This window comes from Agelaius phoeniceus, chromosome 3 (assembly GCF_051311805.1).
Source record: "Agelaius phoeniceus isolate bAgePho1 chromosome 3, bAgePho1.hap1, whole genome shotgun sequence".
Taxonomy (NCBI): Eukaryota; Metazoa; Chordata; class Aves; order Passeriformes; family Icteridae; genus Agelaius; species Agelaius phoeniceus.
The window spans coordinates 74,013,621-74,156,002 of record NC_135267.1 but is presented as its reverse complement, the minus strand read 5'-3'; the positions used below and the strand labels follow the sequence as shown (position 1 = coordinate 74,156,002).

Sequence of the window (142,382 nt, the reverse complement as noted above, 5' to 3'; positions counted from 1 at the left end):
TAGGCCAAGCATAACCAAGATTTGATTTCAGATCATTCTGTGAGTAGTAGATAAGTAAAAAGAAGAGTCTATTAATTTTTGAGAAATTAGGGTCTGTTAAAAACACAGCATTGCTCCCTTTTGAAGGTCCCAGCTCTTCGTATCATGTTGAGCAATACTCAGCATTTATGAATCTGGCTCTTGTTCTTTTGTGTAGCACTGATGTGTTTACATTGACCACAGGACATCCTCATGCACTGTGTCATTCCTAAGTTCCTCCCATTTTCATCAACTTCTGTGCTTTTGTGTTAAAACCTGAGATGAAACAATTTTAGTTGTCAAACGAGGTGGTGCAGGTCTTTCTGAAGTTACGTGACTGCTGCTTTATACCCTCTTGACTGGGTCCTGTATTTGCATGTAAAAGTCTGACTTCATAATGCTGCTTTATTTTTGGCTTTGTGCAAGCTGTTTCTAGTTGAATCAATAGTTAGAACTGCTCCTTAAGGCAGATAAATATGTAATTAGTAGAAATAATGGAGCAGTAGTCAGTCAGCTGCAAAACTGATGCTTCATCTAAATGTGTGTAAGGCACTTTATTTAGTTGGCACGTTTCTAACATCTATTAAGTTAAATTATGAGAAGTGTTTTGAGGCCTTTCACACAGAATGTGAAGCCTTTCATTCCTTATTTACATGTGTGAATATATATGCATGGAGATTTCAACCCATGAATTAACTCCAGAGGAAAACAAACCACCAGATAAACACAAAGCCTGGGGTTGTGTTTGGGTTTAGTATTTCTTCCCTTTAGAAAGCAAAGAAGCATCCTTACAGAATTTTCTGATTATTTTATTCAAAGAACCTAATTGATGTATCACAACACAGCGCTATCATTTACATGGCATTAAAAAATGGAATTGCTTAGCTCATCACACTGGCAGCAGCCAGCTGAGAGACTAGCATGAAGTCAAGCTTTGGTGGTCATTTTTATGAATCTGAAATGTGTGTTTCTATTTAAGTCTGACTGTGCAGTGCTTTATTAACACCAGTTAACACTGGTAGGGATGGGTGGAAGGATGGATGGATGGATGGATGGATGGATGGATGGATGGATGGATGGATGGATGGATGGATGATAGACAGATAGTTCCAGATCCTGTTGGAAGTCACCATACATCTAAGAGTTTTAATGTAGACACAAAACTCATGCAAAGCAACTTCTGATCTTCCCTACTGGACGAGATGTTTTTAATTTATCCCACCTGATTGTTCAGTGTTTGGATGTGGGGACCTCAACACCTCTACAGGTGCAGAATGGGGCACAGCTGAGGCACAGCTGAGACCTAGGAAGTGTCAGCTCTCAAACAATTGATGTCTCTGCTCTGCAGCCCAAGGTTCTCTACCAGCAGCTCTGCCAGGAGCTGCAGGGGAGATGAGGGGTGAGAGGAGAAGAGATGGGTGAGAAGAGAGTGTCTCCCTGTACCAGGGTGCTTTACCAGTAACATAAAAACAGCTGGAAAAAAATTACAATTTTTAGTTTTTCATCTCCCTACAAGCATCAAGTACCTTGTCACACTGCCTCATGAAGATCTTAGAGATTATTTTAATACTTGAAACTTCCTCTGTCTTCAAAGAACAACAAGACTTTGAGACAGAAATGTGGGAATTCACTTAGCCAAGCACTGCAATTTCAGTTTGTCTGCAATGATCTGCAAACCACAGACTCTGAAATGAGCAAGGGGTTATGTGAATGTTCCTTGTAAGTATTTATTTTTATTTTCTTTAGCAGGACCTGTCAAATAAAGCATGTCCTGCCCTTCAGAGTTTTTACTGTCTGTGCAGAGCTTCTGCAAGCCAGGCCTTTGCTTAGTACACTTAATTAGACTTTGCTTATTGTAACAGTGGAAAATACAAGCTGGTTTGACTCTGGGAATTAAATTTTGCTGCGTTCTATTCTTGGTTACCATCAGTTGCTTCCTAGCATTGGCAAAGATGCTCATGAAATCTGGGCATGTCTGGAGCAGGAAAGGTTAGCAGATTTAACAAGGAGGCATTAAAAGTTGATTTAATAGAGCAGTAGCTTGGACTTTAGTGTGTAGCATAATTTCATCATTGCTCCGGGGTAAGTATTCAATTTTGACTTCTTTTTTTTTTCTTTCCAGACTAAATGAAACAGATGCCTCTCAATACTTGTCTTTGATAAACATATTCTGAGAATCCTCCATCCAATTTTTAGTGATTACATGGCTAAAAATGCAGTCTGTAATAGAGAAAACAGATGTGGTGATAATTATCCCTGTGCCCTGCATATCAAACATTAACTATTGCTGCTGGAAAAAAAAGGGGCTGAAACCAAACAAAGTGGGATTTGCTACACCAGATCAGACCATCACTTCATTTTGCCTGAATCTCCAGATATGGGTTGAGCCTGATAATTTATAAGGAAATCAGGAAAGTTCTTTATAACATGGTAAAGAATGTATAATGTTTCTTTGGTTCACTATCAGTTGCTTGCACAATTCTTCCACGACAGACACGAAACTCAGTGTCCTGAGTCTAATTATAATTATTTGAGGGTTTTAAATCTATAGCCCAAATTTTCCATACAGTTTTACTACCCCTAAAAGCAGTAGCCAGCTGTGCTCTGTCTTCAGTTCCATGGGAATTGAAATGCCTTCATAGGAAGTTTGAGGTTGAATCACTGAAAATAACTTATGCCTGTGGCTGTTGCGGAAAATTCCATGTGGATGTGCAAGCTTATCATCTGACCTTCCAAGATGCTGGTGAGATTAGCACTAGCCAGAGTGACCAGGCAGTGTGCAGGATCTCAGCCCAGCCTGGAAGGCTTCTTCCTTCAGCAAAAAACACTGCAGCCATTTCTGGTTGCTCTTGTTTTGCTGTCACACAGCTGAAGATGATTCAATCTGAAGACCTAAGTGTCCAATAAGTAGTCAGCAACATTAATTTATCTCTTCTGTTACTTTTTTATGATTCTTTTTAAAAGGGTTTCAATTCTGCAAATGTGAAGCTCCTCTCTGAGGCTGACAAAGGTATCTTTGGCAATCTTTTGCCCAGATTCCCATCAACTAACTGGAGGCACCTAACCTGTGATACCTAAGGGCACTCATCCAGCACTGGCTGTCTGAAGGCTGCAGATCCAAACTGGTAGTCTATCTTTCTTCACTTGCCAGTCCAGGACATAGCAAGTATTTTCAGAGGGCAGTTGAGGCCCTCCTAAAATAGGTGGGAAAATATTCTCCTAGAGGCACTGACTGCCTGTTTTGTTTCTGACTGTAAAGGGAGCCTGGAGTGCTGACACAAACCAGAAGCCTGGTGACTTGGTGGTGGTGGTGGCTTGGCTTCCTGAGGTGTGTTATTCCAGTCAGCCTCATGGTTCCTCTGCTTCTGCTCCAGCTAGGGGAAAGCCAGTCTCTTGCACAGGTTATTCAGGTCACTTGAGACCCAGACCTGTTCTTGGGAAGTGCTGCTCTTTCTTTGACTATTAGAAATGGGCAGCTCACATAGCACTGGGATGAAACCAGATTGTTTTCCTAAAGTCTTATACCAGAGTAGAGGGAGAGAGGACATTTTGCAGAACCCAGGAGCTCTGTGGGTTCTCTGGAAGTCTCTGGGACCTGTTGCTCTCCCAAATAAGGAAGAGTAAGTGTTACCATCTATGGGACAAAAATGCCAAACCAAAAGCTTTGGACTTCATTAAGTGAAAATATATGCTATATTGATTAGAAAATAGTTTGCTGTGACATCTGAGCACAACACATTCACGCTCGTACATTTAATTAAATCACCTGCTTTTATTTTAAAAGCTAAATATAATGAAAAATTAAAACTTGTCAACACATTGCTCCACAGGAGTGGCCTTGCTCATGTTCATCCTGATCACGTTAACACAAGCTAGAAGTATGTGCCACTGTCTTCTGATGTACAGATAAATGTGGTAATTTCTTTCAGTTGTCCAGAGTGGTTGGTCAATAAGATCAAGCTACTGTTCCAGGCTTATCCCTTCAGCTCCTCCTCAGCTGGTCAGGCTTTGGACATGGGATGGACTTGCTGATCAGGAGTAGAGGCATGACCCTGTAACACAAGCTAGCCAGAGGCTGGTGGTTAAAAGAGGAAACTAATGCAAACTGCTTATCATTGTCAGGCAGGTAAACCTTAGAAACTGGGTGAACTCACCCGTGTGAATTTTGTGAGAAGTAAGGCCATGCTCTCTGTTAACCTGCTTTAATCTCCTTCAGGGCACCGCAATTTATCATCCTCCCAGGGTCAAAGCCCTTCTCAGTACAGAAGAATGGGCTGAAGTTTCATATCCAGGATCCTTGGGACACAAGTGTTCAGTAAGAGAAATCTCATGGACTTTCTGGGTTTGAAATACTCCTGTCTACAATATGTTCTGATTATATTTTTCTGTTGCTCCACACATGTCAAATACACTTACAGGCTGGTCTCCTGAGGGATGTTGTGGGGGCAAACAAGGCTTGTTTTTTGGCAAAAGTCTCGAAAATTGGGCAAAATGTTTAGCAGTATCACATATGTGCACTCATCCAGGAGAAAGGTCTGATATGTTAATATGGAAAACCACATGTCCTGCTCCTGTTATAGATGGAAGAGATGAGAGAGAACTCCTGGGAACTGAAGGCAGCTCCCAGGACACAGCTGAGAGCAAATTGGGCTGGTTCAGAACACAAGACCTTTTCTCTGCATTCTCCTGCACCTTGTGCTGAGCAGCAGCAGGAGCAGCCACTGCTTTGGTTCAGCAGCAATCACCATGCTAACCTTCCATTAGTGTCCAACACTAATTAGCACACCTTGAGCTCTTCTAGGAGCACCAGATAAGTCCTCACAGCTTTTGCTAGGCAGAGGATAACTTTCATTACCTGACCAGATTTGCTGATCTCCTGGTAAGTACCTCACCCCTTGCACAGCTCTGTGGCCAGATTGTATCAGGCTGCTGAGCATTTCCAGCCACAAACAAGAATGATCTTGTGTGATTTTGAAAGCCATGACTTGAGCAAAATCCCATTGCTCTTTTCTGATCCATCTCTGCTGACATCAGCTTTATGCCTGAATTCTTTCCAAGCACAGTCAGAAGAACAAGCTGCAGGTTTAAGCTCACCGTGGGCAGTGAATTCCCTCTTGCATCTTAAAAGCCTTTTGCTTTTCCACAACTCTGTATCATCTTGTAGGTCTCAGAGGGGGAATTACAAGTTGTAAATTTCTTTACCCGTCCCCCTTTCACACTTCTAAGAGTGAAAAATAAAATGCTGCCAGCATTTTATTTTTGCAGCAGGGCCATCCCTCTACCTCTGAATAAACATTTGTGTGAGGGCTCTCATTCTTGCCAAGGTGTTAGGATAACATTCTCATGCTGATTCCCCTGTCCTCCCTCAGCACCCCAGTGCTGGAGGTCCACTTCCGAGGCTTTGAAATGGCCACACTCTCACCTCATCCCATACACATGGAAATGAGATCACCAGAAGGAGGGAGCTCGTAAATCCCATGGGGAAGCCAACAGGGCAGGTTAGGAAATTATGACCTTCATCGTATTGATGGTTGGATGAAGAGCTCCACATGGGCAAAGAGACTGCAATGAAAGCAGAGGCCAGGTTGCCCAGGGCATGGAGGCACTGCTGAAGATCTTGGGCATCTTTTCCTTCAAACCCCATGGCCCATTTCACCATTGTTTTAGCAAAAGCCAAAGCTTTTCACTGTTGGCTTCTTGTAACAAGCAAAAGACAGAAGATTTCCTATCATTAACATCAATTATCATTATCATTGTCTGTGTAAGGGTTTGGATGTAACATGACCAAAGCTGTGCTGAGAATCAGCAGGGGAAGTACTGTCATCATGCTCATCTCAACACATGCACACTCTGTAGAGAGACCAGGTTCTCAGGCTGCTTTTCATTTGGCTTAAACATCAGGTGTAAATACTTTTGTGTACCTTATAAATCCTGGTGAAGGTCAGTACTTCTCTCTTTAGTGCAACAGAGGTGTGTTAAAACCCAGCAGGATTTACACCCATGTGGGCCTGTCTTAAGAAGTTCAGCTGTAAAAATAATTCTCATCACACATTACAAAGCTGACTGTGGTGTTAAACACAGCAGACATTTGGTGAGGCCTACTCCTGGACAGGACCAAGGAGTTGTTAAGCATGCTAGGAAACAGTTCTCTCATTCAAACTGAGGCCACCAAAATGGTTTTTGAATAAGAACTCACTGAGTTTTCTTTCCCCTTTCATCTTGTCAGGAAATCTCTGTGAACTTCCCTCCTCTCCATTTGCCTGCCTTCCCCTTTCTCTGCTGTCATTTCCCAGCCAGGCTGTTTTCTTCAAAGTACCCTCTAAATGTCACAACCACTGAACAACCACAGCAAATAATGGAAATGCCCCAGTAACCCTTCCCAGAGCACTTATATACCAGCGCTGCATAATTTGACCTGCTCTCATTCTTGTTCCCATTCTTGGGAACATATTTCACAGTAGTGGCAGAAGAAAGAGAGTGGGTTCAAGATTTTGTTCCCTTTTCTCTTGGTTCTCTTTTGATGTAAGACAAACTCTACAAACACGAACTAGAAAAACCCTGCAGCCCAAACCAGACACCCCTCAGAAGGAGTGTGCCAAATAATGCAGTGTGAGGAATATTTCCATTTTGAATGCTGGTGTGCATGCTTCACCATGTACCCCTAATTATAAGAAAATTACTTTAAAGTCCTCAGGGACATCTAAAAAGAATAATCCATAACAATAAAGGGCTTGGTTATAGCAAAGATGTGCACATGTTTGAACACAGAGTTTCACCCTGGGAGACACAATCTGTGATACAGGATTTCAGGCAGAAATCCAACTCTTACTTAAGTTTTTAAAAATCAGGAGTTTTTCAAAGAGCCATGAGAACTGCTCTTTTGCTGATTCTTTCTAATGCACCAAAAGACACTTGCTGGAAAGGCCCATGATAATAGGCATTTAACTACAATAAAATATGTTAAGATACCCTACTTGAGTGATCTCGGAATTTTTGTATAATTTCATTCAGTGTTGGTAAAAGTTCTCATCTCCCAGATGACTTACTTCTATCTGGTTTTTTATAACTTTGAATTTCACACTATTTTGTATTCAAGGTATGCCTGAGGCAGTGCCCTCAAACCAGCTCTTACCCACCATGAGAAAACAAATATTGAAGTCAGGACTTTAGCTTTGAAGATGATCTTATTGTAGCCTCAACCAGATCTCTGGATCTAATCTAGACCAGGGTTTTAGTCACTGCCCCCTTTCTCTTTTACAAGGTCAGGGCAATACTGAATGTATTGTCTTTCTCATTATGGTTTCCCCTCCTTCCCTCCAGGCCTTTCACTGTACATAATTTGTCTTTCCCTAAACAAGCCACAGGGACCTTATCTGCTGTCACCAGAGAGACACTTCAAACCTAATCTGAGTTACTCACATGGCAGCATTACAGGTCAGAGTGAGCAGAGGTGTGTCCCCTTCAGCTCCCAGAGGTGATGGTTTAGCCACACACTTACCTGTTCACACATAAATTCCTCCTGGGCTGCCTCTCATCTGCATCAAACAAAACAGTAGCACTGAGTGCAACCAAGCCCAAGTCTGGGTTCTGAAGCCCTTCATCTCTCATCTCTCAGCTTTGTGGTGAGGATGATCATGGCACATGTGGTGCCTGGTGTGGCATGTTCCCAATCAGTCTTGTGGCAGAGCACATTCCTGTTTGGAGCATGACCCTGGGAATATTGCTTAACCCGTCCTCTGTGTTATTATTTCCCAAATTTAAACTCAAGTTGCTGCCTTGTTTGCTGAATTGCATGAGCAAATTAATCAACCTCTCAGAGAATACTTGGTGACATAAATAGGGCTGGCCAGGAAACTCTTCTCAAACTCTTCAAGTTTATTGCACATCAAGATAAAACAATCTTTCAAAGGTTATTTGGTGGATTGGTAATTGAAACAAATACATACATAGAACAAACATCATTTTGACAGTAAGTGTCTTCCTATGGAATGTGGATTCACATTCAAATTGTCATTGACTTCAGAGGTCTTGAACCTTGGGCTTTACTTTCCTGGAAAACTTCAGAATTATGGTACATAGTAAAAGCTGGTTGTGTTAAGAAAAAAAAATCTGACTGGATCTGAACATAGTAAGAATAGGAGGAATGTGATTCATACATGCAAATTTTAAATATGGACCAACACTTAGAGAGAAGGTAAAGCACAAGGGAAAAAAAAGGAAGAAAGAGAACACAAAAAGGCTGCATATCTATCACCAAATGTGTCTTTTCCAAAGCACGTGGGAAAAGAGCATCATGGAGAGTGCAACACAGCAGGCTAGGTGCAGACTGAATGCATAAACCTGTCCTCAAAGCCCTGAGCAGTGAGGTGTGAAACAGACACATATAAAGAAAAGGAGAGCTGTGTCAGCAGCAGCATAAAACGTAGAGACTAACACAGCCTTGTTTAAGAGAAATTAGAGGCAGGGAGAGAGGGAGGGAGAAAGTGTTGATACACTATAAGATTATCACACATTTCTAAAGAGGCCTGAAAGAACTGACTTCCTGCTGGGGGGTTCCTCTCATACTGGTGTGAAGAAGCATCACACCATCACCTGCAAAGGCTTTAAGTGCAAGTGGTGACACTTCAGTATTCACTGCCTGCCTTAGAAAATCCAGGGGAAGCAAAAGAAAGATGAAAAACATGCAAGTCAAAAGGGTGTTGCTCCCATTGTTCTCCTTGCTGCTTGGTTAACTGGGAATGCCTTTGAGCAACAGAGGGGTCACATCTGTCCAGATGTGCTGTGCCTGCATCAGAGAGCAGGGCACTGTGGAAACAGCTCCACACAAACACCTTCCATGATAATAGTAAAATGAAATCCCCCTTCTTGGCAGGACCAAGCTCTCACAAAAGCATGTTTTCAGCAAGAACACCACTGGGGAGGATGACTGTTAATTACCCATGGTAGGGCAGCACAGAGCCTTTTACAGAACAGGCAGGACTGGAGCCACTCAGGACTGTCATGAACTTCATGGACTCCTGAGACTGAGCTGCCCAAGATAAGAATGGGTGCATCTAGACCCTCTCCAGTTAGGGCCTTGGCCATGACTGCTGCACCCCTGGCCATGAGCTCCTGGGGGTCCTGGCCCTGGCTTGAGGACTGGATGTGCTGCTAAGTAGGTGAAGACCCGAAGGTGAAGGAAACCATTTGTGGCTGTGACAGAAGGGACCCTGAGCCTCTCAGTGTAATAGCAATGAACAGTCAGGCACCAAAAACAGAGGGGAAAGGAAAATTAGCCTGATTTCTTGACACCAGGGAAAGTGGTTGATCAGTGGGGTCACTGGAGCACTGTGCTGAACTCCAGAAAGATGTTAGTCATGTCCCTGTGGTTTGCTGCAGGTGTTTCACACCTTGTAGACAATGCAACACCACGGAGCTCTCCCAAAGCTTGGATTCTCCTTTGGATTCTGTGTGCCTTGCCTTCCAAGGGGCACTCTGCCATCTCCAGCAGGGAGCAAGGGGCTGCCAGTCTGGCCTTGCTGTTGCACAGTGTAACAGGAATCTGGAACAAGCAGGGCTAATCAAAATCCTTTATTTAGGTGATACAATACAAGAACAAAGCCTGGCTTATTTTTCAGGAAGGGATGTATGAGAGGGTTTCTTCTGGGGGTATGGGGAGTATGCTCTCAGTGTATGCTTGCCTAGTTTTAATACTTATTTCTGGTTTGGATAACCTCGTTCATTTGATGTCCAATCCTATAAAAAAGACACAAATAAGGATGAGAACTAACTTTGTGATGCACAGCCCTACAATATCCCACAGCCATTTTCCGAAACAAAAAAGCAGTTCATGTTCTTGATTCTTCTTGGGAGACAAGATGTTTTCTATAACCACCACAAAAAAACAATCAAGCAAACTTTAAATGTTTTACTTTTCACTCTTATTAACCCTCCCCAGCTGTCCATTTCTCTTTTGAAACAGTGATATAATGTGTCTGGCAGACACTCACTAAAGACCTGTTTGAGATTGCCTTCCCTGCATTTCAAGAAAAAGTTATTTTCCCCCTTTTAATGAAAATTCACTTCTTTTGGTCCTCCCTTATTCATTTATTTTTGAGTCCTTCACCTCTGTTAACTGTGGGAAAGGCTTTGCTTTGCCAGGGTACAGCACGCATTGTAAAAGTAATTCAATTTTACACCATAGCAATGACATGATCAAGGGAACTTTGAGCAGGCTTTGTGACCAAGAGCATTTAACAAGTATGTGAAAAGCTTCCAAAGAGCCCTCATGAAAGACAGAAAGGTTATAACAATAGGAGAGGCAGTTTGATAGTGGTAAATTAAGAGTCATAGGGGTGACTCTAATCAGGTTAAGCTTTAAAGAAAGAGAAGCACCTTTATATCTCTTGGGTACAGGCCTGAGTGCATTAAGAACTGTTGAATTTGTGTTGGGAAGTACACAAATCCCTGTGGCATTGAGCATTTGCTCCTCCTTGGCCTGAAGAGTTCGACTCTGCAAGGAGAAAGACTTCCTAGGCAAAATAAGTAAAACTGCAGAACTGGACTGAAAAGAATATTGAATTTTTGAGGTTTTTTAGTTAATATCTAGACCTCTTTAGGAGTTCTTATCTTCCATTTTGCTCCCTGTGAAAATCTTCTGGAAGTTCCAGTGCAAGCATGGGGACAGTCTGGGCATAAAAGTAATGACAAACGATTCACACATGTTACTAGTTTTTAGGATCTGTGGAGCCTGGGCCAGATGCTGCCCTGAGCTATACCCCAGTGAAGCGCATCATGTACCACATGCAAGTGACAAATATTTATATATACCGTGTGTACTTATAGGCACATTAGGTACAGTGGTTCTGAACATATCATTAAAATTTTGGGTTGGTGAAGAATGTGTGTAGAGATGTACTTTTTGATGGAGAGTCCAGCTATCTAAATAAATAACACAGCTACAGACAGACCATCAAGTTGTGAGAGTTAGTTTTGTTGTTTCTCACATATGGCTTATTCAACAACTTTTATGTATGTGTTACTGTGAAAAATGCTTAGAATTTATTTTGCCAAGAAAAAAGATCATAACTTGTCTTTGTTGAAAAAAAAAAAGAGAAACGAAAAAGTTGGGGCTGCCTCAATTTTGCAATCGACAGGGACACCTACAGGAAGACAAAATTAACACATTGGCATATTGGGTGTTTTCGGCTTTATTTGTTCACAGCTTGAGCCTATTACCTAATAGAGACACAAGAAAATGGCCCATCTGTTTGCAGTGGGCAAACGTGTGAGTAGCACTCTCCGGGGCTGCGTGGGAGAAGGGCTGCTTTTCAAGGACGTATTTACTTTACTCTCTGTTTTCTCAACGGTGTATATAACTCAATACTAAAAGGCTAATTTGTTTAAGAAAACCAAACCTGACTTCTTCAGTTAATTGCTTGCAGAAAAGGCGTAGGTATTGCTTGGATTCTGTGTGCTTTGCTGAGTGCCCTGGAGTGGCCTCTGCTCCATGGCCTAAAAGCCACCTTGATGGCAGCAGAGCACTCATTGCTCCTGTCCTGCCTACCCTGCAGCTCTTGGAAAATATTGGGGATGTGTAAGGAGTGGGGGAGAGATGGAAGTCTGTCTATCAAGGAATGGGGATGAGGCAGCTGGGAGGGAGAGTCTGCTCGGGGGCACGTGGGATTTGGGATATGATTAATGCTTTGGCAAAATGTTAACAAGAACAGGATCTGGCAACTGAGAGGAAATGCCTCTGTGTTCTCTTGCAACCAGCCTCGAGCCAGAATAGGAGCCTGTGCTTGTGCCAAAGTGAATCCAAGCATTTGCATGTACATGAGTGGAAACAGGCTGTAAGAGAAAATATGGAACTTGGAGATCCGTGTCCTGCTGGACCCGTTCCTCCAGTGGGATCTGGGTCTGCTTTGTAGCTCCTTTTATCAAAGAGAGACAGAAGAGAGTCTTGGTAAACAGCAATGCTCTCTCCAAACAATGTCAGCAGTCACTGCATCTTATCCCCAACATCTTCACCACTCAAAATTTAAAAATAATTTTTAAAACTCCCCCAGTCAAAACCACCGATGCCAGAGGTAACCTTTACTTCTCTCCAGCCTGGAGGGGCAGAACTGCTTGAAGGTATTAGCCATGCTAAGCTTCTTAAATAACTATTAAACACATAAAACTCTTAAATGCACGCAAATCCTGTGTAGCAAATGGCAAACAATAAGGAAAAGCTGATCAACCATTATACAGCAATTTAATCTATGCAATTTGCATAATTTTGCCCAACAGAAGGAGGCTATGGCAGAGTTGCTTTCTGAAGAAAGGCAGAAATGCTATACCAAACAGGTAAACAATCAGGAATGAGGATTTTGCAAGTCCTTGGCAAATTCTTGGCATATGGACAAAGGGAGTGTGATATAATTGCAAGGAATATGATGTGGATGAACCAAAGGAGACAAAAGACAAGTTGAGAGCATAAAAAAAGAGTCATTTTGCAATCAAATTAGGGAATTTAGAACAAAGGTTGAATATGTACCTCTAGCTCAGTCACTCTGTATCGTTGCAGTAGACTTAGGTGTTGGCATCCTGTACCTGAGCCATAGAACTCAAAACTCCCACAGACAAAGTGCAGCTACCTGCAACATTTGTGCCTGTGCAGCGCCTTCGTGCTTGGAAGACTGGGGACTTCCAAACATTCTGCTTTACTGATGCTTGGCCACAAGGCAAAGGAGCCACCAGGAGCAGGGGCCACCTGACAGTACAGCCTATGTCTCCTCTGGGGCTCCTACAGAAACTGTTTTCTCTGGTTTACAGTCTGCAAGGTGGGTTTTGTATTTCTGGGAATATGCCTAGCACATTGTGGACTCCATAACGAAAATCTAAACTCACATGTTAGTATGCAGATATTTCAGTGACAGGAGCTGTGCAACTTACTTGTAAGTAAATAAATGGAGGCTGCATGTCACTGCAGAGCCACCTGCTTAGGGTCAGTCCCTGCACCCCATGAATTTACACCAGAAGCTGATTAACAACTTAGTGTTGGGCTGCAAAACAACTTTTTTTTTTTTTTTCAGGAATATCCACTATTATATTCCCAGCAATCTGGTGGTCATCAGTGCCTTGCTGATAAACTGGAAATCCTCACCTTCTTCTATCCTCACCTCTCAAATGACCCATGAAAGAGTCTTGGAGATCAAAGAAATCCTCTTCCATCCTTATCCTTTGGACAGAAAAACTGATGGGATTTAGCACCCATGTGGGAATATGAGCATTGGTAACTGGGGAGTGGCAGGGGTGGAAAATGATTGGGGGAGGTGGTGATGGAAGAGGCCAGAAGATGAATTACCTGGGGAGGAGGTGCATACTGAATTGTGGTCTCCATAGCAAGTGTGAGAGGACAGGAGAGAAATTACTTCCTCTACCCCAAATAAAGATCAAGGGGTATTTGCATTCCAAGGAGTTGGGTTGTGCACGTACCTCTTTGTCCCCCTTCTTTTAACTGGAAATCCTCACTAATTAATTGCTCTGCAAGTTCTGCTTCTGCACATCATATAACTGAAGGGTTTGCTTGTTCCTCCAGTGCTGACTGCATGTGTTCCTTGCCCTTGCATTTTGCTCTCCAAAGACAAATGAAAAGTATAAAGGAATTAGGTGAGAAAATGAGGGGATTCTGTGAAATTCTAAAGAGATCCTTCAATTCCAGTGTGTTAAAATATAGACCTATGGGCTACAGATGACCAAATAAAATGTCCAGTAAAAGTTATCCATTGTTATTCCTATTTTTTTCCCCAGCAAGTGTAGGTTTTATCTTGAATTCACTTAGTAAACTCAGCAACTTGTGGTCTTTTCACAGCACCTTAGGCAGACTAAAGTGGAACTGATGAATAATCAGTGATGCAACAGCTGTTATCCAGAGATAACAGAGGACTTCAGGCTGCAGATGTGCATGGGGTCAAGGGAGACAATGTTGTGCATGAAAAAGTCATACAATGGAGTTCTGTGTATTTTCCTCAGATTTCAAGAACAAAGAAGCAACGACCTTTTGTCTGCTGCTGTCATTCCCTGCTTCACCATTAAGGTAGTTTTCTTTTCTTTTTTTTTTCCCTTAATGGGAGGTATTTTGAAATAGACCCCTGTCAATCATGCCCTGAAAAAGATGAGCCCATCCCTGAGCAGAAGCCTTTTAAAAAGTTTTAAAATAGTGAATGTCAAAACATGTGGCAGTAAGGTTAGCATAGGACTTTGAATACATGTGATGTGAATTTATTTATTTCAAAGACAGGTTCTTTTTTAATCACTAAGAATATCAAGTTTTAAAGGAGAAATGAAAAATCAAACAAGACTTGTGTTCAGTGAAGGTCTTTCCAGCCTCCAAGAGTGGTCAGGAGAACTGTGTAACAACAGGGCTAACAAACAGAGACAATTCTTCCTATGCATCCTCCTGGTACCTGGCATTTTGTGATTTAAGAATTTCTGAGTTCATGTTGCATCCATATCTTTGTGTTGAATTGCACTTATATACCATCTTTATCTAGCTTTGTTTCTTTGTGTTATAATTGATACTATACAGGGAGAGATAACATTCTCTGCTTGTTTTGACCTTGCTGTCTCATTGTTTCAGGTGAAGTCCATTAACATTTTTACTGCGAGAAGCGATGAAAAACTTTTCCCTTGTTGCCTATGTCTGTCACAACGTTACACAGCGCTGCTCTTGCTCGGTCAGAGCCTGTGTGCTCAGTCTCCCCTTTCTCAAAAACCACCTCAGCTTTTAACCACCTTTGTGCAGTACTCGCCCCAGCTCCTGTGCCGGGCTGTGCCCTCGTCCTGAGGAACGTGCCGGGCTTGCCTGAGCCACGAGCAGTCCCTGGCAAAGCCCGAACCTCTGCCGTGCCAGGTGGAAGCACGCAAGGGCAAATCTGTGGAATCCGCGCCACGGGCACAGCTTGCCAGGAAAGCCAGCGCACGTCGCCCGAGGCTGGGCACAAACCTCTGCCTTCCTCTTGTCGGGAAGGAGTGCAGCTGTGGGTTCAGGGGCCCCGGGGCAGAGCCTGTGCCAGCTGTGTGAGTTCAGGGGCCCCGGAGCTGAGCCCGTGCCAGCTGTGTGCCAGCTGTGTGCCAGCTGCGTGCCCGGAGCCGCCTGCGAGCGCCCAGCCCAAACCTCTCCCTGGAGCTGGCCCCAGGCTGTGCCACGCGCTTGGCCGCCTGTCCCACATCCCCACCGCCCTGCCGTGCAGCAATCATTTATTTCTCACCTGAGAGCCTTAATGAAGTAATTACATTCTAATGGGATTTTTTTGTTGTTTGTTTGTTTGTTTGTTTGTTTGTTTGTTTGTTTGTTTGTTTTAAGGAAGATGAATGCTCGCTGATCATCTCCCCAGCTAGGCAGGGGTGCACTCACCCTCTGTGGAGCACCCAGCATATTGAAGAGCCAGAGTTGTGCTGGGCTTAGTTGAGAATTGTGATTGAGAGCACACAGCAGCCCAGTTTATTTTTTATGGTTCCCATCCCAGTTTATTTTTTATGGTTCCCATCCCCAACAGAGGACAATGGCTTCTGTTGCTCTTACAATCCATGAGAAGCTGGTGCTTGACAGTACACTCCCAACACTTCAGTTCTGTTTTTCTGTTTGGGTTTTATTTCACTGTCATTAGGATTTGAGCTCTTTTTTGTTGTTGTTTTGGTTTTTTAAATTGCTTTCTCCCCTCCTCCACACTTCATTCTTTTGGTATAGGACTGCCACTCACCAGCTGTTCACAATTCCTTCACCCCTTCTGTTTTTCAGTACCACACTACCACGACATAGACTCAAAGGACATTTTATTCCTTGCAGGAGGCTTTCCACACCCACTGAATACATTTAATGAAAATACTTTTCTCTCTCTTTCCTACCTTGGAGAAAAGTTAATATATCTGTACTTCTCACAGAATTCATATTGACCAATCTATCATCCTCAAACTGCCTAAGTTTTATTTCTTGAATCGTTTTACATCCTAGAATGACTTATTTTTCTCTCTTCTTGAAAGAACAAGCTTATCCACAAAGTGAGTACACAGTAAGTACTTTTCAACAAAATTTTGCTTATCACCTCATAAATCTGATATCTAATTCCCTGCTATTTCCATTTTGCTTTGTGTAATAGGATTTTTTTTCTAGGCTGAAACTTGCCCAAAAATCAGCACATTCACGCATATCAGCAACTAGTACCCAAAAGAGGAAAACTGGGATGACATTGTGAAGCAATCAGTTACAGCAGAGCTGTCTGCTGAAGGAAGAAGAGCTATCACTGGGCAATGTGCAGAGCATGGTAACTCCCACTGTTGCTAATGGGAGAAGAGGCTGCTGAACCCCTCTCAGGAATGTAATTTCAATTTCTATTTGAATTATTTGTTCACTTGTTAAAGAATTCATCTCTTAGGGCAGTGACTCTCAAAGACAATAATAGTGGCTGCGTGCAGCCACCAGGGAATTCATTGCAGCCACAAGGCAAAAACTTGCTCTGGTTGTTCTGTTGTTTTGATTTTAGCTGTCAAAACTGTGGCCACCATCAATTTATTGTGATCACATGCCACAGCTGCTTGTCTGAGAGTTGCTGGTTAGTCCCCTCTCTCTTTTAGGCTCTTGGAGCAGGAGTGCCAAGGTGGAGTTTATTGGACCACATCAACTCATCTGCAAAGCCATTCTAACACACATCATGAGTGCTCTGTCCCACACTGGCATTGTGTCTCTCATGCTTGGAAAAGGAGCATAGACAGACTGCAGGGTGTTCTGTGGCTCCAGAGGAAGTGGGGACCCATCACACTGACAGTTCATGTTTGCTCTCAGAGCAGCAGGTCTCTGTCAGTCTCCACTCACAAGTGACCAGTGCCTTGTCCTGTCTAGGTTCCCTGTCCCTGGTTTGTATGTTGCAGGTACCGCCTTTGCCTGTGGAGCAACCTCACAGGCATCAAAACAACCCCAAAGCCTGTTTGTCTAAGGAAACAGCCACGCCAGACTGTGTGTAAAAAAAGACCCTAATCCAAGGGTCTCTCATAGCAAGACCAACTCAGGCCTAATCCCCATCAAAAAAAGATCCTACTGATGAGATAGCTTCTCTTTCACTGCTAATGGGCAATGACTAAATTAAACACGTCATACAAACATATTTTCCAAACACAAATTTGAAGAATTTCACATTATTTTTATTAATTTTACTACTTTCTTGGTTTTTCCTTTGGTCCTTGGAGAAGTTAGTGCACAAGGAGAATCAGGAGTGTGTTTCTGTGATGGAAGCTGAAGGACAACATCTGCCCTGTTTCATTGCACAGTTCCCTTACCATAACTGTTCCTCACATTAAACAGTTTTCTCTCCTTTAAATGTTCAGTTTTGGTTTATTTTTTTATTATTTACCAACATAACATCAAACTCTGTTTTAACAGCCTCCATCTAAAGCCCAGCTCTACAGAAGCATTTGCTTGTATGGCTTAAGAAAGGACTTGAATGTAGTTCAAGACCTGCAAAAAATAACCCAAAAGAGCAAAAGAAACTCAAGAACTTTGGCTTTAATGAAAAACATCAACTATGGACAAATATTAGTAATGTTCTAACAGTGAGATAAGAAGCTATTGATTTGCTACTGTATGAGAACTGTTTGCAAAAGGAAAACAGGGTACCTGTGAAATTCCTGAGACATAACCAAGCAGTCAGTTGGAAACATTTCTTACAAAAACTGCAGCCCAGGTGAAGTGAGGCATCCAGGAAGGGCTGCAGCTGAGTTGAGTAAATGCTGATGAAGGAAAGTCAACAACAACCTGGGTAGGCCAGAAACAGCAGTGAGGAATAGACTTTGCTTCTGGGTTTGGGGTTCTTCCCAGGGGGAGGCTGGATGAGACTCCCTGTAAAAGAGGTGAGGGGTCAGGGCCAGTGAAGCTTGGATAAGGAGATGCCAAGGGCTGGTGTCTGAATTATTGTGTTTTAGGAGCAGAGTTTGATCTTTCTGGCCTTGTGAACTCTTTCAGTGTTTGGGCAGATAGTCCAGGTGCATGTGCATGATCTGTGTAGGATATGAGCAGGGGGCTAGATGTGCTCTCCCTTCACACACCTGCAGTGCAGCATGCAGGGTGTGTCTGTTGCTGCTTGAACCTCAGTTTGTCCTCTCCAGGAGTGCTGGGAGTCTCCAGGGAAGATGGGGTGAAGGTACCCAGGTCTGCAGCATCTGCAGTGGCCAGTAGAGGTTACAGTCTTGCCTGTGGGTTATGAAATGCTCACAGTACACCTGAGCAAGGCTTCTGAGAAAGAGAGGTGCTGCACTTGTGGCAGATGTCCTTCTTTGCTGGTGATGAAGGAGCATGATGACAGCACCAGGCTGCTGACAGAGCCCCTATTCTGCTGCCTCTGGTTCCTCTCAGGTAGGTGGTACATGTCTGCAAAATTCACAAGTGGCTTAAGTCGCTAAAAGTCTCACTTGCTCCTCCTTGATGTGTAGAGGCTGAGTTCAAGAGATCCAGGAAGTTACCTGTGGCCAGATGGGACTTTGTGCCCAGACCCTCCTCAGGGACAAGGAAGGCAGCCCTTCCTTCTCCTTTACTCTCACAAGCATAACAAAAAACAGGGATTACTCTTTTTTAAGGGTCATGTCTGTTAAGACAGCCAGCCCAATTGTGTCTGGCACTGTAAATAAGGCTAAGGTAATTTAGAACCTTCTAAGATGAGGCAGCAGCTAAGCCTATGTTTTATATTGGTGGTTTTTTTGGTTGGTTTTTTTTTTTTTCAAATAATTACTTTGTTTTTTATTTTTTAATAAAGGAGCCAGTTTTCTCTAAGTCAAAATCTCTTTCAGTTCACATCCCTCCCCCACCTGAAACAGAATGTAATAAAATGAAGCTGGGTCAAAATACCTTTGTGATGCTTCCTAAAATACCATTAAGAACCCATGTCTTCTATGGCAAGTCACTTTTGAGACTGAGATGTATATCAGTTTTGTGGGATGCTGTGGGCTAGTATTTGATGGTGGGTGCATCCCAGACCACAGAACTGCAGCTGCAGAATCTTCAATTGAGCAAGTCCACCTTTATCTAGAACAGCTTCTGCTTTCAGCTGTGAGGGCAGCTTACATACTGTGAAACTGCTGAAGGAAACCCAAAACCTAAAAGTTTTGGGTTTTTTTCCCTACTAATTCTTCAGTTCAAAAATGCGCCAAGCCAACAGCAGCAAAAGGGCACTGAGCAGTAGCACGTGAATGCAATACAGGGCATTCTCAGCTATGACATTATCTCCTCTGCTTCAGAAACAATAAAGTTTTCTGGCATTTAAAGCCCAAATTTTACTAGATCTGTTTTATCTTGAATTCACTGTTTTGCACCTATTTCTAGCACATGACATGCCGATTAGAAGACACAGCTGTGCTGGAGAAACCAATGTGCAAAATAACTGTGAATACTGGCTAACACCAGGCACAAGGGAGAGGCATGGCAGCTTGCTTCTGAGCTTATCCTAAATCCTTTGCTCCCTTAAATGTGCCAAGGGCTTGTGGTCAAAGCTGATCTTCTTCCAGGTGAGGAGGGCACTGAGGTGTGGGGCCAGCCCTGCCAGTTTCCTGGGGTTCATCTGCACAAGCAGAAGGGCTGCAGCAAGGCTGCCCTTTCACACGAGGGAGGGACCTGGGGGTGCAGCCTCAGTGCTTGTCAGTCCATAGCTGTGTGACAATATTTTGTGCTTCTCTGGCAGATTTGATATGATCAGCTTTGTTTTCAAGTACTGCTGTGGAGATTTGTCATCAATTTCTCCATCGCATCATCACTCCCTCCTCCCCTCCCTGCCCTCTGCCCCCTTATTGGTGCCCCTCCACCTTCCCCCCTGCTCAATCGCACTCAACAAGACATTCTGAATTTTCCATATCTATTTTTTTTTTCTTTCCCCCCTCTTTTGTCTTCTGGTAACAGCGTTTGGCATTTCCCGGACAGCCCGTACTCCATAAGGCCTCAGTGTCTGAATACGAGGACGGCTTGAACGTTGCCTGCTGAGACTGAAGAAGAACTTGAGTTAAAATAATCCTCTCTTTTGTTCCGCTTGGGTTGCTTTTTGTTTGCCTGACAGATGTTCGGCCCCTGTGCGTGTGCAAGGAGCGGCTCCTCCGCCGGGCCCTCTGATCCGCCAGCTTATTGATTTCTGCCTATCTGTGCGCCTTGTCTGCAGCCCTTACAGATGCGAGGGCTGGGGCGGCAGCCCCTCTCCTTCTCACACAAATAGGGCAATCCTCTATTGTCAGGGGGCCAGCGGAGGAGAGCGAGCCTCACTCCCTCTTGAGCCATTGTGACAAATTCAGGCGGGTTTTGGGGGGCAGAGGGGAGATTAGGCGTGAAGCACCGATGCCGCGTTCTGACAGCGTGTGACGCCGCTGCACAGGTGCCTGAGGAAACGGGAAGGAAGAGGCTGAGGGCACAAAGGGCTCAGAGCTCTGCACTGTGCCTGTGTGTTATCTCAAGTTCATATTTCAGTCATTTTACTGGGAAACATAAGGAACCAAGTTGTGGCTAGGGAAAATCTTGAAAACTGCAGTTTTGCTCTGCTCTTCCTAAATAGCATTGCTGTCCACTGCTCCAAGTTTCACTGACTGGACTAGCCATGAAGTCGCTGCATGCAAGACTTCCATCTTGCAGTTAACGGCCTTGTAAGCCACATTTAATACTTTTCTTCTATCTTGCTTTTTTTGTTTTGCTTTGGTTTTGGCTTGATTTTCTGCCTCCTGAGAAGTGTGTCAGGGTGCTCTGCAAGAGAAGCATGCTGCAGACCTGTAGCCACATTTTGGCATACAGTTGCAGGCTCACTTTGCTGCTGACAGCAGCTTGGCTTTTGTTTAACCCTTGACATAAGCCTGCAGAGGTCTGACCTGTCACCGGCTCTGGTGCTCTGGATGGAGTGTGGAAAAGGAGGCAGTTGTTGTGCAGCACTCAGCTGTCTCCCCTCGTTAAGCCCACATCCCTGGAAAGCAGTCATTGTGCGTGCTGCCCAGCACATCCCTGTGGCAGAGCTCCTCACTGCCGTCTGCGATGCACGTGCATAGAGGATGCACTCACAAGGAACACCCCTTTCTCTGGGGCTGGGACAAAGGCCATGAGAGCAGCTCCAGGGTGTGTATCTCCCACCCTGCCAGCCTTTTGCACCTACGGTGAGCTCGTTGTCTGCAGGGCAGCTTTTCTACTCTGTGCCAGGTTGCTCTGCCTTGTCTTCCCTCTCTCTGAAGCACATCATTAGTTGCTGTGCACATCAGAATCTCCAGAGCTATGACTCTGTGGTGGCCAGGAATGGCACATCCTTTGGCTTCAGTGATGCTACCAGGCACTGGGATGTCATTTACTGCCATGGTAGCTGGGTACCAATTTATTGAAAATTACCTAGTTATGTGTTAATGGCCTGCTGCTTAACGGAATATTTTACCCCACAGAAACAAATATAGACACGCTAAAGGTTGCTCTTTGCTCACAAGGCTTGGGGTAGCTCCGTTTGGACTTGTTAAGGCAAAATTCCCACTCTGACATGTTGTGGTCTGTTGGATCTTACTGAGAGGCTGTCAAGAGCTGGCAGAGGTACTTCACATGGTGTCAAGTGATTTATACTAACATGAAAAGCAGGCAGAGAGTTTTCAGCCTGTGGTGGCCTGTGTTGCAGCTCCAGCTCTGTTATGGTTACCGGATCTGAGACAGAAACCACAGCATGGTGCCACAGTCCTTGGTGGATGCTTCCTACCAACAGCTTACTGACACAGGGCTCAGTCAGAGCTGATGGCAAAGGAGATGGCTCTGTGTAATATCTCTTTGAATAATGACTAGCAGTAGGCTGGGAAGAGAGACTTGGACAGCATATATGGGGCAGAACAGATGTTCCACACAGTACATGTGCCCCTGCCCCTCGATCCTCTCAGTGTACAACAGCATCACAGGGGTCCCCTTCACTCTCATGAGTAACAGGCACAAAGTGTCCTCTCAGCACCAGCTCAGGTCTTGAGATTTGCTTTTATGATCTGTGTGTCATGCAGTCCAAGAGGGGTGTGTTTATGGGTCTTTAATTTGGGGGAAATAACTTTGACAAGCCACAGTGAATTTTGGAGCTAGCAACTTTCATTACTCTGTTAGTCTTGGATCCTCCTCGACACATATTTAAAAATAAGGCTAAGTGGCTCATTTGGAAAGAAGAGATTTGTAAAATGCTCTCTGGTTTGACAAGCAGAACTTTGCCATGCCTGTGGGACCTCCTCTGATGTCTCTTTCAGTGTCAGCAGAAGAGGATTGTAACCACTGAGAACCGCTCAATGCACACTCTGCAAAGGAAATTTTATCTTGGGAGCATCACCCAAACACTCCATGGATTGGATTGTGTCCTAGTGACATTTAAGGTGTTGTGCTCAACATGATGAAAACAAGTGAGACCTTGCCTGTAGCAAGCTGTGGGGATGGCCAGACTCCTAGCTCAAACCAGGAGGGACAGCAGGTATATGAATATATATGAACTGCTACCCAAGGGAGGATGAAGACACAAAATTCTGAAATCCATACCCAAATCCTCTGCATGGATCACACCTGCAAGTCAGGGTGTGGAGTGATAAAAATTTACTCTGGCTTTCAGGAAGGAAATGCCTTGTGGGTGTAGTTGGATCAGTGAATAGAGCCCTGTGTATCAGTTGGTATCTATAGGACAGTGTAATGCACTGCCTGGCACAAGTGATTTTATATATGTGCATTTTTGCAAAGGCCATGCTATACCTCTCTGTAGGCTCTGTTGGACCAATAATACAGTGGTATTTCATAGATGGCACCTGTGCCCATTCTGAGTGTTAGAAAGGGAAAAATCAGTATTTGGATTAATTCCTTTCAGTTGTTTCTGCTTTACTCTCAGCGCCCTTCCCCTTGCTCCACAGCCTGTGGGTGATGTTGTTGTTTGCAGGGCTGTGTGCGAGCTGTTCTGTGACTTTTCTTTAATAGCAGTTCTTTGAAATTCTGCTGCTCCTGTAATGGGGGCTGAGCGCGGTTGCGTCACTGTTGTGATGGTCTGTCAAGCCATCTAATTGGTTTGTCTCATTAAAACTTACAATTGGCATTTACAAGGCAGCAGTCCTGTAGTCCAACACTGTAGCTGGAGCCACGCTGGCTGACCAAGCGCTTGCACGTGGCTTTTGGGATGTGGATGGAAAACTGTGTCTCTCATGAATTCATCCCACAGCTCCTAAGATAAATCTTGAATGTATCAGACCATCTCTGACTTCACCTTCTCTGTAGTGAGACTAACTGGAGGAATTCACTTAAAATCAACAAACAGCTGACTTTTAATGTCCAGTTCAGAGCCAAGACTACTGAGATCTCAAATGGGACACTCAAGGGCCATCCATTAGTTGCTGTTGGATAGCTTGGCCTGTTGGATGTTCTTTTGTTGGCAAGAGGGTGAGGAGGAAATGGTGCAAGAAGAGGGCAGATTTGTGTAGACTCTGATAGAAACTAAATTCTTGGAGTGGTTCCAAAATGCATTTTGGCTTTGAATGGAAACTTTCATGAAAACAACCCTCCACCTGTGCAGGTCAAAATATTAGTTAAAACACTGCAAGTGCATTCTCTTATGAGAAGTCTATTTTTTTATTTTATTTTTAATCTGAGGCAACTAGTCAAAAGGACCTCACTTACTTCAGGAGTCTGATTCATTGTCCTTTTTAAATTTAAATTGCAATGATGACTTCTGGCAGCGTAGTTAAATTTATCTGAGAGCATGAATTAGAGTTCAGAGCTCTAGGTTTGTGCAGAGAATGAATATCAGTGTAGCTTTTCTGCTAACACTGGGCTTAAACTAAGCACTGGGCTTAAACTAAACCACCAGAACCTCCTGTTAAATGTTTGTCAGGAACTTTGTGGGTCAAATTAGGCATGTGAATACCAGCATATAGATACTGCTTTGGCCACTGTAACTTCCCAGCTCTTCAGAGAAGAGCATCTTGTCTGTTTGGTGTTTCACTGTGTTTGATGGAGAGTGTCCCTTTGACAGAGAAGTATCTTAACAGAGGTGAAGGGCACCACAGCCACTGACTTTAAAGGCTGTAGAGCCAAACAAAATTCATTGAGTGGTTTGGATGTAACAGCCTGCACTGAATCAAGAGTCTCTCTATTCAAGGCTGTAAGCTCAACAGCTCTGCACTGAGAGCCTGGTGAAACGAGGAGGAATCGAGCTACGTACCAGCTGAAAACACTTTGCATCACCCTTTAAAATGTTTTCACTTCAAATGGTGCAGGTTAGCTCAGGGTAAGCACTTCTCTTGGCTTTTGAGAAAAGCCATAAAACCCTAGACTTTGTGACTTATTTTAAATCAGAGAATGAAAACACATAGCATTCCAAAGACAAATTATCTTTAATTTTTAAAAATCCCATCTAATTGTCATTAATCAAGCCATCCCCTGTGCTAATAAGATGAAGGCAGGGAATGGCATGCCATTCCAGCTCAGGCAGCTGTTGTGCATGTCAACCAGTTTCAAAACGCTTGGCAAAAGTTGTAAATGCAGTTCTAATGAGATCGGCTTGTCTGCAACTAGCAAACACATACCAGCCGCACCAAAATGTTTGTTTGCTGTGGGACTAAGTGGAGATTGTGTTAACTGTTCTGCATTCAGGGTACATGTCAAGAAAAGTTCAAATCAAGCACAAGGCAGTGACACTGGAATGCAGCTTTCTCCAGAACGGTCACTTACATAAACCCTGAAAAAAGCCTCCACCTCAGTTCATAGTTTTTGTTGTGCATGGGGGGCACATCAGGACTCTTGACTTTCTGGTATCTCAGTGGACGAGGTTCTCTGCAGAGGCTGCATAAGCGAGCTACGAACAGAAGTGTGTTTCCTACTGGGATGTTTGAATATGGACTCCTGGTAGGGGACCAACTTCCAAGGCATTCTACAGCATCTCTCTCCTGCCAGGTAGCTCCAGCTGGTTATGCCTCCATCAGCTGCCCAGGATGGGGAGGAGGTGCTCAGCTGAGCCAACCAGGGGCTCCAGGGTGGGAGCATAGCCTTGAAAGAGCAATGACCAGCTCAATCATCCCCCCCAGCCTGACTGCCAAGCTCATCACAGCCAGTTCCACAAAGCCTGGTTAAACAGAGCATTGGTCCAGATTGGTCCAGAGGGGCTGCAATCCTGTTCAGCTAAGCCACCTCAGTGGGCCAGGCACCATGGGTGTCACATAGCCACACCTGGCTGGGCACCTAGGTGAATCAGCACATTGGTGACTTCTAGCAGAACCATCAAGCAGTTCACCAAACCTGTGTAGCTGCAGAAAGCTAAGCAACATAAATAGCTATGCTTCAGAGAAGTCAAATCTTAGGAAAGTCAATAGCAGTTTACCTCAACCATGAATTATCTATGTAACACCACAAGCTTCAACACCTTGTTCCTTTTCCTCAGCACAAAAGGGAATCCTATTTTTTAACTTTCCTTTTATGGTTCTTTGAGCTTAAGTACAAAGGACTGGTTAAATTTCTGGTACCGTGACTACTCTCTTGCCAGTAGCCCTTTAATTTGTATCTTGTGCCAAAGAATATTAATTATTGTAGGCTGCAGTGAAGTCCATCCCTACCCCCACTTGAGCCTCTGAAATGAACAGTGAAGTTGAACTTTGCCAGCAACTGTTAGGAAAGGGGCCAAGAACAGCTTAACAGGAAAGATACTCAGGATTTTTTGTTTGTTTTTTCTGCTAAACCATGTTTTTGTAATTATGAATACTTTGTTGAAATTGCTTGGAAAAGGAAGTACACAGAAAATGGTCCATACAATTAAACTAACTACATATTAGTGTTGAAAGAATATAAAACTGGTCTCACTCTGTTGCACTCATACAGACAAAACCCCTTCTCAGAAGGAATTTGGCTTGAGAAGAGAGATCTGGAGACAAATCTTAGTTAACTTCAGGCCCATGTGCCTTATTGTCTGGTTTACGACTGCCCCAAATGGCCTAAAAGCAAAGGACATTCACACTAAACAAAAGCAAAGGCTGAAAGAAAGAGAAAAGAGGAATTTGAAAGCTGTCATTTCCAAACTCCTTCTACTCAAAAGCTGATTCCTGACTTTCCATAAGGAACCCTGAATAAGGCAGCAGTTACTTTATACTCCTAAAAACTATCTTCAACTAGACTGGAGAGAAGCAGAACTACTTTTATCTGCTTGGATTCACGTGAATGCTGCTTTAATCAGTCCCCACTTGCTTCTGCCACCTTTCCCCAAGTTTAGGTTTGTAAAATCCTGAATTGATTGCTAAATATACAGAAAGAAATTGCTCAAGCAGCTTTCTAGGATGTATGATTACAGTGTATCAAAAAAGGTTTATCAAATGTGGAAAATTACAACTTTGTCCCCGAAGTTAATAAATACTTAAGAATATAAAGGAGTAAGATGCAGTAGGACCACTTCAAACTACTGTACTTCATATAGTATTTTTTAATTTCCATTTAAATGGTTTTCTCTGGTCAGCAGCCTGGTCCTGGCTCCCATCACTCCAAGGCATATGTAGTGTTACACACGTATCTCAGTGTAAAAGAAAAAATGTCACCCTAGAGTGAGAAAGGTTGGTATTTGGATTATATAACAACATCTTATGATTTAGCCTCAATAAAGTCTTGCTTTTAGTTAAAAGAAAATTAAACTTATCCTTGACTGATATAGTGAACTAAGCTTTTAGAAGGATATATGCAATATTTATGTCCTGTGAAGCACTTTCACTTTCCATAGTAACAGGCCCCCTCTTCAGTACTTAAAATGGATTTGATGCATAAACACTATTGCTGAAAACACATCCAAAAATAGCGAAGAAGACTTTGCTTTACAAAACTAGATTTTAAGACTGGTTATGACCTTGTACAGTCCTTTACACAAGCAAAGGTACACAGCCATTCGGCTGAGATCAAAATAAAGCCTCCCATCTCCTCAACAAACAGTATCCCAAAGCGCATTACAGCGGGACACTGGGAAGCGTGTATGGCTATTTCCACCCGCCCGGCGGGAATTGTGCCGAGACCTGCGAGAGCAAGCAGCTATTGCCACCTTAGGGCGGCCCTTGGTACTGCTGCAGGTGAAGTGGAGCTGCCTGCTCCTGCTCTCTCTCCTTGTACACCCTCAGAGCTGACAGTGATCACTCCAAGGTCATTCCAATCCTGCAGCGCACCCTCTCTCGAAAGGTACATACATTTAAAATTAATAAAAGGTTTCAAAATGAACATTTTTGCTCTCTCTCCTTTCTTTTACATGAAATTGTATTAAAGATGTCTAATCCCCGTCCAAGCAGATCTGCCAAACCCAGCCCTTTGCTTCTAACATGTCTAAGTGGCATTGTTACAATTGTTTTGCCTAGCTGCACCTCTGTAGCCTGCCTAGACAGTTCTGTAACCAAGTAAGGCTCAAAATGCCTTCATAAACTGTTAATGTATATGGCAGACACAGTGCTAGATGAATACTAAGCTGATTTACACCTGGGAAGTACAGGCATGGAACTAAGGAGAGCTGCAGACAGCTGGGCAGCTCTCCTTCCCACCTTTCATCCTGAGGTGATGATAATCTTCAGAAACCAAGTTAGGGAATATGGTGGATTATTAAAAAAAAAAGCCTTTCATCCATAATATACATCTGATATTTGGGGTGTTTTAATACTAATAAGCAAGTAACTTCTAGCTGAAGAGCCTGTGAATACTTTTTACTCACACATCTCCTGTCACTCCTGCAACTCTTCACTCAGAGCACAAGCAGTGATGGCATCAGAGCAGGGCCTAACTGCAAAGTTAAAAATGTGGGAAACAATCCTCCCCATCTCACTGGTAGCAAAACCCATCCACAAAGGGAGTGGACACAGTGCTACATTCTTTGGTGAAAGAAACTTGGTATTTTCAGTCCAATGGGCCTGTGAAACCGCTTCCTTTCCTGCTGGTTATTCAGCTAGATGTACTTTGCAGGGAAATCTGAAAAGGAGACAAAATGGCCATCTCACATTGGTGCAAGTGCACCAACAGGATGGCACGGAGTCGAAACAGGTACCTGCTCTTTTATCTCTTCTGAGACTGCAAATTACACCTGAAAATTCTAATTACCTTGTGTTTCTACTGAAAGAACTTACAGAGGCAAGACTAGCCACATCAAACTAAAGCCAGTAATTACTAAAATCTGTCAACAGGCATTTATTTTGGATGTAAAATATACCCTTAAATATAAGAGCAGCCAAGTTTATCAAAACTTTTCAGTTAAATCATTGCAACTCTCCTATATGTCTGGCATCCTGTAAGAACATTGAATTAGTTCACATAGAAATTAGATCGTTCCCCTTGTTTGTTGCTCTTCACTGTTTAGACCTTATATATTGCAAACAGACCTGTCCAAAAGGCAAGCATGTGAATGTTACCCTCTCCTGCTTTTCTTTGCAACTGAAACACTATTTAGTTTAGATTCAGTAGATTTCAACAATTTTGCATAAAAACCCAACAGCCTATTGTGAAATGCTTTGAGCAATTCAACATAAATCTGGTATCAAAGAGAGGTGAATTTAAGCTGCTTTAATTTAGCTTTACAGATGTAACAGAGCAGGTATTTAATTCAGTATTGCTGATTTTTATTTTAAATAGGCACAGGCTTTCTGTTCTTAGAATTATTGCATTGTGCGCCATTTGCTCAGTACAGACAGCATACAGCTACAGTCATTTATACAATCAACCTTGTCCAGCTAAGATGACTTTTGAAAATGTTAAACATCCCTTTAAGACACCTGAACGTATCTGGAAGTTCTGGCTTGTGTGCCCAAGTGACTTCAGCCACAGCGTTACTCAGACTGAGATGCTGCATGCCTTTCTTACAGCCCAAGCACCCGGGAAGGAGCTGTTCCCTCCTTACCCGGCCCAACACTGGCACCCAGCGGCCAAGCGCCTTCACAAACACCTCGGAGAGCTGGTGGATTTCCTGAACACAGCCAGAGTCCGTTTAACAGCACTGGTTGTTCGATTACTGATGTTCAAAATGTTACCCACTATTGAAACTGTCTACAAAGCCTGGGACAGCCATCTCTGGTCAAGACCAGTCAGAGCCAGGAATAAAGCACTGCACTCAAACGCTGCTCTGAAATCAGCCAGTCACATCCAAACAAGAGATAACAATGTTACTATAGGGTCAAGCATGTCAGCAAAATTGTTCTTTTTAAGGAACTAGTGTGCCACCTGAAACAACGAGATATTTTGTATGTCCTTTTTTAAAGAGCTACAGACTGTGAAAGGACTCTTGGACAAGAGAAAACTATCTTGCCCTTGACGATGCAGCTCTTTTTCTAAAGGTCCTAATACTGAAGCCAATATGCAGGACTGCGATACAGCACATCAATTTCCCAAATTTTGATGCAATTTCCCAAGCAAAAGGCCTAACAAAGGACCCAGGCATTAAAAAGGCACTCAGGAATCTCCATTCTAAGTTATTTTCCATCAGTAGCCACAAGGGGACAATGCTTCAAATTCTGGGCATTAACCTAACAGAAACACGCAGAGGTGAGCCCAGACGCAGAGTCCAGGACTAAACTCTGAAAGATTCCATTTAACATTCTCCCCTCTAACACAGTGATACTGGTTTCAGATGACCAATACAGTCTTTGCAAATAAACAAAGTCAAATGTCAGGACAGCACATCAGAGAAATAATGTCAGCTGACAGCATGTCAAGAGAAATAAAGAAGACAGGAAAAAAGCAAGCTATGAAGTGCAGAGAAAGCAGCATAAACAGAGCAAATGCTTTACTCAGTAAATCAAGACTGAACTGAAAGGATTATCAGAATATGCTGAACTATGGGAGCGTATTAAAATTTAGGCTCACAGACTAAATTTTAATACCCTCCCTTAGTTCAGCATATGGGATTGTGAGAAGGGGATTAAACTTCCACTAGAATTAGCCTGATTGATAGATTAAGATTAGATTAAGGAAACAGACTTGTAGATTTAAGCTGCTTCCTCACCGTGAACTGCTCTGGTTTCTAAAAAAACACAACTTCTAACAAAGACAGCACCACAGTTGCTGAACTTCTTGAAAAAATTTTAATTGGACAAATGTCCTCATAACACAGGTAAATTGTACATCACACATAACTTGCTTACACATGAACTGAATTAGTCTTTTCGTAACTGGATAGTTTGCTCTTTAATTCCATCTTTTGTGACAATGCAAATCTTTAGTGCATCCCCAGTGTACACATCTCTCTCAGCAGCAGAAATGAAGACATCCTTAACCAGCTGCAAAGCCTTTTCCAGGGTCAGAGGTACATGCTCCACATTTTGCATGTTCTTGAAGCCAATCTATGAAAAGATAAAAGTGTATTTTATCCATCTATGAAAACTGATTCAGTCTCTGCACTAGAAAAAACAGATTTAGATGAATTAAAAAGAAGAAATGACCCATCTATTTTAAAAACCCCAAAGCTGAAGTATTCCTCCAAACAGTTTACAGTTGAGAGCTTTGCCAATACATACACTCTTAGAAAAATTACCTAGAAGCAGATCCAATATACAGCCAGCATAGCTCCTCCTGCTCATTCAGCATGTACAAGATCACAATGAACATCTGGATCTGATCTAAATCTTCATAAACTTCTCACAACTTTGGCAGTACCAGAACTGCACGTGAGTCTTTTTTTCTCTGGTCACTTGTAGTTAGGAACATTTCTTAAAAGCAAATATTCCCTGAGATACCTAGACTTCAAAACTAAGTCTATATTGGAGCATATCTGGTCCTACCAAACAGCGTTAAGTTAGCTCATAAGCATCAACTTAACCATCAGAACAGGAAAAGGAGAAGAGTCCCATGTTTTGCCTGAAACCCATAAGCAATAAAAAATTATTTATGACAACTTGTTTTTTGCAGAATATATTTCCTTCAGTTAATAAAGTTTAAAAAAAAGGAAATATTCTATTCCTTTCTCATCTGGTAAGAATCAAGAATGCTTGCTGCTTTTCTAAGCACAAAAGCTGTGATGGCATCACGTTCAAGTGACTAAATACCAACACCAATGTCAAAAATTTAAAATGAGTAAAACATGCTTTGGTATTTCTCCCATTCAATTATTAACAGCTTCAGCTAAATATGAAAATATTATTCAAGTATTTCAGACAGATTTAGCTGAATAAGTTTCCAGCAGTTTTATGTAAGAACACTCTTACTAAAAATGGTATCTGAGTTGTACAAAACTCAAGACTTAAACAAGGCTATGTTAAATGATAAAATGTATCTATTAATTCTATCTTCTTAATTTGGTATTATTTCATACTAAGTAACAGGCATATTTATGTTATCAGCCAGGAAAAAACTCCCAAAACCCAGAAAAAAAACCCTCCAAACAACTTCTAGGATAAACATAACTCCCCAATTAAAACACTTCTGCCTTTAAACAGGCACTGCAAATACAAATAATGTATTAAAAACCTCAACAGATCCCAAAGCAAAACTTTGATTTCTCTTGAGAAGGTAAAGCCACATAATTTATAAATGTATGGATTACCAGGTCCTACCTGGGTAATAGATTTAAAACGTCTCTCAAAAGTAATATTCTCCAGAAGTAAAGCTACATTAATTTGAATATCACAAATCTTTACTGAAATAAAGCAAAAACCAAAACAAAACAAAAGCCAACAAGCTATTTTACCTGGTTATCCAGCAAAGGCTGCAACATTGCACTTGCTGATCCACCTGCTTTAAAAGTACCTCTCTCATAGGAGCCCACTGGATCAAAGCTATAAACTGCTCCTTTTCCTGAAGAAAAAAAAAATAATTAGTATGTAATTCAGAAAGCTGCCCAATACTGACAAGCATCTTTAACAAAACCAGCTCTCTGGATAAGTAGTATCTGGAACATTGCAGATTCCAGTAAACCTTTACCAAACAACACTGAGTATGTTCAGATGATGCTTTTTACAGAAGACTCACTATGGCTGCAGCCTGGTACAATAGCCAATGTTATTTTCTTTATTTAAGCCGCAATCATGCTTCAACAAATGTTTCCCACACTACTTACCACAGAAAAAGTGTTGATGCAGAGTAATCAAAGCAGAAAAATGAGCTAGAGTGTAGTGCTGCACCAAGAGCCCCAGGGGTTCCAAGGCTAACACAAGCAGCTGAGATCGTTCCTGAATGATACATTTCTTGAATTACCTCCAGAAAGCACACCTGGATGCCTCTGCATCAAACTCTCAGAACCAGGGATGATGCTTTGGTCTCTTGCACACTTCCCTCTGAAGCCAGACCAGGTGGTGCAAAGTTTACTGGCTTGCACCAACATCAGAGGCACAGACACACTGTAGCCCTGAAGCATCAGCGTTTGATGAGAACATGCCAGTCAGAATGCAGCAGCTGGCCAAGCCCAGCCCTTCTGTGCAGACAGGCTGCACCCAATTCAATCAACTGGCCAGTGCCCTTGGCAGCAGAGCACAGGAGCTGAACAGCCCTGAGAAAGCCAGCCAAATCAACAATCAATCTTGCTGGACCCTAATTTAGTCCTTGCAAGCAAACCTGCACACTGATTCTTATCAGCTGCTACAACACCCTTATAATCTGAGATTTACCATTATGCAGGGCAGACTAATCTCCTGCCAGATCCCACAAATCATAGACATGTCTTAGCAAGACTGGGAAAGCAGTATAACTTACTGGTACAAACAAACTGCATGGAATGGCTAAAATTATCCAAACAAGACCACCTCTGAGCTCCATCTCAAAGCCAGACAACACTACTCAACCAAATCACTGGACAGCAACCCAGTAAACTCTGGAAGAGCTGTACATTAAACTATAGCTTCTGTGTAGAAGTCATGATTTTCATTAGAGGGTAGTTAATGTTTTGAAATAACTTTGTAGAAACCTGTCTCTGGAGTAAGTCTTCATATTAAATAGTCTTTACCACACTCACAGGTCTGAGTGAAACATATACAATTTTACTGGTGACATCTACTGTATAGATGCAATTTAAAAATCCACCAAACCGCTGTAAAATTTTCCAGTCTAAAGTATTAATTATTTCACTTTAGGGATTTTATTTGTGATCAAATAATTATAACATAGCTTTTAGACCTTCAGAAATGGAAAATCAAGTGAATAACAAAAACTAGGAAATGAGCCAGATACACTGTATTCAATCTGTGTAAGTACCATAATGGCTAAAGGCGGGTGTTGGGAATAGCAACACAAACTTTGTTATTCCATCAGTACAACTGAGATGTAAAGGAACAGCTATCCATCCACAGAAATGCAGCCTCTCTTTTTCCTTTTTCTGTTTGAAGTCTTACCTTCTTCATCAAGTCCACCAATTATATTGTAAACATAGTAGGGAAAGAAACGTCGAGAGTACAGGATTGTAGACAGCATTGCTGCAATAGCCCCTGTAGTCATGGTCTTGTTGTTGGAATGCTTGTACATCTGCCAGTGGTAGAGCACATCCAAGAAGAAAGTCAAACACTAAAGCTGACATTCAACCAGAATTACATTTTCTGTAACCTCAATACAGAAGAATCTGACACTAAGCAAAATTATTAACCAGCACAATTAGTGAAAACATGCTGGTCTAAAAGGTAAAGCCTCTTTACAAGCCAAAGATTAACATATCTCTAAATTTGTGTAATTAGTAGGTGTTGCCTCATTTACAATATCCTTTCCAGCTCTTCCACTCTATAAATTTGTGGTGTCACACTTAATGAGAACACATCACCAATTTTCCCTGCCAGATCTTTCACTAGCAAAACAGTTATGATACAAACACTTGGAAAAAACCAGCAGAAGTTATAGTTAAAACATGTCATATTATTGGTCTCAAATATAATATTAAGAATCTAAGTTTCTAAATGCAGTAAGATTCGTAGTTACCTTCAATCTGGCTTCAATAATTTTAGTAAGGGTAAGGCAGTCTCCATGGAACCCAGTGCATCCAATGACAGTTTGTTCTGTTCTGAAAAACATAACATTTTGTTGCAATTTTAGACTTAGCACGAACTACAGTAATTTCTTATACAGTAGGTTATTATGAAAACACCAAATGTATTTTCAGTTTTTTTCCAGAGGGCTGCATTAAGCTTGTACAATGATTATGTGACATTTATGGCTTTGGTGGCTTCTGTCAGCACAAACAGAAGTTATGTGGCTGCAGATGCACTACAGAAGCTTGGCTCTCTGCTCAGTTTTGAAATGTTTTATGAATACTAACCATGGAAACACACACTTGAAATTTTAATTCTAGGAAATAGAAAAGAGTCTAGAAACATTAACACACACCGACCAACCCAAAGTAGTCATTCAGAAAACATCTTAAAACAAAATCTTCTCTCAGCCTGTCACTAGAATTACACAAAGCCACCATGTGCAGTATGTATCCTGTACAAGACTAATCTCCATCTGGACAGTATCAAAGTCAAACATATAGCAGTAACAAGTTAGACAGGAGAAACCAAGTTATTTTGATTTCATGTCATCAATTCAGAAAAAGAAACAATAACCCTGATAAAAAAAAAAAGTTTATGTAGTTGATGACAGCCTATAAGACAAGCACCTGCTGCAGTAAAATGAACATAAGTATAATGTAGCTGTAAACTAAGGAGATTCTACCCAGGTGAGTCAAACTAAGCCTAAAATGAACATAGAAAGTTCAATTATGGAACAACTCATAGGTTTACCTCGCCTAAAACAAACCCCTCTAAATTGCCAGGTAATTAACCAGAGAGATACAGTACAACTGGCAGCAGTGGCCACACTTGTGCACCATCGCCAGATCTCCTGATGAAGCAGAATGAGTTATCATAAGATTAAGTTTAGCTACAGTTAAGTTAAAAATTCTTCTGATTATCCAGCCAAAAAACTCCATGTTAAGGTTTGTATCATGCGAAAAATGTTCTGTTCTCTCTTAACTTCAAGAGCATGAAACAAGAAATCTGGCTATATTTACAACATCACATCACATCTTGCATTACAGCACGAGTCCAAAATCTACTTTATTACTGGGCTTTTTCTTCTAAGAATTCTGCTTAAAGTAGGAGGCAGGTGACATAGTCAGCAGTACAAAAGATTTTCCATCTTTTTGAATCCTTGCAGATCTGGACTTACAGCTTGTAGCATTTTGGGCTGTCCCGGGAGTGAATGGAGTAGCCTTCACTCAGACGTGTGTCAGAGGCAACGATACAAAAGTCTTCTCCAGCAATCGCCAGCACAGTCCTTAAAAAAAGAGTATTGATAAATCATGGCCTTCAGCACAAGCATCTTCTTAGACAACACAGAAACAAACTAGATAGTAATTCTACACACAGACTCACGTTTTGTCAAGTATCTTACACTCTTTGCTATGCTTCCCACTATGCACATCCCTACTCAACACCAAGGGAAGAAGGAAATAGACAGACTGAAGAAAATATGTGCATGTGGCCCTCTATTCAGATTTAAACTGTATGGAAACTTGGTAAAACAGAGACTCCACACCAGGCAAGAACCAGACCCAATGGATGAGGTATTTTATATGCCTGATAATAACTCATCCTTCTAATACAAGCAAAGTACTGAGCAACAGTATCACTACACTAAAATAAATGTCACTTTTAAAATCTGGTGTTATTACTTCCTAACAACTAGTATTGTGATCACCTAGCATTGTGGTCACCTAGTATTGTGATCACCACAGGTGTACCACCATTAAGTAACAAAGATGCCCTTTAAAAAGCAATAACCATCATAAGAAAAAATAAACCTACCTGGCCATATCATGCCACCAACTCAGGTGCGTAAAACATCACCAGCCTTTAAGAGTTACAGCAAGGTAGCATCCAACCCAGTGACACGTTTACTAGCAGCACGGTAAAAAGCAAAGGCCATAAACTACAACACAAGAAGTTCCACATCAACAAGTGGAAGAAATTCTTAACGTGGAGGGTGGCAGAGCACTGGAACAGGCTGCCCAGGGAAGTCGTGGAGTCTCCCTCTCTGAAGACATTCAAAACCCACCTGGACGTGTTCTGGTGTCACTTGCTCGAGGTGACCCTGCCTAAGCAGGGTGATCTCCTGGGTGATCTCCTAACTCATCCAGCCCTAACAACTCTGTGATTCTGTAATAGGACCATTACCTGGGTTTCCTAAGCCACTATAAAGAAACAACCCTACCGGTAACAACAGATGCGTACTTTAAGACCAGTCGAAGTTTAGGGAGCCCGAGTGTTCCAAAAGCCACACGGACAGGCAAGAACACCCTGAAAGGCTGCAAGGCCTCAAGGCAAGCCCGAGCCCAGCTGCTCCTTGTGCTGCCGCTCTCTCCCTACAAAGAGGAGACCGTGAGGGGAGATAAACCCGCACTGAGCACCGAGGAGAAACAGGAGTAAGGCGAGTAAGGAGTAAGCGAGCCCCAGCCCCTGCGCCGCTGTCCCCTGGGCCCCATGCCCCGGGCCGAGGGTGCCCCGTCCCGCCCGGGCCCTCACCCTCCGTTGAAGGTGTACGGCGAGAAGCGGTAGTGCTGCACGGGCGCCTCCAGCCCGCAGCCTGTCTCGGGCCGGGAGGGCCCGCATCCCGCTGTGGACAGCATCGCGGCCGCCCGATCGCTGCTGTCTCACGGCGAAATGGCGGCACCGGAGGCGGAAGCGGAGCCGCTCGGAGAGGGCAGGGCAGGGCAGCACCGCCTCCTCTCGCTGCTCTGCCGGGCGGCGAGCGACGGGGCCTGGCCGGAGGGCGGCGGTGCCGCCGTGGAGCGGAACCCGCCTGCGGCAGGGGGTGTGCCTGGGGCCCGGGGCAGCGCCTGGACAAGAGCCGGGGGCGGCGCTGCCCCGTCGCCTGCGTGCCCGCTGGTGGGAACGCGCAGGCTGCTCAGTGGTGAGGCCGTCACACACCGCTCGTGTTTGGGCAGCAGCGTGGCACCTGCTCTGTAGGGGAGAGCGCCTTTGGAACCGCCGTGAAGAGCAAGAGTCGGGAATCATGGAATCATCGGGTGGTTGGAGTAGGAAGAGACCTTAAAGATCATCTAGTCCTGTCACGGGCAGGGACACCTTTCACTGGACCAAGGCGCTCAGAGCTCCATCCTGCATTGAACACTTACAGGGATGGGGCACCCACAACTTCCCGGGGCAACCTGCGCCAGTACCGCACCACCCTCAAGCAAAGAACTTACTCCTAATATCTAATCTAAACCATCTCTCTTTCAGTTTGAGGGCATTCCTCCTTGTCCTGTCACTACACACTCTTGTGAAAAGTCCATTTCCACCTTTCTAGGAGGTCACCCTGAAGCCTTCCCTTATCCAGGCTGAATAATCAAAATTATCTCAGACTTTCCTTGTGCTTCATCCCTCTAAGCATCTTTGTGGCTCTTCTGGACTTGTTCCAACAGCTCCAGGTCTTTCATGAGCTGGACACAGTACTCCAGATGGAGTCTCACCAGGACCCAGATGGGGTCTCACCAGGTCCTCGAGGTGGGCCCCATGGGGTGTGGTGCCAGGCACCCTGGCATGAGTGGAAACAAGTGGGAAGGGCTTGGATAGAAGCTCGAAGAGGCACTAGGGGAGTACAGGGTGGGGACAGTGAGATGCAGGGGACACATGGTGCTCCTGTGCTGCCCTGCTTGGGAAACACAGCCATGGTGGTTGCAGTCTCCATGGGCACTGTGCAGACACAGCAGCGAGATCTGCAGCACAGCAGTGTGGAACTCTGTACAGCTTCAGTGTGAGGAACCACAGCTTCTGTGAGGGCCTGGTGCACTGCCAGAGACCCCCACAGATTCACGGGATCTGGAAGGGACCACAGGGGGGTATGTGGGGCAACCTTTCTGCTCAAGCAGGGTCATCCTAGAGCACCTGGCACAGGTTTGTGTCCAGATGGTTCTTGAACATCTCCAGTGAGGGAGACTCCACAACGTCTCAGGACAATCTGTTCCAGTGCTCAGTCACCTGCACCGTAAAAAAGTTCTTCCTCATATCCAGGTGAAATTCCTGTGCATCAGTATCTGCCAATTGCCTCTTGTCCTATTGCTTGGCACCACCAAGATGAGCCTGGATGAATCCTCTTCACATCCACCCTTTAGATATTTATTCACATTTGTGAGGTCCCCTTTCAGTTGTCCCTTCTTGAGGCTGACCAGGCCCAGGTCCCTAAGACTTTCCTCATAATTGGATGCTCTAATCCCTTAATCATCTCTGTAGTCCTCTGCTGCATCTGCTCCAGGAGCTCCATATCTCTCCTGCCCTGAGGAGCCCAGAACAGGACACAGCACTCCAGATGTGCCTCAGCAGGGCTGAGTAGAGGGGCAGGATTGACCTGCTGGCAATGCACTTCCTAATGCATCCAGGATAGCACTGGCCTTCTTGGCCACAAGGACACTGCTAGCTCATGGACAGCCTGTTTGCATCGGGAGCCCCAGGTCCTTCTCCACAGAGCTGCTTCCCAGCGGGCTGGCCCCAGCCTGTGCTGGTGCATGTGGTTACGCCGCTGCAGGTGCAGGACCCTGCATTTGCCCTTGTTTGATTTCCGAAGGCTCCTCCCCGCCAAGGCTCCTGTCCCGCTGGCGGCGGGAAGTGACGCGCCGGGCGCGCCGGTGGCGCGGGGGCGGGGCGCGGCCGGGCTCCGGCGGGCGCGGAGCGCGGCGGGAGCGGAGCGAGCGCCAGGTACCGAGTGCCCGCCGCTCCCCCGCGGCCGCCGCTCGCCCCTGCCCGCGGCCGGGCCGCTGGGGCGCGATGGTGCGGGGCAGGCCGGGCCTGGAGGGCGGGGACTTGCGCGGGCCGAGCTCGCTCCGCACCTCCGGGGCGGCCTGAGCCGCGGCCGGGGGAGCGGGGAGGGACTCCCGCGGCGCGGAGGCGGCGGCCGCCTTTCTCTCCGCCGCCGCGGGCAGGGGGCGCCGGGCGCGGGATGGGCGCGGGCAGCGGCGGGACCCTGTGAGGGCGGGCGGCGGCTGCGCGGGGCCGGGGCCGGGGCCGCTGGGTGGGCAGCGAGGAGGGCCGGGGGGCGCGGGCAGGCTGTGGCCGCACGCCGAGCGCTGCCGTGTGGCGGGGGGCGAGCCCGAAAGGGCCCTCGGGGGTGGGTCGGGGCCTCCTCCGGGCTGTCTCCGGCTGCTGGACTCTGTTCCCTGGACCGAAACGTCGCCCGGCGTTTGTAGTGGAGATCTGAGCAAGCCGCGTTAAGCGGGTAGAGGAGGGAGCTCTGCGTAGTCGGTGCCCTGGGTGCAGGTTTTGGCATGCCTGGTATCCAGCCTCCTAATTAAATAGCTGGGCTATCGAGGAGTTGACTTTGTTTCTTCCAGGATAATGTTTAGGCCTCTAATGTACCCACTTTGTAGAACCTGGGTGCTCTGCTCGATACATTTGGTGAAGGTAAAGATGATAATGTCTGATGGTCATGGGTGGAAAAATGCAGGCATTTCTAGCTACAGTGTAAATATTATTGTAGTTCTAAGCTCTCATATCTTAAAAAAAAGAGAGGCTGAATAGGCTGTCTTCAGATTTTCAGGTAGCCTACCTCTGGCCCAATAATGACCTTGAGTATTTCTTAGCAATAATTAAGAAGCTTAGAAATTAATGGGATAATATTTTATATCATTGGTATCAGAACATTTAAATTCTCCAGTTCTGTTGTTTATTTTCATAACGCAGCAACAGAAGTATAGTTAAAAAATGAAAGAAGATCATTGTATGTTTCACTTGTGTACTTAAAATTTGTTTTCACATATTTCTTTTTTCCCTGCGTGTCATTACAGTTTGAAATCTGTTAGTGCTTTGTTTTATAGAATTGGATGGAAGAGGTTTTCCTAGCTGTGATTTGAGCTGCGATGCTTTTCTCATAGAAGAAAAAAAGTAATTTTTGAAAGCCCAAGTCTTAAAATGGCCAGGAAGAGACTTACAAGCAATGTCAATCAGTAGCCAAGGGAATTAAATTCTTTAAAAAAATCAGTGCTTTTGCAGCTAAAGGAAGCTTGGAGTAGAATGAGCATCAGCAGCTTGAGCTGTTTGTGCAGGAGGGTTTGGTTAGCCAGAGGCCTGCCCATGTGAGTCAGGTGACCTGCCAGGGACTTCAGCAGACTCATACTGCAAAGTTTCTATGGAGTGTGCCTGAAAAAGGTTATTTTTATGGATTGTGCATGCGTGTGTACGTACGCGTGAATGTTCTTATATGTATTTGTACGTAGGTGTCTCTTGTCTGAGTCAGCAGCTGATAGGCTTGCTTTTGGGTTTTTGTTTAGATATTATTCTCAGGATATTCCTTTTTTTTCTTTCCAGGCTTTGGTTAGTGTTGTAGACTCATATTTCTCTGAAGCTGATGTTTTCCTAACACTTACAGCTTGGCTTTAAAATCTACTTCGCTGGAATGTTTTAAATGGTTTAGAAACCTCTAGGATTTGAAATTTATTTAAATTAATTGAAGGAAATACTTCTGGCCTCACCAAAGAAATAACTGGAATCATGGATCAGAACAACAGTTTGCCACCCTACGCTCAAGGCTTAGCCTCCCCTCAGGTAAAAACAAATTATTTAAAATGTAACTATGATCTGCTAGGGATTGAATAATTCTAGTATAAAGCAGAATTTTGAAACCATTGATGTCTATATTCAGAAGTATAAGAAACATGTGGTTTCTTATACATGGAATATATGTGGGATTTCTTAATGGGATTCCTCTTAAGTTGAAACTTTATGACTGACAAGTTGGAAAAATTAATTTAATTTTGGTGGTTGCTCCTTAAACTATGCACATAATGGATTGTTGCTGGGCTATGAATGCAGTGAGTACAGTGAGCACAGTTGGTGTTCAGACAGTTTCAAGTTAAATTGTGGGTCAGAGACATGCTTGCAAGGTAGTGTGAGAAGTATGTAATGTTCTCTAGATTCCTTTGGGTAGTACTTTATTCTATAGAACACCTGCATTTCCAAGGATTTTCTGATTTTAATTATTTACTACTATATGCTTCAGGTTTGATATGAGCAACTCAGCTAACATAGATTAATTTTTGATTCCTCCCGAAAACTTTGTCTCTTTAGACCAAAATGGAGTCATCATGATCTGTGGTTTTCATGTCATGTTTTCTTCTGCAGGGCGCAATGACTCCAGGAATTCCAATTTTCAGCCCGATGATGCCGTATGGCACAGGACTGACACCGCAGCCTGTCCAGAGCACCAACAGTCTGTCCATACTGGAGGAGCAGCAGCGGCAGCAGCAGCAGCAGCAAGCAGCACAGCAATCCACGTCACAGCAAGCCACACAGGGAACATCTGGTCAAACCCCCCAGCTCTTCCATTCACAGACTCTTACCACAGCCCCTTTACCAGGAACCACACCTCTGTACTCCTCTCCAATGACTCCAATGACTCCAATAACTCCTGCAACACCGGCATCAGAGAGCTCTGGCATAGTGCCACAACTACAGTGAGTGCCCATGTGTCAGTGCATCATGTCCTTTCTCAGATAGCCCTTTAAAGAAAGACTTAGGACCAAATTCATATCAGGAATTAGGTACTGCATTTTGGTGGGAAGGGAGGTCCTGAGAATTTATGTCTCCTGTAGCAATATGAGTAATTTTTACTTTTATTTTTAGCTTAGCTTCATTACTAAACCACTTAGTAATATAAACAGTTTCTTAGTGATTTGTCAACGGTACATCTTTGGAGCATACCAGTGGAGGGTTATATGTCTTCATTTAACACCGTCATAATTTTTAACTCCTTGCAGTTTAGGAGTTCAAGATGTTTCCTTTTCCAATGCTTGCCTAACACTGAGTTTGTGAGAAGGTAAAAAACCCTAGAACTAGTTGGAAGAACCCTAGAACTAGGTATGGAAGTATTTTCAGTGAACTTCAGTTTTAAAGAGACTATTTCAGAAATTTTTGGCTGGGACAACGAGAAATGGTTGATACCATGAATTGAAAGAGTAGTTTCTCATATTTTTCTTAATTTTTCTCCTCACTGAGGACCTTTATATTTCCGGATTTTCCCAGAAAACAAAATTGTTTATCTAGTAACTTTTTAAAACTTTCTGGAGACCTACTATCCCATCTCCTGGCAATGCATTTACCTCCTGGGTCATTCCCACTAGTTTTGCACCCTCTTCCTTGAAGGGCATAGCAAGGAAATTTTCAGATGGTACCATCTCGTTTCTCTTGTTTCCAGCAGCTTCCCTGATTGTGGTGAGGGCTCTCAGCATCAGTAATTTTTCCTCCCAAACTGAAATAGAGGTTCTTCTCATGGGACACTTTTCATAATAGCTGACAGATAAGGAGGAATCAGCAATTATGCCTTAGGAGCTTCTGCCCTACAAAAGGACGTTCCTGAGCCAAAACACTGCTCAGTGCTCCTGTTAGTAGGAAAGATGCCATTCAAACTTGCTTGGAGAAACAAAATAATTTTTAAAAATTGATTAGGCTTGGTTAAAAATGAGGAAGACACATTAATTCCTTATTGTTTTTTAAAATATATTTCTCTGGTCTGTCTTTAGGAATATTGTGTCCACAGTGAATCTTGGTTGCAAACTTGACCTAAAAACTATTGCGCTTCGTGCCCGAAATGCTGAATATAATCCTAAGGTAAGAGAAATGTATTAAGGGTTCATCCTATAACAGATAAATTAAAGGCACAGGTTGTGGCTGCAGGCTGCTGCAATAGACTGAAAAACCTACCTGCTATATATGCAGTTTTATACTGTAGTTAAAAGGGAAATCTTAATAAACTTAGGACATTCAAATTAGTAAAAAGCATTTTTATGCTGAGGTAGCTGTGATGTGTACCAGGTTGTAAGTTGTTAGATTTACAAAAAACCTAATCAAGAGCGTAGTACACTGGCCAAGCTTTTTGTGGTGGAGGTGGCCTCTGCTGCTGTTCATATGGGCATATTTGTTTGTAGTGCTCAGTGAGCTCTTTTTGCTTATTACTGTGAGATGTCTGATGATGAAATCTTTTTCTCTATCTCCGAACAAGGAGAAAGGAAAGAAGAGTTAAAATCCTGGACTTCTGCCAGAGCTGTGGTTTCCTCCACCTAGCTGCTCCTCTGGAATTCTTACAGTCACAGGGCATTCACTTATTTTCATAGTCTCACTACCCTCTGTTCTCTCATGTTCTCCTCCAGTACTTCTGCCATCTCATTGCTTCTGATGGCTAACTTGATGGAACATTAAAATGGATCAAAACAAAACCAATTAAATTGATTTTTTGCATACTGACTTCAAAGCTGCCTGCTGCTTCTTAATAGTAGTAGGGTTCTAAATAAGTGGCATCTTTTTAGTTTGGGAAATCTGAACAACAGCAAAGGACCTGGAGCATTAAATGAAAAAAAAAATGTTACTTCATGTTTCTTTTGGGTGGCTCCTCTTGAAAAATGTTATCTTTGCAACAACAGTAGCTGGACACTAATAAAAGTTTAGATTTTACATAGTTGAATTGGCTTGTCTTGGGAAGACTTCAGTTTTCCTGGAGTGTGTGTGTTTTTCTTGTTTTAGCATTTAGTATTTTGCTACAGTTGACGTGAACTCTGCTCTTAAAGGTTAAAGCACACATGCAGACATATTTGATAAATGACTCTTACTGTAAGTTTATACCAGTGATGCTGTTACATAATTGTGAGTAAGGTATTAGCGCAGCAAAAATTTGAGCATGCCTTGGTAACTCCTAATTTAGGGGGTAGGTGGCTCTGTAAAATTTGTAGGCTAGAATAATCAATATCAAACGCTGTTTTCCATGGCAGAGGGATAGAAGGGTTATGTAACACGCTCCTGACATTTAGTCAGTAGATTCATCTATCAAAGAAAGATGTTGCTTGGCTATATTATTTAAGTCATATTTTGACAAATGTGCTGTTGGGTAACCCACGCTACCGCCTTGGTTATATCAGCAGAACAATTCATGGGACTGCAGGGTGAGCTGTTCCGAGTTAAATATAACAAACAGGAGTTTGTGTGTGTGTGTGTGTGTGTGTGTGTGCACACCCACCTCAGTTTCCAGTATCTCTTGCTTCAAGGAATTTAAGAATATTTGGAAATGCTTGCTGAGAATGAAAAGCTAGAGCTAATGAGGCTGCTGTGTCCTACAGTGGTAGCTGAGGTGACTTCTGTTTACACAGGACTTTGATCTCCAGCTGTTCTGTTTGCTGGTATAGTAACACTGTAATCCATTTTTTGGATAGTCTTCCATCCTACTTATAAGATAAAATTCCAACATATATGGAGGAATGTTTTAAAATTGTTTCTATTGCTCTGATGCCAATCTTAGTGTTATTTATATGTTACATACATATGTTTATATATATATATATATATATATATATATATATATATATATATATATATATATATATATATATATGCATATATATATAGTAATGAGAGATAAACAGGAATGCAGTGGTAAATATCCTTCCTGCCTGGCTCTACCTCTCTGTGTATGTGCTTGAAGGTACTTATGGTTTAAGCATTTCAAGTAAACTTTGAGTGATCTGTAAGTATGTTTGAGTTTAGTTTTCCTTGCACTGCAGTATAACTTAGATGATGCAGATTTGGTTTTAATGTAATGATGGCAGCAGTATGTCACTAACAGTCTCAATGCTCACACTTCAGCGTTTTGCTGCTGTTATTATGAGAATAAGAGAACCACGTACTACTGCACTGATATTCAGCTCTGGAAAAATGGTGTGCACAGGAGCAAAAAGGTATGTTTAGGCATTATGAGCAAGCTAACTCAGGCTGTCTTTTCTTTTGTACCATGATGCTTGTTTATATAGACACATCAAAGTTGTACAGGTACAACTAATCTTGTTTCACAGTTACCTCAGATTATGCACATTTCTACAGAAAATGCCTGTTTATGATTGAAGAGACTTCCCAATTTGTGGGGAAATGGTACTTCTGTTTCTGAAGTGCTTTCATTCAGTCTCATAAACTGGTTTGCAGAGGTTATTATATTCATTTTTTGGCCTTGCAGTTACCTGCTTTTTCTAATAATTAAAAAAATTCAGCAACTATGCATTGGAACTGCTTAAATTGTAAGGATGGTGAGAGAAGAATTTTATATTTGAATAGATTCATTCATCACAGGACTAGAGCTCCAAATCTCAAGTTCCTGTGGTCTGATCTGTTCTTAACATGACCATTGAAGGACAAGAATTGAAAACTAAACATAAGCGTAACTCTGGTGGGCAGGAGAGAAATTCTGCTCCAAAGAAGTCTGCTAGGAATCCAGAAGGAATAAACTAATGAGCAGAGATGAATGAATAGATCTGTACAGGGGAACATTTTCTCTGCCTGGTGATACTTGAAATTCAAGTTGTCTTACTCTGCATTGGCAACAGATTCTCAGCTGTTTACAAACCTGAAGCAAACTGAATTCTGCAACAGTGGGTAAGGCTGTGCAGTTGTATTAAACCCATGTTTGAATGCCTGGGCTGAATCAAACAGAAGATTTTGTCAGTTGACAGATTTTTATATAAATCTGTATTTTCTAGCAGTAGTAGTTCAAGGTTGTTCTACAGTGAAATCTTAAGTAACAATCTAATCTTAAGTACTTAATCTTAAGTAACAGTCCCATTAGAGGGACTCTGGTCAATATTTTAAAATGTAAAAGGTATGGATTTATAATTTATTGTTTTGTGTCATGATCAGTGAGTGCAACACTAATGGTGTCCAGGAGCCTATTATCAAAATTAGCATGAAAATCAGTCAGTGGTAGTTGTTAATTTTGGATGTAAAAATTTTGCATGTGAACTCCCCTCTCCCTCCACACAGACTTTTTTCCCCAGTTAGGTATTTGGGGTTTAATGCTGTTTGCTTGAAGTAATACTTAACTGAGGAGGTAATACAGATATCCTTTTCTCACTTCAGTGAGGAGCAATCCAGACTGGCTGCAAGGAAGTATGCAAGAGTTGTTCAGAAACTGGGTTTTCCTGCAAAATTTTTGGATTTTAAAATTCAGAATATGGTGGGCAGCTGTGATGTGAAATTTCCCATCAGACTGGAAGGATTGGTACTCACACACCAGCAGTTCAGCAGGTAAAAAAAGGCTTGCTTATGTTTCATTCTTGTTGCATACTATCTTAGAAGGTGACATCTGTTTAGATTATTCCCTTGCACCACAGGGAAACCTGCATCATTGTTCCCATCTCTGCACTGCCTCAGGTGTAACTGAGGCTGCCCAATGTGAACCTGTCAAAATTTGGTTTTGACAGATTCACACTGCTGCCCTCCCCAAGTTTCAGGGAAGTCTACATCTGCTCTGCCAGTCCTAGACTGGGCCCAGAAGATGGGGTGGAACATGGGTCTGCAAGCACATTTAAATACTCTCTCTTCTCTTACAGCTACGAGCCGGAATTGTTTCCTGGCCTAATCTACAGAATGATTAAGCCAAGAATTGTTCTGCTTATTTTTGTTTCAGGAAAAGTGGTTTTAACTGGTAAGTGAAGACAGTATCTTACTCCAAGAGGTGAGATTTAGACTGTATGACAGAGAACAGACAGGGATACATAAGCTGCCAGGTATTTTCCTTTAGAGATGACAGTACTGAGAAAGGAGACTTAATAGAGTATTCCATGGATGGACTGTAAAGGAAACTTCCCTGTGCAGCCATCCAGCAGCCACCCTGGCAGTCAGAGCCACACCAGCTGCAGCAGGACCAAAGCCTGTTTGGAGTGGGCAGCTTCAGCGAATCCAGCAGGTGTCCTGTTTGACTCCCTACACACTCCACTCACACAGACCGGGTTTTCTTGAGGGCTCAGCACCAGGCTTTGTTATGCAAAGATTCAGCAGTTCAGGCCTCTTGCCTGGGTGTGCTTCACCCAGAGCTCAACCTGCAGCTCAGCACTGCCACTGCACACACAGCTACCTGCACCATGTTCCTTAACAGATGGGAATGCACAAAGCAACAGCACATTTGGCTAGATCAAAGGAACAATCATCATGAACCCTAGTCAGGTGTGCAGGTGCCCAAAAAGCTGTAAGAATGTAAGATCTTTCTGGCAAAATCTGAAAGACTGTTTCTGTGGCTGAGCATGTGACTGAGCTAGCTTTTCTTTGGCAGCTTGGTTGCAGGCTGCTGCCATGCTCTATGATACAGCAGCCAAAGAAGGGGAGATACTTGAGCTCTAGGACATCCTCAACCTCGGGTGCTCAACCTACTCCCTCCATTTTTTCTCATGCTGTGTCTTACTAGGAAGAAGAAACCCGCAAGCCCCACAGACAAAAGAAGGATCATGTCCCTGCAGTGTGGGGAAATGCAATTCTCTGCAGTGGTCTCCATTGCCAGACCTTCCTCCTCCTGATACTCACACTCTCAAAACAAGCTCCACCAGTTAGGCCTTTCTGCACACACATCCTACAGGGCTGTGCTTTGTTTTTGGGTCTCTTGTGGAAATAATGTATATAAAAATTCCATTTGCAACATAGCATCGTGGCAGAGATGCTAGTGAAAGTTTTAGCAGTTGTCAGATTAAACAGAGAAGGCTGGTAATGTAGGCTCTCTATGAAATGTGTTAAAAAGGATTGTAAAAATGGGGATTTATGGATACATGTAGGTTTTATATAGACTTGCATTCACATACACATTCTAAAAGCTAAAATTAAGTATTTGGCGAAAGGTACAAACTAATTGAATCCCTTCTCTTTTTGCAGGTGCTAAAGTACGAGCAGAAATCTATGAAGCATTTGAAAACATCTATCCTATTTTAAAGGGATTCAGAAAGACAACGTAACAGTTTCTACACGTTTCAGAGAAATCAGGGGTATATTTTAAAAGGTATTGTGTATGGCACAGCAGTAACAAGAAACGGACTTCCAGTGCAACTGCAACACCAGGACTTGGACTATTTCCCAGTTAGTGCCTACTTCCCTGATGCTCAAGGGGAACTGTTTTCTTGAATATGTCTACTGAGTTACTGTGAGTTGCTTTACTGGGCTGTTCCTGGAGCAGCCCCTCCAACTTTTATTTATATTCTAGCTTTTAAATAGTTTTAATGCCAGTTCTATTAATAGAAAAACTGTAAGTTGGTTTAAAGACAAATGCAACTGTGTCACTCAGTATAAACCACTTTAATTGCCATGTATATATGTTTTAAGTTCCTTCCATAAGACTATGGTTTTTATAATTTTCTGAACTTTAGCTTTTAAATTTTTTCAATTTTAAATTTCTTTGGTGCCAGACACATTCCCTCTTTCCAGTATTAAGCAAGATAGAATAAATTTATTAATTAAAATGGCTCACTGTACATATATATATAATATATACCTTTCTTCTCTTTCCTTCTTCAACTCCACATGTACAATAAACCCTGTTTATACAACTATGGGAACTGTCTTAATAAATTTTAAAATTACCCAGCTGGTAGAATGAAATACATTGAATGACTTTTTTTATTTAACAGATTTTTTTTAATAGCAGATGCACTGCTATAAGTGACATGTTGTTTTGAGAGAATCTTAGCAGTGCTCTGGCTTGCTTACCAGCAGTCACACCCTTGGCAATGTCTACCTTGAATATTTCCAACACGTTAAAGCAAAAGAGACAACTGGTTAAAGAAGCTTGTGTTTGAGTATGTGTTGCCTTATGTTCAACAGATGGGATATAGGTAAGTCTTAAATAGCTGCACTTGACTGAAACAATAGATCCCTGCTTAGCTTCTAGAATTTCTTTAAATTACTACCTTTGTATTTTACCAGCTGTGACAGCCTCACTATATTAGTGCTCCTGTAAAATGTCAAAGCCCTTCCAACTGGAGTCAGCACATACATAATCTTCCTTCTGAACGATGCTTGAAGCCTAATAGGCTCAGAGCTAAAAATAAACTTTTTTTTTCCTTCAGGAAATTTCCAGGAATAATAACCTCTCTATGACTTACACATTATTTCAAACAGCTTTTATCTGAAATTAACCCAAATGTAAACAATGGTCTCATTTCTAAGTTGGTGTTTCATTCCAGACAAAATTAAGTTTTGGCTGGCTTTGATACTGCCCCATTTTCACATCCTGAGTGACCTTAATCTTCAGTCTTCTCTCTACATCAGTGTCTCTCCAGGTGTTCTAATGACTGGTTTCATGGATCTTACCAGAAAGATGCTGTTTATTAATGCAGCTGTGCAGGATATGCTCAAGCACTGTGTTGCCTTCAGTGCTGTGCCACTCTGTGCTGTGAGCTCATTAATGTTCCTGAGAGCTCTTGACTATAACTGTATGGCTGTCCATGCTTTTGTAGGACCTGAACTATTAACAACTTATGTGCAAAACTCTTCAACTCTTCAGAAAGCTTGAAGCCCCAAGCAACCATAGGACAGTTTTCAACACAATCAGTCAAGCTGTACTACAGTGACTTGAGACAGTTTGCTCTTTCACAACACAGACCAGGGCTTCAAACTACCCTACTAGAAATTAAGTCCTGTGATAACAGAACTGCTTCCAGGTACAGCATTCTCTGCCTGCTTATTTGAGTACTTTCAATGCCTGAATGATTTCAAAAACCCCATAGGGCCCCACAAAGTCACAGGTAAGCAGCCATGAATGGTTGGAGCAGGGTAAGGGAATAAGTAACTGAAGTCAATTCTGTAGGGAAACACACAAAAAAGCCTTTTCTGCAAATACTGCCATAGCCATAGGAGTAGTTAAGCAACTACCACAGTAAAGTTCAGCATTATGGTTTCACTATTCTCTTGCCTCAGCTATTTGGCACTCATACAGTGGAAGAATCCCTGCGGACTTTAGGTAGAATTCAGCCTGAAAATCTGCTGCTACAGGCAGTGTGTAACAGACAAATGTGTTCTGGTAGGGCTGACTTTGTTTAAACTGCTTCTGCACCAGGTAACTGAGTTAAACTATTGCATGGGGCTAATAGTTTTGAAGTCAGATAAAACACTTAATTTTTGTGCATTTTACCTCAACCAGTCAGTCAGAACATGTGACAAACTCCCAAGTTGGGTTTATGTACCTGCTGAGAAAGAGAAGTAGATTTAAATTCCACAGCAAAATGTTATGTAGCTTTATTTTAGCTGACTCATGTACAGCTCTTCAACATAAGCACTGGAGTGGGTTTACAGTAGTCTCCTTTTCTTTGAATGAATATTAATTTTTGAGTAGCCTGATGAAAATCCTGACAGACTACAATCTTTTAAGTTTTTGAAGTTCCATTACCAACAAAACATAATTTCACCAATCCAAAAGTTTTTCATCTTTATTTAATAAACTTCCAGAAATGAGATTTGAAATAAAGCTTTCTGAACAAATGCATCTGGCTTCATTACCAGGTTGAAGTAAAAGCTCCTCTGGAGCACAAGAGAGGCTGTCAAGGTCTAGTTACAGCAGTTTTAGCACTGTTACAAGATGCACTGTTATCAGTGACTTCAACCACCTGTTTGCATAGTGCAGAGATGCAGTGAAACAAACCAAGTATTCCATTTGGATTACTCAATTTCATAAAGTACAGCCCATGGAATAGTCTTGTTTCCATATGAACTCTTCCAGGTATTCACTTTCCCCGCCACAGCTGTCAGCACAAGTGTACACCACCAGCGTTCCCCAGTCAATGCTCTCTCCAAGGCTGTCAACCTGAAGGTGATTCAGGAGCTGTGGCATAATCTTCAAGGAAAACCAAAAGGTTTAGAGGCAGGCCACAGACTTCTCCCCTCTCCCCACTTCTCTTGAAGAACAGTCCTGCATTTGGTGTAAGAATTTATATTCTCTGACACCAAAATCCCAACTGAAGCTACTATGTATATGGCAGCTCAAATAACCAAATTTGGAATTCTAGGTAAGTTTTATTTGGCCTTATAAGACTTGCCTGATTTGTGAGCCTCCCACCATTTGAAATTCCATTAGTAACTATGTTTTGCCTTTCCATGACATAAGTGTGTTCATCATACATACACCTCTAGCATTCAAAGTTCTACAGCTGAATGCTTCCAGCCAAACTTATTTATAATGCACACAATGAATTGAAAAAGCACTTATAAAAGTAAATAAAGGCTCTGTACAATCATTTAGTGTAGTTAGTTTGTTGCTCAAATTACAAGCCAACACCTATACAATTAGATCCTGAGTCGGAAATACATTACCTGTGTTATTTTTAAATGAGCTTACATACCTGGAATTCAAATATCCTTTTGGCACCACATACACAATTTGGGATATCTTTTTCTTCAGGCCTATTTTCACCTGACACCCAGAGTGGACCTTCTCCCCCTCTGCAGTATCTAATAATCTGAAACACAGCAGAAAGTTTAAGTTCTTGTGACTATCCTTTCATCTTGCTATAAAATAGGTGTTTAGTGACACAAAGCTGTAGATAGAGCAGAAAAAGGTCAGTTCTTTAACAACCATGGCAAAATATAATTTGCAAATGCAGCATTCTAAATAAGGTTGCTTATATGAGTTTTCTTAACTATGTGAGTCATGCAAGTATTCATACCATATTTTTTCAGTGACCCAGGGGATCATTTGTAATTCCCTAACCAAGGGATCCAGAAATGCAAGGTTGTATATGTTAACAGTCTTGGGACAGAGAAAGAGCAGCTGGAGAATTAGCAAACAGACCTGCACACAGTTAGGAATGCAATCCAGATCTTTCTGTCTGCAGTTCTGCATCTAAATACAAGCAGACTAGCCTAATGTTCCAAAAGGTATTTTCTTATCCTTTGTTTTTCAGTTATTAGCAAATCACACATGATCAACAAAGGACACTTGGACAGATCAGTCAGTAGAGAGATGGTCAGAGAGAGTGAGGCACATACCTAAGGCAGAGAAGGGAACAGACTCAGTCTCCTACTTTCTGAGTGTGCACCTTAACCCCTCAGCTACCAGGCAAAACATGGAGAGAATTTCTTCTTCACCACTTTGATGGATTTAGGACTGTGTCTTCTCTGAATGAAACCAGGGACCATGGTTTTGATTGACAATGTAGCTTTTTAGCCTTTTGCAGTAAGAAATAGCATGGGGGAAAGATTTCTGTTTTAAATAGTAGAAATTCTAAAGCCATCCTTCAACCTTAAGAACAGCCAAGCCACCCCCCAATGCAGCTGGTGACACTGACAGAGCTCTTCTCTGCAGTTTTTGTTCTGCTGAGAAGGAAGGCCAGCAGGGCTGCAGGCTGGGGGAACAGTGCAGTGGTTCCCCATGTCCTTTGGTTTGAACCATGTCTCAGGATGGTGGCTCCTTCCACGCTGGGGAGGATTCAGCACCCTCGTGCCACTTCATCCTGACCAGCGGCTGTTTAAGATGGCTGAGCAGGTGCTAAACTCTTACTTGGGCATGAATTAAGTTCAGCACATAAGGAAGATGAGAGGGTGTGGGTTAGGTGTGTAGAGGATGAGGAGGCATCCCCATTTCTAACTAGTACAAAACGCTGCATGTGCAGCAGGATGCTGTGTCAGAACCACTACTTTCAAAGGCTGCCCCATCTTCTGACCTGCTCTGGTTCAGCAGCTACTCGTTTTTTAAACATTTGGAAGATCTTTTCTTCTGCAGTCTCGTGTTTTGCCATTGCTTCCAATGTCTCTTCATCTAAGGACTGAAATGCTTCATCTAAGCAAGAAAGAAGAACAGTAAAACTTACAGGCTGATATAAGACACTAAAAATTAAAAACAGTATTAGCACATGTGAATTTATTTTGCTTCATAAGTCATTCCTGGCATAAATCTAAGATCTTTTTTCTTTTCATGACATGTTAAGATTTGGTCACACACAGGTCCATTTACTAGTTTTAGCTGCATTTTAAACATAGATGTCAGTACTGAATACTGGAAAGGGAAGGAGTTAATCTACCAAAGTTTATGGCTCCCAGCAGATATCACTGAGACTACAGAACTTTCAGGATACCACATTTGAAAAAGGCCTGCATGCTGCTCATGTGCCAGACTTCAGTTTTTAGCACTGAAGAGTGTATCTGTTACACTCCAACAGCCACATCAACTGGGGCCACTAAACACTCTTGAGACAGCTTTGGACCACAGCAAGGGACCACCAGGAACCCAGCATCCTTTCCTGGCACCATCACAAACTCTCCACCCTCGGTATCTTCAAAGACAGCGTGGTTGCAGCAAACCCATTGTGAATTTAGGGGGAGCAGGGAGGAAGGAGCCTGCACTTCAACTGCACTTCAACAGTTAAAATATCCTCAAACCAGTTCTCTGCTAGCATAGAGAAGAAAATTTTATTTTCCATAAAGTAAGACAAATTGAACTAAGTCAAGCCAAGACAATCTAACAATGTGCTGATTTCAGCAGCATCCAGCAGCAGGTGCTCTCACTTGAGATGTCCTGACCTACTGGAAGCACACAGGGACACAGTGTAACTCCAAGCTATCTGCAGCAACAGCTGCTTCAACAGCTCCTGGGGTCAGAGCTTAGTAAGTCTCTCCCAGAAAAGCAACTTATATTATGGGATGTCTACAACAAACTAGCTTTGCAAATGACTGCACGTTTAGCCTTTTTTCACCAGAAGTTTACAAGGAACACTTAAAAATCACAGTATTGGATATCTTAAAGATGTGATAACAGGCATAACCAGGAAGAATTACAGGTAGCATGTTATTTCTGACCTGCAGTGCCTGCAGCTCCAAGTTCCTCTTGTTCTTTTGCATCCTTTGATGTATCTTCAGCTCCTTGTTCATCATCAGTGCTGTCAGCAGGAAATTCTGGTTCCTCAGGTTCTATCAAAATTTCATATTCCGGAAAAAGGAATTCGTTATGCTCTGGAATTGCATTTGCCAAGTCATCTAGAAAACAGAAGACAGACACCACTTCACAACGTCATCTAGTATTTCACGTCCTTCTCCCCAAAAGCTACACAGCAAACTACATAGCAGAAGTATTGCATGAGCAAGCAAGATTTACATCACTGCTAGACCTGACCTGACCTGAAGGTAAGAAACACTGTTATGTTAAGGACAGTGCAAAACTGCAACAGGCGTCCTGTTGCTTTGAACCTCTGTAAATCCAAGTGACGTGGAAGGCAGACCAAACAGGGCTAGCAGCAGCATTTAAGAATTCAAGAGCTGCGGCTCGGCAGCTCGGTGCAGCATTAACCACAGCTGGCACGGGTGTCAGTTCCCCGTTGCAGAGGTCTCCGATGGCGGCGGACCCACCTCCGGCGGCGTGCTGCCCGCAGGAGCGGCGGTGCCCGCGCCGCCAGTCCAGCGCCTGGTGCTCGGGCCCGCAGTAGGCGGCGCGGCGGCAGCGCCCGCAGCAGCGCGGCCCGAGGCAGCCGCAGACGCGGCAAAGCGCGGCGCCGCTGCCCAGCCGCCGCGGGGGCGCGGGGGCCGGGCCCGGGGGCGGCTCCTCGGGGGGCGGCTCCTCGGGGTACGTGTCGTTCCGCCGCGGCAGCTGGCTCCGGAACACTGCGGGCGAGACGCGCCGGTCAGCGGGGCGGCGGCCGGCGGCCCTCGCCCCGTCCCTCCCCGCGTCCCCGTGCCTCTCTCACCGCGGAAGGGCCCGCCCGGGCCCGCCAGGCGGTAGCAGGCGGCGCCGCGGCAGGCGAACACGAAGAGGGTGCGGTGGAAGGCGTCGGCGCGGCCGGGCAGCGGCGCGTACAGCTGGAGCAGGAATGCGCAGGGCTGCTGGCAGCGGCCGCAGCGCAGAGCCGCGGGGCCCGGCAGCCCGGCCTCGCCCAGCCACGCCGGCCGCCCCCCGACCTTGCTGGGGAAGTAGGTGCTGTGCAGCCGCCAGGCACCGCCCGGGCCCTCCGCCGCCGCCGCGAAACCCAGCTCCACGCCGGGAGCCATGCCGCCTCCCGTCCGCCGCCACGCTCCGAGAGGGGCGGGCGCTGCACGGCCCCGCCCGGCCCCGCCGGCAGCGGCCCCGGCTCAGCCCCGCTCTCCCAGCCCCACCCCAGCTCCGTTCCGGGCTCACCCCGCCCCTGCCCCGGCTCCGCCTTTGTAACGCGGCAGCTGGGAGCGGACTGGGAAAAATAAAAGCCCTGGAAGACAAGGGCAGAACTCTGTCACCTCAAGGGACAGCGCAGTCAGCGGTGAGACGGGGAGAAGAGACGACAGACACGTAATCGACGGTGCTTTAATTCAATGTTTAAATATAACATTCATTAAGTAATTAAAATAATGCCAAGCTGCCTTAGAAAAAAACAAAAAAAGAAACCTAACAAAACCAAAACCAACCCAAACACAAAATACCAAAACACAAAACCCAACACATTTATCAGTTCTGGTTATTGCCCAAGGTTTGATTTGTGCTCTTCATTCATAAGGGCCTTGCCTTACATTTAGCCAGCCAGCAACATCTTTTTCTAAATATTAATTTTAATAGCAAGTCTTTTAATTCCCTGTTACATTTTCACATCCATGAAATACTTGAAACCAATCACATTCCTTGTTACAAGTCTAGAAAACTGTATGTAGGTAGCCATTGCTGTGCACATCTCTTTCAATGTTTATTAAAAAAAGAGACAATGTTTAATTTTTTTGAAAAAACAAAAACACGGTGAGGATGTACATACACCTCTAAGCCCCTCAGCAGCAATTCCTAAGTGGTAATGGAGAGCTGTCCAGCTGAAGAAACACCTCTGTGCCTCCCACACTTGCAGGCTGGCTGGGCAGGAGGGGAACCTTGTCTGTTCCTATCCCTGCTCCAGTGGGGCAGTGGTCCATGTTCTCAGTGGGAGCTTACATCCACTCACAGCATCAGGAACCATTCAGAGTCGTGCAGCCACAGGTTTCTGTACAGGTATCCGAGCATCTAACAAAAAAACCCACACCAAATATTTCTGATCAACATGCTATAAACACCATGCCAATAAACTACTTCTTACTTTACTGCCCTCAGCCACTGGATTGCACAGTATGTGAAATAAAGAAGGGAGATTTCAAAGCTGCAGCTAACGATACCAGAAAAAGCATTGTAAAAAAATATTACTAAGATTTTTATGCAGTTAAATCTATGGAATTACTAGCTAAATCTAACATATGTGCATTGTCCAAAGTAATTTATAACTTGAGAAGCTCTCTTCAAATTAATTAGAGAACACTTACCAAACATGTCCAGGATTTTACTAACAGACTCTTGATTTACATTGTAAGTAAATCCACTGGGCCTACAATTATTAAAAAAAAAAAGTTTACTAAAAAATATTCCTTATTCCAGTAATTTCTACACAAATAATCAAAATTAAACATTTTCATAATTACATAATATTTTTCATGACACCAGCATACATATCTAATTGAAGAACATGTCAAACTTCTACTCCAGATCACTCATGGTTTCTTTACCTTTTCTCTTGTTCATAGTCCCCAAATTCTGTTGCACTCAATTTATTCCTTTTACTTGAAAGGGGAATTTAGCTATAGACATTTACCTTAACCTAATCATTTAATGAACAGAGGCATAAGGAAATAGCTCAGGTGATCAGCTGCCAGCTATGTTCTGTGGAACACTCAAGACACTGCAGGGACTTGTTCTACTGGGGACTTCCATAATCATACTTTTAAACACAGTGAGGAGCACCACAACAGAAATTCATTTGATAACAGAATAACACATCATACAGCAACAGGTGCATTTTAATCTTAGGCCTATAAACTATGAACTGTGTAAAAAGACTCAAATTATTAAGCTCTCAGTTAAATTGCTTTGAGATGAGTTCAGTGCTGAAGTTCTCCAAAACTACCAGTATTCCTGATTATTGCTTACACTGCCTCACAAGGCTTACTGTAGCACACAGTATTACAAATAAGCAGTGCTGTTCTTTTCTTATCAGAATCCTGGGAGGAAAGTTGAAAACCAAAAGGTAAAGGGAATCAGAAGCAGCCTAATAGTGAGTTAATGAATTTTGTTAGGTCCCACAGGAGTCTTTCCGCTATGAGGGCATGCCATTCCACTTCCACATCATGTACAGAAAGGAATTACTGCATCTTCTCTATGACTCCAATCAACCTCTCGTGCTCAGGCAGTTGGGGTTCTGCTGTTCTGCTAGGAGCTCAGACATTAAGCATTGCCACTAAGATTTCTATACACCAGGTATCTAACTTTACTTACATTTTCTTCTTCTTCACTGCACCCAGTTGCACAAGAGCTGATAAGGCATTTTTCTGCATGTCAGAAGACAGCGCTTCATAACATTGTGTACTCCCTATGGAGAAGGTAGAAACACAATTAAAATTTTTATAATTTTCAATTAACAGGCTACTCTTGTAAAACCATATTGAGTAACAGCTGTACACACCCTTCTCAAGAAGTTGAAAAACAAAGTTGCGGATTCCAGGTATAAACTGCTTCTCAGTAAATGCTTCTTTCATTTCCTTTGAGAGGTATCTGAAAATTAACTAACATTTTCAAGAAAATGAGCATTCCTTTCTTTTAGATTGTCAGCTTGTAACGAGTTATAAATAGATGTGTCCTTGTAAGTAATACTATTCCACTTTGAAAAGCACAGGGAGGACCTCAAAAGGTATTGCATAGGGCTACTGAAAGTTTTATTACTGCTTTACAGGTAAAAGAATCCCAATATTAAAATAAGACTCCATATTTCTATAATAGCTACCTTAGACATTAATTTTACTTCTTATTCTTACAACTCAAAACAGTTTAACTTTTTTAAAGCAATACCTGCTCTGAAGATGAGAAAAAATGGGCACATCAGTACACCTCATACATCAGATCACTAACTACATTCCGCTATGTTGAACACCTCCAGTCTCACCAATCTTATACTGACTTACCTGAGATTTTATCCTTCTGGGTTTGTATGTATTACTTACTACAGGAATGTAAATGTTTCATTTTATTAAAACCTTGGAAAAACCAGAAGAATTTAAAGAGAAATGGGTGGAATTAATGATTCCCATAAAAGCTCTCAGATAGGAGATGCAAACTCATTTCCACACCTGGCAGGACAACCCACATAAAATGAATTAAGCAAGAGCTCCTCATAAAAAAGAACAATGAACCTGGTAGCAGCACACTCCCTATGAATCTTATAAACCTACAATGAGCCATCACATCACGTAGCAGTTACTGCTTTGGCAAATTGGACAAGTCTGAGCCAAAAGCTAAAACTGGGATCCTTGGGGAAGGGTGGGTTTAAGATTTATTACTGCTGTTTCTTAACTTTTGCATTTCTCAGCCTATTTACACAGAAGTATCACAGCTCTCTTACTTTCCCTACAAAACACAAGAAAAAAAAAAGAGATCATTTTCTGAAGGACAACATACCTGATAACCTTCCACAAAAGGTCTGAACATAGCTGACAAGAAAGACACTGTACCACTTCCTTTGTCAGTAGGGTAAATCTCCTGTTGACTCGTTTGAATGGCATCACATTTTGTGAGTAGAAAACATCCTTCCTCAAAATCCTGGGCAAGAAATACATAACTAAAATTCTAACATTCACAGAAGTGCAGCTACCATTTTCCACAAAATCAACAACAGAAACCGCAACAGGGCACGACTTTCATTTCGGAACACAGTTGTCAAGAGACTTGAACCAAAATTTTTCTGTCTCCCAAAAATACCCATATAAAAAGGCAGTGGGGACATGTTCTTAAACATAGCAGTTCCTCAATGCACAACAGACCTTGGCCCAAAGAAAATGGCTGTCGCTGCTATTGCAACAGCCAGCCTGAGCTCCCTCAGGATTTTGGCAAAACAGGGTCAGGTTGTCCAGTTTAGAGTTTTTTCCTGGGGGTGTTTTTTATTCATTTACCTATTTTTAAACTAAGGGTTTGCCTTTATCTCATGTCCAGTGTTTGCAATAAATGATAATACAGATCACTGACCTGCCCTCTACCAAACAGAAAACAAATGGCCAAAAACTTACAAAGTATGGAAATGTCAAGGTCAAAACCATTTTACTGCCAATATAGGCAAAAGGGGGACAGATTACACAAAGGGATGGGACAAGGACATGACAGGCAAATGAATGAATAAAGTGGTGAGTGGGTGGCTAAAAGATCCCTTAGCATCACAGCAACTCTTTCATCAGACTCCAGCAAAGTCAGTCATAGCCAGCCACCTTCCTGCTCCCTGCTACTTTCTGCTATTTCAAGAAAGCTGCAAGAGGCAAAAATTGTCAACAAATAAAACTTAACTGTGCCAGTCAGCCTTTAAAAAAGGCTCAATTCTCATCTATATAAAAATCTATGAGATTTTAATATGTTTGCAAGTCTTGAACATTCTTGTGAAAATTATACTATCTCTTTTTTTTAAGGCGGGAAAGATCGTAACTATCACCATCATATATTTGTCCTCAGCATTGATAAAAATAACATGTAATCAGTTTAAAATCCAGTTAAAAACTACACATACCAATTTATATTGGGTGTGAGGCTGAACCAGCTTTTTAACTGATAAACTTGTTTTCAGCTGTATTTCAAGCAGGCTGGACCTGAGCCAGCTCTGACCAAGCAGGTTTGTGTACAAACTGACAGAGCAAGTCCTGCAGAGAGCCAAGGGCTGCCTGTAGTTTTCCCAGCTTGCCTGTATCCAGCTGTGCTAGGGGTGCACACAGGCACACTGAGCCCTGGAATAAGGCAGTGTGCAGCAACAATACTGGCTTTGTCTGACTGATGCCTGCATGGAGCAGGAGGTAAAATGAGGGGAAACTCTTTTTAAGCAAAAAAGGATGCAAGTAAAGCTTCCAAAGACTCTAGGAGGGAAACTATTATGCCATTAGGAAAGCTCTCACTTCAAAAACCTTCACAGGCTGCACCACTAACAGCATTTACACTTCTTTGAAAAGACTGTTTTAACACAGATTTTCAGATCTGTGCTGGAAGACTGGTAGCTTTATGTGAAAAAGCCAAACTTGTGCTACAGTTAATTTTAATAGTTCAGAATTGGGCAATTTAATTATTTTTATTTTTTTTACTGGAATGGAGAAAAAATTGCATTGGCAACCTTGTGGATTCAGACAATATTTCACAATCAACATAATGACCCCCTTTGTAGTTCTCCCACTTACAGATCAAGGTGATATCCCGGTAGGTAAACAAAGCACTTGTTTAGCAGAGCCCTGGAATCATGCTATTTTAATTGGTTGCATTACTATCAGTATTTTTGTATAAGGGATATTTTTACCTTCAATGAAATGCCAGGAAAGAAGATGAACTCATTAGAAAAAACATCTCTCAAGAAGTTGAAGCAGCTATAGACTTCCTCTGAAAAAATATTGTAAATGCAAGTGAAGAGCCATTTACTCCTTATTTAAGAGAGTACCTACTTCAAATAAAATACAGACTTGGCATTTGAAGCATACATACAAAGGGAGAAACCAAACAGAACAGAAGTACTCAAAGCACTTGATTCAGCTGTAAAGAAAAGGAAAGAGCCGGGGCTTGCAGCTTCTCAGAACATGTATTAGATGCCACAATCAAATCCTACAAAAGGATCAAAGGGTAAACAAACAAAAAAAGGGAAGCAAAATATCCCCATGCCCTCCCACCACATCCACCTTATCCCAAGCATAACAGTCTCGGATACCTCCCGCTAGCAGTCACAGGAAGCTGGTGCTCCTCTCCCAGCCGATGGCACAGGGAGCAAAGCCAGCAGCTTCCCAGAGCCCCAGGGTACCTTTTCTGAAGCTGGGTGCCATCTGCAAGGCGACTGCCACCAGGGCCGGGCGCACAAAGACGTTCAGCAGCTGGTTCCTGTACGTGGCACACATGAGCACGGCCAGCGCGTGCCTGAAGACGATTTCCCCTACGGCTCCATCTTCCACTCCCTTGTCATTCAGGACCACATGGCCATCGACAAGGCCAGCGATGTTGGAATGCAGGGTGAGGCCAGACAGGATTGCTTTTTTGGCACACAGGTTATCTAGAGGAAAATACAACACTCAGGAAGTTGCAAAAGGGAGCATAACTCTACTGAAACAGTTCAAAATGCACCAGTATTTCAGACACTACACCAAACATTCAGTTAGAGAGCTGTTCCAATAGAATCCATACCAGGAACTGGCAAACTAGGCATAGTATGACATGGTGAGAACAAATTTCAGACATTTCTATAGTTAAAATGCTTAGAATTCTTCCACTTACTAACAACTGCAAATTGTAATTGTTCCTTTGTCTCTGGAACAAATATTCTGAGCCTTCAAATAGAAAAAGGATATATCTGTTTGATGAAACATTCGTTAGTAAGGAAACAGAGACTATGCTTCTGCTTAAGCATTTCTGACATTACAAGCTTTGAATCAGAGGTACAAATCTTTTATTAAACTTTTTCCATCAACTCTCATACATAAGCAATGCCTCATCCCAAATTAAATTTATAAAAATTCTTAGCATAAATATTGTTACATAACATACGTACTCAATGAGAAATATTCCCTGCATCAAATCAGAAACAATTTGACAAGCAAGCAATAAAAACTTCATATTTAACACTAAAATACACTTTATATGTTCACTGCACCACAGGCATATCAAATCAATATAGCCTCTGACAGAAAAAACCCATCATATTCCTTTCCTTTAATACAGATTTCATGTAGAGTCTCCTTTCATCTTATTTACTCCTTCAACCTACTTTGTTTGAGTTTTGCTAAAGCTCCCAAGTTTCTCAATGCAATAGGAAGCAGAAGTCTGTGCAAGTAATTTTTACACTTCCTGTTTTGAATATAAAATTTTGCAAATATTCTGCCTGTAACGACCAACCAGCATGACAAGGGCAGAAATAACCAGCTGTTTGGAGACCAGAATGGAGAGCGTACATGCAGTTGCTGGCATCAGCAAATTGGCCTTTAAAATGTATTTCTTCTTTCAAATTGACAATCCAAACCAAAACAACAAACCCAGTATGCAACTGATGCTTCGAGCACAGACAGCACACTCTAACAAAATCCACTCAGCTGTTGTCCCTCCTCCATTTCTTTACCATGCCTATTTGCTATTTCCTGACTACATGACAACTCTACTAAAGCAAATGCTTACTAACTGTTGCTAAGAAAATAAACAAAATAAATAAGCAAATCTGGATGTGGTATGTTTTTCAGTCTACTGTGTAGTAAGATTTGAAATATTGTTTAAGTGTTGCCATGAAATTCTTGCTTTTATCAGTCTGGCAGAAGCAGACCTTGCCTGCATTCCCTGTAGTGCCAACCCCTGAAAGAAGTGGTTCTTTTTTTTCCAGAGGTGACAGAGCTCTTTTATACCAGCAGTCTGCTCCTATTTCTTTATTGTAGTAGTGAGAGGGATCCTTGATTATACACAGGACTACAAAAGCAAAGATCCTTGGCTTAAGTCTACCTACAGCAGAAATGCACCTTAGCCACGTGCATTACACAATACCACTCTTTGCTAGCTTTACCACTTACATCCTGAGGTTCTAAAATTGCCTCTGTCACTCTGGCTCACAGAGGGAAATTTCAAACAAAGTTTGAAAGCACAATCAATCTTTCAGCAGACAATATATACACTATACACACACACACACACACATATATATATAAAAAAAAAAAAAAAAAAAAAAAAATATATAAATATAAATAAAAGGGAGGGGGTGTATATAAATCATCATTGTTTCTGGAGATAAAATGAAATTTAAAAATAAACAGACAACTGAGAGTTTTGATTTCCTCTACCCATTTGCTTCTGCTAGTTCTTTGCACCAGTAACAACTTATACTGTAGCCAGTACCAGGCAGGACATGTAGCATTACACAGAGTTAAGCGGTGCAGATCAAACAACTGCCTGTGACTGACACACAGTTCAGAAAGACAGGAAAGACAGACACTACACAAACTGTAGTACTCTGACAAAGTACCTTATAATTTCCCTCTCACTTGATAATTTCCCTCTCTTCATGATACAACATTAAAATGTCTGTTCTGTTTCCACCTGTTTTTCAAAGTATTATCTTCAACAAGTTAAGTCAAAACCTGTCAGATTTCAGCATGATTTTTAGCATATCCTAAAATCCATTTATAACTCTAAGAATTCTGTAAAGCTGTTACTGTACATTGCTTCCATAGAAATATAATTTATCTTTCATAAGCAACAAGAGGAACAGAAATAACACTTTCTCTGCATACCAGGCCATTCAATGAATCCTCCAAAAGTCTGTGTTAAGCCTTTAAGCCACAGAGTCTTTTCTATTAGAAGCTCAAATTCCATAGCTGGCAAATTCTGGAGCAGGACAGCAGCAACTAGCACCCATGGGCTCAAAACCATGTTTTCTATTTGCAGGAGCTCCATTTTATAAGCTACATCACTGACAAATTCTTGGATATCCTCAGACGGCTTTTGGGGAAGATGTCTGAAAAAAACAATGCAATTTAAGGTAAAGAGCTCAAAAAGTCTAATAGAAATAACAACCCTCTTTATTTCTTTCATATTGTTCCCAGACCTGTCACTTTACAGCATCTAGCATCTGCAGGGTGATTCTATGTGCTATGTAAAACAGAAGTATAGAGCAAAGAGCATCAGTAGTTGCATGACAGTACCTGAAGCACAGACCTCTATACTGATGCTGTATATTTGCTGTCTTCAAACAAAATTCAAAAGCATTATGTTTTACAGAAAAAACTGCAAAAGCAACACAATCCAGTCACAGCTACAGCTCTCCCTGACATACAGTCACTTAACAGCTTGCAGGAATAATGCAAGAAGTGGGAGGAAGGTGAAAATTTTAAGTGGCAAAAGCACCACATTCTCAGGAATCAGAGTTTTGCCTGGTTCATGCATCACCATTAAATTTTAAAGTGGCGTCTTTTCAACACAGGGAAAGGCACAAGGAACAATTCATTTCAGAAACACCCAGTCACAAGCACAATAAGCCTCTGCTCAACCAAACAGGTTCAGCAGTTTGAACAATCAGATGGAGGGAGGTGAGAGAAGATGAAAACAAAGTATAAGAGAACATCTTAGTTAGTTCACATAGGTGTAGACTAAACCAATGTTTTTCCTGTGCATACACCATGGAAAGATGCAGTACCTGGGAACCAAATTGTATGGGCACCGATTGATCCTCCCAGATGCCAAGGTTCTAAGGGATACTGGCTGGCCAACGTAGATATGTATGGTACCAAAATTGTCACTGAGGATTCTCCTGGCTTTTAACAACCCCTATGAAAATGTGAAGAGGAAAACTTAAATTCTGGTGCTACAGGGTGTGTATACGTCCACTTATGTTGTGTTCTTAAGGAATTTACATACAGATGTAGATTCTTTGGGCTTTGGGACTCCTAGGAGTTCATATGCATAGAGAGATTCTTCTAATATCCTCTCATAGCTGATGCTGATGGGAACAAGGTATGTGTCAAAGACTTCACGTTTGAAAAAGGGTTCCATCACAATGCTGAGAAGACCTGCCAATTGGGAAAAAAAAACATTAATCACCTGTCCCTTTCAAAGAGGGAAAAGCCACTGCAATTTAACTTTGAAAAGGATATCTTTGTATTTTAGAAACTGCTAATAGGTGTGCACTGTGCCTGTTCTCTCTTCAAGCAAGCAGAAGCAAAAGACATTGCCCAAGCCTTAAAATAGAGGGTAAATGGAAGCAACACTCTTGGACAGCTGTTTGTGCTCTTTTTAGCAGCACTGCTCTGTGCTTGCACAGCATCTTCCTTCTAAAGATTCCCTGTTACTTCTACAGCTAGAATTACAATATTTCCCTGCTGGCCAGCGGATGCCTATTGTCTAGGAAGAAAATGGTGAAGAGTTATTGAATTCAGCACACAATGGGGCAAAGGGAACAAAAGCAGTAGAGTGCAAGTGAAATGAATTGCTGTTCTTTGTACGGCCTTGGAAAACAGCCATGGTGTTTTCCATACTCTGACAGACTTCCCCAATTTCCCTCTACATTAACATCCCTTCCTATCCAAAGAACTTAGAAAGCACATAGCCACTAATGAAAACACTAATAATATTAGAAGTTCCAAATCTTAAATAAACATACCAAATTTTGGAGTCAGAGTCTTGGCAGTGCGGCTTCTAGTCCCCTCAAGGAAAAATTCAATTGGGGCATAGCCACTCTTCAAAAGTAAAACATACAAACAAAATCTAGTCAGAAAAAACATTTCTTCTTTATTGCCCACAAATAGTTTTAAGTACTTCAAATGTAAGTAAGTTGGTTTTTATAATGAAAGACAAACATATCTAACTTAATTCATCTGTAAGCATACATTCATCCATTGTATTTTTCACACCATATAGTTTAATTAATGAAAATATTGAGTATTTCATGAGCTATGGGCACACAATCCAAAACAACTGATGAGGAGTAATTTGTTTATCACTTACTGAACTGTGTAATAATAATAGAGTGCACACATGGTCTTCACCTACAGCAAATCTGAGGTAAAAAGCACTTACTCAGATCGCCATGAAGACTTTCAGTCACACAGCCAAGACATCCTGCATATCTCACAAGAATTGTTCCAACAGAGTATTTCTTAGTACACATTGTAAGATCTCAGCAAGTTATTTACCCTTAACATGGTTTTTACATATTCAGCAAACACTGCCCAGTAGAGTCTGTTCCCACCGAAGGAACGTCGCATAAAAAAGGCACCTGCCCTTCGTAGCAGCTCACCAACTATTTTCATTTCTAGGAAATCTGAAAAACAATCAAACAAAAAACAAAACCACACACACACAATTTACTGATTAATATCAGCCAGCAGAATCAACCACAACATTTCTAACACGCGGACTACCAGAATACAGAAGATCTCTTTCAAGGATTCCTTTGCTGCCAACACATTTATTTGCTTTCAAATTGTCTAGCAAGACTTATACAGACAAGAATGGCATATTATAATATGCTTGCAATTTTTTTTAAGCTGCATTCACTTAGAGAGCAATTGATTTTCATATTTTAGATGGCCAGAGTTCAGCCATAATAAAGACTAAGTTTCTCAAGTACATTGTCTCACTCATCTTTAGAAAAAGCAGCTCCTACTGAACATATTCCAGAAGACATAGAAATTAGGCAGCCAATTAAACTACATTAGACCATCTATGATCCTGACTCATCATTGTGGGGGATGTACACCAAACCAGCTAAAATTATTTTTTAGTTTTTCAGTTTTAAGCAATGATAGTCAATGCTTAACTTGTCAAAAGCAGGAAAAAACACTTAATGTTAACAAAGTTCTTATGGAAGCATTTAAAACAAGCCCAACATGTGAGCTGGCAACATGCCACTCCAAACTCCTTGCCACCTCAATCCATGAAACACTGGAGAACAGATACTCAGTTAAATAAATTCGTATTTCTAGTTGCAACACTGACAATGACTGCCCTGAAGATGTCACAGGTGCCAGACACATCATCCCAACACCAGCTAGATTCCTGCTAATGTACTGTATGAGGATGTACTGGCAACTGTTTACCTTCCCTTAGCTAATCCCTACAGATCTCTCTGTATGCTTGAAGCCAAGAGATAACTAACAAAGGCACTTACCACCTATATCAGGAGAGTCTCTCCACTCAGCACAAGTGCTGATTTGAGAGTGACTTTGTAAACCACATCTTGTGAACCTCTAACATGACATGCAGTTATGAAATACAACTACAACCATAGAGAACTGTGTTTTCTCCAGAGGAATTTAAAATAATACACACATGCAGGCAGCATCAAGCTACAAGCCCCTAATTCTTTAGGAGAACTTTGACCCTGAAGCACCCAAAGCATTTAAAAAATGTTAATCATTAAAAAAAATCCTTGTAAGCTAAACTAGTAGTACCTTAAGATACTATTTTGAGGTCCAAAACTCAAAAATACTCTAATCCAAGTCAGCAAAGGACTACACCAATACCTGGAACAACACATGAGCAGATTCTACAATACACCACAAGCAAACTGCAACACCTTGATCAAGGCAGCTGTGAAACATGGACTTGTGAATTTAACCTGCATTGCCCAGATGCAGCAAACTCAAAGACCAGGGAAATCTCATCTTTCAAAGCTTTTATTAGTCTTGCTAACCTCTTGACTGGAAAAGCAGACAACAGTAAAGCAGAAAGTTCCAACATCTCTGCTAGGTTACCTTACCTGTGCATGGAAAGGTAACAGTGCTGCACCAGACCTGAGTGGTTTTCGGCCTGCTTAGAAGGCCTGTTTGATACTCCTGACTTCCAAGAACAGGTTTCTAAGTTAAGGGTTGACAGTATCCAGATTATCAAAAAGTACATTAACTTGGAAGACACTGTTCAAACCCTCAAGAATTGTTTCCTACAAATTTACTGGCTTCGTCTGCTTTACAACTAAGTATGCCCAAAATCCTGACCTCTAATATGCCATATAATTTCCCTGCCAGCTCTGTTCTCAGCATGTCACGAAGTTCTGCCAATACCTCAAAGGAATCAGTCACATCGGAAACAAGCATGAGATGTCTGGTACTTTGTAACTGGCTGCTGTGACTGCACTTTAAACTGTATGAAGTACCACAAAAAGTTCTGCACCCACAGTAGCAGCTGGTCAAGTTCTTCCCTGTTACCAGGCTATGAAAGCAAATAGAAGTATTCTTCCCAACCCTTATCTATGCCCCAGCCTCGGGTCTACAGATGGGATACTTCTGGGTGAACTTGCTAAGAAAAATATTCACCTTTGACAGGACTCAGCACCAATGAGAAGCTTTCAGACACTATAAGCAACTTACCCAAGGAGGATTTAACAAGATATATTTGGAGCAGAAGTTAAACACAACTACTTATAGTTGCAGCTACCAGAGAATGCTACCAATTCTCTGAATCCTGAAAATGTTAAAAACATACTTGCCTATTCCTGCTGCAATGACAGGCAAGGCCAAGTCATAGGTGTATAGCAAATAAGACAGCATCAAAAAGTCTATGTAGCTTCGGTGGCTGGGCAGCAGCACCACGGGATGCTCCTGAATGGCGTGTTGCAACTGAAAAAGAACAGTGCAAACAATATTGTCCCAATATTTACTGACTGTTGAAATTTGCAAATATAGACTTGCACAGCGCTTAAGGCAAACAAAACCCCATTTGCTTGAGGGTTGCTTCTCTGTCCACACAATCAATACCTCTTTCAGCACAGAACCCATTGGAAATTTGGAGCAGTTGTTTCCAGAGTAGCCACCTGAGGCTCACAAGCATCACAAGACTCAAAAACTAGGGGCACCCCATCATGGGATAGTCTAATTCCAATCCCTTTTAATGGGGATGGGCAACCAAATAGGGGCTGTCAGGACTGACATTGCTGACTTCCAGGGAATGCACTGTACCCTCCAGAACAGCAATATCCTGAAATGAAATAGGGGGACAATGGTTTGGGGAAACTGAGGAAAACCTAAAGCATCTCCTTCCTCAGAGGTGCACAGTGTTTCACTACACTTAGTTGTATGAGAGTGTTGCTGTACACAGCATGTGTAATATTATATTGTGACCCCCAATTCAGCTAAATGCATTCTTATTTTATAAGATCAGATAGAAAACACTCTCTCAGTGGCTGATCTAACATACTCACAGGTACATGGTATTCCTTATTATAGGAAGCATTTGGAAAATATACAAAAAATCCTGACAGCTGTTTGCCTCTAAAATACTTACATATCATCTGTCTTTCCTCCTACATTTACTAAGAAATGCACTAATAAACAAAAGTGAGTGCTGTCTTTTTTTTTTTTTTTTTCAGAGAGTATTTTTCACATTTGTTATTTGTGATTAGAGCTCTTGTCCAAGTGACTGGTCTGAAAATATTTTAACTTTTTCCTCCCACCAGTACTCACTCTCTGCATTCCTTCTTCATTCACACAAACTCTCTGGAAAAGCTGTTTAAATATTTTGCTCAGAGTGAAGGCAAAAAATCTGACAGCTCCTAGTTGCATACGGTGGCCCATCTCATCCAGGATTTCTGTGGCTTCTTCTTGAATAATATCAGGTGATTCTCCCATTTCTTTTGCTAACTAAAGAGAAACAAAACAGCAGTGACAAGTTGTTCCCTTCTCTTTGCCCCTGTACACCATTCTAATGTGCCACAGCTACTATGGGAGAACTACTGCAATAGTCCACAAGATTTTGTTTTATGTAATAGGTGTGGACTAAATCATACAGAATCTGTCTGGTGCCAGCCAACAAAGCCAAGTTAAAGATGCTTAAAAACCAAAATAACCTTGGACGTCAACGGTGGCGGGAGGACATATAACAATCCTCCCCCCAAACACAACATATGAATGTTTTAACTTGCAGCACATTCAGAGGATATTTAAGTTCAAAGAATATTTCCTATATTATCAGTCTGAAGAAGACTCTGTGCATTTTTCTTTCAATAGTAAAATGAAGGCTATGTTTGTAGAGACAGTCAAAATGTAAATATTTTAAGTGCATTTGGGTTAGAGTTTACAAAGAACCTCAGCCATATCACACTACCATTTCCTTGTGATGCATTCCTTTGGCAATGGAGAGCTGAATTGCATACAAAGCACTGTCTCTACCAACTGTGCATATCAATGATCTTTCTTCTGTTGCCATGCACATTCCCTTTTGAAGTTCCTTGAAATAGATTTAAATAATGGCCATCCCTCCAATTTGGTATTTGAATCTAGAAATATTTATTGAAAAGTTAAGCCTTTTACTGTTATGGAATAAGGAACATGACTTTTACTCAACATAGAGGAGGAAAGGAATGTCAGAAGAAAAAGCCTCCAAAAAAGCACATCTCTGTTTGGAAGCCAGTGCTGCTTACCTATTATTTCCATTTTGTGACATAAGAGAAAATCCATCTCCTCCAATCTACCTCAATATACCTTACTATCACAGCTACTAGGTCAAATGTGTTTTCTTAAATGCATTACCCATTATCCTACATATTTCCACATGCAGTTTAAACTGATTATTTTAGCCACTTAAAGAAGCCATAAACTGCTTTCACTTAAGCCTGAGAAAATCAGTCTTGCTTAGGAAGCCAAAAATTCCTCTTGTTATTCAGCAGGAAGAGATTCTGTTCTCATTCACCAGCAAAAGGCTTACCATACAGTTCACTTGTGTGATTTAGGGGCAAATCCACTGGATATGGCACTAAGAACTTTCCAAATCAGAAACCAAAACCCCAGACCAGTCACATATAGAAAGCTAAAACAAACAAATGACCTTAACTTCCCACACTGAACTTTAGTAACCGCAGCAATTTGGCACAAGAACAAATTCAAGTACGCCTGTGTGAAGCTGTGCAAACCTTGCCCAGGCAGGAGGGACCCTCATCGTAGAGGACTGGGCACATTGCCCAGGACACTCTCAGTTAGAAACTTCCAGTAACCTCTGGTGCAAAACTGGGAACCAGGCTGCAATGGCAGGTCTGCTAACTCCCTTCAACCACCTGATGCAGCCAGAAAATATTCATCAAAATAATTTCCTATCAAGAAAGTACTTTAGAAGAAAACATCACACAAACGTCTTTCTATCAAATCCTCTGTAAAGTATTTTCTTTCAGTAAATTTTTTAGTGTCTCTGGAGTTGAAAGATTTTTTTGGCTTTCATACTACTTAGCAATCCATAATGGAAACAGAACTACTTTGTGGTGTAGAGTGACATACTTTACTTTGTCACATTATAACACATTTTGATGTATCACAGGTAATACTAGCCATTAAAAGAAACAAATAGAAAAAAATTTACAGCAGCCTGTCACTCAGGACTAACCAAAACACCTTAGGTATTTTTACACGCTCGCAATTATTTTTATGGCTACTGAAATTAGTTTATGCTGCTAATTAACACACACACATATTTCAGGTATTTAAAGACAGTGCAAAGTATCAGCCAGCCTAACCATAAAATACTTTATTTGTTATAAAGTAGTAGCTGCCCTTCATGTTAGAACAAAAAATATGGTTACATCTTAAACAGTATTTCTAATTCAAAGAATTATCTGTGATATAGAACTCTCATTTTAGTGAAAGTAGCATTTAGGACTTGTTCATAAATGCATCATTAACCTATAAAATTCCTACAAGACCCCCCTAAAGTACAAAAACATCTGCTAGGAAGGAGAGTGCTAATGTCTTTCACAATGTTGTTCTGTGGTGAGAACAGTGGAGTATGAGGAGAAAGAGAAAAAAGAAGTCAGGCACACTGGATAAAATAATGATGAAGTGTTGTATATGCAAAATCAAAACACTGTTTCATGAACCTGACAGTTTTAGTGGCAACTCCAGTATTTTCTTTTTCCTGCCAAAAGAATTATTTATTTACTGGACCACCTTCCAAACTACAATTACCATTTTAACAAGGTCAGCAACAATTTCTTTTTCCCTGCTGCCACACAAAGCTTGGCTGTGTGATCCACTTCATCTTAGAGCTCATTGTCCAGACTCACCTGCTTGATAACATACTGAACTTGCTCTGAGTGGAGAACAGCACTTTTGATAGCGTTGGGCTTGCAAGGTGAAAGTCCCTTGTAGATCACCGGGGTGTAACACTTCATGGCGTATCTCAAGTCACTGGACAACCGTCTTTCCTCCAAGATATCCTCAAACTCATCTCTTTTCTTTGATGTGAGCTCTTTCTGCTAGGAACATACAAATGAAGAATGAGACACTGTCTCAAGCTGTTTGGTGACCTGCTTGGCTACAGCACCAAAATAATGATATGTGCTACTTCTGCAACATTTGGGGTTTCTTGTTAGCTTTCAATAATGTCTGCATGTTACACTCTGTGACTGCAGGAAGCAATACCACCTGCTTACAAGAGTGATCCACAAAGAAACTAAAAAGCAAAATAAACAAACAAACATACACCCCCCCAACCCCCCAAAAAACCCCTCACTCTAATTCCTTTCAATTGCAAAGATCCCCAAATCACCATATGCCTTGTTACTTAATTCTTCCTCCCCCCCTCAAAAAAACCCTTACCCTAATCCCTTCAACTGCAAAGATCTTAAAATCACCCTATGCCATGTTACTTAATTCCACACAACAGGGAGAAACTGCGAGAAGACATGGGTTTTTAAAGCTGAGTGTCTTGCCTCCAGCCTCTCTGTAATTAATAGGTATTAACTAAAAGACTTTTGATTCCAACTCTCACAGCTTCATGAAGACAATACCATGATTCACATTATAAAAACCCAATCATCAACACACAGAAAATAATCCCTGCTACTTAAAAGTTGCATCTGGAACCTTGGTGACTTGTAGCTTTCACACAGCTTGGATGTAAGGTGCATGAAACATTACCAGGCAAGAACAAATTAAAAAAAAAACAAGATACCTCTCTGTCAGCCACATGAATGCAATACAGTGCAGATGTAGGTAAAAAGAGAGCACAGCCTCTGAGTAATCAGTACCACCACTGCCAAGCAGGAAAAACCCCAGGGCACCAAGAACTAATTGTGGTTCCATCCTGCTGCAAAAAATTCAGACAAAACTCTTCCCTTTGAGCTACCAGACCCTTGTGCTGGAGAGAGATGTCTCCTATTATCTCCTGTATCACTACAGTTTGTATGAATGACCCTTCAGTCTTCCCAAGAGTGAAACTGTATTTCTCCAGGCTTCAAACCAGCAGCAACAGCCACCAGGTAAGTAAGACAACTGGAGTAAGCCTCTGTTAAATAAAAAAAGTATTAGTTATGACCAAACATATTTATTAGAAGATATTAAAAATAAAAATGTTTATGTCTTCTTCCACAGTTCCACTTGAAGAGTAGCACTGGCAATCTTTTCACTCATTCAACCTCCCCTTTCTCTATCTGACCCGTGCAGAACCAAACTGATAATGAAGGATAAAACATGCTTCATGAGCTCCTTCAGTGACCTTTTCTGGTGCTGAGTGGAAAGCCTGGCCAGCAACACACAGGGGAACACCAGCAAGAGATAAGCAAAATGCCCAGCAGTGGCAGCTGGGTTTTCAGCCTTGGGAGAGGGAGTCGGGTTTCACTGCCAGCCAGCCAACTAGAGCCACATCAGCAACACCGTCAGAGCAGCTGACATTTAGAGAGAGCAAACCTTTAGCTCCTGTCCATTCATCACCACAAGGTAATTTGGTGGAACAAAACAAAACAACTCAAATCAGGAATATCTCCACTTAAGAACGACAAAAAATCCTTCAAAGCCTCATCTGTATCAAAAGTCAATTTCGTTTTATTGGAGGACACAAATCTCACTATAATGTTTGACCTTCTCAAGTTCTTTTACCCACACAGGACAGGCAAATTTGGAGACCATTCCTCTACTATAATTGCATTTAGTAGATTGTATAACTAACTTTTCTTTCCACAGCTGCAGTTTAGAGAATTAACTGCAGAACAAACTCAGCAGGGACTTTCAAAACAATCCCATACAGGTATTAAAACTTTTAGGGGGTTTTGTCCTGTATGATTTAGCATTACAGCTTTCAACCTCTCTTCTTTCACAGCTTTCAATTGGTTAGTATTTTGCAAGAGCTGAGTAAGCTAAGATCTGTTAAGACGACTGCAAATAGTTTCTATCAGCCATCTGTTGCTGTTGACACCTTATATCAAACCTCTTGATTAAAATAAAACAAAAATAAATCCCTTATGTTGTATAATGGCAAAAAAAGCTCAGAATAGTAGCAGAAAATGACTCTAAGTATCACCTACTCAGATCAGTATGTGACAAGTCATTGCTCAGAATATCTAAGCAGTGTTTATGTCAGTTACAAAAAGTTAAAATCCTGCAATCTGCAACTACATGAAATCCAGACAAAGAAAGGCAGCACTCAGCACAGGCATGATCAGCCACATCAGCAGTCACCACACTGCTGCAGCTGTTCCCCAGCACAACTCCTGTGAGCAGAGTTTTGCTATGGCCATGGCCCACTGAAAAATCACCTCTCTGCCTCTGCTCTTCGTCTGAGGTCTTCAGACTTGATGTGCAACTGAATTCTCTCCATGGCAATAGTTATTTTCATGCCCTGTTCTGAAGGAGCACTGAGGGAGCCAAACCACACACTTTACCAAACACTAAGGATTTGCAACTGTGCTTTTACACATTATAGCCAAGCTGTTGTTCCAGCTTCAATTTCCAGCTGGTAGAGAAGACACTTGGAAAACATACTGTTGGAAACCCGGACATCAGAAGATTCGGTGGCACACACTGTTACTGTGACAGTGGTGAAGGGTGGAAGCAAAACAGCAGGAGCCTGGAACTCCTCTGTTTCCATATAACTAGGATATGCAATGTAACGATGGTGCTCGCGATGCCCTTGGGATACCAGCACACGGACAAGACACAGAAGTTTGGGAATCTCCGCTGAAACAAGAAGTGGTTTCCCTCTCTCCCTAGTCCCCTCCGCCAAACGCTTGCAGAGAGGTGGGGTTTAGCACCCCACACCTAAACCTCCTTGTCTGAGGCTGGCGAAGGAGCTGCGGGGAACGAACAAGGTCAAGAAAGTAATTTACACTGTGTAACACGGGAAAACCCGCTTCGGCCGCTCCATGCCCACGACAACCTCCCAGCGCGGAGTTCCCCATGGCTGGCAGGACAGGTTGCTGCGGGCTGAAGCCCTGCGGAGCGCCCGGTGTCCGGACCCCTGCCCCCGCAGAGAGCTGGACTCCGGGACGCTGCCTCCCTCAGGAGGAGACACTTCCCACCGCCCCCAGCCCGGCCGGCCTGCCGCGGCAGCTCTGAGGGAGCCGCGGCGTTCGGGATCGGGAGCTCTGGCTGTCGCGACTGTCACGACAGGCAGTGAAGGCGCAGCTGAAGCAGCGAAGGGCGCGCGGGAAGATGAACTGCTGAGGGAAAACGGTCCGGTCCCGCCGGGGCCCGGGAGAGGCCTCGTCCCTCCCTCCCGAGCGCAGTTCCCCTTCCCCAGGGACACGAACCGGGGGTAAGGGATGGAGGGGCAGACTGCGCCAAGCACCGTCATTCCCCTTCAGAGAGAGCGGCGCCGCCGCAGAGCGGGTGAGGTGAGCAGCCCCTTCCCCGGAGCACCGCTCCCGCCGCCGCTGCCGCCTACCGAGTACATGGGCGCCCCTCGCCGCGCCCGCCCGGGCGCCCCCGCCGTCGCCATAGTCCTGCGAGCTCCGCCGCGCCTCCCCGCGCCCCGCTCGCCTGCCCTACCCCGTCGCGCTGCCCTGCCGCCCGCCGCCGCCTCCCGCGGCGCCCATGGCCCCGCGCCGCCCCGGCCCGGCTGCCTGGCGCGGTGCGGCGGCGGAAGGCGGGGGCACCGCGCCATGGGCGGCGCCATGTCGGGTGCGACGGGAGCCGCCGGGGGTCACACGCCGGCCCGCCCGCTCGCCGCGGCAGCCATGGGACCGCGGGAGCCGCGCCGCCGGCTGGAGGCGGTGCTCGGCGCCCTCTACGACCTGGGTGGGTGCGCGGGGCCGGGCCGGGCGCTGCGCCGGCACCACGGTCCTCCGGGGGGGCCGGGGAGGGGGCCGGGCATGGGCGCTCTGGAGCGGAGCGGCGGCGCGGAGCTGACCCACGGCATGTGCTCGGCACAGGTGAGGAGCCCGGAGGCGGGCGGCGCGCTGCAGAGGACGGCGAAGCGAGAGCAGTGCTGCCGCCAGTGGAGGAAGAAGAGGAGGAGGAGGAGAGACGGGAGCCTCAGCCGGCGGCGGGCGGGCGGCGCGGGGCCCGCGGCTTCTTCGGGGAGCTGCGGGCCGAGCTGGGCGCCGCCAGCCCTGCCCCGCCGGCCCCCGCCGGCCCGCCCGCCGTGGAGGTCGTGGTGTTCCGCGGGAGGAAGAGGAAGGAGCGGCACGGCCCCTCGGCAGCGCCCGTGGGCCCAGCACAGGTAGAGCCGGGCGGGCGCGGTCCCCGCTGCCCCCGAGCCGGCCCTGCCCGAGGGTGGGCGCCGTGGGGCGCTCCAGCCCTCTGCCGCGCCTGGATTTGTCCCTCCTGTGGTACAGCTGCCTGGAAATCCGCATGGTTTGGCCATCCGCGTGCTCACTTCGATGGCATCTGGTCCTGCTGATTCCCAGTGGGGCTGCTGGAAACAGGGGCAGGATGATGCAGGGGAGGGGGGCAGGACTTGAAGACCAATTTTTTATCAATTTCAGATCTCTGGATAAGAATCCTGTGTTTGAAATAGACGCATTTCAGCAACCTAAATTGATTTGCTGACAGGCCTGATGTTACGGCAAGAAGTGAAAGAGATGGAAGTCAAAGCCTGTTGATTACTTCAGTGCCCAGGAGTTTTGTGTGCTGCTCTGTTCCTGTCAGTAGCTGTGGATGCGAAGTGCTAAAACTTGCTTCTCTTCTCTGGCATCATAGCAGCACTGGGCCATTGGCAGGCAGCATTTGTTCTTGGAGGATCAGTGTTGGGTAGTCAGTGGGGGAAGGCATGACAGCATTAGATATCAACCAGTCCTCTGGTTTGGTTTCTCACCACTAAACTGCTTTGCGCTACCAAAAACTGTAGCTGAGTTTCTTCAGCAGGGAGATCTGGATAGGTTTGGCTGGAAGCTGAGCTGAGGGGTTGATTGGTCTCCAGATTTTATAGCTTCTCTGGTTGTTTTCCTTGAGTTGTCTTTATGGCCATAATATCAGAAGCCCATTCTAAAATAAGCTCTGATGGGCCAACATATGGCTGTCTTGAGTTCAGGGAGACTTACTGATATTGGGGATTTGATTGCTTGGAACTGGGGACTTCAAGAGACTCAAGCAGTTATTTGAATCCATAAACTTCTATGCTTTTCCCAGCATGTCTTCCTCTAAAAATTCTCTTAAGCTTTTTTATAGCTGGAGTTTTTTTACCTGAAAATACTGGTGTTACGCTTGTTAGCAAAATGCTCTGAAGATAACCGGGTTTATTTGTGGTTGAAATCACAATTCTCTATAGAAGCCTTGCAGAACTGAGAGGAGTTTGGCTGTGGTGGATGCAGAGGGAAGCCCTGGTGTAACCCTTGGGCCTGAACCTTTGACTTACTGTGCCCTGAGGTCCTGCAGAGTGAAAAGGAAATGCATGACATGTATTTCAGTTCAGCTGCAATGCTTATGTAGTACTCGGGTTTCCTCTGAGCGGATTGTACCTTTGGGAGCAAACAGGGTAATGGCAGTTTGCCTGCCTGCGTCAGCATGCTTGGGAGTGGGCAAAGCTTCCACTCAGAGAGGTGCCACAGCACATCCTCCCTGAAATCAGAAAGCAGACGGTCTAAGACAATCCTGGGAGATTTGTAACTGCTCCACAGTGTCCCATGGGGGAGACTCCTGTAACAAGTAAGCATGGAACTCTCCCTGGGGATTCTGTGCTTCTTTTTCTTTCTAGGAGATAGTGTGTTTCCCCTGGAAAGTGCCCCTCCAAACTGAGAACTGCTGATCTAAGGTGTCTGTGTAAATTGTGGGGTAGAGAAGATACACTTTTCTCTGAGCTCATTTTGAGCCAGTCCTTTCTTCAGCCTCTGCTAAGTGGGTTCTGCCATTGCTGACAGTGCACGCTTTGGAGCTGTTTCTCTGGCATTAGTGAAGCTGGATATGGACACTAATATATGTCCATACCATTAGGAATTAAGCTTGTTCTGTATATTGCCCCAGCTGTGAGTACATGCACTGTTACCAGTCAGTAACAGTGACTCAAATAAAATGACAGTGAGCTAAAATCCATGAGCTATCCTACATTAGCTGTTCGGTATGGGTTTGGAAATGGACATATGAGCGATACATAGCTCACACGTGGCAGTTTTTCTCTTACTTACCTAGAACAATGCCATTGGAACTGTCTCTTTTAACAGATCCTGGTAATAAAGCTAGAAAAAATGCTGCTGGAAACCTGTGTATCATTCCATACAACTGACTTTACATCTCACTGCTTTTCAGAAAGCTATCCCAGTCAGCATTTAAATGGTGTTACTTGTCATATTAATTTGAAATGCTTTGTTTTGTTTATAGACTCAAATAGTGAATGAAGAGAAAAATGCAGTCAGACAAGAATTTAACTTTGAAAAGGTAAGTCAGTAGGATCAGACTAATGTCATTTAATGTACAGTTATGTGTACACATATACTTCAGAAAGCTATGGTGGGACTGATGGGAAACCTTTCTAGAAATGGCTAGGTGAGGATTCTGGGTGAGGATTTCCTAATAGGAAATCTCTCTTGTAGGTGAGGATTTCCTAATAGGTAATTCTGGCTACATGCCACACCAAAGGAGGAACAGCCTGGCAGCAGTCAGCTGCTCCATATGGAGAGAGGTGTGTTACAACTTCATGGCCTTTCTTTCTGATCTTCCAATGAGAATTTGAGGGGGATGTGTAAAGGTGCTTGAATTCCCATAATGTTTAACATAGTTCTTTCTGCCCTATGGTGTTAAATCACTGACATCTTATGTGGGAAGGAAAAAAAAAGTGTATTTGCATCTGTTTTTGAAACAACAAATAGCTTTTTCCATTTGTCTTTTTATTCTCATCTGTTCTTACGTGAACATAACTAGCATTGGCCACCTTATTAGCTACTAATTTGTTTACAGATCTGTGCAAATTGTTTTGTGTGCCTAATCATGGCTCAGGGATGCGTTATGATCCAGTGGAATCTGTCTCTGGAGATTCTGCATGGAGCTCTGTACTAAGGAGCTAAGGAGGGTGGAGATTTAACCACAGATTTAAAAAAGATTATGGATTCATTAGTGGTTTTGCCATGGTATGTTTGTGTAGTGTTAACTCTACCTATGTATGTAGTCAAACCACCTTCTGCCTGTCCATGTTTCTCAGTGATAAGTGCTCATTTTTTACATGGAAGAAATCCATTCCATGTGTTACCTTATGTGAAATAAGGAGATTTGAAAATTGTCCCCCTGACAGTCCTCACCATCCAGAGATTAGTTGGACAATGGTTAACTGCTCTGCAGTATAGCTCTGAACTCAGTTTTATTTTATAGCACACCAATTTCCAGTATTAGCCAGGATTTCCTCAGGAGTATGACTTCATTGAACTCTGCCAGGCATTGCTTTACAACAGGTTGGACATTATGAAATGCCTGCAATTTTCTGCAATGTTCTAGGCTCGCCTGGAAGTGCACAAGTTTGGAATCACTGGCTACAAGAAGCAGGAGCAACGTGTTTGGGAACAGGAGCGTGCTATCATGCTGGGAGCCAAGGTAGTTGTCCCTTGGTTTGTGCTGGAGGTCACCCAGCTGTTACAATGCAGAAAAGCAGTAAAGAACATGAGGGGCTTTGGTATTACTCCTTTAAAACACAAAATCCCTTGCCCTGACCCTTCTCTCACTTGATCCTTACTTTTACATCATCTGTTCTGTCTTGTCTATTTTCTGTAGATGATTAGAAAATTAGTATGGTTGTGTTATCAGGAAGGTATTACAGATTAAATATGACTGATCAGGCTGAAAAACAACATTTACTGATTTTTAATCAGGCCATTCACAAATAAATAGTTGGAGAATGGGGCTCACTTTTTAAATCTTCATTCTCACAGACAGATAAAGATGGAGAAAAGTTTTTAGTTCATCATAACTAGTATAAAACAAATAATGTTTGAGGTGTTTTTTAGGAAGTGGGTTGGGTTTTTTTGCTCAGAGTATGTATGTAAACCTTGTAGGACTGATAACGGGACAGAATTGTCTCTCTCTGCTGTCCTCACCAAGAAAGAAACAATTTGTGATTACCTGATGTCTCTTGAGTCCACTTCTCTCACCCAAAAGGAAATAAGCATTTCTAATGTTTTGCCACCACAGTGTGAAAAATGCTGTCTGTACAAGCGTGTGAATAATTTTTGAACCTATTTGAAAATTTAATCAGCAGTATCCCTCCCAATCTTTGTTGCAGCCCCCCAAAAAGGCACATATGAACTACAGGACTTACCAAGAGAAACTGAAAGAGAAAAAAGCAGTGAAAGATGCTGATAAGGAAAAGGTTTGTATGAAATTTTCTGTAGAAAAAGGCAGTGTGTAGGAGCCAGCCCTCTTTAAAAGAGCCTGACAGATAATAACACCTCAGGAGCAGGAGGAGTGCCTGAGCTTGACACCTGCTGCTCCCTGTGGATTGGGCTCCTGGCTCCTACAGGATTAATCTCATTGGTAAAAGCTGGTTGTGTGCACTATGAAGACACAGAGTTAGGCTTGTGTTGTGGTTGGTTTCCCTGCCTCACCCTTCCAGGCTGATAGACTGATGACACAAAATCAGCAGTGGGGTTTTTTTTTATCCTTTCCTCTTAAGAGGAAACAGAATGGTCCCCAATTAAAGTTTGTTGCATGTTGTCTGACCATAGGGAGCCAGATCTTCAACTGCTTTTTTATCAGCAAAATTCCATCTAGGATCCTACTCATTATTTAAAGCAAGGGTGAGGCTTCTGTTGCATCCATCCTCTAGCACAGCCCATCTGGCTCTAAGCCTACTCTCTACCTCCTTATGGAGCCTTCCCATGTAGGTGGGAGCAGGCTGGTGGGGCTGGTAATTGCTCTATCAGCCTGTTTCCTGACGCCCTCTTCCCCAGGGACCTACTTCTCCTGCTCTGTCATGTGGCTCAAGGTGCATGACCAGTCACAGCTGAACCTGTTATTTGACAGCTGCCCTCAGCTGGGTGACAGGACTCACCTGCCTGGTAGCAAGTCCATCTTCTGACCTTGGGATCTGTCACATGCCCGACAAGGAAGCCTCTGCTTTGCACGTGGCAAGGACAGCACGTTGGTCGTGAGTGGGCTGTGCTTTCCATAGGCATTAGGAGGGGCTCTGGGTGCTCCTGGCAGTGGCTCCATAAGATGTTGCATCACTTGTTCTGTCAGAAGGTCTCCCAACTTGCTTTAAGTTCCTGCTGCTCTGTGAAGTAAAGGCTATTTACTGAATGTTCTTTGTGCAGGTGGTTGTTTAACCAGCATGCTCTGTTCCTTTTTCATTAAAATATGTGTCTTTAAAAACAGGAACATAAAGGTGATTCTCTTAAGAAGAAGAAGAAGCAGAAAGAACAGGAGAGGTGAGGTGTTTTTAACATGGTCTCCCCAGTGTATCTCCCCTGTGTAATTGCACAGTCTTACTCCAGAAATCATGCACATCACAGTGCAACAAAATTCTCTGGGAGCTGAACTCCTCAAAAAATAGTGACACTGCTCAGTGCCAAGCTGTTCCAGAGGCTTCAGTTCCACAGCTTTTCTTAAGAGTATGTCAGTTCTGCCTCAACACCTCTTAAGACTGCAGCGGGAGGTCAGAGGGATGAAAATCCCTGTGTGCAGACTCATGAGACACCACTTGCTCAGAGCATTTGCCCTAAGAGATAATTTCTGCAAAGCATAAGCTACAGTATACAGAGGCTTGAAAGTGAGCTGACATTTCCTAATCCTGGTGCTGCAGGTTTTCTCTGTACTCTGTCTTCCTTCTCTATCCAAAAATCTTCGTGTTTCTAAACTTTTAAAAATGTAAATCGTGCTGTAATGTGCTGTAAATTTTGCATGTCTATGAAGGAAAAATGTTCTGAAGTTTTTACATGCTATGGTGTGATAGTCCATAATACCAAACTCTGCATAAATAGGTGGCTTTTTCACCATATTAAGCATTTACCTGTGTTTCTGCTGTTTATTTTAATTTTTGTTTTTCCTCTCCCTCTTTCAGGAAGGCCAAGAGGAAGAAATCAGTGCCTAGCATTTGGCCTGCAGGACAAGTTGGAAAATTCAGAAATGGGACCTTGATTCTGCAAAGCCGTGACATAAAGAAAATTAAATCATCTAAAGTTAGCAAATGAACTTCATGATACAGAGTGAAATGGACAATATGCAAATATGCATAAGAGAATTCACATTTCTAGCAACACAGACTTCTGGGGCCTTTTGCCTATCCACCATATCCTAATTTTTTAATCTTATTTGTTATTACAGGATTTTTATGTACCATTCTGCTTTGGGATGGGTATTAGAATTTACTATTTTATAAATAAAGATAATAAAGATTAGAGTTCTTATTAAGAATGTTATACAGGCTATTTTTATTAGTCAATATGTGCTAAAAAAGCCCTTTTTTTTTTTGTAGAATCAGCTTATTGGCTGTAAGTAAAATACTCATTTAATCCATAAAGTAATTGATTAATATAAATATATATTTGGATTAATATAAATATATCTTTCATATGGAAGGAATTTGGAAAAAGCAATATCTTACTCACTCTGAACTGGAAGTAGGCATTCTCCAAACATTTATTGGACATAAATCGGTTTCTGTATCCTTATAGATTATTAGTGGATAGTGGAACTGCACAATAATTTTTCTGTCTAGCAAAACCTCTTAATGGTTCAAAATTACCTGCTTTGGAATGAAAATAATACTTTTCTGAAGTTTTGTCCCAGGCAAGAATTACACACTCATCTTTGTATATCTCTGTAGAGATCTCCAAATAAGCACTTTGGAATAGTGGTTTGGTGGCTTGGTTGTTTGGTTTTTCAAAACAAAACCATGTAAGACTGAGCCAAATGAGCATGGACACTCAAAAGCTACTGGTTGTTCCAGTTAACTCATGTTTGATTTGATTCCATGCTTCTTAAGGCCTTTCTATGAAATCTTTACCAAAACTGCCTTTTGGTGCTATTCGGGTTTCAGCAGTCTGGTGTTTCTGGAACAACACTGACTGTTTTCTGTAGCTAAATACTTTATTTTGTTACTTTTAAGGTCCAACCATTAGAAATGGCAATTGTTAGTAACACTTCCAAAAGGAAAGTTCAGTATTTTACAGGGAGACAAAGATAAGGATAACTTAAATGACAGAATTTGTTGTGTGTTGTGAGGAGATGTGGAGCTTGTTGGAACAGCTTTGGCAGTGAAGGATGTGTACATGGTAAGGAAAACAGCCCTCACAGCAGGAACTTGTTCCAAGTGTACTGGTACCCCTGTGGGCTGGGAGCCTGAGCAAGGTGATCCCAGACCTGAGGTCTGTGTCTTGCCAAGCTTGGAGCACCATTGGAGGCTGCCCCTCCCAGGATAGGAAAGTGTTCTGGGATAGGGAGAGCCACACCGTGGACAGGGATGCTTTCTGGCACACGGCTTCCCCCACACCCTCCACCTTACTTTGCTCTCTGCTCTGCCAGCACAGAGAGGACCAAGAGGAGGGAGAGGGCTTGGAGGGATCAAGTGCCAGAGAACAAGCAGAAGGGAGTGTTTCTGGAGCCATGTAAGAACAGAAGGGGTGTGCAGAGTTTGGTTGCTAAATGCTGTTATCACATTTCCTAATTGCATAATTTGATTTCTTACTCAGTATTGGTTGCAGATTCAAACTAGAATTAAGATTCCTGTCTGGTTACAGACTTAATGACTTATTTGACATTAGGGAAATGTCAAATCACGATGGCGTGTGAAGGTGTAATCACTAAGAATTTACTACAGAGCATCAAGACTTGTTGAGGCAACAGCTGTTGCTTTGGATGTTGTAAGATAACCTGTATTTTACAATTCATGGTTAATCCTTGAGCTTAGTTTTTACTGCTCACTTTGTGATAAAGTTTTGTTCATCTCACTTGTGGGACTTCATGTTCTCCATCAATTTTGGTAAGTTAAAATGTTCACTTTCCACCTCCACAGCTCCCAAAAGCTACTTGGGAGTGAAATTTAGTCAGAGTGGAATGTAACTTTTGCAGTCGAGCTTGTAAGATCTCTAACAAGTTGAAAAAAATCAGTTCTTAAAGTAAAAAGTTGAAAACTGAAATGCCAAGTCGACAGTGGAATGTGAAAGTTTTTTGGGGGAAGGAAACAAAAAGTTTATTCAAAGTTTTGATTTTCACACTTAATGTGTGTATGCATTATGAAAGCCTTCTGTTACATGGAGATAGGTTTGCTTTTTCATATCATGTCTCCAAGTTGTTTTGAGGTGTTCTGTAAGCAACATGAGCCAGAGCTAGCAGAGCAGTGCTGACAAAGAGAGGTGTTCCATGCCACTGAATCAGGATATGTCTGAAGCTGAGGCACAGATGGTTGCTCTAAGGAAGGACACTCTTGGCTTTCTCCATTAAGTGGATTATTCTTGACTGTAAGTAACAAAGCAGTATCAACAGTAGGAGATAGGCAGGCAAACTGTATGAATGCCTCATCTACGTAGTCATAATTTGTAAAAATAAATAGGGTACTGATGCTGGATTTGTTGGCAATGTTTTAAGAATTTATTTATAAACTGTAAAACAGCATAAACTTATATGTCAGGTTTTCCAAAAGGGTAATAATATTAATAATACACAAAGTTTTAGTTGGACCAAAAGACAAAAAGCAGTTTGTTTCTAATTCAAAAAATACAAACGTTTGCTACAGGTACAAAATTATAAAAAGTTTGTATTTTCCTCTTGATCTGGTGACAGACACATATAGCAGAGATGTATATTTCACCAGCTCCAAATTCATATAAGCTATGGGAAATGATAGTAAAGAAAAGAAATGTTGTAGTTAAGAAAACTTAGAAACAACTTCTTGTCTTCCATTTAACTGGAATTGAACACCGTTTTCTTTTTCCTTTGCAGTTTTTTAGTTGCCAACATTTAAATTAGTGTTACTCATGCTTCATATAACAATCAGAAATAACAGCAGGTTTACCTCATGCATTTATTTTTAATATTCATCACATAATGTCTTCTCACCATGCTACCTAGGAAGGTTAGTGTTTTTATTGACAACATTTAAGGGAGGTGGAGGATAAAGGAATGCAATCAGGATCCAGGAATATTTCTATCTACTGCTTCACAAGAAAATGTTAGAAATTCTCCAATTAGCATAAAAATAATTTTTTCATTAATTCAGCTTGGAACTGTTTGCAATAACAAATGTAACAAAAAGGTCATTTAACAGAAGGGGAAAATGCTGCTGAGTGCCTCTGTCAGTGAAACACACATCTGTCTCCTGTATTGTGCAATGATGCAGGAGCCCCACACATCTAGTCTCTTGGGTTTGCATATGGGCTTCTTTCTGCACCTGGGAAGACCAAGTGTGTCCTATTAATGATGGATTTGTGCTTCAGGCTGCTGCTCCACCTAGCTGTGTGTGTGCAGCATTCAGTAGAGCTGGGCAGAGGAACCACCAGAAATGTTGTCAGTAAAAACTAGAAGCAGCTCACTTTTTTTCCCTAAAAAAAAAAATAAAAGGTCTCTCCATCTTTGCCTGGTAATTTTCAGTGACAAGTGCCCTTTACATTTGCAATGTGGCTGATCTGTAACTGTAATCTCCCTTCCAAAGTTGATCTGGCCAAGATGCTTGGTGTTTTCATGTTACCTTGCCTGGTTCGAAATTGAATTCTTGGTTTTCCTATTTAAAGCAGAATGCTGCAAAGCTAGTAAAGCCTGAGATAAGGTCTAACAACTCTCCTTCCTCATCTTTCTGTTTGTGACCAAAGGATGTACCAGGTGGCACCAGAAAGCTGCTGTTCCCAGGTTGTGGAATTTTGTGTCCCTTTTCACAGGGACAGATGATCTGAATTGTGGTCCATAAATGCACTACCTCTTTTGGCAGTTGCAAACACAGTGGTTTTCATACAGTGGTGGTGGCAGCTTAGCCTTAATCTCTCTTACTTTAAGAAATATTGTCATGTAAGAAAACAACAACAACAAAACAAGCTGCGTCTCACATTTCTTCTTCCTCTAGAAAAACTGGGAAACCAGAGTGTGGGGTGGTCTCTGTCATCTTTACTAACTGTGCTTTGAGGGAAAAAAAATAAAATAAAAAACAACTTACACAGCACTACCACAGAACTCTATCACCAGCCAAGAACAAACTACAGCAATACACTATCATGGCATTATTTACAACATGATGGAACATTATGCATATAATAAATTACATTTAATACTTTTTCCTCTTAAACTCTGATAAATGTAAGCTCATGCTTATTTTATTTTGTTCAGTCCAATATATTTTCCTCTATGTATCTTAAGTGCATAGGCAAGTATAGGAGGTGACAGTGCTGTTTGCCCATCTTTTCTATGTTTTTAGAAGTCAAATTGCTTTCCAAATTTGTAATACATCACAGTATATTACTGTCCTCACTGAGATTTATTTTACAGCACATACCTTTCCACAGCAGAAGGAGCAAGGGATTGTCAGCTACATGTGTGCTTATATTGACATTAAGTCTTACTAAGAGATCTTGTGAGCTCTTTTCAAGTTGATGAGGGAAAAGGAGGAAGTGGAATTTGTATAGAATTGCATGCCTTCAGAAGTCTGACTGTGCTCCTGAACTTAATAGAAATTGGCAGAGGAAAGAGCCAGGAAGAAGGTTTACAAAAGGCTAAGGTTATGGCCCCCAGGGGTAGGTGAAAACTGAGAGTCCTTTGTTGCTCTGCAGGACAGAAAGTTCAACTGCGGTATTTACTTTGCAGCTGTTCAGAGGTTCCATACTGGTGTGTGCAGAAGTCAAGCTTTGTTTTGTTAATAAGGGGAGGGCCTGTTTGTGCTTTGGTGGGTTTTTTTAAATGTTAAGTCAATTTGCAGCTACCTCGTGTAGCCTCTGTACCATAGTGGATGGGATTTATCCCAGTGCAAGAGGCTTTGCTCTCCTGCTTATAAGAAGCAACCTGGCCTCTAGGAGCTGAAGAGTCCCATGACAGCCAGCTTTGGGTGAGCTTGGAGCCCCAGAGAGCTGCAGAAATACTCTGAGGGAACAAAAGGAAGAAGAGCACACAAAGTGGTCCCCTTGGGTATCTATTCCACTCTTCTGCGCTCTGGGTTCTCCCTGAACAGTCAGCATTGCAGTTTCTACAGGGACTAAATGCTGGCTCCCTCCCAAAGAAAGGATTTGGAGGAAACAAAAACTGGCGTAAGAGATACTATAGATGAAGAATGTGCAAACTGCTGGGTTTGTAATGAGATGGACCTTGGGGAAGTTGCCTGCAGAGAAGGAAACTACCTCCAGCCTGAGCAGAGCAATGGGAGTGCCCCACCTCTCCCTGCTGCTGTTCAGATGGCCCCTGCAAGCTCTGCATAAATATTAATGGGGGGAGTTGTTAGTTTCCTAGAGTAATTTTAACTACTTAGGCATTATTTCTGTTAATCAAACTAGGAAAATGTATCCAGCTGAAGTCACAAGAGTGCACTCTATGAGGATAACAGGTTTATTGCTACAGGCCATGCCAAATTTAAGTCCTTGATTGTGTACACAACCAACACATGCAAACGCTTTGTTTAGTTCTTTACCTAAGGTAAAGTAGTCTTACTAATGCAGGTAGCCTACTTCTAACTGTATTCCTTTTAACTTATTTGCATTTCTGCTAGGTTAAAAGGAGACTATAATGGTAGCTACCCTACTTTTGTGAATGTTGGAATGCATAGAGGGTAAAAACTGAGCTTCTCTACTCACTGTTCCTACCTACTGTCATATATTCACTAGAAATCAACAACATGTCACTCAATGTGTTCTCCCCAAGACATAATACACCAGGAACCAACACCAAAGCAACTATGAAAACAAAAACTGAGTACTGCAAACACTTCTAAAACCCATTCAGAATTCATTTTAAACATCTGGCAATGGTTGAAGATTGGAAAGATGTAAATTCATTTGAGTTTCCTTTACAGAAGTTGGGAGTAAAGACAAAGGTTCTGTCCCAAAAGAAACAATGCCCTGTCTTTTTGAATACAAGTGGAAGTGGAGTGCCTTCCATATTAAAATTATCACAGGATGTTTCCCAATATAAAAACTATGTGCAATTTATGTACAATATTCCCATACACTATTCTGACTGGCAATACTCAAAGCCAATGCTATGATTACAACTGTTAGGTTCATTGAAGAGCACACTCAAGAGGAAATTTGGGGTCTGGTAGCGTTCTAGCTGAGGTAGGTGAAAACAGACCTGCTAATTAGAAAATCTTGCATGAGTTCATATGGTATTGAATGAAACCGAAGATGATAACACAGTTGGTCTCTGTTATTCCTTACAAAACCAAGATAAGCATAGCACAGTTATTCCATTGTCTACAAGTTTACTAATACAATCCATTCCAGACTTTAAAGGAAGTGCTGTTGCTTCCTCACTTAAAAGCATATGTCATTATTTTTCCATTGTTGGTTTTATTTCCTGTTTCATTCTTGACGTTGCTGAAGGTGCGTGGCTGTCCTGCAGGAGAGGTGGGCTACAGGATACTTGGTTGGCTACAGCCAGCAGGATGGCAGACTGCTTTGTGTCTGTGCAATAGCCCAGCTCTATTCTGGGCTGCCTTTCCCTTCCCACAACGGCTGTGAGGTGGGATGATCCATGGGAGATTCTGGCTGTTTGCCACAGGGAAGCCTTGCCATCACTCAGCACTACCTGAGTGATGTGCTCCAGACAGAGAGCAGAAGGGAGCCTGCAGCAGGATATCTGGGGGCTGGCAGGCTGCCTGAAGGCAGGCCTGGGCTGTTTGTCCTATGGCTGTGCCTTAATGCAAGGCAGTAAGCTGGATTTTGGTCAGAATATTTATTTTCAGGTTTAATAATTACATGCCTGATATGTGTGTGCGTATATGTATGCTTAAAGAGGAAAATTTGTATAAGCAGCAGGATTTTAAAAAAGAAAATAGTACATTGATAGGATTTGAAAGTTTATGCTCTTCTTGTTCGATAGCACCACATTTCTGTAGGGTTAGAGTGACAAGAGTCCAAGATGTCATGGGCTCACCAAGCCTGCTGCATCTCGTCCTCACGCATTGCCACTATACACACACACACACATGCACACCTTAACTGGGTTCAGAGGAAACAAAGCACACAGGCAAACCAGTGCTTGGTTTTCTGACAACTGCCTGCAGGTGACAGTGCCATGGCTGTGAGAAAAGATCACTGTCAGTCAGACTCCAGTTGTCACGGGCAGCACCTGAAATGGCGGCTTGTTTTCGTGGGACATGCCAGGCACAGGTCAAGTCTTGCAAAAGATTTATGTCCCAATCCAGAAAAAATCTTAGGGATTGGTTTTGCATTACTGCTATTAATCTCTCTCAAGTGTTTCATTAGGATCAAGACTTTATTTAGCTCACAGTAATCTAATAGAAAATTAAGGCTTCAGATCTCAAAGCTACATTGGAACTACAGCTGCACAGGTTTTATTAGGATCAAGGCTGGAAAGCATCATTTCTCAATGTGGGAGACTTTGCATGTGCCCTATTTAAATAAATCTTATATCATTTCAGTTCAAAGGAATCTCCCATGCACTGTTTTTTAAGAGTTGTGCTGATAACCACAATCAGATCTTCTGGAAGTGTCTCCGTAGTCATGCCTAAATAAAAAACACTAAAATGCATCAAGGATGTTTTTCTTTTGACTTTCTGTACCTGAATTCTGCATGTATCATGGTGTTAGCTAAAATGAACCCAGATATTTCATGGCAGCATTTGGGAACCAATCTTGTTCTCATTGCAGATAAGTTCTGCCACTGAATTCTAAGGGGACATTATCCTATAGCTTACTGCAGTCTAGAGCCAGAAGGAATAATCCATGATCATTTGAGCCCCTGAAAGGAATTGACAACCAGGAATTCTTGAGCATATAACCTCCACTTCAGCTGTCAAAACATATGCTTTCTTCATTTAAGGACTTCAGGTGGCAAGGGAATCCAGTTCATCTACTGCTAAACTGCTCCAACATCCACTGTCCTTCAGGCTCATCCATTTTTTCCAGCATCCCTAATATTTAAGCACAAATCCAGCTATGAGAGAGAAAATACACTCATTTAACCTTTTGCTTTGCAGACGTGTTTGTGTGTGTGTGTGCACATGAGTGTACATATGTATGCAACGCAGAGTAGGTATGTTCAGGTACCCATCTGCAGTTGAGTGCCAGTCCAGTGGATGTGCTTGCTATGGCTGTTAAATTGAAAATGGAGTGGCCTATCTCTAACCAGCCGATTACTCGGTGAGCAGCATGCTGCACAGTGTTTGAAGTCAGGGAAGAGGATGCTTTTTTTACTGACTTTCTGAAAAGTGCCAAAACACACTGAGAAAGCTTACAGAATCCAGCACAGTGTCAGACGGGGCTTCATTAGTTGTTGGGCAGCTTGGGCTGTTTTACAGATTGTGGCACCTCCAGTCCTGTGTGCAGGGTCACCTGCACAAAGAAGAAATAACATTAGATTCAAAACTGAGACATCCTCAGCAAAGAGCATTTGTGAAGGCAAAGTGCAGGCAAATGACATGGAAAGGGCTGCAGGACTGCAGGTCCAAGTTTAAATCAAGACTATCAATAGAGATGATATCTAGCCTTAGAAATGAACAAGTCTCCTTCCCCCTTCCCTCCTGAATACTTTGGGAACAAGAAGCCAGGTGTCTGTACCTTTTCCCAAATCTAGCCACCAGTTGTAGGTATCCAGAAGGTAGGTAGGTAGGTAGGTAGGTAGGTAGGTAGAAGGTTGATGGGATGTCTGCACAAGGGACCCCAATTGCTTCAGGACAGAGGTCACACAGTGGAGCCCATGGACATGATGAGTGCTCCACCTTGGCTGTCCTGGTCCTGCCTGACCTAAGCTGACCTCCCTCAGCCCTCAGGCTCCTGGGTGTTTCCACAGGTTCTCTCTCATACCACACCTGGTTTCTAGCCACAAGCAGTGGTCTTGAAGTAAAAATGCATTATTTTTATAGACAGTTCCTCCAAGAGGAAAACCTCTTGTACACAGAGCACAAGAATGATGTGCTGACTGATATGCTCTGTTGTGCCAATTCTCTGACCTATGTTTCCTTTGCTCTCCTTACCACTGTGCTGTTCATACTTCAGTCATTTGCCAATGTTAATTATCTCCAAACATGAGATCTAGGAGGAATTAAGATGGTTTTTAGTCAAACTGGCAGGGGAGAACTTTAGAGACACTGCTTTCCAAGTGGAGCATCACGGGAAAATCAGAGCAGGAGTTAGTGCATGCAGGTACTTTCACTTGTTTTACAGCAGTACTCTTTACATTGGTCAGGCAAGGCAGAAAGCCAAATGTGGTCCGAAGAGTGTAAGAAGCCTAGATGTAAGCCTGAGAAGGAAAAGAACCCCTGTCTGAACTGACTACCCATAGATGATGCTATCAGCTCCTTTAGCTGGAAAGGGTAGGTGGGGCTGGACTGCAGATTTACCTGGACATTTCGATTGAGGCTCAGTGCAGGCATGAAGACGCCCTCGATGTTCTCAAACGCTGGAGGCCCCTGCTGCTGCCCATTGATGTAAAAGGTCAGGTTGTGCTTGTTCAGATCCAGCAGCACACCAACAGTGGCACCTTTAGAAACTCCTCCTTCAGTCCTAAGGTACAAAGGGCACATTGTTGGTGAAGGCAGAGCACACTGTGCTCTTGTCTCTAAGGACAAGCCAGCCTTTCTAAGCAAAGGGAGCATGGAGCAGCACAGGGAAATGATTATCCCCTGAGGCATTTGGTGATGACTGATCCACACCTTTATCTGAAGCATACATAGCACATCCATGGGAGCTTAAAGAAGGGATCCTAAACAGAAATTAGATCCACTTCTCCTGCAACTGCAATTTAAGAGGTGAAAATGGGGTCCAGAGCTAACAGGTCCCCTCAGCTAATGACAAACTGGGAGGCGAGCCAGGGGAGGCCTGGAGACACATCACCTCTGAGTATCCCTGTTACAGTGAAGTGATGCATGGCAGGAAATGAAAAAGCAGGAAGCTGTTTTGCTAGGTCTTCATTTCTAATCAATATGCCCGCTAACAGCTCCAGAGAGAGATTTTAAGTTCAGTTATTCACCTTGACATGCTCTAAGGGAACCCAGATTCCCAGAGCCCAGGGAGGAGCACAGGTACAACAGACAGTGGTTTTGGGGAGGAAGGGAAGTTGGGACTGGTTAGGCCTAAGTGTAGCTTCTGATTGACAAGGTGCTCAGCTAAAGGACTGGGAGCTGTCTCGAGTGTGCAGGCCCAGTTATTAATACCAGTGATAATTGGTTGTGTCAGGAGCAGCTGCTGAGAGCTCCTGCAGTGTCAGAGCCTGCCAGGACACACTCAGCCAGCCATTACACGCCTGAGTGATTTGACATTAATGCACTTTGACTTGGGGGTTAGTCAAACTCAGTATTACTTTAAAGGACACTGAGAAAAAATACCCACTAGATATGCAGATTGGCCACAGGCACTGCCATTCTGCTGATATCATGGGGCTCTGCAATGGATTTACAGCCTATTTGTCCAGGGTAAATCAGATTTCAAATAATTTGCAGTAGGAAAGGAAGCAGCTGTCTTTTGTCCCATGCACTCGCCTCAGGCACACAACATTCACAAGATTAATGGTATTTTATCGTAAAATTTATCACAATAGGTAGGCAAAACATAAAAAAAATTAAAAAGGAGGGGGGGACTGGAATATGATTAGGAAGAATGTAGCACAGGGTAAGAAATTTTCCTCTTGTCCACTAGGTGTCACAAACTGTTTTCCTTTAGACAAAATGTGGCACGTGGCACTTCATCTGAAGGTAGATTATAGAAAACTGTTCTGACTTCTCCATTTAAAGCTCTTCAAACAATAATAGTATAGCTAAGAATCATGGATTGAATCTGAGAGGCTTTAGATAGGGAGATTCACTGTTCTCAGATGCCTTTGATTTGATTTCTGGTCCTATAAGCATTAATAGGTTTTTTACTGAGCTCTTCTCCAAAACCACAAAATAAATTATTTTCCATCAAAACTTAAGATGCTTACCTACCATGAGTATCTCAATATATAGACTGTTTTTATTAAAAGCCCTCAATCATAAAACTCAGTATGTGGGAAGCAACAGTACAATGATTTGGAGCTATTTACAAGTAGATTACATTTTTTTCTCTGTTTAGGAACAGCTTTGCACATAGGACACCATAATTTAGATCCTGCTTAAAATGGATTTTATTGCATCCTTTTAAATGACATAGATTCTCTTAGGGAAACAGAAACAGCAACTTCATTTTTTTGAGATTATGATGTTCTTTCCTATGTGACAAGCTAATTTGTTTCTTGTGGGCTAATTAGTCGTGTGCTGCACAGTGACATTGAGTGACCCCTCTGCAGCCCCTGGGGACAGCCCCACTGAGGAGGAGATAGATTCTGCCTGCAGATTCCAGCCAGGCGAGGGCAGGACCCAGCTGAGGCCCCTACATGAGCCACAGGGGCGTGGGGGCAGAGCAGAAGGATGGGGACCTTCTCCCTTTATTCCTGCCCCAAGTTCTGCCGGAATTCAGCAGGTAGATGGTCCCATTCCTACTCCATCATCTCCCCACAGTGAGAAACTGGCTCTGGCAGGATTTAGGGAGGACAGAAGCAGGCAGCAGCTCCTCACCACACTGCTAAAAGGGAAGCTGGACTTCTGCTGGGGCTGAACAGCTGCTCTTACTCAGCATCCCATGCTTCCTTGGGAACAGTACTTTGAGGAATCCAGCTTTTTTTGGACTATTTTCCTGGTTCTGGCTCCTTCCTCTAGAAGGAGAGCTGGGGGAGTCTGTTTTATGAGAATACTTATGCAATACATTTCCTCACTCTTATGTACACCATTTAGACGGCATTACAGGATAATTTTTCTAATAAATGCTTTTGTTGTGGTAAAAAAAGCCAAATAGCTCAAGAGACTCAAAGTGATGTTGCTCCCTCCTGGTACACTTCTGTGGCACCACGTAAAAAACCTGCTCCTTTACTGTAATGCATTTTTAAACTACTTTATGACACTTATACCACACAACCCCAATAACCTTCCATGGAAAGGGAAAATACAACTTTTTTGTTGCAATGCTCCCTTAATAAATACTTTGTATTTATTGAAGAACAATCCAGTTCTGGAGATAGGTAACACTGTTTCATTTTTTCGAGTAAATCACTTGAACATTTTGATTTCTGTGTGCAACACTAAGTCCTGAGTGCAGAAGTGCTGTGCAGAAGCCTGGAAGGTCAGAGTACAGCAAGGGGAATTTGGCTACCATGAAAAATGCAGTTGCCTGTGTCAGTAGAGGCTGTTATTCCAAGATGCTTTCAGTAACAGCTTGGACAATGTGCAGAATATGATTGCATGAACTGGCTTTGGGAATTAAGAGTAGTTTCACTATTATTTAAAAATAAATATTAACAATTTATGAACAGTTTAATAAACTGAATAATTAATTCAACTCTCCATTACAATACTTTAAGTGTTAGCTTTACAGCATCTTAAAAACTTTATGATATCTATTGCTAATTATAGCATTTTTCATTCAGTTGTAGCGTTTTTGTGTGATGAAAAAACCTGCTCTTAAGATATCTGAAGAGACTCTCCTGATTGCAAAGGACTTTAAAGACTAAAATGCAAATACTCTAGATTTCAGCTTTCTGTTGTTTTTCAGCATAAAATATTTATTTCAAGGAGATTTACATCTCCTTCTTTCCACAGACATGTAGTGGCTGGAGTATTGCCTGTAGCACCTGGTAGTCCTGCTCTTGGGAACTTTGCCAAGGAAGAGATCTATTGCATTGAATGTCAATGCCTCTTGTTAATGGGCATCCAGCACCTCTCAGAACAGTTTGGATTGGAAGGGACCTTTAAAGGTCATCTAGTCCAATCCCCATCCAAAAAACAGGGACATCTTCAATTAGGTCGAGCTGCTCAGAAGCTCACCCAATCTGACCTTGAATGTTTTTAGGGATGAGGCATCCACAACATCTCTGAGCAACCAGTTCTAGTGCTTCACCATCCTCATTTTAAAAAAATGTCTTCCTTATAGTTAGTCTTTATAGTTAGTCTGAATTTATCTTCTTTCAGTTCAAAACTACCTCCCCTTGTCCTAGAACAACAAGCCCTGCTAAAAAAAGACTGTCCCCCTCTTTCTTATAAACCCCCTCCAAGTACTGAAAGACCACAATCAGGTCTCCCTGGAGCTTTCTCTTCTCCAGGCTGAGCATCCCCACTCTCTCAGCCTTCCTTCAAAGGAGCGATGTTCCATCCCTCTGACAATTTTTGCCCAGGATACAGTTGTCCTTCTGGGCTGCAAGTGCACACTGACAGACCATGATCAGCCCCTCAGGCACCCATATCCCCAAGGCCTTCTTGGCAGGGGTGCTGTCAATCCTCCCTCCTGCCCTGACCCACAGGCAGGGCCTGCACTTTGCTTTGTTGGAGCCCATGAGGTTCCCATGGCCCCGCTTCTTGAACGTGTCCAGGTCCATCTGGGTGGCATCTTGTCCCTCAAGTGTGTCAACCACACCACTCAGCTTGGTGTCATCTGGGACCTTGCTGAGGGTGCACTTGATTGCACTCTCTATGACACTGATGAAGACAATAAACAGAACTGGCCCCAGTATGGACCCCTGAGGGACACCGCTTGTCACCAGCCTCCATCTGAACATCTAGCTGTTGACCACTAGGCTCTGGATGTGACTATCCAACCAATTCCTTATCCATCAGACATCCATCAAATCCATGTGTCTCCCAGATGAAGAGAAGGATTTTGTGGGGAACCATACCAAGGGCCTTACAGAAGTGCAAACGGATGGTGCCCACAGCTCTTCCCTTGGCCACTGCTGTAGCCACTCCATCATAGAAGGACTTGCCCCTGGTAAAGCCATGCTCACTGTCTTCAGTTACCTCCCTGTCCTCCATGTGCCTCAGCATAGCTTCTGGAAGGATCTGTTCCATGGTTCTCCCAGGCTCAGCTTTCTGGGAACAGCAAGACTTAAAGGTGACTCTGAAACCTTTATCTCTGCCCTAAAGTATTTTCTCAACCACTTTCCTCAGCCTGTTCTCAAAAGGATCCCTCTGTTTCTGGAAGCAATAGTCTCCTGTTCATGCCCCTTTCAGCATTACAGAAGCCATGCTAGATCCAATTTTGCATCCTGTGAGTGAAAGGAACAGAAAATGTGACAGGTCACACAAATTAGTCTTTCAAGCTCTATCTCAGGTTATCCTTGAAACTAGTCATTTATTAATTACCCTAATTTATTCTCATGAAGATTATGAAGCAAGAAACTATTACTAAGGTGTAACTTTCACCACAACAACATCCCAGAGGCTAAAAGTTGACAATGAATTCGCTTTGGATTGTGATGCTGTGCTGTCATGCACTCGTGTCCAGCAGGGAAAAACAAATAGGCAGCAATAACTGTTTCCACAAGACTATTACATCTAATCAGTTAAAAAACTGACCTAGTTGACTGTCACAGTTAAAAATATAATGCCTAGACCTAATTTCATTGAAGCGCATGTGATTTCATAAGACTGCATGCCCTTTGCGAGTGTACTTCCCTTGAACAGATATTCCATGGGTCTATCCCTGCCTTTGTGTTTTATCAGGTAAAAACTGGCAAACTATCATCAACAGAAAGCGCTTTGTTCTCTTGATTAAGCAGGATGATTGGAAATCCTAAGTGTTTCTATTGCTTGTGTTTCCCAGAAAAAAGCTTTTGCTTAGCTTGTGTGCTGCTTGCCGGGAGGAGCATGCCAAGGACCAAATCCATAAAATAGGTTTCTGGGACAGTGGTGCACAGAATGGTTGCCAGCTTTTTTCCAGAAAACATAAGCTGTTCCACAGAGCATTAAAATTAATACAGCTTAGCATTACTTCCGCCCTGAATCGAATCAAGATGTTAAAGGCACAGAGAACTTTTTGGTATATTTATTATACTGATGTTATTTTATTCTGTATTGTCTTAGAACATGATCTAAGGCTTTTGGACCCATGGAGAACAATCCAAGTGACTTCAGACAGCTTTTGATCCAGCTACAAGGTCCTTCCACCTGTCTGTAATGAACTGCAAAGTCAAACCATGTTTCAAACAAAAATTCCCAGCAATTGCAGTGTACTCACTTAAAGCACAGGTATGCTATAGAGTATAAATGACTATTCCCTGGGAGACAGTACAATCAACCTCAGTACACAGTGCATGTTGACACAATCTTATCACTTTAAGGAGACACCTGCATTTCAGTGTTTTAAAAATCACTGTAAAACTTTGTTTTAATCATTTGGTATAACAGAAAAAACACCTGAGACAGTGAGAGTCTGGTGGGACAGTCAGTAGAAAACTAAACAGAAGTTGATTCCAGCTCTGCTACAGACCTGCTACATATCCTTAGTCAGTCACTTTACTCATACATCAGTTTCCCATTGTGATAGAACAGGTATATGAATACACCATTTTCCAAAATAAGCAAGTGACTTCAGATCCTTTTCAGACATCTTCTCAAGGGTCTCAGTACCCAGCTGACCTTCAGCTAAGGCTGACCCTCTCATGGGACACAGAAAGAGAGCAGTGCAGTTCTGCTCTGATACCTTCAAGCAAAGTTAACCATGTGTCCCCTGCACAGTCTGGCACCACTTCAATGAAACAGAAGCCAGCACAAGGCAGAAGTAACTATGCTGAGCACTGAAAGTCATGCAACCGTGTCAGCACAACACACGATCTGTGCTGACAGTTGTTCTCTCTGTGTGATCCATCCCTGGAGGTACCTGCAGTTAGAACATGTCTCTCCACTGCTCAGTTGCATTGACAACACAGAGCCTCTGAGTGATGAGACAGAGAGGCGTGGTAACAGTGGCTTGGGGGCATTCTGAAATCCTCCTCTGTCTAAGTTGGTTGTACTAGTTGAGGTGCTTTTCAAAGCTCTTCAGTACAATGAAAGCTGTCACTCAGCCCTCACTGCCAAACAGTCCCTTGTATCCAAATCTTCCTCAGTGTGACCTACAGCAAAACCCTTAATAGCTGTCAGAACTGGAGACGAACACCTGCAGCCCAATTATTGTACAATCTGCAGCCAAGATTCCTCCTAATGAAGAGAATCAACCACCTTTCTCCCTCCAGCAATGAGAGAAGTCCTGCATCCCATCGTGCTGTGCCCCTGTCTGCTGATGTGGGTGGGACATGCAATAACGGGTTTAAATCCCAGCAGGGGGCATTTAGGCAAAATCTCAGGGAAAAACTGATAACTGTGAGGATATCAAACACCAACACAGACTGTTAAGGTGCAATCACTGTCACTAGTGATTTTTAAGAAGGAAGAAAATGAGTACATTTAGCCAGGAGCTGGACTAGATGGCTTGCTGAGACACCTGCCTCTGATGCAGTGTCATGGACATATTTTATGAAAAATCCTTTCATTAGGATCTTTTCTCCTGAGAAGCTGAGAGGCCTCAGAAATGAAATGTAAACAATAATTATCTGCTGCTGTGGAATGCAACAGGTGCATCTTTCATTGGTCTCATATGGTTGTTTTTCATTAATGGCCAATCACAGTCCAGCTGTCTCAGACTCTCTGGTCAGTCACAAGATTTTATTATAATTCTTTTCCCTTCATTGCTAGCCTTCTGATGAAATCCTTTCTTCTATTCTTTTAGTATAGCTTTAGAATATAATTTTCTTTTAATATAATATATATCATGAAATAATAAATCAGCCTTCTGAAACATGGAGTCAAGATTCTCATCTCTTCCCTCGTCCTGGGACTCCTGTGAGCATCACCACAATGCAGGGCAGAAGAAACGCCTGTGAGGAGAAAAGCCCCAGGCAGCACTCACCGGTTGGTGTGGGAATTGCAGTGCATGAACCAGCTGCGGTTGTTGTCCACATACATGGCCCACGCCTTGTCATCCTTGCCCAGCATCATGTCCTTGACCACGTTAATCCTGGCGATGCCGAAGGCCGGGTCCGGGTGGTTGTCGTAGCGGTCCACGTGCAGCTCCCAGTAATGCACGCCCTTGGAGAAGGCGGCGGTGCCCAGCACCACCCGGTCATCGTAGCTGTTGCAGGTGGCAGTCTGGTTGTCATTGGACAGCACTATGTCTCTGTGAGCTGAGGAGGGGTCAAAGGTGAACCATGCCACTGTGGAAGGGGAAAAGGAAAGGAGGGATTAGATCAGGAGGTGCTGTGTCCATGTGTTGTCTGTTCAACTCAAGTAAGAAGGATAAAATTCTGCCTTTGTAAAGACCCCAATGTACTCTGAGGTAATAAAGACCATTTTTCCTTGTTACTGTAGGCAGCTACACAAGATGAATCTGAGCTGGTACCCTGCTGCTCTTCAGCTCAGAAGTGCTTTACATCATTTGTGCTTGTTCCCCTGAAATTTAGCTGCTAAGGGTAGTGACATTCTGTCCACACACAGTAACAAGAGAGTCACTGAGGAGACAAAGGCTGCTCCATGACATGGAAACTGCTCATGTCAGTGAATTGGTTCAGGATCGCCTTCAATGGATATGGAGATTTGCTGCGTCCATGCTGGTTAGGATTGACTTCACCAGTTTTTCAAAGTGAAGGGTTTTTTTAAGGAAAGCAAAAAAAGGCCCCAAAAGCTCTTAAAGTATAAATATTTTATACTGGCCTATTTTGGCAACACAGCATAAAAGTGGAAGTGATAATAGCATGCACTTCTCAATTCATTACAATATCATTAATGAAGATGAACTTCCCATAATGTCCGTATGGATGTCAAGTATAATTACAGAGGAACAAGCATGAGTTCCCATCTCTGTATTACCAAACCTTGCAGGGAAATTGAAGCAGTAGTGAAGAAAAAGGCAAATCCCAAAGATGTATGTAGAAAGGGAGACAGAGTGGAACAAAAAATATCCCATGAGTTGCATAACTGTTTCCGTATGATAAAGAAACTCTCCTAGTTAGATCCTAGACTTTTACAGCCAACTAAAATCACACAACTTGAAGCCTGAAGCATTACTGATAATGGAAAATGCCAGTAGGTGTCAAATACATTAATGGGTGTAAAGGGATGAAAGTGTCCTGCTACTGAGACATGCAGCTTTTCACTTAGAGAGTGGCAAAGGCCCAGCTCACCATCCGACGTCTGTAAAATGACCGTCTTGCTGTAAGGACCAACGCCCGAGGAGTTGAAAGCTTTGACCCTGGCATTGTAAGTGCTGTTGAAATGAAGGCCATCGATGGTGCAGAGGGTCTCCTTGCCGACATATACCTCCTAAACATTCCAAAAAATATGAGAAAGAGAGAGAATGAGGGAGATAGTTTAACATAGTTAAGACTTCTAAATATAAGCCAAAAGTGAACAGCTTCTCTTTGCTTCCCAGGATGAATGAGTTATGCTGTTATAATAGAAACAGCCACAGCATGGGAGACATCAAGGATGGCCAGCACTGGACAAACTAAGGTGAAGATGAAGCTGGAACGGTAAAGCAATAAAGGGCAACACAGAAAGATCTTCATGCTCCTCTTATCCTAAATATCTACTCTAAACCACTATTTTGGAGAGTAGTCCCAGTATCTGACACACTATGACTGCTATTTTATGCAAGACAAAAAAGGGGCATTAAGAATAAAAAAAAAACAAGAGCAGTTTTGCTCTGTTGGAAAGGTTCTCTCATGCCTAGGTTAAAATATCATTTTGAAACCTGAAAACACAGATCCAGAAGAAAGTAACTCCTAAAAGTTAGGATTACACGCACCACATGTTGAAACAGTATCTAGACAACAGAAACATCAAAAAGATCTTCAAATATTTATCATACAGCAAGTACTTCTGTAATGTGAAATATTTCAGAGGGAGGAACATCTAGGCAGACCAATGAAGAGGATCAGATTATGCCAGCTACGATGAACTGAAAGAAGCCTAGAAAATCCTGTCTTGGAAGCAGGTTGAAAGATAATTCCTTTCCACCTCTGATTGTTGGGATCTTAGCTTGTCAGAGTGACCCTGAGAAGCGTTAGAAAGTCTCTTTTCCCAGCCCGGCGCTTGAAGAAGGAGTCAGAGCTCTTCATTTCTCGGTCTCAAGGTTGTTTATTGTATCTTATCTATAAAATTCTTTCTCCTGGCCTGCTGAGGTCCGCTCAGCAAGACAGTCAGAGGCACTCTGGCTGCCCCGGGGGCGGTGTTATGTCTTTATACTAAAAACTACATTTACAATGTTTACAATCACTTTCCAATACCTATCACCTATGTTAGACAGTGAGCTTCTACTCTAAACCAATCTAAAAATGCCAACATCACAGCAGAAGATGGAGGCCAAGAAGAAGAAGGAGAAAGGCTGGACACGCCCAGTTCCCTCCATCTTGCCCCCTGAACCCCCATACCAAAAACCCTAAAATCTACTTTTCCACCCCGTGATAACTTCACTATTATTCTACCTAAACTGTTGCGGCTTTCTGTCTTCATATAAGGTTGGTAATTTGCTCCATGGGTCATAATCAAAACCACAGGCATTTTGGGCTCTATGCCAGGGCTTCTGAGCCCCCTGGCAGGGGTCCTGGATGTTCTGGACAGTCAGAGGGATGTTCTGGGTTCCCACATCTGATTTCTCTGGTTCTGTGAAATCTGTAGGTTTATGGTAGCAAAGGCACCAAAGTGCTTAAACCTGTCACTAGGCAAACCACTCAGATCCCAGTTCAGTTAAGACTTTAGTAATGCCCAGGAATAGTTCTGATGGTTAAGGCTCTCTCATATAAACCCAAAAGGATGTGATGAGTAAGAAAGGAATTGATTAAGTTTACACCGGGACATGTGTTTGTCCTCTTTGCTACTATGGTGGCTGCTACAAACAACAAAATGTCTTGGGTCCTGAGTTAGCTAGTGATCGTTCATGGAGACAAAGAAGAGTTTTAATAGAATAAATTTACCTCCATGTCATAAGAGATGCTGACTGTGAAAAAATTTTGTATTTGTTGAACAACTCTCATATTTTTTAATCCACTTAATGTTTACCACTGTTCACTGCTTCATGAACAGTGCAGGTTGATGCTCTCTGCTTCTACAAAGATGTTCTTTAAATCCACCCATCAAATACTGATAAATTGCAGTCAACATCTTTGCTTTCAGACATAGAATTCTCCATTTAAAAGGTCAGCAAACCCTTATTGAGATGGCATTGCTGAGAAGCCTGCCCTTTATATTTTAATAGGTAAAACCGAGGATGCTCCTACCACAGCAAGCAGATCATTCCCCTTAGAAGTTGTCACCTTACATTTTTAAGGATTGAGATAGTTTTGTATCTTTTTCAATCCAAAACCTTAACACGGCACTGCTGGCAGTCCTAAAACCTTTGCAGTACCAAAACTCACCCACACAAATGAGCTTGGATACACACCAGCCTGAAATCTTGTCATTCACAAGACATGAATTCCACTTTAAAAGGTTTATCCTGGATAAAGTGGATAAAAGATACTGGAATTCTAACACCTTCTTCTAACTCTTCATTCATCACACACTGATAACACTCTTACCTACTAACATTGACTATATTGGCAGCTCTCAGCAGCCATTCACAAAAATACCTTTTCACACTTACAGTAGTGGAAGCCAGGCTCTTCAAATCCCTGTGAAATGTTACTTGGACAAAGGAACTGAGGAGACCTTCCAAAAACCACAATGCCCTCTTCAAAATGCCCTGCCAATATTACTGCCTCTTCTAATGAGGAGTGTCCAAACGAGGCACCTTTGCTGGCTATGGGTGTAGAGGTTTGGCAGTTCCTTAGGTGGATCCATGCCAGGACATTTTCAGCTTGAGAAATCTTTAGGTTTCCTGGGAGAAGCCAGTTTGCAGCTCCCGAAGAAATGCCATCACAAGTTTTTGGCAAAATTCCCTGTTTGTGAAGAGAGCAGCTGTGCTCCACAATGATGTCCAGATGCTTTTGAGGCACCAGCCCCTAGGGAAAGCACTGGGCCAGCCTGGTCCTGAGCAACAGGAGCCTGAAGCCTGCCTGAGGCAGAAGGGCCACAGCTTCTAGGAGGACATGGCTGGAAGAAAGCTGATTGAATTGTTTCTCTAGTTTGTTCATCAGGATGTGTTGAAAAAGTATGGGAGCCCATAAGCACCCTGCACCTGCAACCAGGAGCATCACGTTGTGGCATCAACCAGAGGATCTGGAAGTCAGCACTTGGGAAGCCTTTCCATATTTATCAATTCCATCACAGCACGACAGTGGAAAAAGCTTCCACCAGTCTGGTCCCATCCATTCCCAAGAGAGAGGTTTAGAAACCCTGTATTTTTATGCAGGATCATATTTTTACTCAGAAAATCAGGAAAGATGGAGTTGCATTTCTGGACCAAGCTGTTGAAACAGGGTGCAACGGACAGGTGAGAGTAGGGGCTTCAAAGAAATTTCTGGTTTGTGCAATGAAACACTTCCAGCTTCTCATACTCAGCAAGCTTATATGGGATTTTCTACTCCAGAATGCACTGGGCATACCTCAAGGCCCTCTTTCCAAGAGCCCTGAGAATAACCTCAGACAAACTTCCTACCTAGGCCAGTGGTCCTTAAGCAGCATCTGCACTGCTTTCTCCACCAGCACAATGGAATTAGGGATGTTTTGACAACCCAATCTTCCCTACCACTCTCCCCACCCTCAGACAGAAACAAATCCATATCTGGAGGAAACTCACATACAAAGAAACACAAATAAATGCTGAATGAAATTCTCACTCGGAATTGGCCACCATCTCCATCATCAAGTTCCAAGATATAGCCCTCCACTGGGTTGTGGCTCAAAGGTGGCATCCTCCAGGCCAATGTCACACTGTTGTTCCTGGTGCAGCACTTCTCCAGCTGCAGTAATGGGACGGGTGGCACTGAAACAGGAACTGGGTACAGGTTAGTGTAAGTCTGCCCTACCCCATTAGTCTGTGCTGTGAGCACTAGGGCAACTGCTCACCTCCTTCCCCTTGCAGGGGAGCCAGTGTTTGTTAGGAAGAGAGTCCATTCTCTTTCTTGAAACAAAAGGCAGTAAAATTACATAACAAAATCTTGTTACCCAGTTAGACAAATCATTTCACTGAAATATGTAGACAGAAACATATCTGGACTTGATTGTCATGTCACATAAGAAGTAGAGTCTAGGGAATCCATGAGTGGCTTCCTTCCCAGGAGTCACTGTCTGGAAGAATTCTTTTTCACACCAGAGCACCCACTGTCCCCAAAAGGAAGGGCAGGGGGTGTCTCAGGCCATAGAGTGGCACAGGCAATGCTGCCAGAGAACCCAGTGCATTAACAAAGAATTGGGTTGGTAGCAAGCAGAGCAGCCACTCCTCCCAGCACAGCTGAGAGACAGCCTGAACTCCACCAACAGCAGGAAAACAATTCTTCACTACAGTTGGGGGGGGGTTAAAAATCTAATTTACCACCCCTCCCTCTCCCCCTAGTTTTTCATCAAAAACACCTTGGATGTGTTATCTTTATGGCAACCATACTTAAAATAAACTGTTGAAGCAAATTTTTCTGTTTGCAAACTTTATCTAAATCCCATGGTTCAGGTAGCAAAACGAACTTCTGCATCACAGGAGACTCCTCATGGAAATTACAAATGCAAATTTTTCTACCAACATGCCTTTTCAGTGACTTGCTCAGAATAAACACCAAGAGACTGTTTGCCAGACCAGCATCTTAAAAATAAAAAGAAACAGAGTAAAATATTCAGCTGTGTCTCTGTGGGAAAGAGACCTCTATCCAACCTCTCCTAAACAAAACTAAACTCTCACTGTTCACTCTTTGCTGGCAATTCTAAAGTGAAAATTTAGTCTTCTGGATAGAGCTGGCATGCATCTCATGCACTGTTGAAAACATACAGGTTAAGTTAGGATGCAAGTGATGCACAAAGCCTGCCTGGTCTTCTGCCCAAGGCTAAATTTTACCATCCAATATCTCAATATCATTTCTGCTGAGCTCAATCATGTCTTAGAAGAAACTGAGTGCTCTGAGAATTCATTGCCCTAATAATATTGGTTTGCTCTTCTTTTATCTACTTTGACCCTCTAGTTTATTTTCCGCCTTCTGTCTGCGTGAGAGCTAAGCCCTTGAGCTGTTCCTTTCGTCCTATTTTATGTTTCTGGATAAAAGAGGACTGTTCATGTTCTGTGTACCAAGCAGACTGTGGGAAAATGGATGCTACTGTGTGACAGGGCTGAGGCTTCACCCCCACTTTGGAAGTGACTCGAAAGTCAACATCACACTTGTGATAAACAGCACAGAAGCTACCCTGGCTTTCCGCTGGCATTATCCATCACCACAGTGAACGCAGATGGTTGGTAGCCCAGAAGAATGAAACAAAAGAGCTTTATAAATTAGCTCTTGAAGGTTTTTCTGTGAAAAGGAAGCCTTGTTCCTATTCCTTGATATTTAAGGATGATTCAGAGGGTGTCATAAATAAAAACCTGCTTGTTTTCTCACATGGAAAGTTCAGAGTTTCCTCTAGGAGACACTGTGTCTGGAGAAGTCACAGAAATGTGACAAGAGTCAAAAACATGAAAATGAGGAATTCAGAGATAATGGGATTTCTTAAGTGAACCATTTTAAGTTTAGAGTTTTGTCTGTGTTTGTTAACCAATATATTCCTGGTGACTGATGAGCCTGGGAGAAGACAGGGCTCTATCAGCCATCCATACTCCTGCTGCTTTTGCTAGCTGGTTAGCCCTCTCAGGAGGCATTTTTCTGGTCCTCCCCATTTCTGAGACTCCTCCTGGCAAGACTGGATGAAAACCCAATTCCTGAAGTTTCTAAGATGCAAAACAGACAGTGCACTAACCTTTCCAACCTCTGAAAAACTCCTAGGAACACTGATAGGAGGCTTTCAGGAACTGTTCATGTAATGCACAATGCCAAAAAAAGAGCAGAATTTTTGGAGAAGGGTATGTGTTTTACAATTCCTCTTTAACTATGTAAACAGGAATGCTGTCTAGGAATAAAATATGTTTTCATCCAGTAGAGTGCTGTTGTTCCCACTTCCCAGGGGGAAGGGTGAATTTTGGCCCAATGTGTGAGAGTCTCACATATTATGGGGAAGTGCCTTGGCTTCTTTAATGTGTTGCTGGATATTCAAGGCTTTGTGGGCAATCCATATCAGCCTCCTGCTCTCTTTGATCCAGCCTGAACTGCACAACTCTCCTGAAGGAGAGGCAAGAAGCTCCTGCCAAGCATCTTTGCTGCATGATGCTCTCTGTGCCTGACCTGCTTTCTCCACTGGATGTGGATGGGCAGAGATTTGCCTTGATCTCAAATTCCCTATGGGAGGAGAAAAGATGAACACCTCTAAAAATCATAGGAAAGTGCAAAGTGATTGAATAATCGGGATACTGGTATGTACTTCACATCAACAAGCAGTGGAATAGGACTAAGGAAAGAAAAAATATAGGCTAAGTGCAAGGGAAAAAAAAAGACTCAGATGTTAAATTGCAGTTCTGTCCCACTTCTTGACCAATTTAAAGTTCTCAAGAGATTTTTTGGAAGGAAAATATTAAAAATATAAAGGGAGAAAAGATACTGCATTGGCACAGCGGGACTTATTAATGAGTCTGAATGATGTCCTGCTATTTTAAAAGAGCTTCATGCAGGTCACTCTTTGATAAGAAATGTGACACTGACTAATGTCTCTTGTCAACTGAGCAGTTCTCAAAACATATTGCTCAATGCATCTCATGGCTGATCAGGGTAGTCCCCTCACAGGGTACAGCAGGGCTGCTCTAAGATGCTGTCTTTTGTCCTCTTGACAAGCAATGATGTCACCCACCTTCCCAGACTAGTTTTTAAAGGACTAAATACACTGAAAAATGGGACCCCCCAGAAAAAGGAAAACTTTGACTTCCTCCAAAACTGCAGTACAGCTCTGGAATAGCTTGAGTCACTGCTGTAGCAAGTGCCTTACAAACAGTGTTAGGAGAGAAGGAGAGACCACAAGGAGTTGAGTCCATGACACAGAGCAGAAAGAACCAGAGGTAAAGCTTAAGATGAAATAGCTGTCCTTTAATTATCAGGGCAGTACAGTTCATACCTGCAGAAGCAGAGAAGATTTGTAGCAGACATGTCTGGGGAATCTTCATGGTTTGCAGAAGAGGGAAGGAGTCAGTCAGGATAAGGAGAAGGAGTATATGAATAAATGTTCAGAGGTGGTACAGAAAAGTAGAGTAGCTACATATTTTCTGATTTTGTATCTATCTAGTCCTGTTTTTCAACCAATGAAGGCTGCCCACCAGTTACAGCTGTGTGAACAAAGCAGACCCAGAACGTGCATTTGCCTGTGCCAATAGCTCTAACTGAGAATATGTGAACTACACATTAAGCCAGGCATCAGAGGACAGGAATTTTGTGACAAGGCATTCTGTAAAAGCCTCAGAGAGAAGAAAACATGGACAGAGAAAATTATCTGGGAAAGCTCAAAATGCCAGCAGCCAGTAGAGCTGTGTGAGTGTCTCTGAGGTCAGCTGGCCCAGGGAGTGTGGGACTCAGTGAGACCCTCTGATCAACATGACTGCCTAAGCATTACTTCTGCACCTATCACATCTCTGCACATTTAATTTGTTCTCAGATTGCTTCTTCTTTCTGCAAAAAAGAAAAAGAACCCTATGATCTTTATTTTTTAGATGAGCTTTTGATCTGTGCCTATAGAGAATGCATCAGTAATGTAAATGAACGTCATCAAAGCAAATGCAATGTGATTTGTTCTCATTTTCATTCTTTGTCTAACACAGTGAATCAATGTTTACTTTCAAGCATGCTTTCACTCTAAATGACCCATGCAAGTTCAATGAGGTTGAATGAGGCCAGAGTTTGAAAAAAAAAATAGAAATTCAGTCATGTACTAGGCACTGATAAAAATAATACAGATATTACATTGCAAAACTTTTGGAAAAAAAAACAACTTACAGTTGGAAAAGCCATGCTTGCCCTGTTCTCCTAGATCTCCCCAAAATTTCCTTTATAGATAATTGACATCTTTAAAGCATCTGCTCTTGTCAGATCAACCAGTAAAATGGCTTAATAACACTCACCTCAACACCAACATTTGGCAAAGACAGATGAGTTGTTGGTGTGCTGGCGTAGGTAGGATTGAAGAAAGAGGAGCAGATGAAAGAGGAGGACATTTTTTCTTTGTGAAAGTGGATGCTCAGAAATATGGAAGTCACAGAATCACAGAACAGGTCAGCTTGAAAGCGACCACAGGGGCTCACCTGGTCCTAACTCCTTGCTCAAGCAGGGACATCCTAGAGCACATGGCACAGGACTGTGTCCCTACAGTTCTTGAATATCTCCAGTAAGGGAGATGCCACAACCTCTCTGGGCAATCTGTCCCAGTGCTCATGGTGATAAATAGCAAAACATTACCATGCAACTGCAGCTTCTCCTTACAGTCAGCAAAGGGATGTTCCCCATCAGTTTGGGTGTTTGCTCCTGAAATGCTGAGTGATTACTCTGTGATAGCTGCATTTCTAGATGCAAGACCATTCTGCATGAGAAAACGCAAATAGCGCATCTGAAGAAGGCCAAATCATGCCTAGAAAATTTGGTGGCCTTCTATGACAGAATAACAGCAGTGGCAGATGAGGGAAGATGATCTGGTGTTCGCCTACCTGGACTTGTGCAAAGCATTACCCATATAACATCCCTGTCTCTAAGATGGAGAGACAAGAATTTTAATGGATGGACCTCTCAGCTGATAAGGAATTGGCTGGATGGCTGCACTGAAAGAGCCATGGTCAATGGCTCCATGTACTGTGTCCATCTCCAGGGCCCCCAACATAGGAAGGACATGGAACTGTTGGAGTAGGTCTGGAAGATGATCAGAGGGCTGGAGCACATCTCCAATGAAGACAGGCTGAGAGACCTGAGTGAAGAAGACTCCAGAGAGACCATATTGTGGCCTTCCAGTACCTAAAGGAGGCCTACTAGAGAGCTGGAGAGGGAGTTTTTACAAGAGCATGTAATAGGACAAGGGAGAATGGCTTCAAACTGAAAGAGAGAGGGTTAGATTAGATATTAGGAAAGTCTTTACTGTGAGGGTTGTGAGGCACTGGAAGAGGGTGCTCAGGAAAGCCATGGATGTCCCTTTCCTGCAAGTGTTCAGGGCCAGGCAGGATGGGTCTCTGAGAAACCTGATCTAGTGAAAAGTGACCCTTCCCATGACAGGGGGTTGAGACTAGATGATCCTTGAGGTTCCCTTCCAATCCAGATTATTTTATGATTCTAAAATAATGCAGAGTTGGGTTGAGGTCATAGAAGTAAAATTTCAGAAAAAAAAGGCCAAAGTGTCAGACTGAGAAGTTCAAATGGAAATAGACTTGCTGTCATAAATGAAGAAAGACAAATACATGTCTATATACTAAACAATCCCCAATCCCTATGAATGCTAGCTTGGAACTGGTCAGAGGCTTGTTCTGCTTGGGCACACAGAGGTCTGAAGGTGAGGAACACCATTCCTTATGCACCTTAAGGAATGCTGGCCAGGTTAACACCTTTCCACTATTCTTTACATGGTGTGTGCATGGTCACTCTGGTTGTGCTGACCAACCTGATGGGACATGCAATAGATAATAGCTGGTCAGGACCAAGACAGCTCAAGAAAAAGCCCTTCCTGAGGGCTAGCCTGTCTCTGGGGAGCAAAGTCCAAGGGTGTTTGGAAGCTCTGCACAGGTTTGGGCTGCAAAAGTCCTGTCTTCTTCTCTGCCCCTTGGATTGTGTCTAACTCAATACCTGAGCTTCCCTGCCATCTTATGATAAATGAGAGCGTAGCAGAAAACACTTTAATTCAAAAAGCACAAGTGAATCTGGCTCAAATAAAGTTTTGTAAGTCTTCAAGCTTAAAGCCAGGTGAATGTCCACAAGCCAAATACCAAAGCTGCTCTCACCTCAGGTAACCTGTGGTTAATTAGCAATCTAGGTGACTAGTTTAACTAAATCCTTCCTATGTTTGTAAAGGAGAGTGGTGGGAGATTAGTATTAAATATATTTTGCAATAAATATGGCTAGCATTAAATATAAACTGATTTTAAAAAGACAAGTGCAGACAGCATTCAGAAGAGTTTCATCAGTGATATTCCTGCTCTCTTGACTCCACTTGCCTGTCTGACAACATTTCAAAGGAGCAGTTCACAGATGTTTATTGAATAACTTTAACACAGCCTGTTTATGCCAAGATGCAAAGCATTCTTGGTGAGCAGACTCTGGCCTTTAACTGGTTGTACATTGTTTCTCCACATATCTGCCAAATTATCCACCCTAATTACTTCATCTTGGGTGTCTTAGATGCAGAATTAGGCCCAGAGAGAACACATAAGAGGAACAAAGTTCTTTATGCTTGCTCAAAACAGCAAAAAAAAGCACATCTGACATCACTACACGATATCCTTAACTCATCCACTGACTTCTGGCAGCCTCTATCCTGTCACCCACATGTATAATTAGGGCTTGAATCACCACTGAGAGAAGCTAATGACATCATTCCCAGGGACCACAATGGCTTTCAAACCCAAGTGTTCTATGGATCTGTCTAATTCTGATGCAGTTCTCAGCCTGCTTCATATAAACTAACCCCATTACAAGCTCATTATGTTAATTTTCTTTTTTTTTTATGTCAGTGACATGTCCTGTTCATCAGCTTCTTCTTTTAGATACATTTTTTAACCTCAGTTCCCTCTAGCTTGTTCATCAGAATTATCCAGATACCTGGAACCATGGAATGGTATAGCCATGGAGCTACTATCCCCTTGTGTGGTACAGCCATGGAGGTGCTTTCCCACTGTGAATCTCTTCTTTGTGATTTTTTTATTAAAATGGGCAATTTTTACAGCGCAGTCCAGATACAAGTCAAAGGTCAAAGGCTGGGGGTGGGGGGGTGTTCCCTATTCAAGTGTGTGTGAGTGTATATTTATTTTCTAATTCAGCTGTTTCTGACAAGATAGGGGTAACTGGTATCTTGAATTAACCATGTCAACCCTAGGAATGCTACAAAATGGCATGAAGTCTCATGCAGCTCATGTCTTATAAATCTTCAAAGCCCTACTCTGAAGCAAAGTTATCTTTACAATCTTTAAGTCCATCTGGTATTCCTATCTGAGCTTGTTCAGCTCAGACAGAAATACCAGATGCACGTAAAGATTATACATGTGAGGGGAGCACACCTTTCCAGGAAACACCCAGTAACCTGAATTTGCCTGAACACCTTTTAAAACTATCTGGCAAATACAAGTCATTCCTCCTTTGGTGTCCTTACACCTCCCAGCACTGTTTCAACACATGCATGAAAAACAGGAAAAGGAAAATCGTAAGAGCTCACCCCTACATTTCATCTGAATAAAATCCAGCTGGTGAATTGACTGCAGTAAAGGTTCACTATCCAGAGTCAAGTCAAACTCAGCAGACACTTTTGGCTCCAAGGCTCCTTTGACCCACTGTTCCTGAGATACCTGAACACGCTTGATTAAAGCATCTGAGATCTGAAAGAGAGTGTCAGGTTTATAATGAAATGGCAGATGCACACATTAAAAATGACAGAATGCCTGTCAGATACAGCACAAAGGAAACAGAATTAAGACAGCAAAACAGATGAGATGGTATCTGGTCGTTTTGGGGTGAGGTCCATTTTTGCTGCATCTTTTCATCTTGTCTTTTCAAAATAAATCTCATATTAGGCTAGGAAAGTAAAAACTGCATTTATAAAGCCTGTTAAGATTATGTTGTGTGTCATGCCTCTGAATGCCACATATAATTCTGTACTCTGTTCTCTGATCTGCATGGTCTACTTTTGCTCTCCTGTTTAAAAAGAAGTTGCACAAAGAGAGGCTTAAACGTTTGAGTCTCTCCATTCAGCAGAGATGATTCAGTGGATGAAAGCTAAAGGATTAAAAAATCAAATGGTAAGGAAGGTGTATATTACTCACAGTGAGGGTGATAAATTGTCAGATAGATTTTCACATATATGATGGATTTTCTACCATTACATCAAAACTGAACTTAATTTTTAAAGATTTGCTCTAGCTCAGCCCACAGACAATCAGACCAAAAGTCAAACTGAAATGATCACAACAGACGCTTCAGGAAGTTAAATCCTGGCCCTGTGGAAATCAATGAGCTCAGCTGTCCTTAAGTTCAGTGAAGCTGTCATTTGGGTATCAGGAATCCCTGACAATGAACTTCCTGTAAGTCACAGAGAGTAAAATTTTTTTCTGGGTATAACAGAGAGGGTTTTCTTCTGTTGTAGGAATTTGGATACTTTTCCTCATTACTTTTACTGAGGACACTCCTGTCTGAGCCCTTGCATCCACAGCTCCTTATCAGTCTGTGCAGTAGGTGGAGGAGCATCCCACATCCTCCTGCAGCCTCGGTGTCACTTACTGGGATGCTGGATCCCTTGGCCATGTCTCAGTATCCTGGCTGCAGGAGTAGTTGCTCAAAGTAACTACTGTAAAGTAACACTGCAGTGCCTGAGTGTCTGCTGGCTGTACTGAAAGCATCATTAGATTAACCAGGAAAAAGTAAAAACAAAAATGGTTTGTGTTTTTTTTTTATAAAGGGGCCTGCAAAAACTGAAGCCACAGAAGTTACAGGGAAAGTAAGCTGAAAAGAAAGTAAAGCATATATCTAGATAGCATGTAGGAAAGACCCAAAGGTTTTGTTTGTCCTGTAGAGTCCAGCCTGTTAAAATCTGTGTAACCTAGAGATTAATCTACACCACACATTTCCCTCTCTTGCTTGAGACCAGACATGACAGTAACTATCAGTCTGGAGTGTTAATAGGTTTAGGTTGGCTAATTCTCATCCTGTTTTTTAGGGATGCTCTGACAAACCCCTGACACTCGTGCATTCATGTGTGCAGGTCATTTTGTTTGATGTACGTTTCTTTTTAGGAAGTAAATCAGGCAACAAAACCACTAGGGCAAAATAAAGTTATTAATAAACATATAAGAATAAATTAAGCAAAATAATTTATGGGAAAAAAAACACTGTTATGTTTTGTCTCATCAACAGACATTTTCACTGTTTGCACCTAAGAAGCAGTATCCTGCAAATTAAGGCAATTATTGGCTGGGCCATATTTTGCAAAGAAAAGGTACCTGGAGCTGCCACAGGCCTTGATGCAACAATCTCAGCAAAGCAAAGCTTCAGGCAGCCCCTTCAGACTAGATATCCTTACAGGGGAGGTGCTGAAAGGACTCTTTTACACAGGAAAGCAAAGGGGAGAAGCACAAGGGGGAGAAGTACTACTCTCCTGAGTCACTGACCTCTCCAAATTAATCAGAGAGCTCTGTGAGGCCCTGTGTTGGGTTTCTGAGATGAGAATAAAATAATACTCTGCAAAGAGCTATCATCAATTGCATAGCATATTTTTCTCATCCCAGAAGGAAGGGCTGTCAAGAGGAAAGACATCAGGAGTTAGGGCAGTGGTGTGACCACTAACTCCCCACCTCAGTCAGGGTGCAGCTGTTAAAGCCATCTCTTTGCTGGGACACTCATGCAGTCACCAGGCTCTCTGAGTTTTTAGACAGTTCTTACAGGAGTTAAGGTGAACCTGCCTTGGAGGTGGAAGGGGCTAATTAACAAAGCCATACATTTTTAGACTTAGCTTTGATTTATTTTCCTTTTTTCCCCTCCAGAACATTAGGAAGAAAAATACCTGTAAAAACCCAGAGGGATCATTTTCTTTGATAACTTCTAGGCAGTATTCCATGAGCCCTGTTGACTGGCGTAGCTTCAGTGTACAGTGATTTATCTGGTCCCAAACAACCTGGAAAACAAACATCAGTACAGTTCTATGACTGCCTCAGCTTGCAGTGAATCATATTAAATTATTTCAGAAGAGACAAGGAATGGGAGAGTGTGTTAAATCTATGCTTAATTTAGCTGCCATATGGCCACTGCTGTATCTCCATCAGCTTCACTCACTGGCTCTGTATTGTAAATAGTGATAATTAGCTTGGCAAAATGTTGTGCACAGGGAATCTCAATTTTCAGAGCAGATTAATTTCTCAAAGATTAGGCTTGCTTGGGGCAGAGAGGGCACAGAACATGTCTCTGCATTTGCAGTGTTCACATTTCCAGTCACATGTTCACTAACATCTGAGCTTTTAAAAAGTCCTTCACTTTAGAGGCAAACTGCTGGAGTGGTTTCTCACAGATCATACCCTAAACATTCTCTTCACAATTTATTATTGAACCTGCTCTGCTTAAGAAGAGATTTGCTGGAATTAACAAATAAAATAGCTGCATTCCATTCTTCCAGATTTTGGTCTTGATTCTGCTGCCACATGGCTGTGGACTAGGTCTAGTAGCACTGTGTTCTGTAGGACAACTTGTGACTGCAATAAACTGCAGGGTTTGCTGTGCTGTCAGCAGTATGTCCTAAGTGCTGGTTCTTGTTAAGCAAGCTGAATGCTGATCTCAGGTGGATTTTGTTAACTGATATGTTAGATAATCCATTTCACTTTTTCCTTCTGTCTTAGATACTTTTATTGTGAATGGCACCATAGTACCTCAAAATCACATTAAGAACACCATTTTAAATAATGTGTCTATTTAAATATGTCTTAACTGCCACTTCATACAACCATTTTAGATTTCTTCTTGCCATCTTCTTTTACTGTATTTCTTTCACATGTTTTGAGTAGCCCATGTATTTCTGGAAGTGGCTTACCTGAATTTAAAGATTTGAGGAGATATCGAAATCATAACTGTTTACTTGGGCAGAAGGTGCCAAAATCCAAACCACACACAGGTTTCACTGATAAGCACCCCTAAAAGATAGCCCCAAACCATAAGACAAATAAAGATTGATGGCCTGATTCAGCAAACTGCTGAAGTATATCCACCATTTAACGTGTGTAGGCACAATTCTATTAAACTGCTGAACTGGAACCTGCTAAAGGAACTTTATAATTTGGTCACTAGGAGATTTCATTGTCAAGGGGAACTTGACAAACCACAGCAGGTATCTCTCAGCAGCTGTGCTGAGCTGATGAGAGGAGTGCTCACCTTCAGCTTGTGCTCACGCTCCTTGGTGACCTTTGTGAGCAGTTTTGCCTTTTGCCGCGTTAACGCGTCGACCAAGGCATCGCACTGAGCCACGAGACAGGCTTCGTAATCCAACCCATTCTCCTACAACGAGGACAGAGTCACACACATCAGAGACTGCACAGTTTGCAGCTTAAGCTATTGCTCATACCTGCTTTTCTGCTCAGAAAAGATTTCCTTTCAAGACCCTCAGCATTTTTGTTACCTTTCTGATTTCATTACAGCTGTACCAGTACTAGCTGCATGCTGTAAAATGAAACAATAACATGCCATGCCACAAATGGTCTTATTCAAAACCATGATTTACTGGCACTTTCCTGACGACAGATGTACTACAACATGATGTAAATGCTAAATGTAACATACACAATTCATACATACATAAGAGGATTCTGCTCCAATCTGTTTTAATTATCCCACTGTAGCAACTTTGAAATCACTGGCTCTGTACCACAGCAATTAGAACAGAATTATGGACCAGAATCTGGTCTACTGGCTTATTACAAGGAAATTAATGAGGTACAAAGCCCTAAGGTTTGTGTATTGCTTCGAGTACTTTTTATAAAATAGCTAGCACTTGGCAGTGGAGCTACGTACTTGATTAGCTTTTAAAAAAAGAGGCAACTTTCCATTCACATTATGGTAAAATTCTTTGCTAGGCAGAAACCAGCATGAGGTATACAACACCGAGCCTTTAGTAGGCTCTGGGAACAATTTAGCATTACATAAATTCCTGGAACTGCTTCTCTAGTACCCATTCAAAGGAAGACTCTCCCTCACCTCCTCTGCTCGTGAGACTAGAAGGAGAAAACTTTCAAGCTTCTCTTCCAAGGAGATGTTTAGGTGTGCTATCAGCTTTCCTCCCAAATACCCCAATTAAAAAAGAAAAAAAAATCATTAAATGTGAGAAGATTTTAAGCATGTACTGAAGCAGAAGCACCTCTTTGCTAAGACATTGTACTCCCCTAACTCATTATGATCTCTTATCTCTTTAGCTTTTCTCTTATTTTCTACTCATTTGCTTTGTCTTCTTTATTTTGAATTCAGAACTTTCAGCACTGTACTCCCTTCCCTCACTGTGACCCATGCATCCCATTCTCCAGCCGATGGATGCAGGGTCAGTGTCCCCTGGGAAGCCCCAGTGCAGTCCTGAACCTGCCGGGAGATGTGGGCGGGGGTTTATCCGGGGCTGGGGAGACTCCAGACGGCTCAGCTCCTGCTCATGGGAGGTTTGTCTTAGACTCTTCCTGTCTGCATCTCCCCCACCTCGGCTGGTGTCACTCCCAGCTCCCCCTTAAGCCCATTTCCACCCCGTTACTCCTGAAGTGCTGCTCTGTGCACAGAGCCTGAATCAGTCGGTGGCTGCAGTGCATCGTTTCTTTCTCTCCTCATTTTCTGCCCACACATCAAACAGGGTGTTTGGCTATATGCCTCCTTCAAGTGAGAAAGTATGAAATTGTTACAGCAGATGGGAAAATGGGAAAATCAGATCATGACAGCAACAAGGAGAAGCAAGGAAGCAACAGGAGCAATGAGGAACAGGCAGTATCTGAAAAGAAAAGACCAAGAGATATAAAAGTCATCTCAGAGAATAGAAAGGCAGGAAAAAAGAGGGGGAAACAACAGATCTGCAAAGCAGGGAAAAGAAAAATAGGTTATGAATTTGCAAACTGCCCCAGGTAAGATGAAAGCACGATTCCTGGTAGCTCTGGCAAACTCAGAGAGGAGATAAAGAATGTGGGTGGCTGCCCGGTCTGCAGCGCATTGAGACAGGATAATAAAATCTACATATTGCTTGATCCTTTGTGTAAAAGTATTGCTAAAATACATTTTTGCTGAGGGGTAAATGTCCATATGCAAGTGTGGCAGCCGTCATAAGATTTCTACTGTAAATAACCGGCTCTGAGATATGTGTCTGGCTACAAACCTATGCACAAAGGCTACATCTGTTCCCCCACAAAGTAACAGTACAAGAACTAGTTTTTGTCCAAATGTCAAAAGGCACAGACTGGCTCATGACACATCTAAACCCTTTCCCCTCTAAGAGTGTGGCTGTACCAAACCTGACTACCAGGAGCATTCCCTGGTATGTGCTATCATCAAAGGTGGCTCAAACATTGCATGAGAGGAGTGCAATTTGTCATGAGAGAAAACCATTCCAGGAGCTCCTTAAGGGTTAAAGTGTGTGAGTGATCATCTTGGAGCCATGCCCCAGTCTTGTTTTACTTAGAAATACAATATGCAGCTGATTAGTCCTGCTGTTTTGGTTTGCTGAAATTTGATGTTTCACTCAGACTCACGATGAAGATTGCCTCAACGTGTGAGGGTCGGATTCAGATTTGTGACCAGACTTGGCTAAAAGTTAGAGAGTACTGCTGGATAAAATTTCCTCTTCTGAGCTCTCCTCTAGCATTTTAAGCAATAAGCAGCATCAAATAAATGGCTTGGTCTTTTGATCCAACTGTAGCAGCTCCCTTATGCAGAGCAATTTGGCAGTGATTTTATTGAAACACATTAAAGGATTTTACAGCATAGTCATAAATAGTCATAATAGGCCACTTCTAGGTTTCAGGAGGGAAAAATACATTTGTAATGGAGCTAGATGACTCAAGAAAGATTGGTGATAGACTACTGTTTTGGATGGGTTATCCCATCCTAAAATAGCTGTTCATACCTACAGGAAGAAATGCTCTCTAGAGGTGCCTGTCTTTTCTCCTTGGACAGTGAAAGAAGTCTAAATGAGTAGGCTACTATGTGAGCTACATAACTGTTAAATGGGTAAGTCAGCTGAGAGAAACCTCACCCTATAGCCAAAATACAGCACATTACAAGTGCCAGTCAGTGGCTTGGCACTGGTTTCTTTCAGTTAAATGTCCTTTAATTTTACCAGTTCCTCATTTTGGTGTGCTCCCTTCCCCACATGGCGGTGGCAGACTGTGAGAGTGCCTTGTTAGGCTGCCCTGAGGCAACCCAAGAGCTTGGGCATCTCTTGTGGTACAAATTTATCCTCTGAGGTTTTAGGTGGAATACTTTAATGAATAATTAATAAACTTTTTGAATTTCTGCTTTGGTTTTCCCTTACTAACAAGCGCAGGACACAAGTGTCCCCTCCTGGACACTGCACAGCCCAAACTGGAGTGGCACATTTCCAGGTACACTCCGCAGGGCCAGAAGGACCTTGAGGATCGTCTGACCTCCAGCACTGATGAGTCTAAATTTGATTGAAATTAAGGCTTGTTTCATTTTGGGTTTGTGCCCTCAATTACTGCACTCACTATGAGCTCTTTTTCTGACTATTAAATCTAGACAATTACAGGCATGAAAATAACTTACGCTCCAATAAACGACACATTGATTTAGCAGCAGTTCCTTTTTTTTCTTTTTAGTAGAATATTCCTGTATTTTTGAGTATGTGTAGGACATTCTTACAAGTACTCTAATAGGCAAGCTGACTGGATTTTTTGCAGAAATTAATGCATTTTAAGGAAATGTAAGATGAAAAGCTAGCACATTTTGAATGTGTTAAAATGAGAATTTATCCTAAATGCCAAATTCAAGCAATTGCAGTCAGTCAGGGAGGAGCCTAGAAGCATGACTAATGGATTCAATCAAACACTAATCAACACAGCTCAGATGTCCAGTATTGAGTATCAGCTTTTTGCAACAAACAGCAAACAATCTAGAAGCTAAGAGGGGCTTGCAGGCATTATTTGATGAACAATTTTACCTAGCAAATCCATTCAAGAAAGGTCAGATGATTCCAGGAAAGATGAGAATAGCAAAGGAAACAAAGTCATCAAATAAATTATTCACTCAGTTCTATTGATTACTGTATTATCAAAACAGATTATATTTTACAGTTACCTGGATCTGCTGCAATAAATTTTTCAGCTGAACCAAAAATTCTTTAGCTTCCTTTGCTTTATCTGAAACGCCATTTAAAGCCTGAGACAGCTGTGCCTGCAAGGGAGAAAAAAGGAGGAGAAAAAAGGAAAAAGTTAGTGATAAAATGCAAATGTTTTTCTTAGTAATCCTTGGATTTGATTATTAATAATGTGCAAAAAGGCTTACATGTATTCCTAATTCCACAAAGTGTTTCTGCTAGAAAAGAACAGTTAAGATTTTTACTGTAATCAGATTTAATGAGGGTGAAATATGCATGTGGGGGCAGTCAAGTATTGTGTCTGCATGTTCCACTTTATTGCAGCAACTTGGTAAGTCAAACACCTTTTTATAAAACAGCTACCCACGTTTATAAGGAGGTAGTAGTCTTACACTTACACAGTAGCATCTGTCATGCTGAAAAATCCCCAAGTGCTTTCCAAAATGACACTTCTTTTTCATCCAAGTCTGAAATCTTTATTGGTAAATGTGGTAGATCCTACCAAACCTGAGATACACTAGGACTTTAAAGACAAATCTCCCTTCTCAGACTTCGTAGTAATGGCCCTTGGGGCTCCAGTTTCCCATGTTCCAACTCAACAAATGGGTGAATGTTTCTGCAAAAGTTGGAAGAAACCCTTCCTCTAATTTTGACTGGTAAGGCACATAGAATATGTCTTTTTTAAGTCCACACTCTTGGCCTGACCTTCCCTTTCCTCAGCCAACACCTGAGATCTCTAAGCTGAGCCAGCGGCTTGTCCATGAACTTCAAGGACAGGAAGGAAAGAGTGGTTTTGCCCCTGGCAGACCCAGTGATGCATTTTAGGGTCCCAGTGTCCTGAGCTAGAGGACCATGACTGTGAGAGTGATTAACTCCCAGTCAACCCCAAATTTGTGCAGGATTTTCTACTCCAGATGGATCCCTAAGTCCAGGAGTCCCAAGAGGATTAACTAAGTGTACTCAAAGAACTGGCTGATGCCATTGAGAGGTTCTGCACCAGGGATGGAGCAACCCTGGACAAATGTAAGACAGGGCAACAAGAGGCTGGAAAGCGGCCCCTTGAAAGCACATTAGTGCTAAAACCTAAATGAGAATATGCTTTACAAAATTCATTCATTACAAATGTAAGGGGAAGACATATTACTGTGCCTATTTCTCAGTATTTAAATCTCTGCTATTTTCTTACACAAACCCTTGTAAATGCACAAAAACCTGAAATGATGATGTTTGATATTAACACTACGGGAGGCAACAGAAGCAAACTCCAGGTCCATGAAAAAATCTCTGTTTTCTGCGACATCAGACAATCAGGCCTTGAGGTCAGCCCACACAGGCTGGTCACTTTTGCCAATGTTTGAAGTTTTTGACCACACTTTCTGTTCCACTCACAGGGTACATCTGAGCCTTTGATTTGTCAAGATGACACAGAACAAGGTTAAAGCAGCACATGACAAAGCAGCTGGGGTGTTAGCAAGAAAGAAATAGGTGGCAGAAGCATTATATTCTCTGTCATTGACCGTCCTGACCAAATTGTCCCAGGGAGGAAAGGGTTCCTTTCTTTCAAATCAAAACCAATGGTTGGTCCCAACAAAAGTGAAACTTCCACTTTCCCAACATCTGCCCCAGCTCTCAAATCATCTCAAAGTTCATTTCTCCAGATCAGAAGAGACAAAGGCAGCATGTGGGCATCACAGCAGCTGTAGAAAACCACCACAGATGAATTGTAAGCAGCATATATACCAATGGCAATCAGCACAGTCACTCCTGGCACACTCCCATCACAGAGAGCTGCAACAGAAACTCAGCCATGTCACTGGCTAAAGGGCTCATAAGCAAATTGATCTGTTCATTAAAACCTGTGGTTGCATTAGCTTTACTGCAGCATGAAGCCGAGTAGAAGGCCAGATTTCCATTTGTGAAGTCCGCTGAGAGATAATAGCCTTGTTTTTCCAAGCATTTGTAAAAGATACCTTGCAAATCAGAGGAACTTAGTCATGCACTTCTCATTAAAATCAAGTGGAGCTACATGACTAAGCCCGCAGTAAACCAACCAAGCCACAAAAAAATGCCCTGTACACCCAGAGCAATCTTTCATACCATAGAAATATTTATTGTAAGCCAAACTGAGATGTAACAAGCTCCATTGACTGGGAAAATTAATAACTCCTGACAAATGGTATTCCACCTGGTGTTATTCTCACTTTCATACCTGGTCTTGCAACCAATAATCTGTGGGCTGGAGATGGAGACCAAGTTTCTATTTCCACCAATTACAGGAACACAGAGATCACAAGGATAAGTAATTGAAGCCAGATGGGCAGGGAAGACCTCTGATTTCAGAAAATGAACCAGATAATGGCCATGTCCTTTTTCAACCAAACAGTTCATGCTCATTTAGCTTGCCTTCCCTCCATCTCTTTTTAGCAGCAGGTTGACTATTGATTAGATAAGCCTCTCCTGGTGTTGAATTCTCATAGAGCCCACATATTTTTGGGAACACAAGTCTTTAGGTCAGGAAATAAAAGCAGGGATGAGGACTTCTGCACTTGCCTGCCTGCCTGCCCTTCACAGACAGTTCCAGCTGTGGGTGTTTTCAGCATTTTGGTACGTATGTATAGTTAACCCTTTAGAATGGGCAGAGCTGAAATGTGTCCCCCATCATTCCTCACATTCATAGGTCTGAAGTCCTACCTAAATGTGATTACAGTACCACTGTACTTGTTAAGAAGACATGAAAGGATTAAACTTCAACAGAAGACTAAGAGTTTTTCTTAATAACCTTGAACTGCTGGTCCAGATGCACTTTTTAGGTAAGTGAATATAATCAAGTCCAGCTAAACCAGGGGATTTTCATAGATTTGTGCCATTGAAGCCTTGTTGTCATTTTACACCAATTTTACTTTGTCTGTAGAAGAAGTTACAGCAGTGCAATGGGGAACCTGCACCACTAACAGGGGCCAACCGGTCCAGTCCAGCTTTGGTACCAGCAGTACAGCTGAGAGTAAGGGCACATTTCTCTGCATGGCCTGCAGCACTGCCTGGACAAGCTTTTACACTCTGTAATTTGCCACTAGGTCACTGTAATAAGGCCCAGACAAAGGAGGAGCCAAACAAAGGGCTAACACAAGGAAGGCTCCTTGGTCTAAGAACAAACCTTTCAGCTGCCTCTACCAGCTATGCCCGGAGCATCTGCAGAGAACACATAAGCCTTAAATTACCCTTGGCATGCCAGTCAATGTAAGTAATTTATGGTTTGGCCAAAGTAACTGCAGGTAATAAACTTGTAGAAATTGCTGTAACAGAAAACTATTTCTAAGCAGAAGTATCTAATTCCAAAACAATTTATCTGAATGAATGTGAGATGATGATTTAGGCTACCTGGCTATTCAGTTCCATTATATTTATTCTGTGCTAAGCACATTTTTCTGGGAAATATAATATTCACAAGAGCATAATTTTAGAGTCCCCAAATTACTTAATTTTGAGGCTATCTTTTCACAAGAATTTTGACATTGATTGAATATGCAAATCAAAAGAAAAATAATGTTCTGTGATACCTCAGTCATAGAAAAAAATGCAGTAAAAAATACCAGACAAAAGGGTTTTTTCAATATTTGACAGTAGGAAAGAGACAAAATTATTGATTCTGAACTTTGATTACACTGGACTGTCATGTTCCAAAAGGCATCAAACAGTTTTAACTCAAGGTAGATCATAGTACATCACAAGCTGGTCTCTCATGCCCTCCAAAACATCAGCCACACTTGAACTGTTAACTCAGACCCTGCTCATCAAAACAATTCTGCTCAGACGTGGATTCTGACACTGGGATATGAACAGCAGCTGCAAATGTTTAATCTGCAAGAGAACTTATCTGCACAAGCACTCATCATGTTAGGGAGGAATGATGGCTGAGCTGCTGGCAGAACATTCAAACTGAAACACCTCCAGAAGAAGTTTGTCTTTCTTCTTGGATGGATCAACAAAGCAGATCACCCCAAGGGGCATCTTCTTTGGATCTTAAAATAGAGAGTAGTTTTTTTGTCTTGCCAAATACCTCAGCCTATCTTGTGCTAAGATAGATAGTGCTGACACCAGTCTTGATTTTGACCTTTCCTGCAGTGTCTGAAAGGATCTCTCTGTGCTTTCTCCACTGCTAACTGCAAGTAGAGAGTAAAAAGAAGGGAATCCAGCAGCCAGCAGAGCTGGTCAAGTGCTCTTTGCACAGCTGTGGGAGAAGTCCTTTAACCCCAATACAGCAGGAAGCTCCAAGGGATTGTTCTCAGCTGTTATTGAAGTCCCCTCTCTAAGTTCATATGTATGAACTAATCATTTTTCCAGGATCCATCATTCTCAGCAAGACAGAACTAACTTCATACATTTTTTCAACTTCTAAGGCCACATCTTGCTCTTTATTCACATGGTTGCAAAGCCTTATTTTTAGCAAGGAAAGCACGACCAAGTGACCCACCAGCTCTCCCAGACTTCACTAAACCCCTGCGTAGCCAAGCAAATGGTTCTGACCTCTCCACAAAGGAATCCAGGGAGGGGTAGGGAGCATCACTTGCAGGGAAGCATGAATCAGACAGTGACAATATCTGAATCAGAAAAAGCTTTATTTGTCCCTAGTCCCCATCTACAATTCCTTATTTATCTTTGTATCATGAAAATCCCTCCAGCCATTACTCCTGGCTTCTTTGGGAACTGAGTGGGAGGAGACCTCTTTAAGGCCCAGAAAAACACCCAGTGTCAATGATCATCTGTACCATGCTTTCTTGTCTAAAACACTTGGGTGGCTGTGGGCCACTCTCCCTTGTTGACAAAGAGTTGTGGCAGCTTGCACAGAGTCCTGGATGAAAGGGAGGTGGTGAAAGGAAGGAACAACCACCCTGTCTCCTCACAGGTAGCTGCTGCCACTGCGAGAGCATGGGAAGGCTGAGGATAAGATGCCCAAGGACCCTGTGGAAGGCAAACAAGTTGGTGAGATGGACTTGCTAATTCCAGCTATCTGCCTGAGACCGGGCGGAACCTCAGTGGTCAAGGTGAGTCCAACACGAGAGGGAGTCTGGGTTTTCCAACCCTGAGCAGAGGCTGCAGGGTCAGCGGGAAGTCAGGAAGGGCCAAAAACCTACGAGCACCATGCCGAAGGGAGAAAAGTCTGAGAGGATGACGGACATGAAGGACCTCATGTCCCACAAACTGCAACCCGTTTTTGGGGCATTGGGATGAACAAACCACAGCGCTGAGCATCACCCCAGCTCTGGGTATCACCCCAGCTCCCGGCCGGCTGCCAGGACTCACCTTGTGCTGCTTCCACATGGCTCCCAGGGCCTTCACGTCGTGCTTGTTGTGCTTGCCCTCCTCCAAGCACTGGTAGCAGACGGGGCTGCGGCAGCTCACGCAGTACATGCTGTAGTTCTCCAGGTCGTGCTCGGCGCACGTCGGCAGCTTGCGGCCGCCGCCCGCCCCCTTCCCGCCGCCGCCGTCCCCGCCGCCGCCGGGGGCGCCCGGGTGTGCGGGCGGCGGGGCCAGGCGGTGCTTGGCGAAGGGCCCGCGGGCCGGGTGGCAGCGGAGCTGGCATGCGGCGCAGTACAGCACCTCGCACTGCTCGCACAGCACGGCGGCCGGCTCGGGCGGGCTGCGGTCGCACAGCTGGCACTTGGCGGCGGCGGCGGCGGCGGCGCGGCCCTGCTGGTAGCGCTGCACGATGGCCTCCAGCAGCCGGTTCCGCTGGAAGCCGCGCAGCCCGCGCTGGTCCAGGGACGCGCTCCGGTGGCACTGCGGGCAGGTGAGGGAGGAGCTGGCGGGGCCGGCGCCCCGCGGAGCCGCCGCCGCCCCCGGGGGCGCGGGCACCAGCGGCAGCACCCGCACGCCGTTGGGGGACTTGAGGCTGGGGGTGTAGGAGCCGTAGCCGCTGTCGGTCTCGCTGTGCAGGCTCAGCTTGTCCGCGTGGTCCCCGCCGCCGCCGCCCGCCGCGCTCTCCGAGTCCAGGCAGGCGGCGGAGCCCGCGGCCGCTCCCGGCCCCGCTCCCAGCCCCGCTCCCGGCGCGGCGGCGGGCGGCGCGGGGCCCCGAGAGTGGAGCAGGGGCGGCAGGTGCTGCTCGCTCTCCGGGGTCTGCACGGCGATGGTGCGGGCGCAGGGCAGGCAGACATTGTGCGAGCAGGGCAGGATGATGGGCTCCCGGAACAGCGAGCCGCACACCGGGCACTTGAGCTCCTCTTCCATGGCCGCGGCGCGGCTTTGTGCGCGGGCTCCTCAGGCGGGAGGCGAGGGGTCGCCGCCGGCTCCCCCCATCCCCCGCGGCGCCCCCTCCGCCGCCTCCCTCCGCTCCGGGCGCCGGGGCGAGGCCGGGAGGGCTCCGGCCGCCGCTGCCGCCCCGCGCGGTTCAGCACCCGCCGAGCGGAGACAGCTCCGCACGGCCGGGCCGGCGCCGGGGGAGCCGCCCCGCGGCCGCGGGATGCCCGGGGCACGGACTGGCTGCCGCCGGCCGTGGCGCGGGCACGGAGCGCCGTGGGACTGTTTTAGCGGTGGTGGCATAGAGTAATAATATATGGGGAAGGGAGGCGGGGGGCGGAGGCAGGGCAGGAGTAGGAAGGGGCGGGAAGAGCCCTTTCCAGCAAATAAAGTGGTCGCTCTCTCTATGGCTGGGAAAGGCTAAAACATTTTTTAAAGGATCTCCACGCAGCGATCTCTTCATATGTTTAAATAAAGCCATTGTTTGGGTAGCAGATTGAAGGCAGCCGGGGTTTCGTTATCTCTAGTAGCCCTCTCTCCCGTCACCGAATTAGAGAAGGATGCTCACCAACCAACAAACTACGCTCAAACCTCTCCTTCACACGGCTCTCACCATGCTGGAGCACAACCACGATGCACAAAATGTCAGGCACTGACAGAGGGAGGGATGAGAAAGGGGTTCAAAGGGAAGCACGAACCCCAGCTAGGAACACTGTGGCTGGCAGGGGCGGCAGAGCGCAGCAAGCGGGGGATGTGCCACATCGCCCCAGCTCCCAGCCCTGTGACCCCAACAGGAATCTGCCGCGAAGATAAATCAGGAATGACAGCTGAGAGTTTATGAACTGAAAATAACTATCCTTAGGAGAAAGAAACCAGCAGCGGGAAATCCCCCATCTGTTTTGTTTACATATGCTTAGCGTGGATGTAGCAGTGGTTTATTTCATAGTGAAGAGATTATATGTAAGAGTGATTTCACTGATTTTTATTATTGTTTTTCGTCAATCTTGTTTAACAGCCACTACCATATTAAGCTCAATTCTATAAGCAGATCCTAATTTTTTGTTTGTTTTCAAATGCAAACTGGTCTTTTCAGAACAGCTGTTTTAAAAATTAGTAACTAAGTGGTATTGAATGAAAAGGAATAAAAAAAAAAAAAAAGAAAAGAGAAGAAGAGATAAGGCATTAAAACATAACATTTCTCAGTAAATGACAAGGGTTTTTGTGACGCTGGTTAGGAAAGGGTTTTCTTGTTTCAGGGTTTGCTTTTGCCAGATTGTTAAAACAGTTGATGCACAGAAAAGGAGGAATGGGGTCAGAGAGTAGGAATATATTAAAGCTTCAAATTTTTTCAGTCTTTCCTCTCTGGAATTCTTTTTTGTATCTCGCCCAGCCACTCTCATGACAAGCTGAGGGGGAAAAATCCCCAAGGGGTTTAAAGCTTTGTAGCTCCCCATTTCAGGGTGAAAAGCAGCAAGTTTGGCCTCTGGCACACAGCAGAAACAGCCGTGACCCACATAAACCTGCCTGTCATCTGGCTAGGTATCTTCTTCTTTTATATGACCTCTGTGCTGAGATTGAGAGTTTCTAGACTGAATGTGTGTTTGGGCTACCTCCAGCCAGAAACCTCAGTACTGCAAGAAGTGTTCTGAAACACCCCTGATTTCACAGCTACCTTATGCTGCTGCATAGTAAGAAAAACCCGTGGGTGAAATACTGTTATCTTCATAGTGGCTGTTCTCTGCTCTACCATCTGTCAGCAGCAGGAGTGGAAGTACTCTAAAGATTTCTTCCAGACCTATAGGGGAATCCAAGTCACATATTTCAAGTCTATGTTCAAGCCATAATCTGAAAGGTAATTATGAAGGCATGGTAGCTTTTTCATGGACTTTTGCCTTGTTTCTTTACCTGTCCTGTGTGGAAGGTGACAATGATCATAACGTGCATAATAGTAGCATCAGGTCTGAGACATCAGAGAAAAAATGAACAGACAGGTAAATGGTGGAAATGTAAAAGTATGAACACCAAACCTGACCAACTGCCTTTTATAGCTGCTTTTTAGCTGGGGCTTGCAATTTCCAGAGTTCTAATACACCGAATTTTACATATCCATTTCCAATCCTACTCTAGAGTTTATGTAAAATCCTAGAATCATTGGCACTTGACACGGGCAATGGCAAGAAATAAACCATCTCAGAAGCACATTCTCTTTCAAGCACAACTTTTCTTCTCTCCTCAAACCTGACTTCACCTGAGAGCATATCCCTATAGTAGGTGACATTTGAAATGGAGCTTAAAAATGTGATCTGTTCTTCTCTGTTCTGTGGTGTGACTTTTACATCATTCAGAGTCTTTTTAACCTTCTGAGTGAGTCTGAAATGTTCATGCCCAAGAGAGTAATGGCTTTGAGAGCAGGGAGAGCTACACTTGTTTACCTGTCCTACTGGTCCCAGGACAGTCCTTGTTGCCAAGGAGTTGTAGAGTTTCAATGCAGAAACCTTCATCCCCATGGCACCAGAGACTGCTGCTGGAAGTAGCACCTACTTTAACAATATTCAGCGTTCTGATGAGTTTAGGTTGCACAGGACAGGTTCTTCTCCTAATGAAAAGTATTTCTGTGTATAACTGCACTGCTGGTGATAGAAGTGAACAGTCAAAAAATCACTGTAACCCTTACTACTCCAGGGGTCGGAATGGAAACTGGTCTAAGAGTTGAAAAATGTCACTGAGCTTGAGCAGACTGACCTTGAAATTCTTACTTTTGATGAGGAACACATCCCACCAAGATGATTCCACTAACTTTAATGGAACTATTAATAAAGAACTATTTGGTCTGAGCCTGAAAGAATTGGGCCTTTACTATGTTTTGTAATCAAGGCATTATTATAATGGCTATGATCCCTATGATTTTTCATCTTTTTATGTTCAAATGAGTCTTTAATCTGTTAGAGCTGTAGCAGTGTATGGATAACCTAATGACCCTATACTGGCAGTCCTAGCTTTGATCTTCATTTTAATACTTCAGTATCACTAGTATCATCCCCTTAAACTATTTACCCTTTGTAAGAACTTATTAGCATCTTTTATATCCCCGCAATGGGGAAAAGAAAGCCAATGAGGTTTATTTATAGATTTACATTTTAAAAAAGCCATAAGGCAAGTTGTGGTACAACCCTGCAGTAAGGAGAGATTTGATTAATCTTTCCTCTCTTGCTTTATTGCTTATGCCTTCTCATTATGCTTGTTGTGACATTTTTGTTGACTTCCTTTTCTTGTTCTATTTAATATTTTATATTGCCCTCCCACATTAACCCATTTCCTTCTTTCTTTTCACATTTTTTTTCCTTCAATAGCTGTCCACCAAGGTCACTTCACTTTATTCAGTTTCCTTCTTTTACCACTGCTGTTTCTCCATGGGGAATTTTTTGATTCCAGTATTCCAACATACGTTCCGCTAATGGGCATCACTCCAAGCGCACATCCTCTCATCTGAAGGGCAACAGGGAAGAAAAAGGATCTTATCTCCACAGGTTCTTATTCTATTGCAAGAAGGAGAAGAGACAAATAGTTCACAAGAGCAGAGAAGATAAAATGCACTTGGGCTAAAGCCAGCAGCTTGTGTGGCAGTGTGAGCTGAAGAGTTCCACTGCCTCGTTAAAAATGCAGGGGGCTCAAGGATCAGCAGAGGATGCCCCCAGAAACCACAGTGGACAACAAAGCTGCACCTGCTGCCCATCTCTGAATTTTAGGCTGGATTCTAACCAGTGGCTGTACACCCCACACACCTTGGCATTGCTCCCACGCATAATAAAAAACACAGCGCAGTATAATCTCTCCTGTCTGCTTTTTCTTCATCATGTTCTTTACCCAGACTTGTCTTCCTAGCATTACCAGCTCTGGCTAGAGCTGACACTGCATGTTCTGTTTGAGGGTTGATGTGGCAAAGAGGCATAGGAAGGTAGACTTCCACTGTGGCTTAGAGGAAAAGCTGATCTATATGGTCTGTGGGTCAGAGAGCTTTGGAAATGGCAGCTGTGCTCCTTGGTTTTGTAGATTTGCATTAGGCACATTATGTAGGTGTAAGAGTTTTGAAATTGATTTTGTTTGGTGTTGGTTTTTTTTTCGAGAATGCATTCAAGTAGCTATTATATTATTTAGGGTTTTCAAATATTTGCACATTGGTCTGCTTATGAAAGGAAGGACAGCAAAGCTTGGCAGCGGCCCAGAAGAGTGCCACAGAAGCATGGCTGCTGATAAAAAGCTTATCTGTTGGCTAGCAGAAGACTGTATCTGTAATAGAAATGCAGCTACATATGGAATTTTCTCTGTCAGGAAGTAAATCTGCCATGAAAAATGTAATTCACAGTTGAGGACAATTCCATACAATGGAATTTTATTCAGAATGTCCGCTGAGTATATGTTTGTTATGATGGTTAAACGGCAAAAAATGGTGCTGGATCCTAAACATTGCTCAACAAATACTCACACTTCTAAATCTATTTCAGCCATCTAAGAATGAAATTCAATACAGAGAAAAATAGTGCTTTAAACATACATGCCAACAAAAAGTGGTAGGTTGGCACAGACAAATCTCAGTAACAGGTCAGTTCAATACTTCTTAACCAATTCATATCTAAAAGAAAGCACAAAGAAAGCACAAAAGGCACTAACCCATAATCAGGACTCTTGAAAAATAAGATCTCATGTTTCTGTGATGCTGTAAAAATACATCAGCCTGCAAGACTTTGGAATTACTCCAGGGACATCTTGGCTTTCCTGCTGTGCCAGGAATCCTCTCTTTCTTGCTGCTTTTGTGCAGTGGAGTGAGATACTTTTCCTTCAATGCTACAGTTCAACTTGCAAGCAGCATCCTCAGGGGTGCTTGCTCTTTTGAGAGGCGAGAGGATGAGAGCACTGGACCCTGAGCAGCTGCATGTGAGGGACAGCAGGGAATGGGGCCCTGCTTTGGACACATTTCAGAGCACCAAAGGGTTAACATCCTCACACTATGATTGTTAGAGTACTCGGGTCACATGTGCTACCTTTTTAGAAAGTAACTGTAAGCTTCTGGCAGAGATTATTTGGTTTCAATGGTTTTACAGCAGAGACTGGGGTAGGGTTCCTCATCTGTTCCCTGGGCCAGCTTGAGGAGAGAGGGTCATAGGAAGCTGTTCTGAGCATGGGCTTGCAGTCTGCCTCAACCTCTGCACCTGTCCTGACATGGTTCCCTGCTCTCTCAGCTGTCCCTCTGGTCATTCCATTCATGCCTGTAAAGAAAAGTGTACATGGCACTTTAAGAAAGTCAAGGATTACATAAAATCCAAACCCATCCCAATATCCTCATTTGGTAGGAAGGCTGGAAGGAGGAAGGAAAAAGTAATGGTATCCTAAGCATTGTTGAGTGGATGGGAATAGACAAGAGGGACAAACACCCCCACAAAACCAAACAAGGGGTAACTAATCTCAACATTGAAGCATCAATGTTTCCTAAGAGCAAAGGAAGGGCTGAAGGAAAACTTGTTTGGAAAAAAATCCAGGCTAGTTTAGACACTTGTATGTACAACTGTAAAGTGGAGGCAAATTGCCACCATGTGGCAATCTCTTCTCATGGAAAGAAAATACTTGCAAAAAGGGGGTAGTGAAGTTTTGTCCCTGAAAGGGTGGGCAGTGTTGTGTGAACTGGGCTAGGGAACTAATCCAAGTGCAACTCACTGAGGGAAGTGTCCACTGAGAGAAGGGTCTCTTATCAAGAAGGGAGGCCCAAGTAGCTTTTCTCCTTTACTAAATGTAAGAAAAGACAAAAAGTGCTATCCTTGTTTAGCAAGACACAACTAGCTAAACAACTAGCTCAGGGAGGAAATCTCCCTGAGCAATGAAGGATCTATAGATATCCTGAGAGATGGACTTTGCTCTTCTATTCCGCAAGTAGCTCAAGTGAGCCCTGAATGTGTACTTGAAAGACCAAGACACCTGTCAGCCCTGCCTTCTCTGTAGGTACTGGGACAAAATGTACACGGAGCTCTAGAGGGTTTGACCAAAGCCTCCTCTACGTACTGCAATGCCATGCAGGAGCCTTGCAAGCTGCATTGAGAAATGAGGGGTAGGAGCCAAGAAAAATGTAGGAGATTATAAATGTGAGTGGGGCCAGATTGACAGGTTGCAGAAACAGAGGCTGCCTTGAGCTTCCCCTTCTCTTTTCAGCTTTGTTTCTGATAAGTAAACAAGAACTCCCACATTTCTATGCACCAGAGAATCGAGACAGGGGAGGCCTGTAATGTGCACAGAGACTCAGGTCCTGCCAATTGCTGATGAGATGAGCACTGTAATCCAGCATAAATCTGTGTCACCGCTGTACAGGAGGGTTCTTTCTGACACCACCCCCAGCTGCCCGTTCTTGTCACCTCTCCTGCATTTACTGCAGCTTTCAGACAGCCACAAGCATTAATCCAGACCAGGAAAATTAGCTTTCAGCATCAGCATCTTGATTCAGAGGTTTCCTTGTGCCTACACAAGGACAGGAGTGGGGAGGAATGGCCCCTTGCAGCACTACTGAGAATTTGTACAAGATCCAAAAAGCCATGTCTGTGGTGTGAGACATCAGCATCAGTCAAGTGGGGAGGCAAGTCAACAAGATGCCAAGGTTTTTTCATCAACACACCTCACCTACATGAGATTTATGTGTCCTTCTCTTCAGCAGCCCATTGAGCTGCCCAGTAGGAGGGAGCAAACAGACGTCAGCCAAATCAATCACACTTAGACCAGCAATGTATTCTTTTGCTTCATTTAGTATTACATTTCCTGACTTGAAAAACACCTTTATTCTGCTTTTGTCCTCTCTTTCCCTTTGCTACATTTTCCTTTCATCTGTGACAGCCTCTTTGAACATTCTTACATAAGCACAGAGATTCTGCTTCCCTCTTCCTTATGTTGCTTTCCCTTGCAACTCTTCACTACTCCTTGATGCAGAGAAATTCCCTTAATCCTTCACCTTCCCCTCCTGCCTTTCTGCCTTTCTCCTCCTTCCAAAGCTCTGCTTTTTCCCCACTTCAAACCGAATCCAGCCCTAGTTGGGGATCAGCCTTATAGACAAGAGGGAAGTGATCTGAAGAACATGAATCCTACAAAAAGGTGGGGTTTATCCTGTCATCAGTCCTCTGCACTGGCTATGGCAAGAAACCCTTATTCAAGAGAAGGAAGATGTGCCTACCTGTCCCTAGGGCACAAAGGATTGCCCTTTTCCTGCCCTCACTGCAGAAGGACCAGCCTGCTGATTGGGTATGATGCTGGCCATGAGGTTTTCTTTCTCACGTCACTGTGATACGAGAGGCAGAGGATCCTCCTTGGGGAGAACCCCTTACATAAGAGATTTTATTTGTCAGTGTGCATTACCAAATGCCAGCCCAAAACGGAAGCACAGCAGAGAGGTTTGTGTAAAGATAAAGAAAGCAGCATCACTCAACTCCTGTGCAGCTCCAGCAATCTGGGTCATGGAGGGGTGTAGGAAGCTATTAGCCTACTGAGAAATACTGTTGTAGAGAAATGCAAGGCCCTCTCTGGTCTGGAATCAAAAGGTACAAAGAGAACTATGAATCCCACAGACACACCAGACAACCTGGTCCATCATATTCTAATTCTTATTTAAATCAAACTTCACACCATTGCAACCACTGGTTTCAAGTGCTTAAGCTTCTTTTTCATCATAGCCTGTACATAATGTGAAGCATGAATAGAATCAAGAATTAACATCAGCTAGTTCCTGTATATGCTTCTGCAAACATCCTGTAGAAATGGCTAATCCACTTTCAGGCCTCCTGTTCATTCCTCAAGCTTCATAATTTCCCAGTACACATCACATGGGAAACCAGAATTCCATAAATTGCACTCCTCAAAAAAAACTCCAAACCATTACCAATCTGATTTCAATTTTCTTCTTGTACTTGCTTCGATACCCACTAAGATAAATGAAATGGCAATATTTGTGAAATACCCAATCTACTGCATGTGTATTTAAAATCAAATCTGTCAGCACATTACCCCAGCTGTAGAGAGATTAGTCAGAATCTCCCTCCTCAACTTTTCCCTCCTAAGTCTCTTGCTGGGCTCTTGCTTCCTATGAGTTGATTCCACTTTTAATTTTATGTTTCCATCAATAGCAGAAGAGTAAAACAGCTGAAGGGAACAGATAAGGGACTTAGTCCACTACCACCACCATCCAACTCCAAATTGGATTGACTGGCTGAGTGCCCCCAAATCCTCTATGGATATGCAATTTAATAGAAAGAAAAAGACTCCACACACAAAGAAAAATATGCAGAAAATAATAAGACCACTTTATGAAACATAATAGTTTCAGCAATGTGCATATGATTATATCCTTAATTCAAATGAAATGCAACAGACATCCTTTTATGTTACCCACAGAAAAAAGAACCACAGCTGATGATTTAATTTGTCCTTTTACTAAATGATTTAATTTTAGCAAACTGTAATCCAAGGAAGAACATTAAAAAGGGCCATATCGCATCAGCCTAACAATGAATCTGGTCCACCTAATCTTTGACAGCAGCCAATAAAGGGAACAGGGGGAAGTGCAAAATAGAAGTGGAAAAAAAAAAAACAGATGGGAAAAAATACTAAGGACAATTTGAGGAAGATGAAAAATAGGTTAAAGCAGGTGGAGGAACTAAAATAATTCCTTTAGTTAGAGCGAGGCTTTATTCCCATGGATGAGCACACATGGATTTCTAGAGAGGCAGCTCCAAGCAGGATCAGTGCTCACAGGGAGCAGCGCTCTGGACTGTGCATGACTGCTCCCTTACCTGATGGCAGCAGTGGAGATCAGCTGTCCTGCCTGCACAGGGAGAGCCTCAGGGATTTGGCCAAACATCCATTTTTAATTTGTTTTCCTTTTAACTTGAGATAGTGCCCCTAAGATTCAACCAATTTTAACTTCAAGCTGAAATTATGTACCTTCAAAGTATGTGTTGGTGTCTTCTGTAATTGCTCAGTTAATGGGAAAATTAGGATTATAATAGTCCTACCAAACTCCTTTGTCCCAAACCAGGCAGACCTCTGTCCTAGTGCTGTGTTGTGCTGGCCCCATCTCTCCCTCTCACTAGTCTCCTTTAAATTATTCCATTTGGCTTCATGACTTGCCTTCCCTTGATCTCCTAATAGGATGGTGAGCCCCTAACCTCTTTCCAGGAGCTCTGCTTGAAACCTAACCTTTCCAGACTGTCATACTTCCATTTGCTCCCCAATTCCTTCCTGCTGTGCCACCATCTCATCAGACTCTTTCTAAAACTTGAGATTTCAATCTTCTTTCATTATTTTTCTGCTAGGAAAACTCAGCTTAGCCTATTCACTGCTCAACCACCACAGTAGTTGCTGAGTAACAAAGAATCAGTGGAACATTACAGCATTTGCAGCAGCTCATTTAACAGCACCACAAATGTTTTGTACAAGGAGAGCGCCGTGATTTCTATTTGTTCCTGATATTTGGAATATCTCCAGCTCAAACACTGCTGTGTTGGGTTTATTTTTTTTTTTCTGATTTGGTAGAACAGAGTCTTCATTCAGGATCTGTGCACAGCACAGGTCCCCAAGCAAGAAATGGAGGGTGGGATTGATTCCACTTGGAGACCATGGCTCGTCCCTCCATGGGGCAGGTGCCTTTGGCTGCAGGGACCTGCTGCCCACTGCCTGCCATGCCCAAGCTGCTCCAGGCAGCTGGCAAGGTTACACCTGACACTGACCCTTCAGGTGAGCCAAGCTGGCTTCAGGTGGGAAATGCTGCCTGCAGGAGCTTTGCCTCCTGGAGTGACAGCAGCACCCTCGGTGAGGGACTGGAGAGGCACTGCAGATGTCAGCACCGGAGGAGAAGTGTGGATGCCATGGGACAGGGACAGAGAAATAGCGAGCGTTTCTCACAGCGCCTTGTGAGAAAGTTGTAAGTATGTGATAACTTGTTAAGTATAAACAATCTGCAGGTGGTTTTTTTCTACTTCATCTCCCTGTTCTTCTCAAGGATGGTGTATGAGGAAGGTGTTTTTGTTAACCAGCCAATCAAACAGAATGCATCGTATCACTCTGTAAAAACCGCGTGGTTCTCTTGAATAAAGCCTTCTTTTGCTCTTTCTACAATACTGCCTCTCGCCTCCTCATGTGTCATTCTCTGTGCAAGAGTGACAAGAAGGGGTAAGAACATCCCTCCTTTGGCAAAAGGCCAGGTTTTTGCCTTTTTGCAAAAGGAGGGATGCACAACAGGTCCCTAACCCCACTTGCTGCCCTACCTGCTTCAGGTCATTTCTGGCCTTGCTGACAGCCCTCTCAGCTCCTGCTATGGCTGTGGGTAGTGATGTTAGCTCTGACATTCAGTTGTAATTGACCCTCATTCCCAAGGACACAGAGCAGGACAAAGGAAGGCTGCACTATAAATACACCAAAATAGGCCACACACTCTTGTCTGGAGGGCCCTTCATCTCCCCTGCCACTGTCTTGCCCAGGGGATCAATGAGACTGCAGGCTCTCCATGGTGCCTGTCCCAGGCACATGGCCAGGAGCAGCCTTCCCCCTGCACATGGAGATGGTCCAGCACTGGCCCTGTTGTGGGCACTGGTCCTCTCTATTGCCTCTGGTGTGCTGAGGAACATTCCCCTGGTCTTCCTCATCATCTCAGTAACTCACTAATACCGGATGGATCACTTTGTGGATTGCTGTGCAGGGCAGTCTGTTTGACCATTTCCTCAGTGGAAGCCATCATTACCAATATTCTTATCTGAGGTGCAAGTGCCCGTGACAAACATCCCCTGCTCAGGCAAAAGGCCAGACATTCTAAGCTTAAATGGGTTACTATCCAGTGACTACCCTGTATTACTACCAGTGACATCATCAGAGAAATCATTATTTGAGACAACAGAGGTCTCAAACTAGGAGTTTGAATTTTTTTTCATACATGTAAATTTCTTGCATGGGTGTATTTGTATATGATGTTGCCTTGGTTTTAAAAGATAGGTGTTTGCTAAGGAAGGCAGGAGCCTCCCCTGAAATGGAAAATGTAAACCCCCCTCCCTCTGAATTACTATAATTTTGAAATTAAGGGGCTCTCAGGAAAAGATATGGGAGCAGAAATAACAGTTCTTTATTAGGGAAGAAAATAAAAATAAAATAAACAATGCAGTAATACAAAACAACACTGACAGAGTCAGAATATGACCTGACAGCCTGTTGGTCAGGGTGTTGGTAGCAGTCAGATTGAATGGTGGCTGCAGCCCTCCTGGAGTGACAGGTGTGGTTCTGTTGAAGTAGTGAGCCTGTAGAAAGGTGGAGTTTTCCTCTGAAGATCCAGTGGTGGTGTAGATGGGCCTGATCTTTCTCTGGGAACCCAGTGGGAAAAGGCTGTCTCTGGTGTTCCAAATCTCTGATTATATCCAGGTAGGAATGCTTGGCTCCTCCCTCTGGACAGAGCATCTCACAATGGGATGATGTAATTTTATCAGTCATTCAGTGAGACTCAATGCCCATTAACAGAAGATATCTCTCTGGAGGGAGGATTGGTTGTGGAAGAGATAAAGAAAACTGCCCAAGTAACAGAGGATAACTGCCCCACCTTTAACAGATAGTAATTGAATACACCCCCCCCCATTTCCAACCTGAGACAGACCTACGTGTTGATCATCTCTGAATAATGACAGCCTGCTTTTCTGTATTTCCATCACAACCCAGAGAGGGTGTATGGGAATTAGGGGTGAAGGAGGTCTGCAGGGATTCTAGAAGAGGCTTCTGAGGTGACCCCAGTGAGATGAGAAAGCCACTCATCGTCTGCCTGCCTCTTCATCTTTACATTTAAAATTTCAAATATTTTTACTTAACCATTTGTCAGTCCACTAATAATAATTACCATGGCGATCACAACATCACTGTAAGCTATAAACTCTGAGTTTGTGATGTTCCAAGACACTCCATTAGTTGAGTGGTATTATAAAATAAGAAGTTCAAAATTTTTTTCTGCATTGTTTTTTTAAATTTTACATCTCTGTGTAAAAAGTAAAGACAGTATGCCTTGAATCTGTAATATAAAAAAAGCAGCTGCCTTCACCTTCCAGCAATACAAATACAGCACAACAAACTGTATACACATACGCCCCACCCTCAGTCTGCACAACTGTTAACAAATACGTATTTTACATTTAGCCACTAACTGCTGTTCAAGGTTTCTCTCTAGATGCTCAGGGACAAGCTAAACATCACTTTGATTACAGGGAGGTGCATTCCCCATATCAAAAGCTAGCAAAAGTAGTTTCTTTGATAGCAAAAGAAACAGCCAGTGGTGATTAAAACAAGCAAATGTCCTGGGGAAGTGTTTGAAGTGAACTGCAGGCCCTGATCAAAGCACAGGTATTGTAAGCACACAAGCTAGCAGGAAGAAATCCTGTCTTTATTAGACCAGCACACACTACTGGAGAAAATGGGCAACTTTTTATACAAAAGCCTTTCTTCAGCTCTGTCATTTGGTGTATAAAAGGTGTTGTGTCTCCCCACCTATGTTGTCTCTCTTCTGCTCACAGACCACTGCTGAGCCAGTGCTCCTGCTGCTGCAGCAGAGGAAGGTCTTGCTGGCACACATGATTGATGCCACATGGTCCCACACTTTAGGGGAATAATCTCAGAGTTTAATTATTCCAGTACAGAAATGCAAAGAGAATTTATCTGAGTTATTGAAAAAGAGCTCTGTCTGAGGAAGAAGAAACAAGCAGTTGAAAGACATATTTGTCAAAACCCAACAATTCCATTGCAACAATAGCAAAAAACTGTTTTCAACATGATTCAGGTTACCACAGAGCAAAGCTGTCTAAAGTCTCTGTCTTTTACAACTGCTCTCTGGCTTTGTTCAACTTTATTCCAGTGGCTTCAGATACTTGTTTCTTAATCTGTAGCTTTGCACCCTCTGCCCTACCTGTCTGTTTGCCAAACTGAGGCAAGAAGAGCTCTTCTGCCACTCTCTCTCAAGAGCTGTGAGATTGACAAGAAGCACATCTGACAGTGAGTAGAAAGCTGAGAAGAGCCCTCTCCAGCTCACATTTGCAAGGGGTTCACTGCTTCTCAGCTTTTCCTCATCTCTCAGCAGCAGCTTTCTCCATCCTGAGGCCTTGCAATCTCTGCAGGGAAGGAGGCTGAGCTGCTGATAGGAGCCTGAGCCACATGTGGCATGGCAGAGAGACAACAGTGAGCCAGGAAGGAAGAAGGGAAAGGTGATTAACAGGGGTGAGAATTCCTGCAAAGGCAGCGTTTGACATCGAGGTAGGCAACAACTTGAAGAAGAGCAAGCCTCAAGTTCACGTTTTGGCTACAGAAGGACATTAAACAGATTTTGGGATTGGAATCAATTTTTCTTGAACGGATAGTTGGATGCCCTGGAGAGCTGTGGGATGGGACTGAACAGGGGGTACCAGTCCTGGGAGGGGTGTGGCTCTTCAGTAAGCAGCTTGTTGAAACTACCTCCCCTTCAGTGGTGTGTGTGTGTGTGTGAGGTTCATCCACAGGAAAAAGCAAGACAAGGCCAAGAAGGACAAAATGTTAACCCAAGCCTTTATTCTTGTGCCACCAAATTGAATTCATTAGTGAAAATTTTTGACTGAAGGTAATGCTGAAACATGCTCCACTTGTAGATCTGCCAGTTTGCTTCCAAGCCGTCTGTGATCAGAGAAACATTTTCCCCAGCCAGCTCTGCTGCCAAACAGGCAGGCAGGCAGGAGTGAGACAAGGGGGCTGACTAATTTCCAACTGTCTCCCTTCCCCCCACAATTTTGGAGAGGTAGAAGTAGCTGTTTGTGATGGCTGTGCCTTGGGCAAAAGAACTGTTATTGCTCCTGGGACACTGGCTACCAGTGCTGACCACTGCTCCTGAAGTCTCATCACACAGTAATCCCTGAGGAATGCACCTTCATCTGTTTCTTCAGGGGATGTTTTTTCTCACTCTGTGCAATATTTTGTGAGCAAAATACTACTGTGAAACCCTGAGTAAATGTCACTTGCACTTTCCTTGTCAATGAAGAGTGGAGTTCTTGCTACAGATCCTGGCTTTGTAGCTGTTTATTCCTCTTACAGACAGACACAGTACCCTGTGAACAAGACTCTCTCCAGAGAGCATGTGAATAGTTTAACAATAACACATGGCCCAATGTATTTCCTCTCAGCCCAGAGGCAAAAGAGACAGTACTTCCCCAAATAAACACAGTACCCATCTATCCAATCCTTCCATATTCCTGCAGACAAACACCTGGGGAAAGAGATGAAATTGTAACCTTTCCTGAAAGCCACTGAAAGTCCTTGCCTGTCTAGGACATGGCACAGTGGAGGTTTTTACTGGAAATGTTGCATAGCTGTGGCACATTAGACCTAGGCCATGGTCTGTAAATCCCCAAAAGCTCTTAATGAAAGATTTGATTCTGCAGCTGTCAAAAATCAAATGCTGAGATATATGCTGAAGAAAACAAGAAACCTCTCCAATAGCTGAGAATCAGAGTGGTGGCAATGTCCATCAGCTACTGCCCATCACCAGCTCATGCTGCAAACTGTGAGATGCATGGGATGCAGCTGTGTTCTGCTGAGGCTGTAACTCCTCTGGAAACTCTCAGAGTGATGCAAAATGGGATAACCCCATCTGTAAATCACACCACAATACAAGAAAGATATTAAGCTGTGAGAGAGCATCCAAAGGAGAGCTACAAAGATGGTGAAGGGCCTTGAGGGGAAGCCGTATGAGGAGCAGCTTGGTCTGTTCAGCCTGGAGGAGAGACCTCACTGCAGTTACAGCTTCCTTGTGAGGGGAAGAGCAGGGGCAGGCATTGATCTGTTCTCTCTGGTGACCAGTGACAGGACCTGAGGGAATGGCCTGAAGCTGTGTCAGAGGAGGTTTAGGTTGGATATTAGGAAGATGTTCTTCACCCAGAGGGTGGCTGGGCACTGGAACAGGCTCCCAGGGAAGCGGTCACAGCACCAGCCTGACAGAGTTCAAGAAGTGTTTGGACAATGCTCTCAGGCACAGGGTGTGACTTGTGGGGTGTCCTGTGCAGGGCTGGAAGTTGGACTTGATTATCCTTGTGGGTTCCTTCCAACTTGGCATATTCTGTGATTCTGTGATATATATCCATAAACATAGAAAAGTTATGTGGAAAGGTGCAAAGAAACATGTGAATAGAAAAATAAGAGCTCTTCACTACATACATTAATAGAAGCCTGAGAAAAAACAGAGGAAGCAGAACCCCCTCTCCCCTACATGCCTTTCAGCCTAGATGTTCTTGTTTTTCTCTTTTCCCGCTTTGTTTGGTTTCTCCTTTTCACCATGCTGACAATTTTACTTACTGTTTTAAGGCTGTTATTTTCCTCAGCACTGTTTCCAGGAAACACTAATTTCCTTTTGCCACATCTTTCTTTTATTTCTTTCTTTATTGTCTCACTTGTTACACAATTCACCGTACCACTGGGGCAGTGTCCTCCAAATACACACTTCAAATTTGCCTATTATTCCTCATTATTTTTGCCTCAGCAAAAGCCCCAATGACCTGAGTTCCTCCTTTCCTGCTGAGAACCTAACCTCAAAAGAGGCTTTTCTTCTCTCTTTACTTTTTTCCTATTTCACTGTTTCTTTTTCAATGTCATTATCTCTCTTTTCCACAACCAAAACAAGCCCCTCAAAGCTGCCCCTGTGTTTATTGTCTTCCAACATCTCCCATGACTCTCCTCATTGAATTTCTCATAAGGAACCCTGCAAAAATCACGAGACCCACAGAAACCCCTGCCACAGAGATGAAAAATGGATTGGCTCTACCTGTGCTGAGAGTGGGAGCATAATTGAGCCTCTCACGTCAGTTGTGAACTCTGCTGCTCACGTGGTCTTCTGCAAAGACTGTAAACTAAGCACAGGCTCCTGTAGAGAAAATAAAAGCTGGAAGGGCTCCCCTGGTGCTTCACATTACACTGAAGCTTCAAAAAGGTAGGAAAAAATACATTTGACCTTTGCAAGACAAGGAAGCACCGGAGAATGCTGCAGAATGACTCATTTAAAAGAGTTTGAGAAATGTGAAGGAAATAGACAATGCTGGGTTAAGATGCAAATGTGATACAGAGCAGAGTGGTATAAAACTCAGGAAACTTCAAGGAAAAAGAAGGAACTGGGAGGAATTGGAGCCGGTGAACTCAAAGTTAACCCAAATGTTGCATATATGGAAAATCACAACCAGGTTAGCTTAGAAATGCTTAAATCTGTCTCAGCACCTTGCTGCTCCAGGTTCTCTAACAGTGTTTGTCCCTGGACTACAAAGAATTTGACAACCTAAACTCTCTGTAGCTTTATTAGTTCTTTGCCCCATTTTGGTGTCATCCTAAACTAGGTCTAGCACAATTTAAGTTGCAGAGGACGTACATAAGGGAATATTCTTGCACACAGGGCTGTAGTCTTTTTGAAAATTGTAAAAGCTTAAAGTAGTTAGCAATTTCCCAACGACTGACATCAATAAATTATATGAGGAAAGAAGGATGGAAGTGAACTGAATCCTTGGATGAAGTACAAGAAAAAGAGGACAGGCACTTCTGTTGCATTATCAGAGCAAGGGCAGGAGAAAATTTGATCTTCTCATGGCTCTTTGGGCAGGTTCTGAGGTACAGCTGTGGCTTGCTCCGGGGCAAGGGTATTAAACTAAAGATTTGAGCTCTTCCTGCTGCTTGTTCATGAGGCACCATGAATAAGCAGCACCTCTGGTCAGATCATGGATGTACTTAAAAACCTGTGACACCACCACTGACATTTATGTATGCAATTAATTTCATATTAACAAATTTTCCAGGTGAAGATTTTGCTTAACATGTCTTAACATTTAGCCTGTTTTCTCTAATGGTTCATTAAACAGTCAATTCTAACTTGATTTTTTGCATTGTTTTTATATAACCATTTGCTTCTACAGCAGAGAACAGATGATGCCAGCTAAACCCAAATTCATTACTTCAGTGATTACATTGAGGTTGAATTAAGTGATGCATTTAGCCTTGCTTGGTAGTGTTCTGCTCCTTCTGTTTTGGATAAATTAACCACTGATGATCATGGAGTTTTAATAAACTGACAAGGTTTAATTTCTTCATACATCTGTGATACCTGATAAGCATAAAAAAAGACTTATTAATGTCACTATTTTAATCACCTTTTAATATATGTTGTTCTTGTTTATATCTCACTTATTTAATTTTTTGTTGATCTTCTCTCTTTTTTGCCTAAATACCAGTAGAAATGAAGCAGTTTGTGATGGCTGAGAAAAATTACCATACAAGCAATATTTAAAAGAGCGTAGTTGTACAGTGCTCCCAGTGTAAACTGGGAGGAGAGGAAGAGCCAGGGGGAATAATTCTTTACTCAGGCTAGGCTGCCTCTGTCATTCAAGAGGACAAAATAAAGACAGTAGGGCATTGCCAGGCTGCACTTCCACCTCCATCTGAAAAGGGCCCAAGGGGAGTTGTGCTGTGCTAGCTCAAGCTATTTTCCTTCCCATCTGCTCAAGTTGATTTAGAGAAGTGCATTATGCAACCTAACTGCTGTGCTGGGGTTCAATGAGTGTAGCAGTGCACTTAACAGTTCTAGGAGATGTTTTGAGGAAAAGGAGGGATTACATAAAACCAGGCCTTTCAGTCTGCAATGGTAAAGGTATTGCTATATGGCTATTAGAAGAAACAAAGAAAAACCTAGTAGGAAACCCCCACACAACAAACCAGAAAACCAAAACCAACCCAAAACAAACTCTTAAGAAGATGAAGATTACAATTGAGAAAGGCTGAACCACACTCAAATGTATCAGTAAGATGGAGCAATAGTGTGAAAACCAGTGAGGACAAGAGTAAAAGCACCTTACCTGCACATCTTGGGCATTTGGCAGCGAAACACTGATGT

General features: G+C 43.0%; 6 protein-coding genes across 11 annotated transcripts; 2 read left to right on the top strand and 4 right to left on the bottom strand.

The window, feature by feature from the left end:
- Positions 1-30,029: 30,029 nt before the first annotated feature.
- PSMB1 (proteasome 20S subunit beta 1) lies at positions 30,030-36,615 on the bottom strand. The gene is made up of 6 exons (XM_054629349.2): positions 36,445-36,615; positions 35,090-35,197; positions 33,860-33,941; positions 33,286-33,415; positions 31,650-31,756; positions 30,030-30,306 (listed from the first exon to the last, which is right to left on the bottom strand). Exons 1-6 carry the CDS (start codon positions 36,546-36,548, stop codon positions 30,121-30,123), a joined length of 717 nt encoding a protein of 238 aa, XP_054485324.1. The 5' UTR covers positions 36,549-36,615; the 3' UTR covers positions 30,030-30,120.
- A 1,904-nt stretch (positions 36,616-38,519) lies between these two features.
- On the top strand, positions 38,520-48,300 carry TBP (TATA-box binding protein). Of its 2 annotated transcripts, none has more exons than XM_054630348.2 (8): positions 38,520-38,613; positions 40,219-40,455; positions 41,032-41,363; positions 42,429-42,516; positions 44,539-44,630; positions 45,799-45,966; positions 46,272-46,366; positions 47,581-48,300. In XM_054630348.2, the coding sequence occupies exons 2-8, from the start codon at positions 40,402-40,404 to the stop codon at positions 47,658-47,660; spliced, it is 909 nt and encodes a 302-aa protein (XP_054486323.1). In that variant the 5' UTR covers positions 38,520-38,613; positions 40,219-40,401; the 3' UTR covers positions 47,661-48,300. The 2 variants fall into 2 exon arrangements, with proteins under 2 accessions (XP_054486323.1, XP_077031729.1); XM_077175614.1 differs by lacking the exon at positions 38,520-38,613 and adding an exon at positions 38,984-39,315.
- A 1,799-nt stretch (positions 48,301-50,099) lies between these two features.
- Positions 50,100-54,732, bottom strand: PDCD2 (programmed cell death 2). Its single transcript, XM_054629320.2, has 6 exons — positions 54,369-54,732; positions 54,034-54,285; positions 53,488-53,664; positions 52,356-52,471; positions 51,036-51,152; positions 50,100-50,530 (listed from the first exon to the last, which is right to left on the bottom strand). Exons 1-6 carry the CDS (start codon positions 54,667-54,669, stop codon positions 50,366-50,368), a joined length of 1,128 nt encoding a protein of 375 aa, XP_054485295.1. The 5' UTR covers positions 54,670-54,732; the 3' UTR covers positions 50,100-50,365.
- A 212-nt stretch (positions 54,733-54,944) lies between these two features.
- Positions 54,945-75,087, bottom strand: GNPAT (glyceronephosphate O-acyltransferase). Of its 2 annotated transcripts, none has more exons than XM_054629105.2 (16): positions 74,774-75,087; positions 71,178-71,369; positions 68,593-68,769; positions 67,620-67,749; positions 65,326-65,453; positions 64,794-64,869; positions 64,052-64,203; positions 63,831-63,961; positions 62,929-63,152; positions 60,468-60,713; positions 59,976-60,055; positions 58,112-58,252; positions 57,123-57,222; positions 56,936-57,029; positions 55,930-55,991; positions 54,945-55,636 (listed from the first exon to the last, which is right to left on the bottom strand). In XM_054629105.2, the coding sequence occupies exons 1-16, from the start codon at positions 75,002-75,004 to the stop codon at positions 55,593-55,595; spliced, it is 2,208 nt and encodes a 735-aa protein (XP_054485080.2). In that variant the 5' UTR covers positions 75,005-75,087; the 3' UTR covers positions 54,945-55,592. The 2 variants fall into 2 exon arrangements, with proteins under 2 accessions (XP_054485080.2, XP_077031728.1); XM_077175613.1 differs by having other exon boundaries at positions 71,178-71,366; positions 74,774-75,085.
- On the top strand, positions 75,003-81,660 carry FSAF1 (40S small subunit processome assembly factor 1). Its single transcript, XM_077176317.1, has 6 exons — positions 75,003-75,260; positions 77,644-77,700; positions 78,751-78,846; positions 79,532-79,618; positions 80,623-80,675; positions 81,308-81,660. Exons 1-6 carry the CDS (start codon positions 75,003-75,005, stop codon positions 81,435-81,437), a joined length of 681 nt encoding a protein of 226 aa, XP_077032432.1. The 3' UTR covers positions 81,438-81,660.
- A 2,152-nt stretch (positions 81,661-83,812) lies between these two features.
- On the bottom strand, positions 83,813-124,776 carry TRIM67 (tripartite motif containing 67). 4 transcript variants are annotated; one of them, XM_077175611.1, is made up of 10 exons: positions 123,518-124,776; positions 118,198-118,293; positions 114,295-114,417; positions 112,940-113,050; positions 110,603-110,762; positions 102,988-103,145; positions 99,394-99,532; positions 98,124-98,427; positions 90,740-90,902; positions 83,813-89,732 (listed from the first exon to the last, which is right to left on the bottom strand). In XM_077175611.1, exons 1-10 carry the CDS (start codon positions 124,439-124,441, stop codon positions 89,667-89,669), a joined length of 2,244 nt encoding a protein of 747 aa, XP_077031726.1. In that variant the 5' UTR covers positions 124,442-124,776; the 3' UTR covers positions 83,813-89,666. The 4 variants fall into 4 exon arrangements, with proteins under 4 accessions (XP_077031726.1, XP_077031727.1, XP_054485781.1 ...); XM_077175612.1 differs by having other exon boundaries at positions 110,609-110,762; XM_054629806.2 differs by having other exon boundaries at positions 102,988-103,133; positions 110,609-110,762.
- Between the last annotated feature and the right edge of the window lie 17,606 nt (positions 124,777-142,382).

Coding starts and splice junctions, on each gene's coding strand:
- GNPAT (XM_054629105.2), bottom strand. CDS start 75,004: ATGGCGCCGCCCATGGCGCGGTGCCCCCGCCTTCCGCCGCCGCACCGC. Junction 68,770..71,177: donor TTCAGTATGTTATCAAGCAG/GTGAGTCTGGAC, acceptor GTTTCTCTTTAG/TTAGCAAAAGAAATGGGAGA. Junction 63,153..63,830: donor CCATACAATTTGGTTCCCAG/GTACTGCATCTT, acceptor TGTTTTTTTCAG/ACATCTTCCCCAAAAGCCGT.
- TBP (XM_054630348.2), top strand. CDS start 40,402: ATGGATCAGAACAACAGTTTGCCACCCTACGCTCAAGGCTTAGCCTCC. Junction 40,456..41,031: donor AAGGCTTAGCCTCCCCTCAG/GTAAAAACAAAT, acceptor TTTCTTCTGCAG/GGCGCAATGACTCCAGGAAT. Junction 42,517..44,538: donor ATGCTGAATATAATCCTAAG/GTAAGAGAAATG, acceptor CTCACACTTCAG/CGTTTTGCTGCTGTTATTAT.
- FSAF1 (XM_077176317.1), top strand. CDS start 75,003: ATGTCGGGTGCGACGGGAGCCGCCGGGGGTCACACGCCGGCCCGCCCG. Junction 77,701..78,750: donor AAGAATTTAACTTTGAAAAG/GTAAGTCAGTAG, acceptor GCAATGTTCTAG/GCTCGCCTGGAAGTGCACAA. Junction 79,619..80,622: donor AAGATGCTGATAAGGAAAAG/GTTTGTATGAAA, acceptor CTTTAAAAACAG/GAACATAAAGGTGATTCTCT.
- PDCD2 (XM_054629320.2), bottom strand. CDS start 54,669: ATGGCTCCCGGCGTGGAGCTGGGTTTCGCGGCGGCGGCGGAGGGCCCG. Junction 52,472..53,487: donor TGGAGCTGCAGGCACTGCAG/GTCAGAAATAAC, acceptor TTTCTTGCTTAG/ATGAAGCATTTCAGTCCTTA. Junction 51,153..52,355: donor TAGCTGCTGAACCAGAGCAG/GTCAGAAGATGG, acceptor GCTGTGTTTCAG/ATTATTAGATACTGCAGAGG.
- PSMB1 (XM_054629349.2), bottom strand. CDS start 36,548: ATGCTGTCCACAGCGGGATGCGGGCCCTCCCGGCCCGAGACAGGCTGC. Junction 35,198..36,444: donor CCGTACACCTTCAACGGAGG/GTGAGGGCCCGG, acceptor TCTTTTTTTAAG/GACTGTGCTGGCGATTGCTG. Junction 33,942..35,089: donor AGCCCAAAATGCTACAAGCT/GTAAGTCCAGAT, acceptor TATGTTTTTCAG/AACAGAACAAACTGTCATTG.
- TRIM67 (XM_077175611.1), bottom strand. CDS start 124,441: ATGGAAGAGGAGCTCAAGTGCCCGGTGTGCGGCTCGCTGTTCCGGGAG. Junction 113,051..114,294: donor AGCGTGAGCACAAGCTGAAG/GTGAGCACTCCT, acceptor TTTGTTTTCCAG/GTTGTTTGGGACCAGATAAA. Junction 110,763..112,939: donor ATCCCTCTGGGTTTTTACAG/GTATTTTTCTTC, acceptor ACTCTCTTTCAG/ATCTCAGATGCTTTAATCAA.